The sequence below is a fragment of the Ovis canadensis genome, chromosome 9 (genome assembly GCF_042477335.2).
Source record: "Ovis canadensis isolate MfBH-ARS-UI-01 breed Bighorn chromosome 9, ARS-UI_OviCan_v2, whole genome shotgun sequence".
NCBI classification, from domain to species: domain Eukaryota; kingdom Metazoa; phylum Chordata; class Mammalia; order Artiodactyla; family Bovidae; genus Ovis; species Ovis canadensis.
In genome coordinates, this window is record NC_091253.1 from 84,594,577 (window position 1) to 84,731,787 (window position 137,211).

Here is a 137,211-nt window from a genome sequence, read left to right on the forward strand (position 1 = left end):
ATAGGAATAGAAGTATGGTGTACAGTGTCGGCTCTTGCAGGCTTTTGTGGGAACAAACCTGGTTTACGGTTAACAAACCACAACTAGTTGTAGTCTAGCTTTTGCTGGAGGCTAATCTCTACCTACTTAAAGGAATAAGCTCCCAGCTTTTGTATGATGCTTGGAGCAGGTAAGCACCATCTGACTGCTTAATTCCTTGAGCTGTATGGCTTCAGTTTAAAAAGCAGTTCCATTTTAATGATCTTTCAAATCCCAGTTCTACCATACTACTGCTCATGCCTGTCAAAACCCTGAGCAAGTGATGGCTTAGTGAGAAATTTAGCACTGGGTCAATTATGAGAAATTGGAAAGTTAATCCACAGTTGACTAACAGATGAAGGGATAATGCACTGGCAATAGAAAAGTTGCATAAGAGTGCAAGAGAAGATCCTCTGAACTAGCAGGATTTGGCTTTGATTAAGTTTAGTCCCAGAGTCTAGTTAAAGCTTTTCCTAAATGACGGTGCCAGACTTCTTCCCGTGCCTGTGCCTGCAACCCTGTCCCACTTAGCCTTTAGCAACAGTATGCCGAGGAAGGGGGGACACAAAATTGAGCTGAAATTCAGAAAATTTTTAATTCTCTGGATTTCACTGATTTCCTCTCATCTATTTTCTTGTTTCTTAAATTATTTTCTGTGAGATTTTCTTGGCTCCCTATTCCAAGTCTTAATTTTTAACCTCTGAAATTTTTACAAGCTAATGGCCTCCAAGAAAGTTTTTCATAAGTTCCCCTCTAACCCAGTCCTAGATAGTCTTTTTGTCTCTGTTTTTGGATTGGACTGTATGTTTTCATCATTAGAGGCATTCTTCAGATGTGTAGTAACCCTTCTGAGTGGGGACTAAAAAGCTAATAGGAAGCTCTGAGCTCGTGTGTGGCTTGTCAACTCAATGTGCTGTGTCCTAGTGAAGCTGTTGGGAAACCTCTTAGGTCACCCTGAAGTCTTTGCCCATTTTCAGTGACTACTTTTCATATCCCCTGCTGGAGGAGTAATGGGCCATCTGCCAGCATTCGAGAAGACAAGTGGGGTCGAAAGGGTTGGGTTTCCGTATTGTGTAGTTAGGGGGCTACCCCTGCCCTTAGCAGTGCTCCATGTCTGTTATTCCAGAGGCCTGTTTGCCCTCTTGAGACAAGGAGTCTCCAGTCCTGATGAATGAGTGGGCTCTTCTTGCCCAGCTGTGCAGCGCAGAGAAAGGGATCCGGAAATTGAATGCTTAGACTTGCAGACCATCATTTTGCTCCTACCTCCAGATGGATCTGCTGCCAGTTTCTCTGCAATGTTTTGGAATTTGAGGGGTTTTTTTTTGGGGGGGGTGTCTCAACCCCCTGCCACCTCCCACCCTGCCCCTGGTTTGGGATTCCAGTTCCTGCAGTTCTGAATCATTAACTAATCTGTGTACTTTCCAACTTCATCTTCTCATGGTTCCATCCTTGTTTTTGCCTTAGTTCAGGAATAAACATGTTTGACGTCACCATTGTAAACATGTCTCAATATATTCTACATGCATAGACATAGTCAAATTAGACCTTTTAAATTTGGGGAGATTATCCATCTGCTCATGGAGCTAAATTTGGGGGGTGGCTTAAAGTTTCATACTAATTTCTGCATTTATTTAAAATTCTTTTAAGCTTACTGAGGTGCTTTTAACTTATAATTTGTGCAACGTATAGTCACACGCTCAGCTTTTATTGCCCAACCACTCTTAATGCACTTAGGCAATTACCTTGTATGACTGCTCAGCAATGCCCCTCAGCTCTAGTTACTTCTATGACTTACATTTACCCTCTTAATGGTCTCTCTTACTGTTCTCAACAGGAATAAAGAAAGCAAGGGCGTTTTTGAAGTTTGGCTTCCTCTGATTCTACAAGAATACACGTAAAGAGCTTGCTGGGAGAGGGAGGAGAACTTTAGTGTTGCCCAAAAGAAAAGCATATTGAAATGTTTCTTAAAAATTGGTTTAGCTAACATTTCCTTCATGTTCTCCCAGCTGGAACTGGGTTTAGAGTATTTTAGGTTGGTATCAGGGGAGGGGGTGTAAAACTTCATTTGAGAACATACGAAAAGTTCACATCGTAGAAAATATACTGCCCAAGTGGCACAATGCTACCGTCCCCGCCCCCCCCCCCCGCCCCCCCTTTAGGTACAGTCAGTTTTGCTAGAACTTGGCATGCGCTTGCCTAAAAACCTTTACACTGAGATCAGTGTAAAGATGGGTAATATGAGGTTGGGAGTGCTCACACTGTCAGTGAAGCAGTACAGTATTGATGGTAACCACTTTTAAATGGCTGTACAGTTGTACACATTAAATACACAGATACTACAACCACTGTATCACTACCTTGAAAAACATGCGTGTTTTATGGACATGGAAGGGTTGCAGCTTGTGGATTGTGAAGGGGTGGGGATGTGTTAGTTGCTCGGTCGTGTCCAACTCCTTGCAATCCCATGGATTATAGCCTCTGTCGATGGAATTCTCCAGACAAGAATACTGGAGTGGGTTGCCATTCCCTTCTCCAGGGGTCTTCCTGACCCAGGGATTGAACCAGCGGCTCATGTCTCCTGCATTGGCAGGAGGGTTCTTTACCACTAGCACTATCTGGGAAGTGGTGGGAGAGGTTATCTGAAATTGGAAGGTTGTACCACCAGAAGCAAAGAGAAACTGGAGAGCCTCTTGATGAAAGTGAAAGAGGAGAGTGAAAAAGTTAGCTTAAAACTCAACATTCAAAACACTAAGATCATGGCATCTGCTCCCATCACTTCATGGGGAAACGATGGAAACCATGACAGACTTTATTTTCTTGGGCTCCAAAATTATTGCAGATGGTGACTGCAGCCATGAAATTAAAAGATGCTTGGTTCTTGAAAGAAAAGCTATGATCAACCTAGACAGCACATTAAAAAGAGACATTACTTTGTCAACAAAGGTCCATAGCAGTCAAAAGCTATGGTTTTTGCAGTATTCATGTATGGATGTGAGAGTTGGACCATAAAGAAGATTGAGCCCCGAAGAATTGGTACTTTGAACTGTGGTGTTGGAGAAGACTCTTGAGAGTCCCTTGGACTGCAAGGAGATCAAACCAGTCAATCCTAAAGGAAATCAGTCCTGGATGTTCATTGGAAGACTGATGCTGAAGCTGAAGCTCCAACACTTTGGCCACTTGATGAGAACTGACTCATCGGAAAAGACCCTGATGCTGGGAAAGATTGAAGGCAGGAGGAGAGGATGAGACAGGATGAGATGGATGGCATCACTGACTTGACATGAGTTTGAGCAGACTCCGAAGTTGGTGATGGACAGGGAAGCCTGGCGTGCTGTAGTCCAAAGAGTTGTGGCGTGGGGTCACAAAGAGTTGCGCACAACTGAGCAACTACACTGAACTGAACTGAACCACCAGTTGATGGGTGGGTGTAGCTTGTTGCACCCTTGGTGAACTGAGGTAACTGGTCCATATGTGAGGAGTATGTATTTTGCATATTTGTATATTAAAAACCACAAAGTTCATGTTACCTTAACGTTGATCCCCAGTGAACCAGTCACCCTGGAACAAGCAGTTTCAAAACTGACTTCCTGCACGCTGTTGGGAATAGGTTTGAAGACTGTATCAATAATAAAGGATCATGCTAGCATCTTCACTATTGCAAGCCCACTTGAATGACAGCGGTTTGATGGCAATTAAGCAAAAACACAGGACACAGTGGAATTAAAAGCCTACCTAAGCCATTTATTCAAGGGCCAGCATCTCTGCAGCCTCATGATACTTCTATGTGACACACAAATAAGGGGTTCAAAGGGTCCTAGAAACATTTTCCTCTAATTTCTTCATTTCACATTTGCAGAAACGCAGACCCAGACAGGTTAAGGAATTTGCCCCCCAGTTTTACAATGAGGATGTATCAGAGCAGGGATTTGAACCTAAGACTGGACAAACCTGTGTCATTGTCTTAGGTTGGGTTCCCTGGACACAGATGGAAACAGAGCTGTGTGCAGGTTGATTGGAAGTGCTCCTAGGACATGGAAAGCAGGAGTGGGCAAAGAGGGCAAGCTGTGCTGTAGTTCCAGCGGAGGCCTTAGCTGATCTTATGTGGGGCTCGGGAGCTGGGATGGCCCTTCAGAACTGGACCAAATGGAGAACTGGGGGCTGGGACCTGGTATCCCAGGATTAGCCAGTCATTGGCTACAAAGCTGCACCTTGGGAAGAGACAGAACCTTGGGCAAGCAGTTCCCCTCAGAGGTGAACAATGTTGTGAGCCAGTTCCCAGTGAGGAATGCAGCCCTGAGCCTTCAGCAGGCTGGTAGCAGGGATGGGTCCACTGGCCCTCAGAGCTTCTTGGCAGAGTTTCTACTGTACTCAGTCATTAGAATAAAACAACTATATCATGTTCAGTATTTACTTAAGAAGATCAGAACCACAAATTCTGCTAAGTTGTGTATCAGGGACTTCCCTGGTTGGCCCGTGGTTAAGACTCCAGGCTTCCATTGCAGGGGGCTGGGTTCGATCCCTGGTCAGGGGACTGAGATCCCACATTGCTGTGTGGTGCAGCCAAAAAAAAAGTGTATCCATTTACTAGGGCTGCTGTAACAAAGTACCACAAACTAGGGGGGCTTAAGCAACAGAAATTTATTGTCTCACAGTTCTGGAAGTCCCAGGTCAAGGTAGTTCCTTCTGAAGCCTGTGAGGAAAGAAAGGGTCTCTTCTAAGCCTCTCTCCTTGGCGTGTAGACCGCCGTCTTCATGTGGACATGGCCTTCTCCCCGTATGTATGAGTCTGTCTCCACACTTCCCTTTTTTATGGGGACACAAGGCATACTGGATTAGGGTACTCCCTAATGACTTCAGATGAAATTTCATCATGTCTGTAATGATCCTATTTCCAGAGAGGTTCACATCCCTTGGTCCTGGGGATTAGGTCTTCAACATGTGAATTTAGAGGAACACAACCTATAACAACTGATATGTATTGTAGCTATTTGGAACCAGGCTCTAGCTTGACCCTTGACCCCTGGCTTGATTGCCCTGTGGGAACCCCTCCCCCGCCCCGCCCACCTCATTCCCCTACTGTAGCCGCTGCTTCCTTCTGCCCCCTCCCTTTCCTCACTTAGCACATTTTCAAACTTTCCCGCTTTCTTTATCTTCCCTTTTCCCTACAAGGTTAAGGGATTTGGTGGGGTTTTTTTTTCCTTATTATTTAAAAATTCTTATAAACTAAAAAAAAAAAAAAAATCTGACCAAAAAACCACCTGAAAACTCTCCAGCAGAAACCACTGCTTTTACTTTCCTGTGGCACTGCCTTCTAGATACCTGCGTTCATTTCAAATTCCCACCCCTCTTCTCCTTGTGGGAAAAGTTTGACCATCTTGGACACACTTTCCAGCATTTTACTTCTGCCACTTCCAATCATCTTGAACTTTTTATCTCTAACAGTACAGAGAACAGGCCTCAGGCCCTGCAGGGGCACCATGACTCTGGAGGGGAACATCCGGGGAGACTGTCTTGAGGTCAGTTCACCCCTCCCTCCGGTGAGACTTCGGGGGCACTTGCAATGCCTAGAAAGGGTAGATTCAAAGGGATATGAAGACTTTGCCACCCTCCAGATGGTTCTCTCAGGGACGTGAGTCTGAGGTCAGGCCTGGCTCAGAGGACACCTGGAGGTGTGAGAGCATGTCCAAGAAGTAGCTTCTTCAACCCAAATGAACCTCCTCCACCTCCTTTTTTTTAATGGCCCCATCAAGTGGCATGTGGGATCTTAGTTCCCTGACCAGGGATCATACCCACGCCCCACACAGCATGACCCAGAAAATCTGCAGCGCCAAACTGCCTCAAGGTTGCAGCAGGGCCCAGAGGCAGCCTGAGACCGAGATCTGGAGCCTTGCCGCCTCTCTTTGACCTGAACTATTAGATGGTTTCTACTAGTTGATCTGCTACCAGCGTCTCCTCCTTGAGCCACCATCCTTATGGCTGCAGGGTGAGCTTCTGAAACTGGTCTGATTCAATCACTCATCTGCTTTACAGTCAGTCATCTCTGCAGTCCCATCTGGGACCTGTGCTTTCTAGGCCCTGGTCAGCCTTCAAACAGACAGTGCTATCTTGCTACACATCCCGTGAGATCCCACAGCGCTTCTCAGCGTGGCTCCTTCATGCCGTGCCCAGGGGTGAGTATAACTTTATCATTCATTCGTTCATTTGCTTGTTCATTCTCCAACAAATTTTTGATCTTTTGAGGCCAGGAACTATTCCAGCATCGGGGTGGCAGTAAACAAAATACCCCCAAGCCCTAGCCTGGATTGAAAGTGTCTTTCAATGGGGACTTAAGATCCAGGAGGTGTCCTAGAGCCTTTCAACTCAGGTCTGAATTCTGAGAGCGAGGCCAGCCCCTACGTGATCTTCAGGCCTGCTGCAGTAAGTGGTCTGACCCTCCAGGGCACCCCATATCCCTCATCCAGCATGCGGGGCTGGGCAGGAGTCCACAACTGTGTAATGTTCACACAACTGCACACCAAGCAACCGCAGGTGGCTCAGCGCTGCACAGCTCCCCAACTCTCTGCTGCTTCCTCCTCCAGCCTGTGACCATGAAACGGAGCTTTGTTTCTGCTTGCTGGTCTTGCCTACTGCCAGACTCAGAGTTCATGAGGCTGCAGTCAAGCCTAGTGGTTAAGAACACGGACTTGAGGCATCCTAACTCCGTTTCTACCACTTACCAGCTGTGTGACCCTGGATGAGTTATTTAACCTCTCTGATTCTCAGTTACCTCTTCCATACTTTGATGTAAAACAAACTGCACTCAAACTCTGAGCTTCATGTCTTCACCTATAAAAAACAGATTATAAGATTCAGTGAGCTTTTACCTTTAAGGTAAAAGACACTTGCTCCTTGGAAGAAAAGTTATGACCAACTTAGACAGCATATTAAAAACCAGAGACATTACTTTGCCAACAAAGGTCTGTCTAGCCAAGGCTATGGTTTTTCCAGTGGTCGTGTATGGATGTGAGAGTTGGACTATAAAGAAAGCTGAGTGCCGAAGAATTGATGCTTTTGAACTGTGGTGTTGGAGAAGACTCTGAGAGTCCCTTGGACTGCAGGGAGATCCAACCAGTCCTTCCTAAAGGAAATCAGTCTTGAATATTCATTGGAAGGACTGATGCTGAAGCTGAAACTCCAATACTTTGGCCACCTGATGTGAAGAGCTGACTCATTTGAAAAGACCCTGATGCTGGGAAGATTGAGGGCAGGAGGAGAAGGGGATGACAGACGATGAGATGGTTGGAGGGCATCACCGACTCGATGGACATGAGTTTGAGTAAACTCTGGAAGTTGGTGATGGACAGGGAGGCCTGGCGTGCTGCTGCTGTCCATGGTGTCACAAAGAGTCCGACACGACTGAGCGACTGGACTGAACTGAACTTTTACCTTTAAAGTACTTAGAAAAGTGCTCAGCATGTGGCAAAGTTTAAGCATGTGTTTGCCATTGTGTCTCCTGGGTTCCTGCTTGTTGATATCCCTGGGGCTCAGAAACCTCTCACTCCTGATGACTCCTGGATAAGATGTTTTGGTAATGGAGACTGCCTGGAATTACTGATGACTCTACCTTCTTCCAAAAATTATTTGAAATATCCTTCATATAAAATAGAAACTAGAGGGACTTCCCTGGCCGTCCAGTGGTTAATAATCCACCTGTCAATGCAGGCGACACGTGTTCAATCCCTGATCGGGGAAGATTCCACAGGCCAGGGGGCAACTGGGTCTATGTGCCACAATTACTGAGCCCACGCTCTAGAGCCTGTCTCTGCAACCAGAAGCCTGTGCACTACAGCTAGAGAGTAGCTCCCTCTTGCTGCAACTAGATAAAGCCCATGCACAGCAATGAAGACCCTGCGCAGCCAAAAAAACAAGCTATCATATGGCAAAACCTGTGAAACCACTTCAAATAAATAAACAACTTTAGATAAAGCAGAGGTAAGGTTAATCCAGAAGTGATCACTGCTGTTGGTCCTGCTAAGGTTTGACCCCACTTTGTCTCTTAGGTTCCTAGCTGCTGCTGCTGCTGCTAAGTCGCTTCAGTCATGTCCGACTCTGTGCGACCCCATAGACGGCAGCCCACCAGGCTCCTCTGTCCATGGGATTTTCCAGGCAAGAGTACTGGAGTGGGGTGCCATTGCCTTCTCCTAGGTTCCTAGCAGCCAGCGTTAAAAGGGAAACACTTTAAATTCAAATTTTAGAACTGTTTAACAAAATTCAAAGCATCCATAGGATATGAGTGAGGCTTTCTTTCCACAGTGTAGAGCACAACGCCAGGGCCCATTAAGCCCAAAATGTTTTGTTTTGTTTTTTTTTTCTAGCAAGGGCCCAGATGCAGGTGGCTGGCCTTCCGTGTTGGTGGGAACCGAGCCGGCTTCTTACGCAGCTGCCACTCAAGGAGGGCTCAGGGGTTGGGCGGCAATGGCTACTCTTCCCACTAGATGGCGCTCGTGGATCATTATTGCTCGCAGCGCCTCGACGTTGTTACAAGCAGTTTTTCCGTTTTCTTAGCCGATTTCACGTGGTTATTAAATTCGTCTGTTCTATCATGTTTCTGAAGTCACACAAACCTCCGCCTCTCTGTCCTTTGTACTGTCACAGTGGGTTTTGAGGTTGGAGGGGTGGGAGCCAGGAGGAAGAGAGGATTCTTCCTCACTTTCCCTCCCCTCCTCCATCCACCCACCTTCATTAGCATGAGCTTTTGCCACCGCAAATCCCAAACAAAGTACAGGTTTGCAGTTACCATGACAACTGCTGGAGCTGCGCCCACTAACAAGTTACCATGACAACTCTTAGACCAAGGGGGAACCCTTGTTCTTGGGCTGAGACAATACAACCAAAGGCTGGAACATCTGGATGCTCAAGAAATGTGGTTCTTAACATTTAGAATGCGGCTTTTTCCTTCAAGTTGGGGTGTCAGGCCCACCAATGACATGCCTATGTCACACAAAGCCAAGTTAACTTAGTCTGATGCATACAAGAAACCCACACACCAGGCAAGCCATGGGAGCCTCTCGGTCTTTGAGGTCAGGGTGGGTTTTTGTAGGACCAAGTGGTTGGCTTGTGGGTTAGGAGATAAGGGACTGTTGATTGGTTCAGGTTCAAAGAAGGAATCTACTTTACTTTGGTGAACCTTCCCTGTGTGGCTATGGCTTCGCTAGATCCATGGGTCAGTTGTTAGGACTTAAAGTTAAGATCTTGAAGGCAGTCAGTTAGCTGGTTTCTCAGTCTGCCATCTTCCAATAGCGCTTAAAGACATGGGTGTATCTTTTCCATATTCCCAGAGTGTGGCACATACCAGAAGCTCTTTGAAGGGTAGGAGAAGGAACTCACAAACACCCCCTTCCTTTTTGTGCTTCCGGTTCTTCCTCCTGGGCTTGTCCCACGATGGGTGAGCAGACAGGGAAGTGGATTCATGGAACACACGAATTCACTGAGGCACTTACTTTATGCCAGGCACTGGGCTAGGTACTGGGACCACCGTGATGGGCAAACCAAACAGGACTGTGTCCTGACGGAATCAACATAAGGCTACACAAAAGAGCCTCAGCTTTGAGGGAGCAGCATTGATGCTAAAGAACATATGATGGGGAACATGGCTTGGTCAGATTTCCTGGGAGAATGATAGTTGCAGTGAGATGTGAACAAAGAGTGAACCTACCTCTTTACATAGGTAAAGAGATGGAGGGAGAATGTTCCAGACAAGGGGAACAGCAAGTACAAAAGTCCAGGAGATGGCAATTCACCGGCTAAGGAAGAAGGCCAGTTTCCCTGGAGGGCAGAGCCTCAGAGCACAAGCATGGTGCAGGACAGGGCCAGCCCAAGCAGGGCTCTGCCGGCCTTTTTATGGATTTCTATTTTTATCCTAAGAAATAGGGAGGTGGCATTACTATTTTTATAGCTAGGGGTGGGGTGTGTTTTAGAGACATCAAATGATTTGGCAGAAATCCTAAGTGAAGCAGCCATGAATCCTGGAGCTGCTCCTGGGGGTGTGCATAAAGTAACTGACTTTTGTGTTTCAGAGGGATTTGTCTGGCTTCATTCTGGAGAAGGGACCTGAGGGAGGGCCAGAGTTGACAGTGGCAGCTTGATGAGACTCTGGCTTTGGGACCAGATGGGGCTGGTGCAGTGGAGGGCTGTTTCAGAGGTAGATGGGCGCAGAGCTGGGTAAGGACGAGGGGATGGAAGGCGCACTACGCCTCCAGCTTGTGTGACGGCATGACGGGCTTGGTCACTGACACGTGGGTCCCCAGAGAAGAGGACCAGGTTTTAAGGGGAGGACTGTGAGTGTGGTCTTGGACATGTGGCATTTGAGGCGACTCTGGGGTGGGGATAACAGTAGGAGGCTGGGTCTTCAGTCTGGAGCTCAGAGAGAGGCCCAGCCCAGAGGCCACATACGGCCTGCGTACGTGATAACAGCACAACCGGCAACTGTTAACTGATGAATGTCTCGGTCCCCATGCCCTTCTGGGGACATCACTATTGTGACCTTTTGGTCATAGTAGTACTTTAGGGGGCTGGGGGAGTTTGGGGGGAATTTGGCTCTCTTCCAGAATCCCCAGGCAGGGTCCACTGGGACCAGGGTAGCCCTAAAAGTGAATCCAGGAAGAAACCAAGGCACCCACACAAGTAGTGACCTCCGTTGGTTTGAAGGTGGCAGCTTGGAGACGCAGGTGTGACCATACCCAAAGGTCTAACCCAACCAGATTTCACCCTTTCACACAGCACCCCATGCTTACTCACATCGCATCAGGGGCCCCTCAATTATCTGAGGTTACTGAGGTGACTAGCGGTAAAGAACCTGCCTGCCAAGGCAGGAGTCATAAGAGGCACGGGTTCAATCCCTGGGTTGGGAAGATCCCCTGGAGAAGGGCATGGCAACCCACTCCAGTGTTCTTGCCTGGAGAACCCCATGGACAGAGGTGCTGGTTGGCCTACAGTCCATGGTGTGACAAAGACTCGGATACGACTGAAGTGACTGAGCGCATGCGTGCGCTCACACACACACTGAGCATGCAGCGTGTAAGAGACTGAGGTAAATGAGAAAACACAAGCTCACAGCAGAGACTCACTCACATCTCCAAACGCTTGTGTCCAAGATTTCAGTGCAGTCTCTTCAAATTCAAAGTGTTCTGGAAACTCACAAGTTTTTTTGTTTAGTTTGGTGTAAACTCATTTGGCCTCATAACCTGACAGAAGGGACGTGAAGATGTTTATAGTCTTTATTTACCCTTTTTGCTGTAGGAATGTGGGGTGTTTGATTACAGGGTGTTGTTCCAGAGCCCACAGCTAGTGGTGGAGGTGGTGGGGTTACCTTATACCTACTCGGTGAAAAATCTAAATTCCAAACACATTCCTTCAGATTCTAGAAGGGGGCTGGCTAGTGGACCATTTTATCATCAATCTTTTACTACTCAGGGGAGTATACAAGAAAACGTAACCATGCTAAAAATGAAGATCCTGAAAGTGTGAAAAACATAATCTCATGTTGGTAGAAACAACAATTGTTTTTTGAGCACCCGGAACACTGCTAAACAATCTCCTAGACACTGAGGAGGGTAGTGAACAACACAACCCCTATATGTTCACAAAACTGACAAAACTGTATTTTTAAAATTCTATAAAGGATGTGCACACAGATTAGCAGATAGAAAGCTCTGAAAGGGCGGACAGTAAAATTTCAAGAGCGTTTCTTGATCCAGGCAATATGAGTAATATTTTTTTTCTCCTCCACGTTTCCAAATTTTCCTCCAGTGCTCAGGACTCGTTTTTTAATTATTATTTTTTTAAGAGAATCAGTTCAGTTCAGTCGCTCAGTCATGTTCGACTCTTTGCAACCCCATGGACTGCAACACGCCAGGCCTCCCTGTGCATCACCAACTCCCAGAGTTTACCCAAACTCATGTCCAACGAGTTGGTGATGCCATCCAACCATCTCATCCTCTGTTGTCCCCTTCTCCTCCTGCCCTCAATCTTTCCCAGCATCAGGGTCTTTTCCAACGAGTCAGCCCTACGCATCAGGTGGCCAAAGTACTGGAGTTTCGGCTTCAACATCAGTCCTTCCAATGAATATTCAAGGCTGATTTCCTTTAGGATGGACTGGTTGGATCTCCTTGCAGTCCAAGAGTCTTCTCCAACAACACAGTTCAAAAGCATCAATTCTTCGGCGCTCAGCTTTCTTTATAGTCCATTCTCTTTAAGAGAATGGTGATCTTTAATTAACCAGCAGTATCAATGAACTAGACCAGATCCGTCTTCCCCCTCCGCAGTCGCCGCGGCGTAGCTGTAGATTCCGGCAGGAGGCTCAGTGCAGTTCTACAGCGCAGCAGTAGAGGGCGCCGCGCCCGCGGAGCTCCGGGCGGGGCCGCGGCCGCGCTTTCCTCCCCAGCAACACCGGCCCGCGCGCCGCTCCGGAGGCGCGGCCTCCTGGCATCCCCCGCCGGGCCTCTCCCTCGCCCCGCCTCCCGCCCCAGCCGGGCGGCGGCCTCGCCGCGGCGACCTCGCCTGCGCCTCGCCCCCAGGGCCGGGCTGGGCTCCTGGCAAGACCCGCCCGCGCCGCGCGGGAGGGCGGAGAGGGCCTCGCGCGCCCCGGCTGCCGGCGCCCCTCCGCCCCCGGCGCCGCCCTTCCCCTGCCCCCGCCCCTCCGCGGGGTCGGCCGGGCAGCCGGCTGACTCGTACTTTGGAGCCGGATGGGGAGACGTGACCGCCGAGACCAGGGCTGCGCCGGGAACAGGCGCGGGGGCGGGAGGAGGCGGCCGGGTTTCTGGGCACCTGGCGGTCGGGGCGGGGAGTGGCCAAGCCCTCCCCGCGCGCGGGTTCCCAGGGGAGGGGGAAGGGACGCGCGCTCCTCCCGGCGCCCGCGGCCCCCGCCCTGCGCCCCGGCGCGTGTGTGCGTGCGCGCGCGCGCCGCCTCGGTTCCCGCGGCTCGTCTGCCCCGCCGCGCCCCGGGCCAACCCGCCGCGGGGAGTCTGGCCCGGGAGGGCGGCCAGGTCACCAGTCAGGTCCGCCGTAGGTGGTCAGGCCACCCTCAGGGAGCGGGGAAGGAATTTATGCCGTCAGAACACAGCCAGAATCGACTCCCAACGTCGGCCCTGCTCGGTTTCCTCGTCTGTAAAATGGGAAAAGTCGATATCCACCTCCCAGTAGGCTCGCATCGAGACCAACCAACACTGGTTACCCTTCATAGTTTTCTTCTCGGTGGTGAGGATTCAAAGGGCGAAGAGTGCACCAGCATTTCAGTGACCCACCTTCTCCTTGGGTTAAATGCCTCAGCTCTAGGTTTTCAAGTGTGGCCTTTCTAGGACTCTGATTGCGAACAAGGCTTGATATGAAAAACTCAAAAAACCCAGGATCTTAGAATCAAAAGGCGGGGAGGGCTAGCCCCACTACATTTAACTGCTGGTCTTTCCTCCCAGCTCTCTGCCACTTGCTGTCTGGCTGCTTCACCAAGCTGTGGAGTGTCACTCGGCTTCGGTTTTCTCAGCTGTCAAATGGGAACACTGCTTGGTGGTGACAGGATCGGGTGCTCAGGATTAATCTCCCACTTTCACAGACTCTCATGCGTCCTTTTGGCAAAGTTGCCCTTTGTCAAGAAATTCTTTCTGGAGCTGTAGATCCTCCCCAGGCTCAAGGCTATATATCTGCACCCCCTTGTTAATCGATGTCATTTCTCTTGGAGGAGATGGGCCACTGCCAAGTTCCTCAACCTGACCTTCCTTTATCCCTGACTAGGGTTTCAGGGTCATCCTGTGGACAGATGCTGAGAAAGCTGAGAGGCCCAGATAGGGACATTTTCCCTCAATGTGTGAGTTCCTAGTAAAACAGGAAGAAAAGAATGCTTACTGAAAACTACCCCCATGCTGGGGTGATTTATCCCAAGGCTCTGAAGAACCTTGGAGGTGGGAATCATCTCCTTTTTGCCCATGAGAAAGCAGAGGTCCTGTTGCCTGGCACTCCCAGTCTGTCCTTAGCTGGATCCTCCTCCACCTCTGAGGACCAGTGAGTGTCACAGGAGGTGGTGCCACCTCCACCTAGGGCCCCTTCCAGCTGCCATGTGGCATTGTCAACGGGAAATGGCTACAGTTCCTATCATTGCCTGGTCCTCCCACTGGTGAGGTTCCCCCGTGGTTATCACTGGTTTGAAAGGCCAGTTGGCTCTTGGGAAACAAACAGAAGCCTCACCCACCCTTCCTGTTGGAAACTTTGGCCTCAGCTGCAGAGTGGATGCTTGGGAAACACATTTCAGCTCCAGCCTTGGGGCGTCCAACTGCTCCTGGAGATCTTTGTCAGTGCGGCTCTCAGGCCTGGGGCCCCCTACTCTGAGTCTGGACCCTCTCGATGGTGACCATCTGCATCAGCAGCTCTCACCCCTGGCTCCCCAGTAAAAGAATGCTGATGCCAGGTGAAATCACCTGGTGGGGAGGGGGCCCACGCTTCACCATCTGTGTGTTCTAAAGCATCCCCAGGTAATTTCAGTGTGCTGTTGGGGTTGAGAAATCCTGAGGGAAATCAATACAGAGTGTGATCAAAGAACAGAATAGGAAAGTATTTGAAATCTGAACAAAGGAGGATTTGCATTAGAGACCAGCTAATAAAAGCCATCCAAGGCAGGATGGCTCCTGCAGCTGTGGCTGACAAATTCTTGGAAAGAATCCATCAGTCTGGGAACTGGCATGACTCGGTGCCCCGGGGGGCAGAGGGCGAGACCCCGCAGCTCCAGGTCCCCTCTGGGCCACCGGGCCTGCTTCTCAGATCCACCTCTATGCTGCCAGGCCCCGATGCTCTGTGAGCCTCTGTTCTTCCAGTCCAACTGGATTGCTTGCTGTTCCCAGAACTCGCCCGCTGTCTCCCCCTCCAGGTTTTGGTTCCAGGCATTTGTTTCCGTCTGGAATGTCCTTTCCCCCATCTGTTCAAATCATTCCTCTTCAAGGTCCCTGCCCTCAGGCCAGCTCCACCAGGAAGCCTCCTCCCGGGGGCTTCTGTAAGCGCCTGTCCCTCCTCCCCACCCTCCCCACCCCCGCCCCACTTCCCGCTCTGTCACTGCCAGGGTGTGCCCAGGGTCGTCTCCCCAGCCAGGCTGTGGATGCAGGAAGGGACCTTCTGTGGCTTCTTCCTGCCCCGCCTGTCCCTGGAGTTGGGGGCGCCTTGCCAGGAGGGGCTGCACGCATTTCCTGAATGCGACAGAAGTTGTCCCTGTTCCCAGGCAGGGTGGACAGTCACACAGATCCACCCTCTCCGCTCAGGCCCCTTTGCTGCTAGTTCCATGGCCCGGCCGCTCTATTTTCTGAGTGCCAGGGGGGGCTTGTGGTTAGCCGGCAAAGACAGGAAAGAGCCGAGGCCAGGCCTTGACCCAGCACGTGGTGTCCCCAGCACCGGAGCGGCTTCCTCGGGGGAGGGGCGGGTCGAGAGAGCGGGGCGGGAGACGAGGGCGTGGAGGCCTGCATGCTGGTGCGGTCTCTTCCCACAGACACCCCCCCCCCCACGAAGTCTTAAAGAGGGTTGGGGGTTGGAACCCCGCCACTTCGGGGGGCAGTCGGGGGCCAGCGCTGGTGCCGCGGGACCGCCTGCTCCTGGAGCCCACCCGCCCCGGGGTCCCGCGCCGCACGGCCAGATCGCGGAAGGGGAGGGGGTCCCGGAGGCTGCCCGCCCAGTGCCGGCGGTGTGGGGGCTTGTTCCTTCCTGCGGTCGCCCGCCGCCGGCCCGCGCCGCAGGTGACCCCAGCAGCTTGCCAGTGGTCCCCGCTCCCCTCGGCCGCGCCCACCCCAGCGCTCCCGCTGCCGCAGACGCCTCCTTGGGGTTTTCCGGCTCTGAGCGCCTCAGATGACCTCGCCTGCCGCCGGCCCGGGCCGCTCCCTCCTCCCGCTCCCCCCAACCCCCCCGGCTTCCCGCCTCCCGGGCCGCGCGGCAGGGCTTTCTGATGAGTCAGCGGGAGCCCGGGAGCCTCCAGCCGCGCCGGGGCATCTGCTCCGGTGACGCACCGTGACTCACGGGCGCCCGGGCAGCCGCAGTCCCCGAGCGCGCAGCGCCGAGTCGGGACGCCGAGCGCAGGCCCCCCACCGCCACCCCCACCGGCCCCGGGCGGACCCCGCTCCGCGCCCCGCGCGGGGCATCGGGCTCCACCCGCCTCCAGCGTCCTCCCCACCCCACCCCCGGCTCCCGCCCGCCTGCGGCGCTCTCCTCCCCGCGCCTCTCCGCTCCTGGCCCCAGTCCAAGCTGACATCAGACGCTGGCCGCCCGGCCACCCTCTGAGTCAACAGTTTCCGAAGCCGAGCCCGCTGCCAGGGGCGGGGAGAAAGCGCTGCCTCCGGGGGAGGCGGAGGGGGCGGGGCGGCTGGGTCCGGCAGCCGCGGGAGGGCGGAGGTGGGTGGGGACCAGCGAAGCTTTTTTTTACAAGAAGTCACGGGGTTGGGGGGTGCCGGGGGCGGTTAGGGGGAACCGAGAGGGTGAAAACCGCCCTGCAGAGCGGCGGGGGCGGAGAGGAAACCTGCGCCCAGAGCCACGTGCTGGAGCCGGCGCGGGGTGGGTGGCTCGCGGAGGCGTGGGGGAAGGAGAGGCCGCTGCTGGGAAAGGCCCCAGGCCACGTTTCTCGGGGAGGAGATGCGCCGCGGTGGACACGCTCGGCCCTAGGCCAGCCGGGGACCTTCGTGTCTGGAGAAGGCGGCCCAAGATCCCTCTGATGGGAGCAGCTCTGGCCGAGCCTCGGAGGGCCGGCCCTGCCTGCCCGGGGATGGCCTTGCAGAAATGCCCTGGCCTAAAGGAAACGGCAACCCACTCCAGTGTTCTTGCCTGGAGAATCCCAGGGACGGGGGAGCCTGGTGGGCTGCGGTCTCTGGGGTTGCACAGAGTCGGACACGACTGAAGCGACTTAGCAGCAGCAGCAGCAGCAACCTAGTTGCCTCCTCTGCCCGCGGTGGGATGGGGTTGAGGCTGAAGGGTCTTCTCTCTCACCCCGCCCCTGCCCACCACCACCTCAAAGAGGATATCTGTCCAGGGGTGGAAGAATTTGAGAGGCTGAGTAAACTGGGGGTGGGTGGCCATCCAGTGACGGTGAGGAGAGTGGTAGGAAGGAAAAAGGAAGCACAAAAAGAAAGGAAAATCTTAAGAACCTGCCAAGGACGAAACCGCAGTCCTTGGAAAGGTGAGTTTCCTGTTACCTGAAGTACTAGGCCAAAATCCTGAGGAGAGAAAATGGATTAGCTGCAGGAAGGAAGGTGGAGTTTGGGCCTTTTTTGCTCTGGGTAAGAGGCTGGAGTCTCTGAAGGCGATTATCTGCCACTGTCTGGGTTCAGCAACCACTTTGAGAGGCTGCCTCCTGTGGGTCTAGGATGTGAAAGTGAAAGTCACTCTGTGTCCCACTCTTTGCGACCCCATGGACTATACAGTCCGTGGAATTCTCCAGGCCAGAATACTGGAGTGGGTAGCCTTTCCCTTCTCCAGGGGATCTTCCCAACCCAGGGATCGAACCCAAGTCTCCTTCATGGTGGGTGGATTCTTTACCAGCTGAGCCACAAGGTTTCTAGGTTGCTCAAGGACAAAAGACCTCTTAAAGAGCACCCGCTTGCACCTAGAAGTTCCCTGACCCTTTGCCCTGCCCTTGTCAGACAGGAAGGAATGGAGAGGAGCCAGGAAGACAGAAAGGCAACAGACCTCCACGGGCGCCTGGGTTTCCTCCCCTCCTAGTCCATCTCATCTCACCCCACCCTATACAACTGCTGTGGGTGGGGGGCTTCCAGCTGGAATTCATTCTCAGTCTCTTTCCGGGATTTGACTTGCCCTTCTTTCCAAAGCCACGGCTCAGCAAGTGATGCCAGCCCCGGGACGGGTGTCCGGGTCTCATCTTGCAGGCAGAAGGAGCACAACAGCTGGGTGCCCAGAACCCATCCGGGTTTGTGCAGAGCTGTTTGTCAGTGCAGCCTCCCAGGACCACGTGAGCTGCCTCTCACCTTGTGTGACCCTCGTTCAGACCCAGGCAGAGCAGAGCTCCCGGCCCCCTTCCCCTCGTGCACAGCCTTCTCCCAAGTGTGCAGGTGGGTGGCTCATTCCCGCCTGGTCAAAACCACATTGAGCTGGACTCCTGGGAAGTTCTGTCCTCCAGACCTCTGTAGAAGAGGTAAAAATGACAGCTCTTGGAAACCAAGGGGTCTCACTTGCTGAGGTGGGACAAGATGCGGAGCCCTATGGCGTCCAAGAGCAGGACTGGCTGGTGATCCTCATGGGCGCTGTTAGGAGCAGAAGGTCCTGGGCCCTGGGTGGTTGCGCTTCAGGGGAAGTTGGTGGGCTGGACCAACTGGGGTTTATCCTGGGAGCTGAGGCCACGACGTGCAGCAGGGGCCTCTGGCCGGATACTGAAGCCACAAACACTGCAACCCCCAACTTCCACTTTTTTTTCTTTCTTCATGCTGAGAACGCCCTCTGTAGGGGCTGTCTCCTCCACTGTTTCAGATGCTGCTTTTGCGTGTGTGTGTGTGTGTGTCAGAGAGGCAGTTATCACGACCTCTGTCGATCTCTCTTCTCCCACTCCCTGATCTGCGTGCCTGTGGCCCTTGGCACCTGCACTGTCAGCCTTCCCACGCTCTGCTTGGCCTGAGAGAGAGAGGTTTTGCTGTCTTCAGCTTCCCTCTCTACCCAGAGGCCTGCTGAAAAGGCCCAGAGTTTCATCTTTGCAACTCCTTCCTGGTGGAACGCATGAGGAAGTGAATTAGCTGTCAGCCCCGTCCTCTTCTGCTCCATGCTTGGCCTGGCAGCCTCCTTCGTGTCTGAGGGCGCTTCCTGTTTGCTGTGTCTGCTGCCTCCATGAGAGCCTCATCCTGAGTTTTGACCCACCCTGCCCTTTGCCTCACGATTCAGCTCAGCCTTTGTGACCCTGGCTTGTTTGCCTGATGGACCCCTGCAAGCTGCTCAGCAGGAAGAGCCTGTGTGCCTCCCCTTAGAACCTTGCCTATGGGCTTCTCTGGTGGTTCAGGCGGTAAGGAGAGTGCCTGCAATGCAGGAGACCCGGGTTCGATCCCTGGGCCGGGAAGATCCCCTGCAGGAGGGAATGGCAACCCACTCCGGTACTCTTGCCTGGAGAATCCCAGAGACAGAGGAGCCTGGCGGGCTGCAGTCCATCGGGTCACAAAGAGTCAGACACGACTGCGTCACTAGACAGAGGATCGATGGGACCTAAGTGTACCTCACTAAAGCCAACCCGCCCATTGACTGTACATGCGCACCCAGGAACGCAGGTGGCCCTAACTGAAGCTAACATGTCATGTGTAAATTCCGCAATGCTATAACAGATAAAGTAGGGGCTACCTTCCTTTACAAAACATTTTCCAAGCGTGTTGTTGAATATGAGGTTCCTCATATGCATTTGGAGGACTCGTTTTCCTCGCAACTTTTGAGGAATGGATAAATTGAAAGTGAGATACGAATTTAGGAGATGAATTGGCAGAGATCAGTCTGTTTTCAGGGAGTCATGTAACCAAGTTCTGTATCACTGCACATGCCAGAAAAGTTGGAGAGGAAACCGAGCCAAACTAGGAACACCCTCAAAGGACTTGGCGTTACTCCTCAAAACATCTGGTACTGCATGGTAGCATTTGTCACGCCACTGAAAAGCTAACCTTCTCCAGTTGTCCTTGACCAGTGGAGCAGAGGGCCAGGGACCCTCTGTGTGAGAAAAATGTGGTTCTAGTTCTGGCTTTTCTGTGTCTGAGCTCCACTACCTTGGGCCACCTGCTGATCTGTCTGTGCCTAGGTTTCTTCTGTAAAATAGAGATCCTTATACCTACTTCTTGGGGCTCTTTGGAGGACCAGAGGAAGTGATTGATGGCCCAGAGGGTGCCCAGTGTACACCTGAAACTATCACAATGTTGTAAACCAACTATACTCCAATAAAAATTGAATGGTTTAGCTGTTGGGGGTAACAACTTCCTTAAGTGTAGAATCTTCTCCATTGGGGTTCTGTCTAGGTTCTGTCCAGGGTCAAGAACGTCAAATTGAGAGAATGTTGAGCTATTTTTCAGAAGCCACTGGAGCAAAAAGACCAACATCTCTGGGAGAGGTAAGGAATTTAAGAGCAGCACAATCTGCCAGCCAGTGATGGATTTCAGGCCTGAGAGAAACTTGATAATGAATCATTCTGAGGCCTAATCAGTGGCAAAGATGACCTTTGTCCAGACATTGGCATGTTTGAGCCTTTAATGCAGGAGGTGTTGAAAGAACCTAATAAATGCTTATTCATTGAGTCAAATCCAAGAGTTTGAAGGAAAAGTGAAAATTTTATATTCTGGGTACCCCTGTGCCAGGTGAGATGTGACCCTGAGGGAAAACACTAAATCAGACCCTGCTCCGGTGGATGATGGGTCCCAGAGCCTCACACCGGGCCCTGGACTCTTGCTTCTGTGAATGGGAGCAGATCACATTCCTAGGAAGGACAGATTGACGGGCTGCATTGTGCACCATTGGGAGAGGGAGTAAGAACTGTTCTTTGCACCTCACCTCAGCTGTTTCTGGGCTTCCCTGGTGGCTCAGACAGTAAAGAATCTGCCTGCAATGCAGATAGACCCAGTTTCAATCCCTGGGTCGGAAAGATCCCCCTGGAGGAGGACATGGCAACCCACTCCAGTATTCTTGCCTGCACAATCCCAAGGACAGAGGAGCCTGGCCGGCTACAGTCCATGGGGTGCCAAAGAGTCAGACAAGACTGAGTGACTAACACTTTAAGTTTCAGCTCTTTCTGGCCCATCTGACACCAGTCCAGAGAATGTATAGTATATTCTCCTAGGACTCCATAACCAAGGAACCACAAACTGGCTGTCTTAAAACAACAGAAATGTATTTGCTCGGAATTCTAGAGGCTGGAGTTATCAGCAGGGCCCTGGTCCCTCTGAGACTCTGGGTAGAATCCTTCCTTGTCTTTTCCAAGGAAGGGCCCTCATGTGAGTCCAGGGCCCAGCATGAGGCTCTAGGACCCATCACCCACCGGAGCAGGGTCTGATTTAGTGTTTTCCCTCAGGGTCACATCTCACCTGGCACAGGGGTACCCAGAATATAAACTCTGCACTTTTTCTTCAAACTCTTGGATTTGACTCAATGAATAAGCACTTATTAGGCTCTTTCAACACCTCCTGCAATCCTTGGCATTCCTTGGCCTGCAGCTGTTTCACCCCCATCTCTGCCTCTGTTAGCACATGGCGTTCTGTGTGTGTCTTCACATGGCAGTCTCTTTATTAGAACCCCAGTCACGTTGAATAAGGGCCCACCCTAATAGCCTCTTCTTTGTTTGTTTTTTAAAAATATTTATTTGTTTATTTGTGCATGCTAAGTCGCTTCAGTTGTGTCCAACTCTGTGTGACCCTATGGACTGCAGCCCACCAGGCTCCTCTGTCCATGGGATTCTTCAAGCAAGAATACTGGAGTGAGTTGCCATGTCCTCCTCCAGGGGATCTTCCTGATCCAGGGATCGAACCCACGTCTCTTATGTCTCCTGCACTGCCAGGCGGGTTCTTTATCTCTAGTGCCACCCTATTTGGCTCCACCAGGTCTTAGTTGTGGCACACAGGGTCTTTAGTTGCAGCATGTGGGATCTAGTTCCCTGACCAGAGAGCAAACCAGGCCCCCTGCATTGGCATCACGGAGTCTCAGCCACTGGACCATCAGAGGAGTCCTCTAATCGCCTCTTCTTAATTTAATTACACCAGCAAAGACTCTGTTTCCAAATAAGGTCACATCCACAGGTACTGGCCGGGGGGGAGGGGGTTTAGGATTTCACAGTATCTTCTAAGGAAAAACAGTTCAGCCTGTAACATGTGGTAAGAGTGATGCCTTTGATAAGTGGGCTGCTGCACAGGCCAAGAGGGTAGTCAACATGGGTGTCTTGCCCTGTGCCAGCAAGGGGGCAGATAGAAACAGCAAGTTAGCATCCACCTGTCAGGAGTCTCAGGAACACTCATATCCTTTAATCCAGCGATGCACCACTAGGAATCCAGCTGGAGAAAAGCAATAAAAATGTTGTAAAACTTAATGCACAGAGGTCTTCTCAGTGTTGTTTATTAGAAACAACTTCAACATCCAACAGTTAAGGATGGTTATTAAAATAAGCCGCATCCCACATGAGGGGGTGCTAATAGATTTTAGAAATGATATCTCCAGGAAAAAAATTTGAAGCATGGATAAAGTGAAATGATATATTCCGTATGTTGTCAACTTTATTTTAAAAATGAACACGGAAGAAAAGAATCAATATAATGTTAACAGTCTCCCCCCTTCTTAGGAGAGATTATGAGTGATTTTTTTAAAAAATTATTATTATGGAGCTATATATGTTCTCTGCATTAGCTTGATAACCAAGGAGAAAAAAGCCCTAATGTTATTTTACAAATAGATATATAAATAGTTTCCTGGAATATACATTCCAGGAAAGTTCTAGCTGGGAGGAGAGTAGCAGCTGCTGGGTGTCCAGCTGATTTCTGTGTTTATAAGCCACAGCCGTAACCTCTCTAGAATTTCTCAACATGTAGCTGGATGGCTCCTTGCCTCAGAATTACCCATGATGCTTATTTTAAAATGCAGAATTCTAGGCTCCACCCCAGGCCTACTAAACTGGGCCCAGGAATTTGCATTCTTACAGGCTCTGCACACTTGAGTTTGAATTCCCCTTATCTTAGAGGCTAGGGATACCCACTCATCAGTAATCCAGCATGGATCCAGCATGATTTCTCACATCAGTCGTTTTGAGGAATAAAACCAAATAAACAGAGAAGTTATTGCTTTTCTAAAGTTTACTCTTGGTTGTCCCTAGGACAGGAAGCTGCAAACCAAATATTCAAAATAATAGAAAATTCATAATTATATTTTATTTTGGAATTAAGCAACAGCAGGTGGTGTGTCTTAATTTATGTTAGGCTAATAATGAAAACGAGTTAACATTCCAGACTCTAGCCTGATAAGTGATAAAGTGTTAGTCCCTCACTCGTGTCCGACTCTCTGCAGCCCTGTGGATTGTAGTCTGCCAGGCTCCTCTGTCCATGGGATTTCCCAGGCAAGAATATTGGAGTGGGTTGCCATTCACTTCAGGGGATCTTCCTGACCCAGAGATTGAACCCAGGTCTAACCTGCATTGCAGGCAGATTCTTTACTGTCTGAGCCACCAGGGAAGCCCCTAACCTAGGTTGGAATTAAGAAAAGCAGTTGCAGGAGAATGTCAGCCCACAGGAAAAGCTTTGCCCTATTACCAAGCATGTATTCCACATGCCGTTAGTTCAGCATCGTGATTATAGATGTGATCACTTTTAACTCACAACCTGAAGCTCTAATACTTTGGCCACCTGATGGGAAGAACTGACTCATTGGAAAAGACCCTGATGCTGGGGAAGATTGAAGGCAGGAGGAGAAGGGGACGACAGAGGATGAGATGGTTGGATGGCATCACCGACTCAACTGACATGAGTTTGAGTAAGCTCTGGGAGTTGGTGATGGACAGAGAAGCCTGGTGCACTGCAGTCCATGGGGTCACAAAGAGTCGGACGCGACTGAGCGACTGAACTGAACTGAGATGCCCTTAACGAATGGTTTAGGGGAACGATGTTAGAAGACGGAAGGTTCTCTACTTTGAGGTGTGTGCCGGCTTAGGGCAGGGGCTGGCTGAGAACACCCTCTGGGTCCTGTGGGCTGTGACTTGTCCAGACCCAGAGGAGCTGTAGCTTCGGGTCGGGGGAGAGAAGGGAGGCAGCTGTGCAATTAGCCATCTCCTCAGTAGGTGAAACTCAACACCACAAGGAGGCCAGCATTCAGGGTATTAGTCCACACTTGTTGCTTCAGGGAGAAAAGATGAGCCATTGGGAGAACGAAATATCCTGAGAATGAAGACAGCCACGTGTGGGAGTCATGATTTAAAAAAAAAAGAGCTGAGAGCTCCAGCAGCTGTGGAACTCTGTCTCAGCCTGGAAAGGGCACGTCCCCTCCCAGGGCCCTCTCTAGAGCGATGGCTTCAGGCTTCAGGAAGCAGATCACCCTGTGCCTGACCCAACCTGTTTGGGTGGGAGGAGGGCGGGCTGGAGGGGGGCAAAAAAAAGGTGGGCAAAGTGCGTGGCCACCTTTCAATAACACCTTCCGATTGTGCTGTGTTGTAATCCCCAGCGCTCTGGCCTGAGTGGATGGGAAATGAGAGCTGGGTGGATGGATCCTCATCCGCTCACCAGCTCGGGGAGGCCCCCAGCCTTCAGGCTGAGTAGGGAGCTGGGGAGGCCGGGCCAGACAGGCCTTCTTCCCTGCGGCACTGGGAGGGAGCGCAGGAAGGCCTCTGAAAGGGTTAGGGCCCATCGAGGGAAAGAAATGTCAAAGGAAGCCCTGTATCTTTCATACAACGTGTAGTTAACTCTCAACAGAAAGTGCCACAAATTCATAATGGGAGCTGACAGCGAAGGAGGAAGACTCCGACAAGCATGAGATTTGTCGTGTTTTTTTGTTTTTTTTTGTTTTTTGTTTTTTTTTTTTTAATTTTTAAAGGAACACGAACGGCTGCAGCTATAATCGTGGACCTCCTCCGGTGATAGTATCTCCCCAGCAACGAGCCAGATGGTGCTGTCTCCTGCCTGACCTGGGGCGGGTGAGCAGGAAGCGCCAGTACTCAGGAGATGGGGGCCGTCTGCAGCCACCACGCTTTCCTGGGGAGCCAGCCCCAGAGCCCTCTCCTGGCCAGGAGCCGTCCTCGGAGTCATCCCCGGTCTCCAGCCAGCAGCTCCCGAGGTTGCCCTTCCGGTGGAGCCCAGGCCTCCTCCCTAGAGCCCTGCCCTCCGCTGGGCGGCTGCCGGCTGTGAGGAAGGGTGGGGTGGCTGGAGAAGAAAGGCAGGGAGCCCCTGGGTGGGGTGGCTGCAGGTGGGCAGGGCCTGGGCAATCGCCAGAACAAACCAGGGCCAGCGTTCTCCCCACTGGGCACAAAGAGCTCCAAGTGAGGGACACGCCCGCCCCATGTGCAAGCGGGAGCCTCACGTTTCCTGACAGGGGAGGAGGCCCGTTCCCAGACCGTCCTGGGTGTGGCCTGGAGGCTGAAGCCTGCTGGGCAGGCGTCACCCCACAACCACCACCCCACTGTGGACTCCTGGTGACCCGTCTGGGTGGCTTCAGCCCTCCTTATCCTCTGGTCTGCACATGAGGATGGAGAAAGGCTTGGATAGGCTGCTTAACTCCACAGGACATGGGCATCTGCCTTTTCTTCCTCTGAGAAAGAGCCTTCTTAGGTTCCCTCCCCTCCCCCACCACAGACACACTAATGTGTGCGCTCACACACACACACACACACATGCACACACATTCATTAGCTCCCAGTTTAAATGAGAGAACGACCCGCCCAACTATACTCAGACTGGTCAACTCTATTGTGTAGACCTTTCCACTTTCCCAGGCCGTTGCCTCAAAGAAGTTAAGACTAGGCCCCAAAGAAGTCAGGCCTAGCAACGTGTAACAAGAACCATTGTACTGACCAGAGTATATCTTTGCTGATGCTCACGGATCCCCTGGGGCAGCTATGCCCTGCCAGGGAAAAGGATGGGTCAGGAAGTTACTGAAACCTTCCCTGGGCCTGGTGGGCTTTGGGTTTTACAATGAGAGTTGGTAAATCAACTTTACTCCAATAAAAAAGGTAAAAATCAAATGAAAAAAAGTTAAGAGAATACTTTTTCTATGCTCTCTTCATCAGTCAGTCAGGCCGAGAGCCACAGGGTCGCAGGGCGGTCCACACAGCCCCTGCAACCCTACTGCATCAGGTGGGCCCTGTGGCCTCTGCAAGCAGGAGGGGCAGGCATGGTCCTCTGACCACCGCTGAAGCCAGTGGTAGTGGATGAGAAGTGGGCAGTCTTTGAACATAGGGCTTTTCTCTGTCCTGTGTTGTGAACTATGAAGAGGACATTCATGTATTGAACATATATTTATTAGGCACCCATCTAGGTGCCAGAAAAGAAACAATATTTCCTGCTCTCAGGAGCTTACATTTGGCACAAAAGCCTGGGAGCTTCTCTGCACTCATTTCCTATAGCTGCTCTAACAAAGCACCACAGATTGGGTGGCTTAAGCAACAGAAATGTTATTTTCTCACAGTTCTAGACGTTAGCAATCCGAGATCAAGGTCTTGGCAGGGTTGGCTCCCTCTGAGTCACCCCGATTTCTTTCTGCGTCTTCACAGGGTGTTCTCCCTGTGTGTCTGTGTGTCCAAATTTCCCCTTTTTATAAAGACACCACTCATATAAAATTAGGGCCCACCCTAATGGCCTTCGGAGAAGGCGATGGCGCCCCACTCCAGTACTCTTGCCTGGGAAATCCCATGGATGGAGGAGCCTGGTAGGCTGCAGTCCATGGGGTCGCTAAGAGTCAGACATGACTGAGCGACTTCCCTTTCACTTTTCACTCTCATGCATTGGAGAAGGAAATGGCAACCCACTCCAGTGTTCTTGCCTGGAGAACCCCAGGGATGGGGGAGCCTGGTGGGCTGCCGTCTATGGGGTCGCACAGAGTCGGACACAACTGAAGCGACTTAGCAGCAGCAGCAGCAGCAGCTAATGGCCTTATTAACTTGATTATCTCTGGAAAGACTTTATCCTCAACAAAGGTCACGTTCTGAAGTACAAAGGGTTAGGACTCCAGGGTGCTTTCTTCTCTGGGAGGTGGACACAATTCAAGTCATAACAACCTCTACAGAGACGTATAGGAAAGTGTGAAGGCAAGTCAGTTGCCTTTGAGGTGCCTGCAGTCTCCTGCTTCTTCCAGGTCTCCGGTGAATGTATCTGATTGGTGGAACCTGGTCATGAACCTGTGCCCCGCTGCAGGGCAGGCTGGGAAATTCAGTTTCTGGCTTCTCACCTTGGGAAGGATGGGTGTCTAATGTGGGATTTTACCCAAACACAGGAAGAGCATTCAAAGGATTCATGGGAAAGTGGCCACAAAGCACAAGAGGAATCTGCTATGTAGGTGCTTTCAGATTTTCTCCAAGGGGACCCACAAGCAGAGGATGAGAACAACCATGTTGCTGTTTTGTCTCCCCTTTAGTGCCTGGTCGTGTGTGCTGCCCACTGCAGAGACCAAACGTTGGTGACCACAAAAGAATCTGGCAAGTCTAGAAAATGGTGAACAGCTAACGTTTAATAAGCATTTACTATCTGCCAGGAATTTTTCTGAGCTCCTTACATGCTGCTTACTTGCCTCATTTCATCCTCGAAGCAGCCTTAGGAAACAGAGCTGATGATGACCTCCCTTTCACAGGTAAGAAAACGGAGATACCGAGAGGTCAAACAACCACTTAGTGGGTTAGAGAGCCAGGATTAGAACCCAGCTATTTCAATCTGAGACTGGGAGCTTACCCACTTTGCTCCCTAAGAGACGGAAGAAGATGATGTAAAATGGGGGGAGAATCTCTTGGCAAGGCTGTGGGGCAAGTGGGTGAGTGCTATTAAGTCATTTGCCCAGGTGGCAACCTGGGAGCTCACCAGAGCCACCCCTGGGTGGCAGATACATTCTCTGTGAGCCAAGGTGGGTGTGATGTCGGTGTGAGGCACTCCTGACAAAGTCCTAGGGAATCCTGGGAGGGAGGCGTGGGAGGAGGCAGGGGGGAGGAGGGAGGGAGTGGTGCAGGCTGGCCCAGGAGGCTCTGCCTGGCATGGCTGAGGACAGCTTGCGTCAGAGGATGCTGGGCAGGGTGGGCAGTGGCTCCCCTGTGAGGCAAGGAGGCCCCAGGCTGGGCCCTTGCCAGGGTGCTGCCTGGAGAGGTCTGGATGTTCCCAAAGGTTCTTCCCCAGGGACCCAGAGGAACAGCTGGGTCTTGGAGGGGCCGGGGGGCTGCCAGGGCAGACCCTCAGTGTTAAGAGTGTCTGTGTTGCATTAGGGCTTCCCTGGTGGCTCAGACAGTAAAAAATCTGCCTGCAGGGCAGGAGACCTGGGTTAGAAAGAGCCCCTGGAGAAGGGAATGGCAACCCACTCCAGTATTCCTGCTTGGAGAATCCCAGGGACAGAGGAGCCTGGTAGGATACAGTCCGTGGAGTCGGACACGACTGAGCGACTAAGACGTACTCAGGTCCCTGCCGTGCCGCCCAGAGGCAGAGCCCTGGAACCTCTGTGCCTGTGTCTACCCCTGTGCCGTGGGATGTTGCAGTGCTGCTACTTGAAATACTTTGGGTGGGGGCGGAGGGGTGGGGTTGTGGGAAAAGGAACAGGAGGCAAAAGTGGATGAGACACATTTCCAAAGCCCCAAGCATGCCTCACTGGAGATCTTCTCTGGCCCTGGCCCTTAGGACATTCCAAGTCCAGAGAGTAATTTTAACAGTGTCCACACACGCGGGGTGTCTGTCATTCACCTCTGAGCTCCCCTTTTGAGAGAGATGGGACCAACCTAGCAGCCTCCCTTTTCAAAGGGAAACAGGGTACATGGTGGAAGGTGGACTTTTCTTAAAAGCAACAGAAGAGAAAGGGAAAGAGTATTTTCCTTTAGCACCGATAATAAGGTAAGAATAGGATGCTTTCCTATATACTAGCAGGGCATTTCCAAAACATACAAGAGTAACAAAAGTAAGAAAGAAATGTGAAGGAAAAGAAATTATCCATTGGAAGTTTTTGATTTTTTAAAATTTTCGGAGGTTTTTATTACAGTAAGTGACTGTGAAATGAAAAATGAAAGTGTGAGTCACTTAGTCATGTCCAACTCTTTGTAACCCCCTGGACTGTACCTCTATGCATGGAATTCTCCAGGCAAGAATACTGGGGTGGGTTGCCATTCCCTTCTCCCAGGGATTTGGGTCTCCTGCATTGCAGGCAGACTCTTTACTGTCTGAGCCAGTTAATAAAATAGATCAGCTTCAAAAATGTTTACAAATGTCAGTGATATTCCAGAGTTTTAAAACCAAGTTAAATCCACAATAACATGAAAAATAACCAGGGTGCCCTAAGGTTCAAATATCTCCTCCCAGATAAGAAGCAGAGAGGGGGATATTCTTAGAATTTGAAGAATGAGGTGGGGCTGGGTTGCCAGATAAAATACAACGTGGCCTGTTGCATGTAAATTCTAGATAATACAACGAGCATTTTGTTAGTATAAAAGCATGGTCCAAATATTGCATGGGACATACCTATATGAAAAAAAAAATTCATTGTTGAACTGAGATTTAAATTGAGCTGGCCATCATGTATTTTCATTTGCTCAATCTGGCCACCTTGGATGGGCATCCCATCCACTCCAATAGGGGAAGGGAGAGAAGTGACTTCTGGAAAAGAGTCCGGCCTGTTTGCCTGGTGCCTTGTGTCAGGGACTCCAGGGAGACCAGGCTTCTGGCTCCAGGCCTGCCTCCCAGGGCCCTGGGAAAAGGCCCTGGGCCTCTTCTCGGAGCTCTGGCTCCCTGGAGGGAATAGGCAGGGCCCAGCAGCTGCAGAAGGAAGCCTGGAAAACAACCTGGAAACAGTTCAGGCTTCTCCGGGCAGCTGCCAACACATCTACAAGTGCGCCAGGGCCCCCGACCACACCACAGGCCACCTCCTGTGGGCCTGAGAGGTCACCCTGACCCCCGAGCCACACCTCAGCTGACGCTGTAGACGGGCCAGCCTGCACTGACCTCTCCTTCAGGCCCGACGCTGAATTGCCCCACATTCTCTGGGGCTGAGGTCATTGAATGCCCGTAGGCCTTTCCTGCAAGGCTGCGGTGCCAATCCATGGGCATTCACTGGGCGACTAGTTGTGTGTGCTGCCCACAGGTACCCTGGGGAGGGGTCTGCTCCCCAGGATTCTGGGGAAACCCCTGAGTGAGGGTCCTGTGATCTCTCCCCTGAAGGTAGGTAGAGCCTGCCTGCCTGAGGCCTCTGGGCCAGCCAAAGACCCTCCAGTCCCTCAGCCCCCCTGCTCTGCTAGCCCTGCTCAGGGGCCTTCCTCCCAGAGCTGTGTGGGAGCCGTTCTTGTGTCCTTTCCCAGCGAACAAGGAGGGGAGAGGGCGGGAGGAAGAGGGGCAGGCCTGCCCTGGGAAGTTTCAGCTTGAAATGTTGGATGGGAGCACTCCCTGGGGTGCTGAGAAAGGAAGGAATGAAGGACAGCTTGTGAGGGAGCCTGGCTTTGATAAGTATCTCCTGTGAAGTGCTCTTAGTCCCATTTTTACAGAAGATGAAGCTGAGGTCCAGAGAGGTCATGGAATCTCTCTCAGGTCACACAGAAATGCTAGCCTCAGGATTCCCAGCCAGACCTCTCTGAGTGTTAAACCTGGGTCCATTCTGTGCCTCTTTGTGGCCCAGGAGAGTTCCGATCTAGTTCAGGAGGAAATATCTACTGTCAACTCTGTTTTTCTACTGTGTTAGGTCCCTGCCTCCTCTGCTACCCCTAAGACTTGGCTCATGACTGAAGTTTCGACTAGAAAATCATGCTGAAAGGAAACGGCTGTACTTCTCTGTGTCCACGCCGGGAACCCCATCTCCTGGGCTCTCAACCCTCCTCTCACAGAGCTGAGTGAGCTCTTGGGCAAGACTGTGGTGGTCTCGGCAGTACGTTGGGGATTGTCCCTGGTCCTTGCTCTCGGACGGCTCTCTCAGTAATCCCTGACAGACTGCAAACCAGCCTCTCAAACAGCCTGTGTGGCTGGCTGAGTTTGGTTAAACTGGAGGATATAGGCCGCCGTGATGCCCCGCACTCTGACTTGTCCCTGCCCCTTAGCCCTTCTTAGATGTCTCCCACAGAGGGCTCAAGCCTTCCTTATCTTGGGCATTTCTCAGAGTGTCTCTGGCACTCCAGCCCCCTTGGGTCACCATCCCACCCCCTCAGCACCTCACAGCAGTAGGGTGACAAGAAACGTCTGAGCACGGTGGGGAGAGCGTGGGGGCCGGGAGGTGAGAGGGAAGGCTCTGCTTCTCCCAGTCATGAGCTTCCTTTATTGACTCATGCATGTGTGTTGGCTGGATGGGGAAACATGGGAGGAGATGGAGGCTGGACGTGGTAATACCAGCCCAGTGGCTCTTGGCTCCAAGTCTGTTCACAGATGTTTGTTAACCAGACATTGTTAGAAAGGACTTCCAAGCTCTGCTTGCACCTCCTCTGCTGAGAGTTGACTCAGTAGCATTTCTCAGAAGCCCCTTTCTTCTGTCACAGCTTGCAACTCCTCTGAGACTCCAGAAACATCCAGCCTACGCAACGTCTTTTCTTGACTGAAGTGTGGCCGTTGGAACCATACTGCCTAGGTTCCCATCCTGCCTTTGAACCTCTCAGACTTGGGGGTGATCCTCAATCCCTCTCTGCTTCTGATCCCTCGCCTCTGATGTGGGGATGAGAGCATCTATAGCCCAGAGTTGTTGAGATTGCAATGTTGTCAGCTGTAAAAGACTTAAAATAGTACCTGGTACATGGTAGGTGCTATGGAAGTGTTAGCAGCTGTCTTATTATTAATATTAGGATTATTTTCTGTCTCCTCTTTCCTTTTCTTCCACATCTCCAGTCTAGACTTTATCAATGCACTGTCCTCCAAAGCCTCGGCAGGCTGGCTGGGCAAAGCTGTCCTTACAGGCTGGTGTAGGGGCCTTGGAAGGCTGGAGACTCTCCCGTGGAGATGAACATGCACCTCTGGGAAGGTGTGGGGACCCCTGCAGATGGTTCTGAGGTGGGAAGGAGCAAGTCACTCTCTGCTGTACTGAAAGCAGTGCAGCTGCCTAGAGCAAGGGGTGTGTCTCCTGGTGATGAGGGAACTTTGGTTTGGGTCCAAATAGTTCAGAGAAAAACGCATCAGTCAGAGGACTTCTGAGTGTATCCAGATGGAGGTGAAGCCGCATACCTGGTCTCACGTGGGATGAAACTGTGCAACTCCTGTGGAATTCAAACCCAGCCCAAACTCTGATTGAGGTTTGAACCCATGAGCTGGGACTTGAACCCACTGTCTTTTCATTGAAATCACACACCTGGTCTCAGGACTTAATGAAGATCAGGTTCTTTGTGTCGAGGTGTAGAAAGAATTCATTGAGAGGCAAAGGGATAAGTAGGAAGTGTCAATAGATTTATTGAGACAGAGTATAGGCCATCTCAGGTGGCAAGAGGCCCCAGAATAAGTGGTTAGTTTTTTGGGGCTGGGTAAATTCTTAGGCTAATGAGTAAGAGGGTTATCCAGCCATTTTGGAGAAGGGGTGGGGATTTCTAGGAACTGGGCCACTGCCCCCTTTTTGGCCTTCTGTGGTTGGTCTAACTGTCACAGCTCCAGAGGGGGTGTTGTTCAGCATATGGATATGTTACAGTGAGAGTATAATGAGGCTCAAGGTCTACTGGAAGTCAAACCTTCCACCATTTTGGGTCTAGTAGATTCTAATCAGTTTATGTTGTATCCACAATGACTATGTCATTCTCTTAAAGGTTATATCTTGCCCCCTTCCCTCCTGTTTCAGAGGTTACAATTAAGACACTCATACAATAGGACTCTAGTGGGTTGATGGGTGGCTCCCCAAGAAATATGTCCATGTTCTAGCCCCCAAAACCTGTGAATGTGACCTTGTTTTTAAAGAGTCTTTGCAGATATCATTAAGAATCCTGAGATGAGGTCATCCTGGATTATTTGTCTGTGTCCTAAATCCAATGACAAGTGTCCTCGTAAAAAGTAGAAGAGGAGGATTTGCAAACCCAGAGGGGAAGGCCGAGTGAAGACAGAGGCAGAGTCTGAAGTTATGCAGCTGAAGCAAGCTTGGAGCCACCAGAAGCTGGAAGGGAAACTTTGGAGAGAATGCAGTCCTGAGGACAACTTGTCTTTGGATTTTTTTGCTCAGAACTGTGAGAAAATTCATTTCTGTTGTTTTAAGCCACCCAGTTTGTGGTAATTTGTTTCAACAGTTACAGGAAATTAATAACAAGGACCAAATGCAAACCACAGCCTATCTGTACCCTAAAAGGAAAAGGAAAAGATAAGGGGCCATGGTTTGAAGTGGTGAAGGCAGAGAGAAATGAAACTCAAAGGATCGATGAAGGACTTTCATTGATTGCTACATGTGATGAAGCAGGCTGTGAACCGCACAACAGTGGATGGCACATACCGCATGGTTGTAGATCTGAGTATTTATTGCTTGGTTTTTCCCTGCAGGGGTTAGTAAGGTGTCTTAAGGAAGGGGTGCCTGTTACTAAAACATACACAATTACCCTATGGCCTTGCTAGTGTTAGTGAGAAACATCCAGATAGCCCTGTCCAGTGGAACTTTCTGCAAAGATGGAAATGTTATGTTGTAATTATTGTTGTTTAGTCACTTGGTCATGTCCAACTCTCTGCAACCTCATGGACTGTAGTACACCAGGCTCCTCTGTCCTCCACTGTCTCCCAGGGTTTGCTCAAATTCGTGTCCATTGAGTCCGTGATGCTATCTAACCATCTCATCCTCTGCTTCCTCCTTCTCCTTTTGCTTTTGATCTTTCCCAGCATCAGGGTCTTTTCCAATGAGTCAGCTCTTCGCTGCAGGTGGTCAAAGTATTGGTGCTTCTGCTTCAGCAAAAGTCCTTCCAGTGAGTATTTAGGGTTGACTTCCTTTAAGATGGACTCGTTTGATCTTCTTTCAGAGCAAGGGACTCTCAAGAGTCTTCTCCAGCACCACAGTTCAAAAGCATTAATTCTTTGGCACTTATGGGACCATCCAATAGCATAGCCATGAGTCACATGTGACCCTTGAGTACTTTGAATGTGGCTTGTGCAACTAAGGAGCTGAATTTTATTTTAGTTAATGTGAACTGTAAACGCCGCATGTGGCTGGGGGCCACCATATTGGACACGCAGCTCCAGGTCAAGAAAATGGAAGCTCCCTACTGCTTGGTGCAGAATTTGATCACCAGAAGCCTGGCCACTGTTCAGTTGATACTATCCATGGGCCCCTCTGCAACTTAGTTCCTGCTGAGTGGAGGCAAGGGAGTCAGTCAGGGACCAAGGTGGTGGGAGAGGTGGTGACAGGCAGTGAGGAGTGCGTGGGAGTATGAGAAATACCTAACCAGACTGAAGCAAGGGTCCAAAAGCAGAAGGGGGTCTAGAGAAACGCTTGCCCCGAGGAGGTTAAGAGATTTGTCTCTAAATTGCTGTCTTTCCCTACCCTTAGTCACCCTTCATGAACTTGTCAGTCCTGAGGTTAGCAAAACTCTTTAGAACCTTTTTTTTTTTTTTGGTTGCACCAGACAACTTGGGAACTCCCTGTAGCTCAGATGATAAAGAATCTGCCTGCAATGCAGGAGACCTGGGTTCAATCCCTGGGTTCAATCCCCGGGTCAGGAAGATCCCCTGGAGAAGGGAATGGCAACCCACTCCAGTATTCTTGCCTGGAAAATTCCATGGACAGATGAGCCTGGCGGGCTACAGTCCATGGGGTCACAAAGAATCGGACGTGACTGAGAATGTACAAACACACACTGCAAAGGAAGAAAACAAATCTCAAATTCCGTTTTTCAAGTAAATGTGATACAAATCGATAGAGACGATAAAGACTGTGCAAAGAAGAAAATCAAAGACCAATATCAGTAATGAATGGGTGCAAATATACTTAAAAAAGAAAAAAAGCACATGAGCCTACTCTCACAGGGCTTAGTTCAGTTCAGTTCAGTTGCTCAGTTGTGTCCGACTCTGCGACCCCATGAACCTCAGCACGCTAGGCCTCCCTGTCCATCACCAACTCCTGGAGTCCACCCAAACCCATTTCCATTGAGTCGGTGATGCCATCCAACCATCTCATCCTCTGTCGTCCCCTTCTCCTCCCGCCCTCAATCTTTCCCAGCATTAGGGTCTTTTCCAATGAGTCAGCTCTTCACATCAGGTGACCAGAGAGATATAGAATCACACAGGAAGTGGTATTAACATGTCTGTAGCATCCAAACAGCAGGAGATGCAGCTGTTGAAAATAATTTTCTTACGAGACTGTTAATTTGACAAAAAGCAGATCATGAAATAGAATTATAGTCTTTCATTTTTTAAATGAAAATATATCTATAGTCAAAGAAAAAAATGTCTGGAAGGATATATCCCCAAATCTATGATGTCAGGGCTCATCAGCCAAAGAACAGCAGGAACACATGTATAGTGGGGTTTATGGGCAGTGAGGGGCATCTCAAGAAGAAGCTTCTAGAAAGGAATTAGTATCAGGTTTCAGCTTGTGGTCATTGCCTTGGGGGATGGTTCAGGCGAGCGGGGCTTTGCTCTGGACTCCATGCTGCTGGGAAGTGGGGGTAATTTCATGACTCGCTGTCTTAATAACTCTCATCAAGATGAATGGAATGAGGTTATAATTGGTAATAACAAAACAAAAACAGCAGGGACTTCCGCTGTGGTCCAGTGGCTAAGACTACACGCTCCCAATGCAGGAAACATGATCCCTGGTCAGGGAGCTAGATCCCACATGCCACAACCAAGGAGCCCACACACCGCAATGAAGACGGAAGATCCTGCGTGCCGCGACTGAGACCCGGCACAGCTAAATAAGTGGATGTTACAGAAACAAAAACAACAGTAACCTATAAGCCAGAATATGGGGGTGTTTGGTTATTTTTTGGTTTGGATGATGCTTTTGTTTCTGTCTCGTGCAGACGCGAGTACAGAGTGGTTTTTTTCTTGATCTTTACAGTGGCAGTGGCCTCGGCTACTGTGGGTATTCTGTGGAGCTGGATATGCTCAATAAGAGAAGGGCAGGCGACATTCTTTGTCCATAAGACCAAGGCCTGGTTGTGAGAGTGTTGCCAGCTTCGGCCATCAGGGGCTGGTTTGCTGCTTTGCTCTTTCTTAACGGTATATCTTAAAGCTCTGCGTGTTGGGGTTAAGAGTGATTTTCATTTTCTACTTCATATTCTGGAAAATGGTTGGTTTTTTTTTTTTTTTAATCATGTATTACATTTATCTTGATAAAAATAGCTCTTTTCTTTCTGAGCAAAACAAAAAAAACCCAGCTGCATAAGAAAACGCTGAACTGGGTAAACCTAACATTTGGTGAGAAAGGTAGACAGCCCCGCTGGATGCCCAGAACAAGAGTCACACAGCTGTTCATGCCACGTCCTGCTGAGAAGCTCCACTCAGACATGTCCCCAGGAGGCAGGCTGGGAGTGCCAGGGTTAGAGTTTAGATCGGAGAGAAATTGAGGTTGCTCAAGACCTCATTCCAGGAGCCAGGCGGTGAGAAACACGGCTGGCTTCACCACTGGGTGGAGGTCACCTGGATACCTTGGACACCTGCTCAGAGGCGCTGCCAGGCCAGAGGCGGTCACATGGCCTAGAGCTCTGGCTCTCAGCTTGGCCTGTGCTTCAGAATCACTTGGGTCAGTTGATACCCTCCCACACCTCCAGGGCTCAGCCACTCTGACCAGTTAAATCAGGATCCCTGGGGAGCAGGGCCCAAATGTGAGCATTTCTTGGCTCTCCAGGAGATTCCTCCAACTAAACCCTGCAACTCCGACCCTGGTTTCATTCTCCTTCTTTAGTCTCTACCCTCATCTTTTCCACTCCCTTCACCTCTACTGAAGCTCAAATCTTCACTTCTCTCCCCTAAATCATTCCTGTCCTCCACTCTTCTGATCTTTGTAAAAAAATTTTTTTTTAATTTAAAAAATAATCGAGGTCTCTGGTTCTCATCTCTGGCAGGGTGTTTGAATCGCTAGGGGAGACTGAAAAAGCATTCCCAGTGCCTGGCCCCTCCCTTTAGAGTTTCTGATTCCATCGGTCTGGGGTGGAGCCCAGGCACTGGTATTTTTCTTAAGTTTCCCAGGGGATTCTGTTGGGCAGTCAAGGCTGAGAACCACTGCTGTAGGTACTTTTACTCCCCAGCCCAGCAGGCGCCAAGTGAAGGAGCTAACCCTGGAAACAGAGGCATAAGAGTTCTTTAGGGTCCCTCTAGGGGAATCTCTCACAAAGGGGCGGGGCCCTTCTCCACAACTTTGCTGGAGAAGATCACCAAGAAACTCTGTTTGCATCTGGGCAACCACGTGGGGTGTTGGCGGAGGAACTCAGCAGCTACGGTGATAGCACCTAGTGATGAGGTGGTCCCTGGAAGAGGAGGACTGGAGAAAGAGAAGGGAGAAAAAGACAGGAATTATGTCCTAGCTGATGTCCTGAATCCCTTGAGGGGAACTTTGCAGAGGGCTGGCTCCCCCTGGAGTAAAGGGGCGGGGAGCAGAAACTGGGGGAAAGGGTAGAGCTCAATGAACACTTGATTGTTAAGAGCTCTGAGCCTGGGAGGCCTATGATGGATGCTGTGGGGTCCCACCCAGATCCCCTTGCAGGGCTCAGGCACTTCACCCCCAGCTGCAGGAAGCTTGTCTGCTGACTGCTCACAGTTAAGTCCTTCCCCAGGAATTGACCTCTGATGAAGGGAGCTGCCAGGTGCAAGGCTGTGTCCCCTCCACAGGGCAGTCTGCATACAATGACTAGTCAATAAGGAGGGGCACAAAGACCCAGGCCCCTTGCCTCCTTTGATGACACCCCAGCTGCAGAGCTCCCCACAGGATCAGCTGTTGTGTCTCATGTGAGCACATCCCAGTGCAGCCTTGCCTCTGCCTAATCCTGCTTCCCTCATCCCCCTTGCAGTGCTGCTCTGGCTTTCTCCCCATAGGCCTCCTCACATGCAAATTCCCAAGTCTGTTTCCAGGGTGCCTGACCTATAAGAAAGGCCCTTAGTGTGGGTCCAGAGAGGAATGAAGTTGGGTTGCATTACAGCTGCTTTGGGGGCCTCATGGAACATTTGTAGGTTCAAAGAACATAAAAACTGCAAATCTGATCAGATACGGGCTCTGCTTACAATTCCTCGGTGACTCCCTACCATCTTGGGGATAATTTGAGAGCTCTTTCGCAATCCAGCCTGACCACCACCGTGGGTCCCTCCTCCTCTTCCTGGCTCTCCAGGCAAGGAAAACTGATAAAATACATGTAGATAAAATTTATCATCTTAACCATTTGAAAGTGTACAGTCAGTAGCATTTAGTATATGCACACTGCTGTATAACTATCACCTTATCTAGCTCCAGAAGATTTTCACCACTCCCAAAAGAACCCCCTATCTATTAAGCAGTCACTCTTCATTATCTTCTCCTCCCAGCCCCTGTGTGCATGTGTGTGTGTGCTAAGTCACTTCTGTTGTGTCTGACCCCTTGTGACCCTATGGACTGTAGCCGCCAGACTCCTCTGTCCATGGGATTCTCCAGGCAAGAATACTGGAGTGGCTTGCTATGCCCTCCTCCAGGGGATCTTCCTGGACCAGGGAAGGGAAGCCCCCTAGGCCCTGGCAGCCATCAGTTTATTTTCTGCCTCCACGAATTTGCCTACTGTGGATATTTTATGTAAATAGAACCATACAATGCGTAGCCTTTTGTTGTCTTGCTTCTTTCACTTACAGTGTTATCCATGCCATAGCATGCATCAGAACTCCATCCTTTTTATGACTGAATAATATTCCATTTGAAATAACATCCCAAATATATCACGTTTTGTTTACCCATTCATCAGTCAGTGGACATGTGGGTTGTTTCCAGCTTTTTGGCTTTAGTGACACTATGAACATTTGTGTACAAGTGTTTGCTTGAACATCTGTACTTAATTCTCTTGAACACCTATCTATATACATATATTAGAATTGCTAGGTTATATGGTAACACTCTGTTTAACTTTTTGAGGAACTGCTAGACTGTTTCCATAGTGGCTGCCCCATTTGACATTCCCATGAGCAACGTATGAGGGTTCCAATTTCTCTATATCCTTGCCAACCCTTGTTGTTTTCTGGTTTGGGGATTGTAGCCAGCTTCGTGGGTGTGAAGTAGTATCTCATGGTGGCTTTGACTCGCTCAGTACATGGTTTTTACCCCCTACGGTGTGGCAGGCACTGGGCTAGGCACTGGGGATCCTATGGAGAACACAACTAAGGCTCTGCTTTGGTGGCAGTTCCATCCCGGTGGGAGGATGACACAGGAGAATGGACTTAGGAGACTGAACCGTGTTCATTAGCAGGGACAGTAGGACCACTGGGCTGCAGCTGGAAGAGCAGGGAAGCGAGCTCTGTGGGCTGCTTCTGCCTCTCCTTGCCCGGGTGGGCGCATGGGAGGTTGCAAACTCAAAGGCTTCAGGGGCACTGGACATGGTGAGAGAACCACGGGGCTGAGCGCACGTGCATTTGTGTGTGTGTTTTGGGGGGTTGGTGCTATGACGAACTAGTGGGTACCAGTCCTGCCTCAAGGGGCAGATGCTGCTTTAGCACTGGTTTCTTACTGGTGAATAGAACTGGGTCTAGCCACGCTGGATCAAAGTAAGATTTTAATATGAAATCTATACTTTTTTACATGATGGCACTTTAAAAACATTGTCTGGGGCCCATTTTGATGAACTGCTCACCAGTCTGATTCTGACAGGGATGTGTTTCTCAGAGGCAGAGCCTCATTCACAGAGGCAGCATCTCTGGACCATCCCCCACCCCCCGACCTGGGAATCCGCCTTCTAACCTAGCCTCCTCTCTGCCCCACCCCCTCCCAGCCACCGGCCCAACCCCCCAGCCCCAGGCGGCCTGAGGCAGCTGGAGTTTGAGAACCACCAGGGGATGTTGTAAGGAAGGCCGTGGAGGGCTGGGCAGGCAGGATCACGTTCCCTGTTTGTGCAGGCACTGGAACGCCCGTGGCCTGGGCCCAGTTTCTCAAGGCAAACAGCCGTCCAGAGTACATACTTCCGTGTGCCAGGAACAGGGGCGTGGCAGAGAGGGCCCTGCAGGGGAAGAACGCTCCCTCCCCGGCCTGCCTCTGGCGGTCCGCAGCCCCACGTGGTTGGATGCCCAGGCTGGTGGCTTTTACCCCACTGGGCAGTAGCCCCTGCCCGATGCCTGTGGCTTCCCGGTGAACTCTCTGTATGGACGCCATTGCCGAGGCGGTGCCAATAGAGATGTCAAGTTCGAGAAGAAGGCTGCTGACGGCCTAGGGACAAGATGGGTGTGAGGCAATATGTTCGTCCGTCGCTTGCTTCACTGTCACGACTGCAGTTAAAACAAGCAGTTCTCTGGTAGGGGTATTGGTTTCACAAAACCGCAGGCTCCTCTTCAACAGCTGTGAACCACCTGGCTGCTGTGCGGAGTCTATTCTGAAACCGCCATGACACCGCAGGGATGCCCTGGTGACCCGGGCGCTCAGTGGGATTGGCGTTCTAGTCCAATATTATAGGTTCCAGAACTACAAACGCCTTCCTCCCGTCTCCATGTCCCCTCAGCTCACCAGTGACCAGACATATGGAAGCAGCAGATACGGAAGAAGAAATCAATCTGGGGTTCGTCTCTATGGGGATAATCATCAAAGGAACCCATTCCGCTCACCCCACCAACCCCCAAATGCTGGTTTACATATTGTAGCTAAAGAAGGAACTTTGGTTGATTTCCCCAACAGGAAATAACAGAGAACAAATTAATAAGCTATGTTTCTATGTACATTTCTATCCCTAAAGGGTCCATTTAAACAGCATCTTCTGCCTAGATTACTCTCAGCAAATAATTTTAGTTGTTAAGAACTATAATCAACATAAAATATAACTGCTGTAAAACTATATAGTAGTCTTAATACCTATAATAAAATATCACACTTAGTAGAGATTATGGGTGCTAACAGCAAGAGCCACTGAGCTCTTACCGTAGGCTGGGTTCAGTCCAAAGTGCTTTACTTGGATTATCTCAATCTTTACAACCTTGTGAGAGTTAGTCTTCAAAACCACTCAACCAGGGAAATAATATCACCATTTTACAGATGGGGAACCTGGAGTTTTAGAGCTTGTATGTGCTAGGTGTTTTACAGGTTCCTATCGTATCATCCCTAGGCTGATCCTGTGAGATTCCCCTCCCAACAGAGAAAGTATCATTTTCTTTTTAATAGATGAGGGAAGAGTCAAGGGCAGGTTAAATATACCCATGGTCGCACAGCAGATATATTAGGTAGAGGAGACTGGGTTTGAACCCAGGGATGTAGCTCCAGAAACCGCCCCCTCCCCTTTAACCTCTAAGTTACCTCAGGCTGTGAAACAGTTTTCACACCCAGAATACACCCTGTGTTCACTGTGTCAGTCTTTGTAGAGGGGAAAAAGCTGGAAACCACCCAAATGTCCCTCAGTGGGGGAAGGTCACCCCAGTTAGGTTGCAAACATTCTAGATGGTACAGGTAGATATTAAAAGGACTGCTCCTTTTAATAACCACACGTAAAGTGGATCTTATATGTGCTGATGTGGAACAGCATACACGATTTATAAAGTGGAAAAGACTAGTTGCTAAATAATATGCATAGCATAATGCCTTTAAAATATGGGGCTACGTTATATTCTATCAACCAGGGCCACACTCTTACTGGATAATTCAAGGAGAGTTTAATAAAAGGAATACTCATAGAGCTGTGGGCAGCATAGAGTGAGACCACCAGGCATGGCACTGCAGTACCCTAGGCAGTATAACACTGGGAGTTCTATCACTGCCTGCTGGAACCCAGAGACAGAACAGTGTGGAGGGGTCACCCCACAGGAATTGAGAGTCAGCCACTCTGACAGCCAGGGAGGGAGAAGGCAAATCAATTCCCTGACCTCACTCTCTTCCCGCCAGTCTCCACCTGCTATTCCGCATTTGCCAAACCCACCTGGAAGCCAGAAGGTCATCACTGGGGGGTCAGCCTCCTGGGGCAGGTGGAGAGCAAGTGCAGAAGTGTGGAGAGGGGACCTCAAGGGCTGGTGAAAAGTTGCCAGCATGTTAAGACTTCTGTGCATATTTGTAAATGCTTCAGAAAAGGATCTGAGAGGATGCATATCAAATTGTTCAGGGAGGTTTCCTCTGGGTGGCAGGATACAGGAGGATTTCCACCTTTTGCTTTAAGGTCTGTATTGTTTGAGTTACCACAAAAAAGAGGCACGGTTGGGGTGAGACAGCAACGTCAGCCCTGGCTCCTTTCCTATTTCTAGATCACACTGCTGCTGAAGAACGCTGGGAGAAGTGCAGTTTCCAGAGGCCGCGCCTTTCTGCGTCCCGTCCCATGTGTTCATCTGACAGCGTGACCCTGACCCTCCTCCATGGGGGGGGAGTGTGTTTCATCCCCCTGCACCTGGGTGGACCTTTGAGATTCTCCTCATCAATCGAGTGCTGAGGAGGTGATGTGTGACTTTCAAGATAAGATCATAGAAGGCAATGCGACTTCCATTTGTCTCTTGGGTGGTGTCCCCTAGAGCCATGAGCCAATGTGGAAGGAGTCTGGTGTCCTGAAGCTGCCAGGCTGGGGAGGCCACGTGGAGAGGCCTCAGAGCAGTGCCGAGGAGGTCCGGCTGTGACCCCCCGACCCAGGCAGACTGTGAGCATGGGGGCCTTAGAGGTGACCCAGCCCGGCCGTGGTGGGACCACGAGCCCATGAGAGAACCCCTGCCAGAGTCACCGGGTCCAGCAGCCCCCAGATTTCTGAGTCCCAGAAACTGAGAGAATAAACAAACACCATTGTCAAGCTAAGTTTGGGGGTCATTTGTTATCCAGGAATAGTCCCATTCAAGCCGGGAGGAAGGGTGAGGACTAATTTCCAGCAGGCCTGCTGATGGACTGTGGAGCCTGTTGGAGTAGAATAAAGAGAGGCTCCAAGGACTGCCCCTGGCTCCTCCCCTTGACCCGGGAATCCCAGCATTTTGTCCTTTATATTCACATGCCCTCTCCCAGCCTGTCTCGGGGCCCTTATTTTGACCAGCGTCTATGCTTGACCTCCCCTTCCCTCCTCTGCTCCCCTCACCCCACTGCCTTCCAGAGCAAGCCGTCTTCCCTTTGTAGTTTCTCTCTGCCCCACCTGGCTGCCCTGGGAGCCCCCAGAGGATCCTGGCCACTGTGTTTTGGGGGCTGGATTTGGAGACTTTTCTCACTCCCATCGGTTGGGCTGTGGACGTGGGGCACTTGGGTCCGGAAAAAGACTCTACCCGCTTCTTCTTAGAACTGGCACCTCCCACGGCTCTGAGCAAGAATTGGAATAGTAGAAACCACTCTGTGATAGATCCCCACCCCTTGCCTGGAGCAAGCACTGTCAGTGGGCTAACTGGCCATTTCTGGAGGCTTCCAGCTTCAGAGCACAGAGAGAGGGCACTGAGGGTAGCTCCCCTCTGTGTATGGAGGAAATCAGGCTGAAATCAGGCTGCAGTAGTTGAGAGTTAGTCCAGCTTCCAGGAAAAGAGGGATTAAAGACCAAGAAGGGGAGTCTGAAGGGGAGTCCTGTCCCCGGTCTTCTGAGCCTCACCTGCCCCCCACCTCTGTATGGCTGGGGTATGGGGGCACAAGCCGGCTTAGACCTCTTTTTGCTTGTTTGATCTGAAGAGGCAGGAAAAGTATAGGAGGAACCACATTACTTAGGGTTTTTTTTTTTTTTAATGAATGGAAACTTCTTTTTTAATTGATTTTTAATTGGAGGATAATTACTTTACAATGTTGTGTTGGTTTCTGCCATACAACGTGAATCAGCCATTAGTATACATACATCCCTCTTCTTGAACCTCCCTTCCCCTGCATCACTGAGTTTTAATCCTGGCTTGCCAAGCTCTGTGACTCTGGGCAGGTTCCTCCGTGACTCTGTGTGTAAGATAGGGACAGCAATGATTCCTTCCTCATGGAGCTGTTGGGAGGAATAGCAGGTAAGGTATAGCAGGCTTAGACATGGCCTGATGACAGTGAACACTATACAAAATTACCTCTTATTACTTTTACTGGAGGTGGGTTTTCTGTTACTTAGCCAGGAGAGTCTTGATCAAGACAAAAACCTTCCCTACTTGCCTCTGGGTTAAAATGTTCCCAAGCACCCACATGTCCCAGGAGCAGGAAATTACCAAGCCAGATGGGTGTACCAGGAAATGCCAGTCAAGCATTTGCCCTCTGCCTTGCTGTGCTTCCTGCTGTCCATAACTGGACTGTCCTGTTCCCGCACCTGGAGAGGGTGAAGTTGCGTAGCTCTTCTTCCTGCCCTATGGCCTACTCAGGCGATTTACAGACTTCTTCCCTCTGATTTGGAAACCAGCCGCCTTCCTTCCTGGGTGTTTGCCTGGGCTGCAGTCTGGCCCTGCCTGGGTGTCTGTACCCACAGGAAACCAGATGTGTAGCTGGCATGTGGAGAGTGAGCAGAAAATGCAGTCTCTCAGAATATCTGTTCCAGTTTCTAATCTATCAGCTTATCTGGTTACTCACCTCTGTTAAATACTTGTGCTTATCACCACCCAGGTAACTAGATTACAGGCAGAAGGGGACTTTTGCAAAGAGAGAAAAATGAAAGGAAATTCAGTTCAGTGGGGATTTGCTGGCCACCTAGTGTGTGCACATCCTTGTAAGGAGGGGTTGGAAACCATGGAGGCAGTGACTGATCAACTGTACTCCTAGCTCACCTCTGACTTCCAGGAGGTGCTCGGGGTTTTCTTCTGGGCCTGGGGCACGCTGAGAGCAACGCTGGGGAGCAAGCAAAAATGACGGGCAAATGCCAACGCTGAAGTGATGAACTCAGGAGAAGTCTGGACAATTGTGCTCAGATATGAATTATGGCCTGGGAGCTCCAGCCCAGCTCAAATAGGTCAGATTGAAAGAGCAGAACAAGGGCTAAGCTTTCAGTGTGTGGTGTAGAGATGCTGCAAGGGCCAATAGGCTAAAGTAGGAGCCGGGCCCAAGGGACCCTAGCAGAAGACACTGTCTGGCCAGACTGGCCTCTCCTTAAATATTCTGAAATGCCTAGAATACAGAGAGATTCTTGACCCTTGAGAATCAATAGCTCCTGGGACTACAATGTCAAAAGTTGATCTTTCCAAACCCCATTAGACAGTGGAAAGAGGAAGACTGATGCTCTTCTTTGCTGTTTCAGGGATGCTGGAGGTGAGTAGGGCTGTCTCTAGGGATCTGAATGCTCTTGTGGGCTACAGGGCTGGGTGGAGGCTGGGACAGCAATTGATACTTGCTTAGCAGTTTCCAAAATCTGGTTCATAACCAAAAGGGGGATGAAATGAGTAAAGGCCACTTTACTTTGCTTGCTGTCTTCCGTTAAATACCTGGTTTGGGCTAGTTTATTTATTTTTGGCTATGCTGGGTCTTTGTTGCTGCGTGCAGGTTACTCTAACTGCAGGGAGTTGGGGCTACTGTCTAGCTCTGGTGCCCGGGCTTCTCATTGCGGTGGCTTCTCTCATTGTGGAGCACAGGCTCCAGGGCGCTTGGGCTTCAGTAGCTGTGGTGCATGGGCCTAACTGCTCCAGGGCATGTGGGATCTTCCGGGACCAGGGATTGAACCTCTGCGTTGGTAGGTAGACTGCTAACCACTGAACCACCAGCAAAGTCCTGGGTCAATTTATCTTGAAGGTCCCTCTCACCCTTCATTTATTCATCATGCATCATGATGAATTCAATCATTATTCATTCACCTGTCAGGTCCTTTCTATAACGTAGGGATGCAATTTTACTCTGACAATCTATGGATCTGTGTGTGGTCATTTATTTATTAAAATAAATGTTTGCCCACTTGTGTACCCAGTGTGTGCCAGGCACTGTCCTAGGTGCTGAGAAGAGGCCCAAGTCCCTGCCCTCCTGGGGCTTGCTCACTGGGGAGAGATGGATTAGCAGGAATCCAATACACAAGTGAGATCATTTCAAGTAGTGTTACAAGTGCTCTGAAGAAAGTCTCAGGCGATGTGCCGGAGCGGGTGGGTGGGTAGTGGCTGATGACAACCGTATCTTCTATACCTCTACCTGTCTTCATGGATGAGTAAGAAGGAGGCTAGAACACCCAGACCGCTGCTAAGTGGAACTTTCAGGCTAGTCAAAGTGTGAACTGGGCCAGGAGATGTGAGAACCCATTTGTGCTGCTCCACCAAGGTGGTGACAGGTTATTATTTATCACAATAAATCCCCAAAGCATGAAGTGCTTGGCTGGTTCTGGAGGCTGGCAGCTGTCACAAGGGTTGAGCTACAAAAAACGTGTATTGCGAGTCAGTACGGGGTTATAAGCCCTTCTGAAAACATTTGGGTAACTTTTAAAAGAACATCTATTTTATTTTTAAAAAGACAAAATATATATACAGTACTAGATTTGAAAGATAAAACAGTACACATTGCAAAGTCAGTCTCCTTGTCTCTGGCCCACCCCTCTCAGCCCACCGGCCAGTCTAGATTCCAGTAACCTCTCGATGGGTCTGTGTGGCTCCCATGCTGGTCCATGAGCTTCTTATGCACTTATTTGTGGATTGATGCTCCTGAAAATTTACAGTCCTTGGCCTTCCCCTCTGCCAAAATATATGCCTGCATTTGCAGAAAAGGCCCAGAAGACAACTCCAGAGAACCCCTTTGGGAGGCTCTTGGAGGGAGGGGAATAGAAGCAGGTTCTGTCTGAGGCAGGTGGATCCTGGAGTGGCTGAGAGCATGGGTCTGGAGCCAGCAGATCCAGGCACACATCCTGACTCTGCCTCCTTCTTGCTGAATGACTTGCACAAGTGAAGGAATCTTCCCAAGCCCAGGCTCCTCCTTCATTCAGTTCAGTTCAGTTCAGTCACTCAGTAGTGTCCGACCCTTTGCGACCCCATGAATCGCAGCACGCCAGGCTTCCCTGTCCATCACCATCTCCCAGAGTTCACTCAGACTCACGTCCATTGAGTCAGTGATGCCATCCAGCCATCTCATCCTCGGTCGTCCCCTTCTCCTCCTGCCCCCAATCCCTCCCAGCATCAGAGTCTTTTCCAATGAGTCAACTCTTCGCATGAGGTGGCCAAAGTACTGGAGTTTCAGCTTTAGCATCATTCCTTCCAAAGAAATCCCAGGGTTGATCTCCTTCAGAATGGACTGGTTGGATCTCCTTGCAGTCCAAGGGACTCTCAAGAGTCTTCTCCAACACCACAGTTCAAAAGCATCAATTCTTCGGCACTCAGCCTTCTTCACAGTCCAACTCTCACATCCATACATGACCACAGGAAAAACCATAGCCTTGACTAGATGGACCTTAGTCGGCAAAGTAATGTCTCTGCTCTTGAATATACTATCTAGGTTGGTCATAACTTTCCTTCCAAGGAGTAAGCATCTTTTAATTTGATGGCTGCAGTCACCATCTGCAGTGATTTTGGAGCCCCCAGAAGAGCTAACACCTATCCTACTCAAACTCTTCCAGAAAATTGCAGAGGAAGGTAAACTTCCAAACTCATTCTATGAGGCCACCATCACCCTAATACCAAAACCTGACAAAGATGTCACAAAAAAAGAAAACTACAGGCCAATATCTCTGATGAACATAGATGCAAAAATCCTCAACAAAATTCTAGCAATCAGAATCCAACAACACATTAAAAAGATCATACACCATGACCAAGTGGGCTTTATCCCAGGGATGCAAGGATTCTTCAATATCCGCAAATCAATCAATGTAATTCACCACATTAACAAATTGAAAAATAAAAACCATATGATTATCTCAATAGATGCAGAGAAGGCCTTTGACAAAATTCAACATCCATTTATGATAAAAACTCTCCAGAAAGCAGGAATAGAAGGAACATATCTCAACATAATAAAAGCTATCTATGACAAACCCACAGCAAACATTATCCTCAATGGTGAAAAATTGAAAGCATTTCCCCTAAAGTCAGGAACAAGACAAGGGTGTCCACTTTCACCGCTACTATTCAACATAGTTCTGGAAGTTTTGGCCACAGCAATCAGAGCAGAAAAAGAAATAAAAGGAATCCAAATTGGAAAAGAAGAAGTAAAACTCTCACTGTTTGCAGATGACATGATCCTCTACATGGAAAACCCTAAAGACTCCACCAGAAACTTACTAGAGCTAATCAATGAATATAGTAAAGTTGCAGGATATAAAATCAACACACAGAAATCCCTTGCATTCCTATACACGAATAATGAGAAAGTAGAAAAAGAAATTAAGGAAACAATTCCATTCACCATTGCAACGAAAAGAATAAAATACTTAGGAATATATCTACCTAAAGAAACTAAAGACCTATATATAGAAAACTATAAAACACTGATGAAAGAAATCAAAGAGGATACTAATAGATGGAGAAATATACCATGTTCATGGATTGGAAGAATCAATATAGTGAAAATGAGTATACTACCCAAAGCAATTTACAAATTCAATGCAATCCCTATCAAGCTACCAGCCACATTTTTCACAGAACTAGAACAAATAATTTCAAGATTTGTATGGAAATACAAAAAACCTCGAATAGCCAAAGCAATCTTGAGAAAGAAGAATGGAACTGGAGGAATCAACTTGCCTGACTTCAGGCTCTACTACAAAGCCACAGTCATCAAGACAGTATGGTACTGGCACAAAGACAGACATATAGATCAATGGAACAAAATAGAAAGCCCAGAGATAAATCCACACACATACGGACACCTTATCTTTGACAAAGGAGGCAAGAATATACAATGGAGTAAAGACAATCTCTTTAACAAGTGGTGCTGGGAAAACTGGTCAACCACTTGTAAAAGAATGAAACTAGATCACTTTCTAACACCGCACACAAAAATAAACTCAAAATGGATTAAAGATCTAAATGTAAGATCAGAAACTATAAAACTCCTAGAGGAGAACATAGGCAAAACACTCTCAGACATAAATCACAGCAGGATCCTCTATGATCCACCTCCCAGAATGCTGGAAATAAAAGCAAAAATAAACAAATGGGATCTAATTAAAATTAAAAGCTTCTGCACAACAAAGGAAAATATAAGCAAGGTGAAAAGACAGCCTTCTGAATGGGAGAAAATAATAGCAAATGAAGCAACTGACAAACAACTAATCTCAAAAATATACAAGCAACTTCTGCAGCTCAACTCCAGAAAAATAAACAACCCAATCAAAAAATGGGCCAAAGAACTAAATAGACATTTCTCCAAAGAAGACATACGGATGGCTAACAAACACATGAAAAGATGCTCAACATCACTCATTATTAGAGAAATGCAAATCAAAACCACAATGCGGTACCACTTCACACCAGTCAGAATGGCTGCAATCCAAAAATCTGCAAGCAATAAATGCTGGAGAGGGTGTGGAGAAAAGGGAACCCTCCTACACTGTTGGTGGGAATGCAAACTAGTACAGCCACTATGGAGAACAGTGTGGAGATTCCTTAAAAAATTGCAAATAGAACTACCTTATGACCCAGCAATCCCACTTCTGGGCATACACACCGAGGAAACCAGAATTGAAAGAGACACATGTACCCCAATGTTCATCGCAGCACTGTTTATAATAGCCAGGACATGGAAACAACCTAGATGTCCATCAGCAGATGAATGGATAAGAAAGCTGTGGTACATATACACAATGGAGTATTACTCAGTGGTTAAAAAGAATTCATTTGAATCAGTTCTGATGAGATGGATGAAACTGGAGCCGATTATACAGAGTGAAGTAAGCCAGAAAGAAAAACACCAATACAGTATACTAACACATATATATGGAATTTAGGAAGATGGCAATGACGACCCTGTATGCAAGACAGGGAAAGAGACACAGATGTGTATAACGGACTTTTGGACTCAGAGGGAGAGGGAGAGGGTGGGATGATTTGGGAGAATGACATTCTAACATGTATACTATCATGTGAATTGAATCGCCAGTCTATGTCTGACGCAGGATGCAGCATGCTTGGGGCTGGTGCATGGGGATGACCCAGAAAGATGTTATGGGGAGGGAGGTGGGAGGGGGGTTCATGTTTGGGAATGCATGTAAGAATTAAAGATTTTAAAATTTAAAAAAAAAAAAAAGAAAGAAAGAAACTTTCATTTATAAATATTAAAAAAAAAAAAAAAGTCTGACACTGTTTCTACTGTTTCCCCATCTATTTCCCATGAAGTGATGGGACCGGATGCCATGATCTTCATTTTCTGAATGTTGAGCTTTAACTTCTTTCACTTTCATTAAGAGGCTTTTTAGCTCCTCTTCACTTTCTGCCATAAGGGTGGTGTCATCTGCATATCTGAGGTTCTTGATATTTCTCCCAGCAATCTTGATTCCAGCTTGTGTTTCTTCCAGTCCAGGATTTCTCATGATGTACTCTGCATAGAAGTTAAAAGAGTAGGGTGACAATATACAGCCTTGACGTACTCCTTTTTCTGTTTGGAACCAGTCTGTTGTTCCATGTCCAGTTCTAACTGTTGCTTCCTGACCTGCATACAGATTTCTCAAGAGGCAGGTTAGGTGGTCTGGTATTCCCATCTCTTTCAGAATTTTCCACAGTTTCTTGTGATCCATACAGTCAAAGGCTTTGGCATGGTCAATAAAGCAGAAATAGATGTTTTTCTGAAACTATCTTGCTTTTACCATGATCCAGCGGATGTTGGCAATTTGATCTCTGGTCCTCTGCCTTTTCTAAAACCAGCTTGAACATCAGGGAGTTCACGGTTCACATATTGCTGAAGCCTGGCTTGGAGAATTTTGAGCATTACTGGGGATAATCCTTACTCCACTGAGATGTGAGGATTACATGAGCTAAGGCAGGTAGGCATTTGGCCCCATACTTGGCACAGAGCTGAGCGATAAAAAGAAGCTGCTGTACTTATCATGGAGTGGGTTCCAGGCACCCCTAGAGCCCACATTTGTATGCAGACAAACTCAGGTCGTGGGAACTCTTGTCAGGGCGTGGAAGTCCCAGAAGATCACCTGCGATATATGTGCACGGGCATGCATAGGCCTATGTGTTGGGCCTGCAAGTTGAAGGTCAGTTCTGCTGGCTTTGCTTTGGTAGGTCCCAGGTTCTAACGCTAGCCTAGCCACCCAGCCACTGTCTGGTTCTGTGCATCTCACCTGGCATCCCTGGGCCTGTCTGTTAGATGACAGGACTGGTTTGGGGCATCCTTAGGCAGATCCATGCCAGGACTCTTTGCTCAGGATGGTAAGCTGGGTAAGTGCCCTCATGGCTATAGCCATCAGGGACATAACCCACACTGGATAGAGCCTGGCCCACTGGCGTGAGGAACATGGGCTCTGACTGCCTTCTCAACACTCTCTCTTCTCCAGTGTTTTCTGTAACGTTTTCTCTTCCTGAGTCAGTTCCTGGGAATGGGTCTACATTTCCCTAGGCCCTGGCTTAGTGAGGGGAAGTTTCCGAGAGCTCAGGCCAGGCTGGGCTCTGAAGGAAGTGGAGTCAGCGGGGTGTGGGGATCAGTCGGACTCAGACTCACGAGGGACGGGAACAAACACGCCTCGCTGGCACTCGTGGGCGGGCAAGACAAAAGCCACTGCGGCAATTCATTGACCATACCTGTCATCTGCAGCTGGGCCCCAGGCCGCTGTTGTCAAGAACAGGGAGGGTTGCTATGAAAATAAGCCTTCTGCAGCTGGCAGCTGTGTGCACCGGCCCAGCTGTGCTCGCAGGCAGGCAGCGCGCAGACCTGCACTCTTGTTTGACAGAGCCTGCGCTCCCGTCAGGGCGGTGAAGAGGAAACATCCTGGCAGGCGCAGAAAACTCCACAGAGCCTCCAGGAGACGGAGCACCTCAGGGAGCCACCTATTTCAGCTGACAGGAAGCTGCTGGAAGGAGCTTTATTGTGACTGCTCTGGCAGGGTGAGACTCACTAGGGGGTCTAGGGACACAGAGTGACGAACTTCCTTGTTCTCCCATGATGTCCACGTCCAAGTGAGAGTTCCTAAGGCAAGGAAGTGCCCCAGTGGCCTGTCCCTGTGGCCACTCTGCGTTCATGCCTTGTCACTCAGACAGGAAGCCATAGAAGGCAGGAAGCATAATACCTCTTGGTAAACTTCACCCTCCGCCCCAGCCCAGCCTACTTGCCTCACAGTCTTCAGGCCTCATGAAAAAAGACTGTGGATAGATGTCTGTTCTTAGGGACGATGGAGAAGCTGGAGCAAGACCCGTGGCCATGCCAAGGCCACACTTCTCCAGAAGACGGGGAGCAGAAGCCTCCTGCCTGCCCCTCTGCACCACCTCTCTCTACCTCCCAGTGACCAGACAATGCTGACCAATATCCCCTCAGCCCAGTCCCCAAACCCCCAGGGAAGACACAGTGAGTCTGTGCCCACCCAGGCCCTCGCTGCTGGCTGTGGTGGCTGAAATCTGAGGGAGCCCTGTGAGAGATGCAAAGCCCTTCTGGATGTCTCTGAGCTTCCATGTAGTTCTTGTTCCGGGGCTGATGTCCCTTCCTAAATTTTCCTTCTGGGAAGAAGGCCCTCCTGGAAAGGCCCCTCAGGGCCCCAGAGGAGGCAGTGAATTCTTTCAGCTCTTGTATATCTGAAAAAGTCTGCTTCATCTTTGTGTTTGAAATATATTTTATCTGACTATAGGCTGATAGTTTTCCCCGCCCCTCCTTTCACCATCTTCTGACTTGTGCTTCCAATGAGAAGTCTACTGATATTACTATCTTTGTTTCTCTGTGAGTAAACGGCTGTTTGGAAATGGCTGGCTAGTGGTAACATGAACTGTTGCCGATCCTATGCGAGCTCTGCAATTGTTCTGATTGATCCATCTTAGTGTTTGATTTTTTTCTCCCCCAGACCTTAGATGGTTTTCCTACCTGCCTCCACGGATCAGCACTCAGCGAAAGACTTGAGGGAGACCTTCCTCAGGGCTCCAGAGTGTTCTTTCTGTGTAACGCTCCCTTTTCCAGTATTCTGCCCCACAGTTCCAGTCACACGGGCCTCCCCAAGCCTGAACGCTGTTTTCTTAGCTCAGGAAAAATCCCAGGCTCTGTTTGGGTACCCATCCTGTGTTTTGTAGACAGAAAATTCTCTTGAAGCAGTAAGCTAAGGTTCAGGGCTCATCTTGTTTGTTTCCTTTCTCTATGCTAGCTGTTATCCGGGACTTAATGCCATTGTCCCATACATTTTGTTCAGGTTCTTAGTTGTTTAAGGCAGGAGGATATTTCCACCACACCTGGAAGTAGAAGCCCTTGATCTGTTTCTTTGGAGTGTGCTAAGAGGTGTAGATTTATTCTGTGAGAATAAGAGATGCAAGTAATCTGTGGCAGTGTTTCAGAAAGACATGTGCCTCTGTGGAATTGATAGAGATGTGACATTTATGTACCAGAGCCATTGCCATTTTGCATAGCAGTTGCTAATAAGGGATAACACATGGAACATACCATGAAATGTCACTGAATATAACATGCATTGAAATATATTAATAAACCACTTATTATGTATATTCATGTCTGTTTCCACATCTTATGGCCGCCCTGGTTCAAAAACTCCAAGAAATTGACTTTAAAAGAAGCAAGTCACAACCTAAGTGAAAACTAGGCAAAGTATATGAACAAACAGTTGATAGAAAAGAAATACAAATGGTTCATAATTACATGAAAATATTTCTCAACTACATTCATAAGAGAATGCAATTGAAAACCATGAAATACCATTTTCACCCACTGCTGCTGCTGCTAAGTCACTTCAGTCGTGTCCGACTCTGTGCGACCCCATAGACGGCAGCCCACCAGGCTTCCCAGTCCCTGGGATTCTCCAGGCAAGAACACTGGAGTGGGTCGCCATTTCCTCCTCCAATGCGTGAAAGTGAAAAGTGAAAGGGAAGTTGCTCAGTCATGTCCGACTCTTAGCAACCCGATGGACTGCAGCCCACCAGGCTCCGCCGTCCATGGGATTTTCCAGGAAAGAGTACTAGAGTGGGGTGCCATTGCCTTCTCCTCTAGACTGGCAAAAATCCAAAAGTTTGATCACATACTCTACTGGCAATTCTGGGGAAACAGGCACTCTCACACACTGCCGGTGGTTGTATAAATTGGTATAGCTCTTGTAGAGGGCATAGGTCCTCTGTGGCAGCCATCCCTCCTTCAGAGTCTATCCTACAGAAATCTCTGCACAGATGGGGAATAACAAATGCTATTCTCTGGGGTAGTGTCTCAAATAAAAAGAGATTGGGAAAAACTGAAGTGTCCATCAGCAGGGGATTAGTTAAATAAATTCTGATATATTCACAAAAGCAAATATTACGCAAATATCAAAAAAGACAATGCTGTTTTCTGTGTATTGTAAAGATCTCAAATATATTAAGTGGGGAAAAGAAAACAAAGTGTAAAACAGTATCTATAGAACTGAGTAAAAAAGAACAGAAATAATAATATTTATTTTGTAAAAAAAAAAAAAAACAACAACTGGGAAAATACACCAAATCTAATAATAAAGTTTAGGTGTCAGCAGTGGGAACAAGGCTTTTCTCTGAATACTTTTTAATACTTTTTATTTTTAACCATGAGAATGCATTTTCTATTAAAATTTAAGTTAAAACCTGCTTCTGGGCTATCTCCTCCCCTTTACCCCTACCACCACTGCTAGAGGTCCTTATTAAATCTTGCTTAAAGTAGGAAAAGAGCCTCCTGGCTGTTTGCTCTGCTCCTGTCCAGTTCTGGCCGCTTTAAGTGGACCTGGGGCTCCTGCAGTTCCCTCTAAGAGCGCATGAAGAGCTGCTGGGAGCCCACCTAGCTCCAAAATTGGTTCCGCTCACTTCCTGTTTGCAGCCCTGCCACTCCTAGCTTTTAGCTTTTCCTTCTTCCCAGTCTGTACTGCCCTCTCAACTTCCCCTTTGGGCCTCCATCCTTGACAGCCAGCCCTCCGGACTGATGACTCAGTTTGGGAGCTGCTGGCCTGACCCTCAGCACATCTCTAGATACCGGTCCTGGCGTCTGTTGTCTGACTGTTGAGACCCCTTGGCCCCCAAGCTCACATTAGCTCTGGGCTTCTCTGCTTGCCCAACTGATAGGGGAGGGTCTTGATCATCAGAGCACAGTTGCTCTCCACATCACGGCTGCATGCCAGTCACAAGGCACAGCTCCCTGCCTGGCCCTCCATTTCTGTGTCTAAGGATGAAGTCTACACCTGAACCACAGGAACCAGACTCGCCTCCTCTCCAGCCACTGCCTGACACCTACACCATACCCCAGTCATGTTGGACTAAATTCTTCAAAACTGGCAAGTGCTTTCCTACCTCCACCCTTTGCTCTTCTTGCTCCTGGAATGTCCTTCTTTGGCTCGGAAGTTTCATCTGTTTCCAGTACCTCTGAACATGAATGCATGTATATGACTTGTATTTCCCTGTGTGCTCAACGTGCAAGTCAATACAGGAGAAGTATACTCATACTATTTTCTAGCAGCGTCTGTCTCTCTTACTTTGTTTTGAGCTCCCTGAGTGCAGGGACTGTGCATTGATAAGACCCTAAATCTAGACAACCATGAGGGGCAGAAATGTAATTCAAACTCCTGGAGAGACCTACTAGGAAGGAAGGATTTGGGGTAAAGACCGTGGTTGGCTCAGGCTGGGTCTGGTGGGAGCCCCGGATTGATCCACTAGGCTGGGATATAAGAGAGGCTACCACGGAAACCAAATCGATGCAGGTAGGGGCAGAGAAGGGGAGAGAAAGTTCTCAGAAGGAGGGAAGAGGTGTAGGGTGCGGCTTCCGGGCAGACGAAAGGGCAGGTGTCCATTACTCCTACGCTGCCACTGGGAGACCAGGTGTGTCTCCTCCCTGTCTGAGTCTCACCCATGACTCATTCCAACTCTTGCCTTGTCATTCAGCTTCCTGAATTTCAAGCCCTCTCCTCACCTGTGCGGGGTGTTGGCTATTTTGCCTGTCTAGAATCCCTTGCAGCTCCACCTGGTTTTAATGAATGGTCTTCTTTTCCTTTCAGGAACTAGGCCCTTTGACCTGAGCTGCCAGTCACAGGCCCCACCCCCAGGGATGGCACCGTGGCCCAAGCTAAGCCAGTCAGTTTCTTCCTAAGAATTGGCATCCTGGGGGAGGCACTCAGAGCTGCTGCATTGACGGCCCCTGTTTAGAGACCTCTAGATTTCCCACTGGGCTCTCCAGAGCTGCCCAGTTCTTATCCTTCCTGCGGGCAGCCGTTCCTTTCATTTGGGAGCTTCGGGAGATGGTTCTGGATTTCTACAACACATGTGGTCACATCCTGCCTCCTAGCATTTTGTTCAGATCTGCCTTTTAGTATTTGTCACTGACTTGCATATAATTATGTGCCAACTCAGCTCCATTCATTCAACCTGTATTCACCATTATTCACACACTGATTATATATGCCCGATAAATTCCTCTGTTTGTCCAAGTTAGAATTGTATTTTGTAGCTTGGAATCCCCTCAAACCTGAACGAATATACTACCCGAGGCCCGGCAGAGCCAGGAGGAGGGCTGCTGCTGCCATGCGCCCACCCTCTTCTCTAGCCATCGTCATGCATGACCCCGTCCCAATGCTGGATCACCAGGAGGCCATCCTTGAGCTGCGTTACTCACCACCATCCCTGCATGTTTCTCCTGCCTCCCAGCTCCACTGTGAGCAGTGGAGGACATACACCGTAACTCTTACTCTCAGCCTCTAGGGGAGAGCTGAGCTCAGGCTGTGTAATCCATCCTTAGCTTCCTTCAGCTCATTTCCATGCTGGCCACCACTGACCTTTCCACCCAGAGAATCCCCTACTGCCATCAGGGCAGAACAGATGGACAAATACCTGACTGGGACCATTCCTGCCTAGAAGGCTTCACGGACTTTCTCTTGGCTACCAGGGTCCAACCCCCCACAGTGGGCCAGTGGGGTCCTGCTGCAGCTGTGCTATTCCCCCGGGTAGAGCAGTTCCTTCTATGGGTTGAGAGAATCTGTTCCAGGCCTCTCCTTGCTTCTGATGGTTTGCAGGCAATCTTTGGTATTCCTTGGCTTGTGGACACATCATCCCAATCTCTACCTTCATCCTTTTTTTTTTTTTTGGCCATACAATAAGGCATGTGGGATCTTAGTTCCCTGACCAGGAATCAAACCCAGGGCTCTTGCAATGGAAGTGTGGAGTCCTCACTACTGGACCAGTAGGGAAGTCCTTCTGCCTTCTTCTTCAGGTGGTGTTCCTCCTGTGTGCTGATCTGTCTCTGTCCAAATCTCCCGTTTTTGGAAGGACACCAGTCATATTGGAATGACCTCATGTTAACTTGGTCATCTGCAAAGACCCTATTCCCAAATAAGGTCACATTCACAGGTACTGGGGGTTAGGACCTCATATCTTTTGAGGACGCAATTCAACCCATAACACCAGCATATTCCATGCATGCTCTTCTCCCACAATTCCCCAGCACACTGCTGTGTCCCCCTGACCCCCCAGCTGTGACCACACTCTGCACTTGGGCCTTGACTTGCCTGTTCCCTTAGCTGACTCCCTCCCTCCCTTCTCACTATACTGAGACCCAGCCAGGCCTGAAGTTTAGACCAAACCCCACTTCCCCGTCCCTCAGAAAAGCTTTCCTGATTTCCCACCCATATGTGACCACTTCCTGCTCCAAACTCCTCTTGTTTTTGTTCAGATCCCTCTTTTAGTATTTGTCATAATCTGTCTTCTGCTTTATTTGCCTATTTATTCATTCACTCTACGTTTGTTCAATAATAGTCAACATTTTTTGAGCATGTTATACATACCAGGCACTCTGCTAGGCTCTGGAAACTCAAAGGTCAAACAGAAAACTTACTCTTTAGAAATTCCTACATGGGGCAATTAGCATGAACAGCAGTCACACCAGAACGAGGTATGGACTGCCACGTGTGCAAAGGGCAGAGGGAACTCTGAGTTACAAGGCCATTAATTAATTGCATCTTAAGGTGCAGTGAGCCTTTCACTTCCTAGGTGATCCTAGAGGCTGTTTGGCAAGGCCACAGGTGTGGAATCAGGCAGCACCGGTTTTGAATCCAGCCCTGCCACTTAGAGTTACCTGTAACTAGCCGAGCCAGCTTCAGTAATGTCATCCGTAAAATGGGTTGCTAACCCTACAGACCGCACAAGGCTGCTCTGAGCGCTGAGGAGTGATGACCATAAAATGCTTAGAATAGTGCCTGGTACTTTGTGGGTCCTCAGTAAACATCAGTTGGGCTTCCCTGGTGGGTCACATGGCAAAGAATCTGCCTGCAATGCAGGAGACCTAGGTTCAATCCCTGGGTCGGGAAGATCCCCTGGAGAAGGGGAGGGCTACCCACTCCAGTATTCTGGCCTGGAGAATTCCATGGACAGAGGAGCCTGGTGGGCTACAGTCCACGGGGTCGCAAAGAGTCGGACATGACTGAGCAACTAACACACACAAACATCATTTATTCATGATGCTCAGTCTCGAAGACTTGGTGCCTTTGGAGGTAGGGGTGGGAAGGGAGGGAGAACATCAAGCATCCTGTGCAAAGGCATCAGGGCAGGCAGCACCGTGGCAGCCTCAGTGAGGGTGAAGGGTGGTGTAGGGAGCACACGGAGAAGAAGAGGGAAAGAGGTCAGGGCAAAGTAGAGAATCCGGTCTCCCTCAGGGCAAAGGTGGGGTCTTTCTCACTCTGTACCTTGTACCTTGGGCAAGCTCATAATCCCTCGATTTCAATGTTTATTAAAATGAATTCAGTGGTTGGATGCAACCCTCTCCAGGGCTATACTCACTTTTCAACTGAGAAACTGTGAGCCAGCAAAAAGAAGGAAAAAAAAAGAAATAGAACTTCCACAAGTTCAGCCCAGAGAGATGCATTTAGAACAAAAAGCTGCATATAGAGGCAGCCTCCTAGGGCTGCTCTCCAGCAGTGGGCGAGGCTGGGCACCCAGGTCCCCTGGCGGCCTAGACCCTCCACCTGCCCTCATGTTGCTGTTCGTGCCCTCGTGGGATCTGAGCAGCCTGGACAAGGAATGGAAGTTGTGTGAAAAACCAACTGTGCCACTGGACCTCTTCTGGAATTCAGGCTCCCGCTCTGGCGGGGTCAGCTGAGGACACGTGGGAATCTGTCTCCTGGTTTTCCAGCTCTTACTCTTTACTTATCCTCCTTCTCAGGCCTCTTAACAATGCCATATAGCCAAGACAGGTGAGTCAAAAGTCCTCGGGGCCTATGGCAAGCAGCAATTATCCACCCAGAAGTCTCATCCTGCAATATTCAAGCTGGTTTCTAACCACACCCCTTCCAACAGGACGGACTCACCTCTGCCAAGGTTACAGGATTTGCCAGAGGTCAGAGAGCGCGTTCTCCAGCAGGCAGGAAGGCTCTGAGACCAAGCCACTCACACCCTGCCCTGGGTGGTGCGGTGACCTTTCAGGAGTTTGCTTCAAAACAAAGATACATACAAACAGGTCTTCAATCTCGATTTAAAAGGAAGAAAGAAAGAAATCCCACTAAAGCTTGAACTTGCCGTGCATTACTTCCTGGTTTTGATTCAGCAGGGCCCAGAACACTTTGGTGCCATGTAATAACAATCCGAGTAACCAACACTTCCATAAGCACTTTCCCAAATGCCATTCTCTAGTGAGGAGAAGGAGATGACAGAGGATGAGATGATTGGATGGCATCATCGACTCAGTGGACATTAGTGTGAGCCAACTCTGGGAGATAGTGAAGGGCAGGGAAGCCTGGCTTGCTGAGGTCCGTAGGGTCACAAAGAGTTGGATGCAACCGAGCGGCTGAACAGCTCTCTAGGCTACTCAAGGGCAGCCCTGCCGCCGACCATGCTGAGCTGGCCTGCCTGCTCTGTTGCCAACTGTGCCTTCTTCTATGAAAACTGCAAGTGACTCGGTCGTGTCCGACTCTTTGCAGCCCCAAGGACTATATCAGTTCAGTTCAGTCGCTCAGTCGTGTCCGACTCTTTGCGACCCCATGAATTGCAGCACGCCAGGCCTCCCTGTTCATCACCATCTCCCGGAGTTCACTCAGACTCATGTCCATCAAGTCCGTGATGCCATCCAGCCATCCCATCCTCGGTCAGCCCCTTCTCCACCTGCCCCCGATACCTCCCAGCATCAGAGTTTTTTCCAATGAGTCAACTCTTCACATGAGGTGGCCAAAGTACTGGAGTTTCAGCTTTAGCATTGTTCCTTCCAAAGGAATCCCAGGGTTGATCTCCTTCAGAATGGACTGGTTGGATCTCCTTGCAGTCCAAGGGACTCTCAAGAGTCTTCTCCAACACCACACTTCAAAAGCATCAATTCTTCGGTGCTCAGCCTTCTTCACAGCCCAACTCTCACATCCATACATGACCACAGGAAAAACCATAGCCTTGACTAGATGGACCTTAGTCGGCAAAGTAATGTCTCTGCTTTTGAATATACTATCTAGGTTGGTCATAACTTTTCTTCCAAGGAGTAAGCATCTTTTAATTTCATGGCTGCAGTCACCAACTGCAGTGATTCTGGAGCCCCCAGAAATAAAGTCTGACACTGTTTCCACTGTTTCCCCTTCTATTTCCCATGAAGTGATGGGACCGGATGCCATGATCTTCGTTTTCTGAATGTTGAGCTTTAGGCCAACTTTTTCACTCTCCTCTTTCACTTTCATCAAGAGGCTTTTTAGCTCCTCTTCACTTTCTGCCATAAGGGTGGTGTCATCTGCATATCTGAGGTTCTTGATATTTCTCCCAGCAATCTTGATTCCAGCTTGTGTTTCTTCCAGTCCAGCATTTCTCATGATGTACTCTGGATAGAAGTTAAATAAGCAGGGTGACAATATACAGCCTTGACGTACTCCTTTTCCTATTTGGAACCAGCCTTTTGTTCCATGTCCAGTTCCAACTGTTGCTTCCTGACCTGCATACAGATTTCTCAAGAGGCAGGTCAGGTGGTCTGGTATTTCCATCTCTTTCAGAATTTTCCACAGTTTATTGTGATCCACACAGTCAAAAACTTTGGCATGGTCAATAAAGCAGAAATAGATGTTTTCCTGGAACTCTCTTGTTTTTTCGATGATCCAGCGGATGTTGGCAATTTGATCTCTGGTTCCTCTGCCTTTTCTAAAACCAGCTTGAATGTCAGGGAGTTCACGGTTCACATATTGCTGAAGCCTGGCTTGTAGAATTTTGAGCATTACTTTACTAGCGTGTCAGATGAGTGCAATTGTGTGGTAGTTTGAGCATTCTTTGGCATTGTCATTCTTTGGAATTGGAATGAAAACTGACCTTTTCCAGTCCTGTGGCCACTGCTGAGTTTTCCAGATTTGCTGGCATATTGAGTGCAGCACTTTCACAGCATCATCTTTCAGGATTTGAAACAGCTCAACTGGAATTCCATCACCTCCACTAGCTTTGTTCATAGTGATGCTTTCTAAGGCCCACTTGACTTCACATTCCAAGATGTCTGGTTCTAGATTAGTGATCACATCATCATGATTATCTTGGTCGTGAAGATCTTTTTTGTACAGTTCTTCTGTGTATTCTTGCCCCCTCTTCTTAATATCATCTGCTTCTGTTAGGTCCAGACCATTTCTGTCCTTTATCGAGCCCATCTTTGCATGAAATGTTCCCTTGGTATCTCTAATTTTCTTCAAGAGATCTCTAGTCTTTCCCAATCTGTCGTTTTCCTCTATTTCTTTGCATTGATCGCTGAAGAAGGCTTTCTTATCTCTTCTTGCTATTCTTTGGAACTCTGCATTTAGATGCCTATATCTTTCCTTTTCTCCTTTGCTTTTCGCCTCTCTTCTCTTCACAGCTATTTGTAAGGCCTCCCCAGACAGCCATTTTGCTTTTTTTGCATTTCTTTTCCATGGGGATGGTCTACCCTTTCCCAATAAAATCTCTTGCTTTGTCAGCACATGTGTCTCCTCGGACAATTCATTTCCGAGTGTTAGACAAGAGCCCAGTTTCGGGCCCTGGAAGGGGTCCCTCTTCCTACAACAAATGGCAACTCTGGTGGGGACTCTTCTTCGCTGAGACTGACATCCTGACCACTCGGGGTACTCAGGGGCCAGCTTGCCTGTCAATGGACCAGACCCAGCGGCCGCAACTGGGACCCTTTTGTCCCTGGTCTCCTCCTGACGCGGACAACTGGCCAGAGTGCCCTGACCGGTAAGGAACAAGAGACTTTATTGACCTCTCTCCCCTTCCCTCTCTCTTTCCTCTCCTTAACCCTTCCTATCCTTCCCTGCTTTTCTAGTCCCCCCGTCCTGGATGCAGGAATCTGGTCGAAGGGCCCTCAGCCTGAGCTGAGGATTGGAGACTGATCATCTCCTCAGAACTGAGCGACTGAGTGACTTCACTTTCACTTTCACTTTCTTTACCTTCTGAGCCGCCAAATGTCAAAACCCCAGCTCAGGAACAAGCTAGGAAAAGAAGTTTTGCTCTTAGAGACTGAGGACCTGGATTCTAGTCTCCCCTGGGCCAAGTAATTAGCTCTGTGACCTTGGCCAAATTATTTAGCTGCTCAGAACTTTAGTTCCTTTCACTGTCAAGAGGATTTAATCATTCCCGCTGGGTTCAGCTCGTGGTGCAAGTGTGAGGACCAAACAGGAATAATATGTGGGAGAAGCTCTGTGAATGGGAAGAGCTTACACATGGCAGCTTTAGTAGCAGTTATTAGTAGCATGAACTCCCGCTGGCCTCCCTGGGTAAGGAATGGGGTGCCCCTGAGATGTGAGAGTGAGCTGGGGGACTCTAGCCTTCTGAAACAGAATCCCCAGCAATTCCAGTTAGGGCATCCCAATGGATGGGCTTTTGTGTGCTTGATGGGGAAGCTGCAGTTCTGAGGTCAGATATGAGTTCCCATCACACCTCTGCCCCTTAGCAGTGACAACTGCGAAGCCCTTACTCTCGTATAAACTCCGCTTGTCACCTGTGGTAGGGGGCAGGTGTATATAGTAGGTTAGGCTTGTAGAGGTTCTCAATGCAGGCTACACACTGGAGCCACCTATGGGCCTTTTAATAAATTCCACTGCCCGGGACCCAACCCAGGCCAATGAACGCAGACCTTGGGGCGGGGGCCCAACTGCTGTTGTTTTTGCAGCTCCCCAGGTGATTCCGGAGGGCAATCAGTAGGGAGGGTCTGTGGGCTGCAGGGTAGAATATATCCACTGCCAATGTTGGGCTTCCCTGGTGGCTCAGAGGTTAAAGTGTCTGCCTGGAATGCAGGAGACCTGGGTTCGATCCCTGGGTCGGGAAGATCCCCTGGAGAAGGAAATGGCAACCCACTCCAGTTCTTGCCTGGAGAATCCCATGGGCGGAGGAGCCGGATGGGCTACAGTCCATGGGGTTGCAAAGAGCTGGACATGACTGAGCAACTTCGTAATGTTGGGTCTGACGCCCCAGGCTGGCCCCTACTCAGCTGTGCCTCCCTCCCTTCCACCCAGTCCCTCCGAAGCTCAGCTCTGCCGGATAGTTGAGCAGGGCAAGAGGAAACCTGCAGCGGAGGCCGCAGTGTTGCACCACCCCTGCCCCCGGCCCAGCCAGCTGATGGCTGATGCACAGATCCTATAGAAATAGGCTCCTGACCCAGGCTGCTCTGCTGTTCTTTCTTCCCTCCCCAACGCAGCAACAGCGCAATCGCTCTCCCCTCTCCACCTGCCCCCACATCCTCTCTTCTCTCATTCATTGCACATTTCTTGAGGACTTGCTGCATGTCAGACACCGTGGGAAGCGTTAAGAGTTTCAGACCCAGATAAGGTACTGGGATACCCGCCATGAGACAGAGCCAGTGAGGGAGACTGGGGAGCGCAGGGATCCAGGAGTCAAGCAGAGCTGGCTCCAGTCTGGATGCACAGACTGGCCCTGTTCAGGTCACTTAGCCTCTCCGTGAGCCTTAGCTATTTAATCTACAAAATGGGGCTACTCTTCTCCTCCTTTCCAGGTTTGTTGTGAAAATCAAAATAAATGAGGGACGTAAAGACCCTGTGCATGGTAGGTGCACAGTTATGACAAGAAAAGAGGCTGGTGTGGGGTGCCCCGGGTGCCCGCAAAGCCCAGTGGGCTTCCTCTGTGTCCTCATTTCATCTCATCTCACTGCCACTCCCTCTCCTTTGCCTTCTCTCCCCTTGAATCCTCTCTTCCCTTTCCTTGAACTACATAGGACATGACCACCGCCTCTCTTCTGCGAACACTTGCATAGTGCAATTGGCAAACCTTCATTGACTAGCTATTATATCTCTGCTTTCTATTTTTAAAGCACACGGCTGGAATTTATCACCCTGAACTGTTTTGTGAGTGTGCATGCCTGCTTGTGCGTGTGCATCCTTGCCCAATGTGGCTGCCTGATCAGAGAGACAGGGTGGTTTTCTTTCCTGGGGCCAGAGCAGCTGCTGGGCAGCCTGAATTGGAGCCACTGAGCCTCTTGACTGCTGGGGGGGTAGGGGTGGTGGTGTCAGCCTGAGAAAGGACGGAGGGGCTGGTCAGGGTGAAGGCCAGAGGCGTGGGGATTTGGAGCTCTGACTCAGCTCCCCTCGAGGCCTCTGCCTGTGTTCCTGGAGTGAGGCCATCACACAGGCCTGGCTTTGGCTCCCATCCAAGGCCCCACCAGCCCATTTTCCTTGATCACAAGGGAGCTCACCCTTGGGGCTGAAGGCTGGAGCTTGCTTCCCAGTGAGTGTCTGGGTTATAGACTGTTGCTTGGGGTGCTCCTAAGTGGGCCTCACTCTACATCACCCCCACAGCCACTGTCCCCTCCCAGCTGCCTGACTTTGCTTCCTCCCAGCCCCACTGATACCACCCACATGGGCCAGCAAAGGCCTGCTTGCTCAGCACACACCGCTGCCCCCTGCTCCTGCCCCACCCACCAGAGGCCCAGATTTCTGTGGAGGAGAAAAAGTAGCAGTGCTCATTCACCAGGAAGCCATACAGGGAGCCTCACCTGCAGACTCCCAGGCCTTGGCATAAGTCTGCTTTGGGAGGAAGCTGATACTTATATAGAGGTTCAAACCCAAGGGCTGGGCTGAGAACCATTACACATAAAAAGTCCCCTACAGCCTGCCACTCACTCCTGAACTGCTGACAGGACACACAGATCTTTGCTCCTTTACTGATTAAACTGCTTGTTGTTGTCTAGTCGCTAAGCTGTGTCCGACTCTTTTTCGACCCCATGGACTGTAGCCCACCAGGCTCCTCTGTGCATGGGATTCTCCAAGCAAGAATACTGGAGTGGGTTGCTATTTCCTCCTCCAGGGGATCTTCCTGACCCAAGGTTGGAAACCACGTCTTCTGCTTGGCAGTTGGATTCTTTACCACTGAGCCACCAGGGAAGCCGCTTTAAACTGCTAATCTTTCCGTAAAACATAACTTCACCTCTAACCCTTGTTCAAGCTGGAGGACTGTAAAAACAAATATAGTAACCTCGGGAAATGACAATGTTCCAGGCCTCGGGACTTAGGTTTATCTGTGGGAGACTCCCAGGCAAATCTATTCCTAAATGATGAACTAGACATGTTTCCAAAAACTTCTCAGCCGAGGACAGGCACAAAGAGATAGGGGTCCAGTTCACAGTTCTGTCTCTTTTAAGAGTCATCAAGTGGGCTCTGAGCTCTTCAACCACAGAAAGCTACCTTTCTAGTAAGAAGATGGTGGAATTTTTTTTATCGCTGTTAGTAGTTCAAATAGGAGGGCTTTCTTTTTAAGACGTTTTGAAAATAATCATCTCGAGTAAAACCAAGGAGGTAAGAAGGAGTCTATCTCAGATTTTCAGGAGACAGAATTTTTAGGACTGTTCTTCACTGAGATGTCACACTCATAGGACAGCATAATAAACATGCAGATGGCCTTCTTGTGTTGGTGGGCCATCTAGGTGACCATGTGGAGGAGATCAGCTCCTTGGCCCTCTCTCCAAGCTCCCAGAAGTCCCGCCCCCATCCTAGCCACTGTGTCTTCCATACTTGGCTCCTTGTGCCCTGCCTGAAGCTTCTTGGTGACCTTGGTCCTGTAATCTTTTCCTTCCTCACCTTCATGCCCACTGTAATTACCTATCTCCCAAATGCTTTTCTGGTTAGCCTGGATGTCCCCCATAGAGGCAGCAAGCTTCAGGAGGTCTGGAGCTAGTTGTCTTGCTCACTGCTACGCCTCTAGTGCCGAGCCCAGAGCCTGGTAAACGTCTAGCTGCTGAGTGAGTGAGTTGAATGGCCTTTGCTCTTCATCCCAGTTCTGGTTTTTTGTGGATGTTCTGCTTCCACAGCCACCCTGATTTCAGGCGCTTTTGATTTATTTCCTGATCAGAGAAGGGGTAGAACTCGGGAGAAGTCCATCTCAAAGGGCTAGTGTGAGGATTACAGGTGACCATTTCTGGTGTATTAGTACTTAAAGGATGTTAGAAGATCATATATTCTTACTGTATTTAGAAGTCAACCCACTGGGAGCTGTTGCCCCTGCTCATTTCAGTGGTAGGATCCAGGCTGGGCTGCTGTGATAAAACAACCTCCAGACACAATGGCTTAGACAAAATAGAAATGTATTTGCCTGCAGGTCAGCAATCCAGAACTCTTAGGGAGACTACCATTTTTCTTGCACAGATTCCACCTCTGGCTCCAGAGCTGCTGTAGTTCTTTTGATCTCCCAGGTGATGGTAAGGAGGAAAGGGAGACAAGGAAATGCTCACCCAATCAAGAGGGCAGAAATCATTTTTGCTTATATCCCATTGGCCAAAACTCAGTCACATGACTATACCTAGCTGCAAGGGAAGCTGGGAAATGTAGTCTTTAGCTGAACATTCATGTTCCCACCTAAAACTATTATTTTAAAAGAAGGGAAGAATAGATATCAGTGACTATCTAGGAGACTCTACCATAGCAAGGTTATAAACCTGGTAAGGTCAGAAATTCCACGTGTCTTCGGCAGCTGCTCATGATATCCTGGGAAGTGTGATGCTGTACCCTGCCTGGCCTCACACACACTTGTTTCCACCATTCAATCAACAATCCTAATTCATGCTCCAGTGAAACCTGAAATTGCAAGAAGGGGAAGAGAAAAGTCAGTTTTCAAATAATAATCGCATGAACAGCAGTGGACTGTGGAAAAGAAGACAACCATTATTGGGAAGCCCAGGGCTTCTCAAAGTGTGGTCCACAGAAGCATGCTATTCTGGGACGTGTTTGTCACCAGTTTTCACCTGAGAGAAGTACAGAGATTGAGACTTTGGAAACTTTTGTAGCTATTTGACAGAATAAGTTCATATTGGTTGAATATAATTTTTAAAAAGTGGAGCTTGTATATCTTTCAAATTTTAACTTTCCTATTAATTTGTTTTTACTGTATTTTACACAAATACTGGTCCAGATGGTTTGACAAGCACTGGTTTAAGCCCCAGGAACTCTGTTAAACTTTCACACTTTACTTCATGTAGCTCTAAGGGAGGTGTTGCTAACTCCATTTTGCAGATGAGAAAATGGAGGCAATGGCACCCCCACTCCAGTACTCTTGCCTGGAAAATCCCATGGACGGAGGAGCCTGGTGGGCTGCAGTCCACGTGGTCGCAAAGAGTCGGACACGACTGAGCGACTTCACTTTCAGTTTTCATTTTCATGCATTGGAGAAGGAAATGGCAACCCACTCCAGTGTTCTTGCCAGGAGAATTGCAGGGATAGGGGAGCCTGGTGGGCTGCTGTCTATGGGGTCTCACAGAGTCGGACACAACTGAAGCAACTTAGCAGCAGCAGCAGCAGAGATGGCTAGAGATGGCAGAACTGGCCTGTGTAGTCCTGTTGGCTGAACACCAGGAGCCCCCTCAGAGCTCTTAAGAATTGAAGGACTGGCTTTCAGGACCCTTGGAACTCAGGTTGTCCAGGCAGTGACAGCCAGACCCAGCACTCTCTGGAGCACGCCCTGGGAACACAGAGGCAGTGCTAGGCATGAAAACAGGCTCACATGTGACATTATCCTCAAGGGCTGCCCATCTGCACATACAGGGCCCCTCAGAGAACAGACTGTGGCTGAGGACACTGCCAGCAGGAGCTGGCATGAGGGAAGGGAAGGGGACAATGAACTATAGTCCCCACCTTGCCTCTGGCCTTGGATTCCCGAACAGCAAGCACAGTTCAAGACCACCAAGGGGGCTAATGAGAAACAGGTGCTTCAATGAGAAGCAGTGGCCTCGTTGCTCTCTTTCTGGCACGTGCAATGATTTTGCTTTGGGGGATCTCACCCTGCCTCCTCCCTCCCTGGGTTTGGTTTCCCAGCTGCAGGACTTGTTCAGGGAGGAGCAGGCAACCCAGTTCAAGCCAGGGAGACACAGGGAGGGTGGAGCTGAGGCTTTCCTTCTGTGTTTCACGCTGGGAGGGTGTCAGGCTGGAGCCCGCGTGGCCGTCTTCCCAACCCAAGAGAGGAGTTGTTTGAGAATGTGAGAAACCCCAAGGAAGGCAGCTAAGAGCTGGAAAAGGGGACCCTAGGCCTTGCCGATATTATTTGAGACCCTAGATCCAGGGTGAGAAGTGCGAGGAAGAGTGAAATGAGAAGGCCAATTGTTTTCCTTGTGCTTTGATGGAGCTGGGTTTTCTGTAATTTATAACCAAAAGCCTTCAGACTGACATCAGCCTCCCATATGTCCTTCTTTTCATTCCTGGCCTCACCAAGGCTATACATCGGGCCTTGATAAGAAAAGGGACATGTGGGAGTCGATAGGCTGGTGGGATTTGAGGATCTGAGTTCTCTCCCCATCCTCACTCCCAGGATCCCTCCAAATGCATTCCAGAAAGCTTTTGTGCTGGAGGCCTGCAGCCCAGCTATTCACCCATGGAAGGATACCAATCAGACTTATGCAGAGCCCCTTTCAAACCCACCCCACCTAATCTTCACGATGTGCCCAAGAAGACAGGTATTATAATCCCTGTACTACAGATGAGAAGACCGAGGCCAAGGAAATCCGAGACTGTGGCCCAGGCTCACAGAGCAGGACTCCTCATGTTTCTCCTCCCACATCCCTGCAGTCTCTGGGACTTCCTGATGTTCCAGCAGCTCATGCTAAGCGTGGGTCCCCCCTCCCTCCTCTGTCAATTCATTCCTCACAGAAGCTAATCTCAGCAAGGCAGTGCCCTGCTGAAATCCACTGCCCTCAGGCTAGAGCCCAGCCCCTCCGTCCCAGCCTCACGGACTCCCTAAGGAGTCTCGTCCTTAGTCTCCCAGGTGTGGAGTGAACACGCAGTCTTTTCCATCTACTCTGTTCCCCTTTTTCTGGAGCCCCCCAGCCTGGATGCTCAAGCCCACCTACCTGCTCCCTTCCCCAGGTGAGGCCTCTTCCACAGCTGGGCTCTTGAACTCCAGGCTCTTGTGTATACCTGCCCCTGGGTCATCTCCATTTGGAGGCCCTGTGGTGAAGGTTATGGTGAAGACACCTTAACTGCAAGTCCCAAATGGGTTCATGGCTTCCCTCCTGCTCAAACCAGCTTGCTTCCTGAATCCCTGACACTGACCCCACCTCTCTGCATCCATCCACCCAGCAGCCCCAGGCAGAAACCTGGGAGTCACTTTCTCTCCTCCCTTTCTCTTAATCCTGTATCTTCTCAACTACCTGGTCCCACCCACAATACCTAGTCTGTACATATTCCCGTCCCCTTGGCTCCAGTCATCAGCAGCACCTGAATTCCTGCAATAGCCCCTCACCCTAGCTGGGTCCCAGTCTTGTCCTTCCTGTTCATTCTACAGACGTCTGTTGGTTCTGAAAGATGGCTTCAATAAGTTTCTTCCTTTGTATTATAAAACCCTTCAGTGGTTCCTCACTGACATAGCTCCTACTTACTTGCCCACCTTCATTTCTCCTTGCTGGTCTGCAAAGTGATGCTGCTGCCGCTAAGTTGCTTCAGTCGTGTCCGACTCTGTGCAACCCCGTAGACGGCAGCCCACCTGACTCCTCCGTTCATGGGGTTTTCCAGGCAAGAGTACTGGAGTGGGGTGCCATTGCCTTCTCCACAAAGTGATGCTAGGCTCCTTCTAACATCATCTTCTTGTGTTGTTCTGTGCTTCGCCCCAAGGTACTTCCCATGTTTGCCTGGCCAAGCTCTAGGGCTTGGCTCGCTTGCTGCCTCCTTCAGGAAGCCTTCCCTGAGCACACAGAAGTGGGCAGGTCCCCTCACGCACACCCCACTGTGTTCCCTGCCCTGCAACTGTGGGGAGTGGATCACTGTGTGTTTCCTTGTCCACCTCTTCTTAGTTTAAAATAGGGAGCTCCTTAAAGGCTGGATTATTCACTGGTGGTGTGTCCAGCTTCTAGCTCAGGGTCCAGTTCAGAGAAGATGCTCCCCGCATGTGCCTTATTGAATGAATGAATGATCCTGATGCTGGGGTTCCCAAACTGCAGGGCCACCTGAGGGTGCTGTGGGTGGGGGGAGGTTTGAGGGTCTCCTCCACCTGGGGGACCAGGTAGCTGAGAAGATACAGGATTCCTTCATTGCTCTTATTTGTGGCTTTGGGCTGACTCACCTGGGGACAGATTGTGCTATGCGACACCAGGCTCCACTTAGGGAGAGTCCTTGGCCCGGGAGGGTTGGGGGCAGACGTAGGCAGTGGTGGGGGAGAGCAGGTGGAGGGGTCAGCAGGTTCAGAGCAGGCTTGGGTGGACTGAGTAGAGGGAAACTAGAGATAAAGGGAAGCCCAGCTCAGACACCCCCAGAGACTTCACTGCTCGAACATAAGTGCAGGGCAGAGCCTCGGGTGCTGAGAAGTCCTGGGGAGGGCACCAGGCTGGAGTGGGGCCCTCTGTGCTCCTTGACCGGGTCTCCAGGCTGGCTGGAGTAGGCCCAGCCCTGGAGGTAAGAGCTCAGTGTCAGGAATGAGGGTTGCATGCCTGGGAGCCAGGCTGCCTGATCCTGTGGGTCAGCTTCCTCCCTGCCCCCCAGCCTTCGCCCACTTCTCAGGACCGTGGCTGCCACACTGTCACCTGATCAGCTTTGCTCAGAGGTCTGAGACAGAAGTTAGGGCGACTGCTTAGTGGATGCTGTGTGCCAAGCGCTCTCCTTGGCGTCTGAGTGTAAGAGTCCATGTGATCTCAGTCATCGAGCCAACACAGATGCTGCCAGGATTGTGACTGTCCTTTGTAGGTGCTCGTCCAAGGCCACCTGTCTGGGGCAGGCTGGGTCTGTCTGACCCCACAAGGCATGCTCTTTTTCCAGCCCAGGGTCGCTTCTCTAGCTCTGCCCTTCCCCAGAGACCAGGGCCTCTACAAAATCTGGAACCAGCCTGTTCCCTCCTCAGGGAATTCCACAGCCCACCCTCCCGCCTCCCCACCTTACCCCATGCTACAGCTCTTTGCCAAGGCAGAGCTTCAGTCCAGCCTATCCTATGCAAGGCAAGGATGGATAGATGCGCCATCCTATAGCTTCACGTGGCTACCACGTGCCGGCACTACCATCCCAGGACACAGAGCAGTCTCCCCAGAGATTCCAGCTTTGCCTTCTTTGTGAAGGCCACACATGCTCCCAAAATGGCAGGAATTTCTGAACTGAGGCCCGCACTTCCTTTTTTTCCTATGAAAGACAGACCCCTTATGTACGCTTAGTTCCAGACCTTGTTATTAACAAGAGGTTTGAATCCTTATGAGTTTGAGGGCTGTGCGACCCCAGGCAGGTGACTCAACCTCTCTGATCCTGTTTGCAGAGTTTTTAAAAATGGTAACATACAGCTCAAGGGGCCCGTTATGAGGGTTAAAAGCGGCTGTACATGGAAAGCCCCGAACAGTCCTGGCAGTCAGTAGGTGGTTCATCCGTGGCCCTCACAGTTCTGACTGTTGGCTACGGTGCCTCTGTCTACCTCTTGAGAGTTGCATGCTCCTGGCATGGGCACCGCTTTCTCTTCTTGGCTTGCCTCTCCTTTCTCTTTTTAAGGGCATTCGTGCGGCAGCCGGCTGCAGCTCCCTCTCAGCTCAGACCCTTTTGGAGTCCTGAGGTCCTGCCAGCAATCATGGCCCCAACCAACCTGGCTTCTCTGCTGACATTCCTGTGAACCTAGTCAGGATCTGCCCCAAGGTCCGTCGGGGTGTGTCCGCGCCGGGAGGGAGGAGGGGGAGGGGAACAGCAGCTGCTCCTTTGTTCGCTGGCCACCGGGCGGGTGAGCCAGAGCACAGCCTGTCCAGGCCAAGAGCAGGAAACAGGTGGACTCTGCGGAGGCCCAGACGGGGCAGTGGGACGTGAGGAGGCCCACGTCTGGGCCATGGGGAGGTGCGCAGCGAAATGAAAAGGGCTCCCTTCTGAGTTCCCAGGCTGTGGCGTCTCAGGCCCTCAGCTGGGTTTCAGGTTGCTGCGGGGCAAGGCAATGAGCTGACTCATGTAAGTGCGTATTAAAAACTGTTTAGTCACTGTCTGCCTCTCTGTTAGGATACAGGATAAGTTGCTGTAACAAAAAGACACCCCCCCCCGCCCCCACCGCCCAAAGACAACACAATACAGGAGGCAGGATCGTAATACTCCCTCCCGGGACAGTCTGGGGGCTCCCCGCCAACAGGCTGGCTTTGCCGCATGTGGTTTATTTGGGAATGCAGTTTTCTTCCATCTTGTGGTTCCACCATCTCCAAAGACAGATGTTCTAAACCTGGGATCTGCAAATGGCTGGTCAGGACTCAGGGGCTCTCTGAGCTTGCGTGGGCAAAAATTACATCCTGATTTATACTAAGATCCATTGAATACTTGAAAGGTAGCACTTCTTCCCATTCTGACAGGAAGCCTAACAGGAGTATTGGCAGGTACAGTATCTGCAACAACTAAATGTGACAGGAAAATATCTGTGATTTCTGTTGTGAATCAGTGTTTATGCTCATGATTATTACTTTGAAAACTCAGTAGCTATCAGATCCATTGTTAGATTGTTCTTTAATGTGTTAATAAGAAGTATGTACCTACTCTTAGAGTGTAACTTTTGACTATTTTTGTGATATTTCATTGCAGTTGTTTTTCTTGGCAATCTTCTGATTTTATTGCATGAATTGAAGAACACTATTCAGCGAAGGGTCCACAGGCTTCACTAGACAGCCAGAGGGGGCCCAAGACAGGCAGAGCCAAGCAGCCGTGGCTCACGTGTTGCTCCCTGTGCCGGTTGAAGCTGAATCGGCATTCTGGCAGGGGGAAAGGGTACAGGTGCAGGCAAACAAATTCCTTCCGGGTCAGTGGTGTGGAACTTGCACACTTCACTTCTGTCGCCTGCCGCTGGCAGAACTCAGTCACGTAGCTGCCCCTGGCTGCCAGGGCGGCTGAGACACAGGGTGTTCCCCGGGCAAGGACGGCCCAGCCAGACTCTATAGTCATGGAAGGAAAGGATCAATGTAGGGGGCCAAACAGCGATCCGTCACCATCTCCAACAACTCTTCTTCCCTCCCAGAAGAACCCAGCACCTTTCCACTGCCCCTCTATCTTGCTTCACAGGGCCACCTCTTACCAGCCCTCATCTGCTTCTTCCTGCATCCTCGACACCCCTATCTTCTCTCATTTTGCATAAGGGTCTAGGACTTCATCCTTCTCTCCCAACATTATGGGTGCTCCTGTCTGAGGCTAACACTCCTGTGTGTCCCAGATCCCAACCCCTCTCATGGACTCAAGCCCACCCCTCCCCCGATTCTATTGTTTCTCTCCTGTACCATTCATTCCCCCACCTCTACTGAATCATCCCCACCAACAAGGAAACACTTTCCCATCATCAGAACCCTTATCTTGACCCCAATTCCCTCACCAGCCTGTGTCTCTCTCTTGTCCCCACCCCCCTCTCCCCCAAACTCCTGAGGATGGTGGTCCGTGTTTGCTGTCCACAGTTCCTCTCTCACTTCTGCTGCCCTCTCAGATCAGCCCATCAGTTTCCCAACCCCCTCATCCCATGGAAGAGTCTATTGGCAAAGGTCTTCACGTCAGTAACCCAGTCATCACTGCTTTCATCTACCTAACCCACCGGCAGCGTCAGACCCAAGGATCACTCCCTCCACCTGGAGACACCATATTCTCCTGGGTCCTCTTAGCCTCCCTAGTTGTTCCTACTCAGCTCCACCCCCCACCTCCCAAACACAGGCAAGCCGCCCAAGGTCGGATCTTGTCCATCCTCTCTGCCTGCAGTCCCTTAGTGGGCCCATTTAGTCTTACAACCTTAACACCCAACCATTGTGAACAACTCTCTATTTTTCATCTTCAGCCTAGACCTCTCCCCTGACTCCAGTCTCCTGTATCTAACTGCCTACTCGACTTCAAGAGACATCTCAAGCTTAACATGCCCAACCCTCCAACCCTCCCTAAAGCTTCTCCTCCCCTTGGCGTTCCCATCTTGCTAGGTAGCTAGGCCAGAGAGCTTGGAGTCATTTCTACTCTAGTCTTTCCCTTACATCCTCCTCCTCATTGTCTTTGTCTTCAAACTCACAAGGCCATTTTTGTTTTTATAAATATTACAAAATCAGATAGTCATATATATATGAGGACCTTCTAAATTGTGTAAGTGTGAGACCCCACAAAAGCTGAATCTGCCCTTGCATGAGATAAAATGTGGAGTGCTCCACAAAGATTCTGGCATAAAGCCATCAGTTAATAATGAGCAACATGAAAAGAGAGCCTCACGGGGGAGGTGTCATTGGAGCTGGGTCTTTATGGAGAGGCAGAGGTTTACTAGGTTCCAAACAGGATACTAAGAACATAAGCATCTCCAGGATTTTGCAGGTCTGTCTCCAAGGGCCTCATTAGAGACTTCAGGGAGTGCTCCTGATGGAATAATAAGAGCAGCCACTTTGCATGCACCCTTGATGTCCTGCTGTGGTATAACAGATCTATTTGGTCTTCATCCCTGGTTCCCGGCACAGAATTCCTAACACCCTCGTGGTTTCCTGAGTGAGAGGAGTGATAGGAGTCTCACACAGAGCTCCTAAATCCCCTGGAGTTGCCAGGGTGATGAGAGTCTTTTGGGGGAATCCCCTGGAGGTCCAGTGGTTAGGCCGCCACACTTTCACTGCTGAGAGCACTGGTTCAGTCATCCATGTGGGCTCCTGGATGGGGGCTGGTTACCAGAGAGATCAACCATGAATAAAAGCTCGGCACTTTCAGTCCACTGCCCATCCCCTGGGTATAGGGCAGAGGCTAGAGATTAATCGATCCTATCTATGTAATGAAGGAGCTGGAGATTAATTGATCCTGTCTAGCTTCCCAGGTGGTGCTAGAGGTAAAAGAACCTGCCTGCCAATGCAGGAGACATAAAAGATTCGCATTCAGTCCCTGGGTGGGGAAGATCCTCTAGAGGAGGGCATGGTAGCCCAGTCCAGTGTTCTTGCCTGGAGAATCCTACGGACAGAGGAGCCTGGAGGGCTACAATGCATGGGGTTGCAAAGAGTCGGACACGACTGAAGTGACTTAGCACAGCACACAGCACGTGATGAAGGCTCCATAAAACTCCCTGACAGTGGAGAGCTTCCGGGTCAGTGAACACACCCTTTCCCCCTTCCCTTGCCCCGTGCTATCCTCGAACCTCTTCATCTGACTGTTTATCTGTATCCTGTCACATTAAAAAAAAAAACCAGGAAATGTCAATAAGAGTTTCCTTGAGTTTATGAGCCAGGATAGCAAATTATGGAACCCAAGGAGGGGTTGGAAAAGCCCCCACTTTATAGGCAGCTGGTCAGAAGTACAGGCGATAGCCTTGGACTTGGGACTGGCATCTCAAGTGGGGGGCAGTCTTGCGGGACTGAGGCCACAACCTGTGGGGTCTGTACCAACACCGGGCAGTTAGTGTCAGAACTGTAGGATACCCGGTCGTGTCCGGACGTTAGAGAACTGCCAGACAGTTGGAAAATGCCCGCACGTTTGGTGTCAGAAGTATTCTGTGATAGAAGAAAAATATTCTGTGCAGAAGAAATGTTTTTCCCTTTAAGATGTTCTAAAAGCTTTCCCTGTATTAATTTATTAATCTTCACCATAAAACACACGGCAGACCCTCAGAGGCACGGAGAGATTGGAGTATCTGCTCAGGCTCTCATAGCTGTAAGTGCACGGCTGAGACTCCAGCTCCGCTTCCAAATACAGCCCCCAGCCCTGGATCTGCCTGTGTATGTGGCTCTTGGAAGTTTCGTTTGCCCACACGGACCCCAGTTTTCCTCTGGGCACCCAGCATGACCTGTTCCCCGGGGGCTCCCACTTCCCCAGGGCCCTAATTCATTCTCATCCCGCCTGAGGAGGGAGGTTGGGGCTCCCCCACCCGTGTCCCCAGCAGCCCGCCCTCCTGGCTGCTGGCAGACGTTGGTCACCGCCTCCAGTCACAGCACAGCGCCTGCCACAGCCCGCTTGCAGAGGGCGGGGGTGAGGCAATTACTCGGAAAACCGCAGGCAAAACTCCCACGGAGCCACAGGGAAGTTTTTTTTTTTTTTCAAAGAGAAAGCTCTGATGTGACAGTGTGGTGGCAAGAATCTTATCCAGTCTCATCTTCCAACTCCTATCACAACCCACCCCTGAGAAGCTGCTGCCCAGCAGCTGAGAGCACGGTTTGCACCATGTGAAAATGAGAGTGAAACCCCCGGGGGCGGCCTGCTGAAATATGTGCAAAATGAAAGAAGCCCTCCCCAAGGCCTGCAGAGTTTCTTCCTTCTCTTCAATCTGCAAAGCACCGGATTTCACTGCTGCCAGAGAAAAATACCAGGGTCAGCGTCGCGGGCCCTGCGGCCTTCCAAATGGATCATCCTTCGAGTTAGTCAGAGCCGCTTTGCACACACTCCTGTATTTCACAGGTACTGTCCAGAGGGTAGCATCTGGGGACACACATGGTTTCCTTTGTGTCTTAGACCCTCACCCCACAGGGACTCAGCTGATCAGGGTAGAAGATAATAAGAAACCAGGTGGGGAGAATCAGAACTCCCTTGCATGTAGATACATCCTGCAACTTACAAGTGCCATTGTCCCACCAAACCATTTGTGTAGACATGGCCCTGTAGGGGGTGAGAAAGATGCATGACTTCTCAAGGTCACCGGGCTGATAAGTGGCGGAGCTAAGGCTGAAACTTAGGGAGTCTGGCTCTAGATCCAGCTCCCTTCATGGAATAAGGCATGGCAGGGGTTTGTGTGGGGGGGATGGGGGGTGGGGGGTAGGCAGGGAGAGAGAGCGCCCTGATCCCATCAGCCCCCAGGGCAGGCCCAAAGGAGGGAAGCAGAGCCTGTGAGGTGGCATACTTGACAATTAGTAGGTTTGATGTGGTAATTTACTGTGGATTGGGGTTATTGCCTAGTACATTTTTAGCCTGGAGCTATGAGTTACGTGTGCTCCAACAGGCCTCTCATGGGAAGACTGGAGACCTAGAGGGTGACGTCCATATTCCGCCAAGAACCTCATCCAGCAGGGAGCCCAAATCCAGGGTTTCCAGGCTCCATCAGGCCAGCACTCGTGTTATGTTTGGCCCCAGAGTATCCTTTAAAATGTCAATTTGGGGCAAATATTTAAAATGAGAAGGGTTCACAAAATAATTAGTGTTTCTGGCATCTCTTTAAAAGGTGAAGATTAGGTGATATTAACCTTACTGCTCCAGGATCCCAGCAGGGCTGCTGCCCCTCAAGAGGTGTGTGGTCTCCAGGGCACCAGCTCTACAGCCATGCACAGCAGCCACCTGTCTGCACCCTGCAGGCACTGGGGATTCTGACTCTTGCCACAGAACTGAAGCTCTTAAGTTTTTGAAGGTCATGGATATAATTCAGGGGATCCAAGGACTTGGGTGGGTAAAAATGACACCCTGATTTTCACTAACCCCTACCAAACGCTGAGCATTTCCTTCCATTAGGACCATAGGCAGAGACCACGGTAGCAATGCGATCTGTGACTTTGTCACTAGAAGAGATCACAGACAGTTTCATATCACATCAGACTTTCATAGACAGCTCCCAGTGTCATTTATGCTCACCACTACTCTAAAATCAGAGGGTGGTAGAGAATGAGGTGGTTAGATAGCATCACCAATTCAATGGACATGAGTCTGAGCAAACTCCAGGAGACAGAGAAGGGCAGGGATGCCTGGCATGCTGCAGTCCATGGGGTCACAAAGGGTCAGACACAACTTAACAACTGAACAACAGCTCTAAAATTGTGACCGATTGCCAGATGTTGCTCTTTAGTGCATTTGATAAAGAAGCATGTATGGCATGATATTAAAGGTTCAGTTTTAAATATATATATAATTTTCAATATAATTGGTTTCATTGGTATTTTACACACTTTGAGAAAAGATCCACAGGCTTCATCAGCTTGCCCAAGGGGTCCAAAGCACAAACTTGGACTCACATCTTCAAAAGATGGTTGTCAGGTCCCTTGGGATTGGGAAGGCAGTTTTCTAGAACCTTTTGGAGAAGTGGGGTAGGAGGGGGACTAAGCTCCCCCATTCAGTCCTCAGGTGGTTTCACACTGGACTCCCCACCCAGGGCAGGAGGCCCTCTGAGGTCCTCCCAGAGCCCAGGAAGCCCTTGGCCTTTGAGTAGGAGGCTGTGCAGAGGTCCTGCACTCAGTGGCCCCAGCCCCGGGTCTCCAGGGTCCCCTCCAAAGCAATCCCTGGGTGAACTTGATGGGAGAAAGCTTAGCTCCCAGGCCCTACCATAGACGCCAGGGCGAGGCCGGCCGGGAGCCACAAGCCACGTGGGCGCTGACTCATCCCTGGACGGTCCCAGCCCAGCGGTGCCCCCCCACGGCGTGCCCTTCCCCCGGCTTCCCCATGCTTCCTCCCAGGCTCTGCCCAGGTGCCTGCAAACCCACGTGCGGGCTCCCCTGGTCCGCAGCGCTGCTCCTAGCAACCGCCCCCCTCTCTCCTTGCCAGATCCGGAAATGTGTGGTCTCGGCTGGTTTCCTCCTGGATCCTTGAAGCGCCCACTCAGCCTCTGCCTGATGCTTCGGCTCCCATGCAGTTTGCTGAAGTCACCCTGCTGAAGGGCGTCAGAGCTGGAGGACAGGTGGCCGTGGGCCTCCCACTCCCGCCCCGCGGAGCCGCCTGATGCTTCAACAGCCACCTCTTCCAGAACCAGTGGACACGCTCGCTCCGTGGTTTCCATGACACTGCACTTTCCCACGTCTCCTCCGGATTTCTGACAGCTCGTTTCCTTGCTGGCTGGCGTGATCTCCTCCCGGCTTCTCGTTGTGGGCGTGTCCAGGGCGCTGCCCTCGGCTCTTACCCCACCCGGTGCCCACCGCCCCCTCTAGAGGGCTCTTCTCCTGGTGGCCTGGTGCCACCTCCCACCACTGTGGCCCCTGGGGCCTTGGCTACCCACGGTCCCCAATCCCACACGGCCAGCATTCACAGAACTTCTTGTCCTACCTCCTATGAATCAAGTCCTAAATCACAGGTCAGACTGGAGGGGCGTGGGGGCCGCGGGAGGGCGGAAGGGTTCGAGTTTGGGTTGGCCAAGCAACTGGTACCTGGGGGATGTTGCTGAGAAGACTTAAACACACCCCCTGGGCCTGGGCTACTGTAGGTCTGTGTGAGGCAAGCTTGTGCAAGGCTAAGGATATAGGACTCTGGGAACCCACTGCCCAAGTTCAGATCCTGCCTCTGCTACTTGCTGCTGTGACCTCAGGCAAGTTCATCTATTTGTTCATTAATTTATTTAACAAATGTTAATTGAGCCCCTGCTGTGTGCCAAATTCTGCTGAAAATACAAACAGAAACACAAAAGGACTCCCCACACTCTTGATGTTTGGGCTTCCCTGGTAGCTCAGCTGGTAAAGAATCCATCTGCAAAGCAGGAGACCCCAGGTCAATTCCAGGGTCCGGAAGAGCCCCCCGGGAGAAGGGACAGGCTACCCTCTCCAGTACTCTTGGGCTTCCCTGGTGGCTCAGATGGTAAAGAATCCACCTGCTATGTGGGAAGACCTGGGTTCTGTCTCTGGGTTGGGAAGATGCCCTGGAGGAGGGTATGGTAACCCCCTCCAGTATTCTTGCCTGGAGAATCCCCATGGACAGAGGAGCCTGGCAGGCTGCAGCCCATGGGGTCACAAAGAGTCAAACATGACTCAGTGGCTAAGTGCAATACAGCACTCTTAATGTTTAGTTACTCAAATACTATCCAAACAAATGCTAAATTATGACCTCGACAAGCAAGGTGAGGGAGAGATCAGCCTCCTGAGAACCCAACTGAGGATGGTCTTATCAGAAGGGTCAGGGGTGGCTTCCTTGAGGACATGACCTTAAAGCTCCGATCTGAGGGATGAGTGGAGTTATAAGATGTGGCTGGCTGAATAATGGCCCCCAAAGATGTTCACGTTCTAATCCCTAGAATCTGTGAATATGTTCCTTTACATGGCAAGAGAGATGTGATTCACTTAAAGGCTTTTTTTTTTTTTCTTTTTTGGCCACACTGGGCAGCTTGCAAGATCTTAGTTTCCTGACCAGGGATTGAACCTGGGCCATGGCAGTGAAAGCCCCAAGTCCTAACCACTGGACCACCAGGGAATTCCCTCCAGTTAAGGATCTTAAGATGGGAGATTCTCCTGGATTATCAGTGTGGGCCCAATGTAATCACAAGTGTCCTTATAAGGAGGAGGCAGAGGGTCAGAGAAAATACGACAATAAAAGCAGAGGTCAGAGTAACGGCGTTGATGGAAGGGGGCCGTGAGCCATGAAAACCTCTGGAAACTGGAAAAGGAAAGGAAACGAATTCTACCCTAGAGCCTCTAGAAGGAAGGAAGCTTTGCCTACCCATCTTGGACTTCTGATCCCAGAACTGTAAGCTGATAAATCTGTGTTACTTTAAGCCACTAGTGTGTGAAAGTCTGTTATAGCAGCAATAGGGAACTAACACCATAGGAGAAGAATAGAAAAGTGTGTGCCAAGGCTGGGAATGAGAAATGGATTCCTGTGATCTAAAGAAAGAAGGTGTGTATGTGTGGGTGTGAATGGGGGGGCGGCGGTCAGGGGCGGGAGCCAGGAAGCTGGACAGCTTGGCAGGGTCCAGACCATGATCAACAAGCAGCTGCTGTTTGGCTAATGTTATTAACCCCTCTAAGCCTCAGATTCCTCACTGGTAAAATGATGACTTCGTAGATTTGTTGAGAGAAATGAATGAGGCTGTGTACATGTAGCTCTTATTTAGTAAGTGCCCGTTTAATGGTAAACGTGTTACAATCCCACGGTTTCGCGAGTGGGCTCCTGGAGCCCTTGGAAATCTGTGAGATTCCTTTGGGGCTGCTGAGGATCCGGAGGGAAAGAGGGGGCAGTTCTGCTCTCAAGCTGAACTTACATCTGTTTGCCCATTGGACTTGGCTTCTGGTTAAGATCATGTTTGAATAAGAGGTTCCTCAGCTAAGGCACAATTTGAGAGCTGCTACTCTAACCTGACTGCTTCTTCCAGTGAGGAAACCATGGCCTGGGTTGCCCATGGCTAGTACTGCCTCCAACCCAGCCAGAGAACCCAGCCCCCAACCACTGATGCCTTGATTCTCTGTGGTCCAGGGTTCTGGGCCAAGGGTCAGACTGGCCGCTTTGTAGTTTGGAGTCCGTTTCCCTTCCTCGCCCTGCTTCCTGCGATCTGCGTTCTAGGTTCACTCGCATCTTCTTTGTTTCTTGTCCCTCTCCCTCACAGGACGCTAAGGTCCATGGGGCAGGAGCCTCATGTTTTGTTAACCGCAGGATCTCCAGGGCCTGACACATGTGACAGTCCCAGGAAACACTGGGAAAACGCTCACTCTCAGGCCCCGTCCAGTGTTGTCTGCACACATGCCTGGTTCATGCGTGCAGGTGTGCTGAGTCGCTTCAGTCGTGTCTGACTCTTTGCGACCCTACGGACTGCAGCCCGCCAGGCTCCTCTGTCCATGCTGATTCTCCAGGCAAGAATACTATAGAGGGTTGCCATGCCCTCCTCCAGAGAATCTACCTGACCCAGGAATCGGACCTTGGTCTCTTATGTCTCCTGCATTGATTGGCATGTGCATTCTTTGCCACTGGTGCCACCTAGGAAGGCACTTTCTGGCTCATTGGTTGTCGTTGCTGTTGTTCAGTTGTGTCTCTTTGCAACCTCTTTGCAATGGACTGCAGCATGCCAGGCTTCCCTGTCCTTCACTATCTCCCAGAGTCTGATCAAACTCATATCCATTGAGTCAGATGCCATCCAATCATCTCATCCTCTGTCGTCCCCTTCTCCTCCTGCCCTCAATCTCTCCCAGCATCAGGGTCTTTTCAAATGAGTCAGCTCTTCACATCAGGTGGCCAAAGTATTGGAGTTTCAGCTTCAACATCAGTCCTTCCAATAAACATTCAGGACTGATTTCCTTTAGGATGGACTGGTTGGATCTCCTTGTAGTCCAAGGGACTCTCAAGAGTCTTCTCCAACATCACAGTTCAAAAGCATCAATTCTTCAGCGCTCAGCCTTCTTTATGGTCCAACTCTTACATCCATACATGACTACTGGGAAAACCATAGCTTTTACTAGATGGACCTTTGTCGGCAAAGTGAGGTCTCTGCTTTTTAATACACTGTCCGGGTTTGTCATAGCTTTTCTTCCAAGGAGCAAGTGTCTTAATTTCATGGCTGCTGTCCCTGTCACTGTGATTTTGGAGCCCAAGAAAATAAAATGTCACGGTTTTCATTGTTTCCCCATCAATTTCCCATGAAGTGATGGGACCAGATGCCATGATCTTAGTTTTTGGAATGTTGACTTTTAAGACAGCTTTTTCACTCTCCTCTTTCACTTTCATCAAGAGGCTCTTTAGTTCCTCTTGACTTTCTGTCACTCCTGGTTCATAGTTTCCTCTAACTCACACCGTGGGCTCTCGAGATATTGACAAAGCTTCTTATCACTTGTGTGCCTGCGTGAATTTCTTCGCCTCCTCTGTAGAATGGGGGTCTACAACATGAATGGTGGCGACAATGGGGGTGAAGTGGCATCGTGACGTCTGCCTGTCGCCTGGCTTTGGGTCTGGCTGCAGCAGCCACTCAGGAAAGGCTGGCCATCGAAATGACCTCTTTGCACAGGGTGCCAAATTGCTCTGGTTCCAGCCACCCTGTTTTGATAGGGCCACTGCTGCAGTGTGGTCCCCTGAGCTGCGAAGGATTGCTTCCCTCCATCAGCCAAGTCACTTCCTGCAAAGTTTCTCCAGCCCACTCCTCCTCCTCTTCCTCCCCTGGGCCCAGACCAGCACATCTGCCCTTCTGGGCTCCAGCTCCTTCCCACTGCAATCACCTCCGCAGGACTGATTCCTCCTCCACATCACTTCCACTGCTTCCTTTCCTCTCAGGGACCCATGAAGATCTCTGCAACCTGTGTCATCAAATGGGACCCTGCTGGGATCCTGAGGACAGCGTCAATCTGCTAAGGGAAACACACTGACTGAAACCGCCCACCCTGGCCAGGTACCATAGTAAGCATACCTGTAAGTTATTTTACAACAGGAAGTCCCGGTGAGGAATACGGAACAGTTTAGGAAAGGTCAAAAGGAAATGCCATGGGTCCTGCCACCTCCCAGAATCTTTCTAGCTGGCATTCATCTTAGTCGAGCAATGCGTGCACCACCAGGAAGGACCCTGACTCGAAATGATTGGCCAAAGAAAACCCAGAAACTGATCCCATCACCATAAAACCCGAGACTGCGAGCCACATTGCAGAGTAGTTCTCCTGGGTTCCCTTACCCTCCTGCTCTCCTTCCCAGTAAAATCTCTTGCTTTGTCAGTGTGTCTCCTTGGACAATTCATTTCCGAGTGTTAGACAAGAGCCCCCTTTCGGGCCCTGGCAGGGGCTTCCCCTTCCTGCAACAATGCCCTGGCCCGTGGCTCCCAGACCTCCACTAGCACCCCCGGCAGCAGCTGCTACCTGTGGCCTGGCCCCACCCCCACCCCAGCCTTTGCTGAGCCTCCTCCTCTGTACCCCTGCAGCACCCCTTGCTCCATTGTTGCCCGTCTTGCTGGGTCTACAAGTATCTTTCGTGCATCTAATGTAAGATCCCTGAGTGCAAGGACCAGCTCCTGTCCCTTTGACGCCATTTCCTCCATCCTAGTTGAGGCCGCCCCGGCCTCACACCTGAATGATCACAAAATGTCATAGTCTGTCTGCTCTGGCCTTGCCCGCTTCCATCAGGCACTGCGGTGACCTTCGAAAGCACAGATGAGTTCATAGCACTCTCTTTCGGGGCACCCTGTGGCCCTCGGGGGAGCTCTTACCACCAGTTACCACTCCCGCCCCATCTCACTGGATCTAGACAGGAGAGCTGACTTGCACTGGCTTGAATGGAGTGGGCTCTCCGGGAGGTGAAAAGTTCTTCCTTCTGCCTGGGACACTCCCTGCCCTCTCTGCTCTACCCCTTCTACCCACTGGGCTAATTGCTGTCCTTACCCAGATCTCAGCTGAGATGTACCTCCCAGGAAAGGGCTCTCCAGCTACCTGCAGCCTTGGCCCCGGGCCTCTTCAGTGAGCCTAGAGCACCTTGTACATTCCCTGCTTTGTTGGAATTACATCTGTTGCTCATAGCCCCATTTGCCTGTTGGCTCCTTTGAGGCCCTTGTGCCCACCGCCTGGAGCCTAGCACAGTGGCTGACACATTATTCTTGTCGTTTAGTGTCTCAGTCGTGTCTGACTCTTTTGTGATCCCGTGGGCTGTATCTACCTGGCTCCTCTGTCTGTGTAATTTCCCAGGCAAGATTACGGGAGTGGGCTGCCTGACTCAGGGATCAAACCTGCAGCTCCTGCTTTGCAGATGGATTCTTTACCTCTGAGCCACCTGGGAGGCCCACCTAGCACATAGTAGGTACCTAACAAACACTCGTTCAGTTGAACTGAACTGCTCCAGAAACTCAACCAGGTTCCCCATCTTTCCACATCCTACCAGCTGCTCCTGATAACAAAAGCAATGCTGACACTTGTTAAGTGCTTGTTATGCTCCTGGCACTGGGTTAAGTGCCTCACTCATATTGCCTTTGCTTATTCCTCAACAACCTTGTGAGGTCAGAACTACTTTACAGACGCCAAGGCTTAGATAGGCAAATGAACCACCCTAAGGTCACACAGCTAGAAAGGGGTAGGGCTGGACTGGTATCCACTTGCTGACTTGGAAGTCTTCCTTCTCAGCCCCAAGATGACACTGTCCTCCATGCCTGCTTGTTCCCCCACCCTCTCCAGGATCCCTCTCCTTCCTCTGATCCCCTCAGGGTCTCTGCCTTCCCTGATCCTCCTACCACATCATCTATGCCTGCAGTTTCCTGATTCCACACTGCCCTGAAAGACTCTGTAGCACAGAGGTACTTAACCAGTTAATCTCTCTGACTAATGATAAACTCCCCAAGGTCGAGGATTATGCTCTGTTTCTCTAGGAGCCCCCAAGATACCCAGCACAGTGGTTTGTTGTTCAGTCGCTCAGTCGTGTCCTACTCTTTGTGACCCCATAGACTGCAGCCAGGCTTCCCTGTCCTTCACTATTTCCCAGAGCTTGCTCAAACTCATGACCATTGAGTCAGTAATGCCATCCAACCACCTTGTCCTCGTCATCCCCTTCTCCTGCCTTCAGACCCTGCATCAGGGTCTTTTCTAATGAGTCGGCTGGCCAAAGCATTGGAGCTTCAGCTTCAGCATCAGTCTTTCCAATGGACATTTAGGACTGATTTCCTTTAGGAAGGACTAGTTGGATCTCCTTGCAGTCCAAGGAACTCTCAAGAGTCTTCTCCAACACCACAGTTCAAAAGCATCAATTCTTCTGCATTTAGCCTTCTTTATGGTCCAACTCTCACATCCATACATGACTACTGGAAAAATAATAGTTTTGACTATAGTACAGTGCTTGACACCCAGTTGATATCCTCCAGTCCACCAGTAAAGCAAAGGCCAGGTCCCCAGGTTCTTGTCCATCTGAGGAGGTAGCTTAGGAGGTTCTGAGCTCTCTTCTCTGCATGATTCCGCTCTGGCTTCTGTCTAATCCTTGATGTTTTGGGACATTATGAATCACAGAGACCCACAGAATTCAGGGGAAGAGAATGCCAAGATTTCTTGAGGCCAAATGTGTGATCAGCATATCCAACTTCATTTTCCTGTCCAGGGAGTCCCATTTTTTATCATAATATATTTCTGGAAACCATGTCATAAATCAGATTATCAAAAAAAAAAAGATTGTATTTAGTCAGCATAAAATGTAGTGTACTGAGCACTTTTGAATACACCAAAGTCTAGGTGATGGAAGCTAAAGTTAATGCGATAGGGCTCTGCTTTCAGGGGTCTCATTGTCTTGCTGGAGTCATGAACCAACTCATCATAGTGAAAGACCCCTGAGAGTCACACTCTGGCTCTCGTCTGCTCTGCAAAGTCTCCCCAAGTGTTTCTAGAAGTTTCCTGCAGTGTCTCACATGGGCTCCAGGCAAAGTTCAGGCATGGCCCCCGAACACGTGATTCCAGCGGTTGTTTTCCTCCTCTTCCCTGCTCTGGTCTGTGCCCTGTGGACTGCGGGGCACCTGTGGCAGATAGAGAAGCAGGTCGTGGACCTGGGGTGATGTCCCAGGGCACTCCCCTCCCTGTCAGTGTCACACCCCATCAGGGAGTCATAAACCACGGCTGATGGAGCCCCTGTCTCACAGTCTTTTAGTGAAACGGCTCTGCAGTGGCTGACGTGGCTGTCTAGGACCACCTTTACACACATACACACACACACACACACACACGTAGCTCAGACCCGATTCCACAGGTTCTGAGGAATCACAGAGGCTTTCCGCCTTTCCAGTCACCAAAGGCTCTCTTACTGCCTGACAGTCTCCACCCTGGGATGTGTCTCCCCCAGCAGGCTCCCTCTTCCCCTCTCTGCACTTTCTCAGCAGCATCAGCTTCTGGCAGCTGCCTCACCATTTCCCCTACACAAGCCTAGGCATGTCCCAGTTTTGTCTCAAGCACAGCACTCTAGTCCCACCTGTTTCTCTTACACACGTGCTTCTTATTCATGCTCAGATGTAGAAAAAAGACAAGAAAAATACTCCAAGATGTTTTGACTCTGGGAGGTTTTCTTTTTCATATTCTGCTGTGTTTTCCAAGATTTAAAAAATAAGCCTGCGTCCCTCATGCAATACCCCCACCCCCACCACAGTAAAAGCTTTTATTGTGGTGGATGTTTTTGTTCAAATATAAAATTAACAACACAAGCTGTAGAAGCAAAGTGGAAAAAGAAAGATGAACTCCAGAGTGTTAAGGGGAAGTTTAAAAGCTTTCAAAAGGAATAATGTTACAATTGGAGGTTCCTGAACAAACGAATCATAGATACAGCTAAGCATATACCATAAGTCAATGCCATAGTAACTGTAAATCTCCACAGTTACTCAAAGGAGTAAAATTATTTTTCAAGCCCTACAAAAATATATGTATCACTTTGATTATATAAGGGGTGGCAACAAACTTTCAAGTGTGTCTATCACATATTAAAATGCACAAACAACTCTTAAACAACATGTCAAGACATAGAAGGTTGGCTACAGAAAAATCGACATCTAATTGACAGTCATTTTGTTCACCTTTGACTTCAGAAGTACACGATGCTTGATCTCACGCCTTCCTTTTCTCTGAACCAAGCCAGAATATTCAAAATCACTCCTTGGAGTTCTGTGCTGGACTGCTTGAGGATGAGGGATAGCATTAGGTATCTGTTACCGATGATAATTATGCTGTCTCTTTGACTGAAAATCATTTTAAATATCCAGAAGGGCTGACGCAGCATCCTCTTCTTCCTCCCCATCTGTGTATTAAAAGCCACCAGGCAGGGTTTCAGGGTCAGGGTTAACATGGCCTCCAGGAAGGCTGCTGCACCCTCTAAAGACAGTCCTCCCCATCTTTCCCTCCACATGGACCACTGAGCAGCTGTAATTTTAACTGGCAGCCTTCAGAATACAGAACTGCTGTTGGTTTTCTTCGTCTGGGACAGTGGTAAGAAACAGATGGAGGTTGGGTACCGAGGTGTGGGAACTCATCAAACCCCAAGTGTGGATCACAGAATTAAAGTACACCCAGGATGGAAAAGACCTCTGCTACCAACTGCTCCAACTTCTAAGCCACCATCACTGACCTGAGAAAGCACCTACTCTGTGCCTGAAATTACTACAGAGATGGTTTTATTTCATGTAATCCATACAACCCTGTGGAGTAAATAATAGCAACCCTATTTTACAGATGAGAAAACAGTCTCTGTGAGCTTAAGAAACTTATCAGTGTATTAGTTTGCTGGGGCTGCCATACAAAGTGCCACAAACTGGGTGCCTAAAACAAGGCTAGACGTTCTGGAGGCTAGACGTCCATAATCAAAGTGTCAGAAGGGTTTCTGGGGGCTGGGAGAAAGAATCTATTCTATGCATGCCTTTCTCCTCACTTCTGATGGTTGCCAGCAACCCTTGGCATTCTTCAGCTTGTAGCTACCTCATCCGGGTCTCACCCTTCACCCTTGATGTGCTATTCTCCATGTGTGTGTCTATGTCTCCAAATTTTCTCTTAAGAGAAAAAAAAAAAAGCCAGCCTTTATTGAATGTGTTACAATGTTGCTTCTACTCTTTTTTTTGTGTGTGGACATGAAATCTTGCTACCATTTATTTGAGGTGGTTTAGTTGCTAAGTTATATTTGACTCTTTGGGACCCCATGGACTGTAGCCTGCCAGGCTCCTCTGTCCATGGGATTTCTCAGACAAGAATACTAAAGTGGGCTGCCATTTCCTTCTCCAGGGTGATTCTATTTTATGTTTTTGGCCCCAAGGCATGTGGGTTCTTAGCTCCCCAGCCGGGGATTGAACTCACACCCCCTGCATTGGAAGGCGAGGTCCTAACTACTGGACTGCCAGGGAAGTCCCAGAGTTTCCCTTTTTCAGGGACAGCAGTCATATTAGAGTAGGGTCCACCCTAATGACTTCATGTTAACTTGATTATCCCTACGAAGACTCTATTTACAAACAAGGCCACATTCTGAGGTCCTGGGGGGTCAGGACTTCAACATAATTTGGGGGGAACTTTGGGGTCACAAAGAGTCAGACACAGCTGAGCGACTAACACTTTGGGGACTTCAGCAATTCAGTCTACAACATACAGACATCACTTCTGATGAGTGATGGAGACAGTATTAAAAGCCTAGACTATCTGACAGCAGCTCTTAGCCAGATCCCATCCTACCTCCTATCTGGCTCTTCCCGGCTGTCTGGCTCCCTCCTGTAGAACATATCTAGGAATGGGGACTGGCGACCACACAGGATGAGCCCACCTGCCACGTCTGAAGACTTCCTAAGTATAATCTCTTATTTGCTATGCTCACCTCTGAGAGATATTACAGATACCACAAGGATTTTCTCCATGCAGATGTTGACAGATGTTGGCTTTGATAGAGAAATGTTCCCATCTTCATCGACCACTTCTGCAGGAACCACGAGCTCCTGGCCAGTGCACTGCCGACCCCTATGGCCCTTCCTCTAGAGAAGGGGAAGGGCACCTCTCTTTTCATGCTAAAGAGTGTGTGACCTCTTACTTTCTGGTTCTCACACCGACATCTGACACCTGTCATTCCATGTGCCACAGAGACAGAGGAGGAGGTGCTGGAGGAAGGAAGGTGGGCGAAATGCTCGGTGCTTCATTGTTATTCAAGTACCTGCGCCTTCATGCCCCCACCCCTGTTTTTTAATTTAAAGAGCACCATGCGTAAGACTCTTAGGTTTAGTCAGGCTTTGTCTTCGTTCTTTCACTGGGAACTGGTCATCTCTGAACGAGTGTGTTAAACCTGCCTTAGTAACCCCAGGACCCAGGTCATCCTGGATCTTGGCGACCCCACAGGTGGATGAGGTGGTCACTAGACAAGGCAGACCCCCCAAGGGTCCTGTGATAGAATGGCCGAGAACCTCCAAGAAAGGACTTGCTACCCCAGCTGAGAGGGGTGCCTCACTGCATCCCACCCAAGGACTGGCCCCCGGCCAGTAAGGCCTAGGCGGGGATATCGAAGGCCTGCAACTCGGCCTCATGTGGGCAATTCTGAGGGGCCACCTGAGCTCCAGAGCCCTCTGTGGGGTTGGCTAAGATTGTCCTTGGGCCTAGACCGCAGCTTGATGTCCGCCCCTGCCCCCGCCCTCCCTTCCTCCTCCTTAGAGTCTTCTTCAACCCTCCTCCACTCTCTCATCTCAGAATCTGCCTCCCAGGAACCTTCCCGGACCGGCTTCTCCAGAGACTCAAGTCAGCACTTGGTCGTGGGACTTCCCTGGTGTCTGCCTTCTTGTGCAGGGGACAAGTTTGATCCCTGGTTAGGGAACTGGCTTGATCCCTGGTCAGGGAACTGGCTTGATCCCTGGTCAGGGAACTGGTTTGATCCCTGGTTAGGGAACTGGTTTGATCCCTGGTTAGGGAACTGGTTTGATCCCTGGTGTGGCATGTGCCACACGCCACAGGGCAACTAAGCCGATGCATCACAAAGAAGACCTGGCACTGCCCAAAAACAAACAACACACGGTCCTGAAGCCACAGAGGAGGCACGAGAGGTCAGAGGCCACTTCTTTCTGGGCCCCAAACTTCCGTTTTCACAAGGCATGACCAGGAGACTCATAGGCCTGCCCACATACTTATGCCCTTCTGTTTGGCCCCATCTGAAATTAGCTGGCCAGCACCTCCCTCCTACAAAGATTTATTGAGCATCTTACTATGTGCAAAGTACGATTCCAGACTCTGGAAATACAGCAGTGAAAAAAGAAACAGAAAAATCTTTATCTGCACGAATCTTGCATTCCAGTAGGGGAAGCAGACAATTACCTAATAAATCAGTAAAATACTATCACTTGGTGATAGTACTACGGGGAGGAAAAAAGCAGGGCATGGAGAGGGTTTTGGAGCCGGATGGAGGAAAGAGTGAACAGGGAAAGACTCCCCGAAAAGGTGACATATGAGCAAAACCTGAAGGAGATAAGGGAGTCGTGAAGGTACTGGGGGAGGAGACTTTCAGATGGTAGGAACAGCAAGTGCAAAGGCCCTGAGGCAGAAACTTGCTATGAGTTTGCAGGGACTAGCAAGGAGGCCAGTGTAAGTGGGTCAGAGCGTGAGAACAGTAAGAAGTGAAATCAGAGTCCACAGTGGGAGGAGGGAGAGAGGTTTGTGGGATTGTGGGTGTGGAGGCTCTCTTGGGCCAATGCAGGGACTTTGGCTTTGACTATGAGTGAGATGGGACCCACCAGAGGGCTCTGAGCACAGAAAAGACAGGCTCAAAGGGACTATTTTAAAGGGCCACTCTAGCTGCTGTGTGGAGAGAAGGCAGAAACAGGAGACCTCCTAGACTGTTTTAGTAAATTCAGGTAGAAGGCGATGCTGTCTCAGCCAAGGGGATGTGGTAGAAGTGGTCGGATTCTGGAGATTTTTGGAAGGTTAGAGCTAATGGGATTTGTTGATGATCCTTCCAGGAGAGCCGGCACTGTGGCTGGGCAGGATCACCCACGCGGGTGCAGCCAGCGGTATTTCTCAAGGTGATCAGCACCATGCGGTGGCTTTGGAGCCAGACACACCTGGGTCTGGATCCAGACTCCATGCCTACTAGCTGTTCATCTTGAGCAGTTTACATCAACTCTCTAAGACTTTGTATCTTCATCTGTCAACTGGGGATGACAATCTTTGTATCATAGGATTATTATGAAGATCAAGGGAGATGATCTTAAAGAAGAGCTGACAGGAGAACGACTGTGATCGTTTTAAATAATGCAGTCTCCTATGAATCTTGCAGCAAGGCCTGAGGAGGGGAGGGGCGGGCTCTGAGGGTGGAGGGAACATGCAGGAGGGGTGGGACAAAGCTGGGAGCAGCCAAGACCACCCAGGAATGCTGGTGTGGAAAGAGAACAGGAATCTCGGGCACACACTGGCCTGCCCAAGTGAGTCTGAGGGATTCCAACGCTTGGGCAGGTTGGGGTAGGGTGGCCTTCAGAGAAAAGATGGCCAGAGGGGAACTCCTTGGCTGAAGGTGGAGCTGTGGAAAATGGGAACATCCCCAAATTCTAGAAGATGAGGTCATCCCAGCTGAAGCCAATCAAAACTCTCCCTTGGGGAGGCAAGAAAGGGTTTTACTAGGCCAAAAACTGCAGCAAGCTCTAGCGGCTGCCAAGAAAGGAGGCGAGGCAAGGCGAGCCCTGGGCCCGAGGCCATGAGCTCTGGAGGCCCCACCTTGGCTGGAAAAAGAGACTAGAGGAGAGCTGGGGTGGGGGTGGGGCAACCCAGAAGGGGCGGGGCGGGGCGGGGCGGGGCGGGGCGAGGGGGAGGGGGAGAGGGGAAGGAGGGGGAGCTGTCTTCATTGTCTGGTGGTAATGGGGCACGCTCCCGGAAAAACTGTTAAGTCCTCAAAGGCAGCCAACAAAGCTTCGCACACCGGGGCTCTACAATGTTTTTCCCTTAACAATGACGGAAAGCATTCCTTCCATCAGAGATGTTCTGTTGATTTATATGCATGTTTCTCTCCCCCCTGCCCCAATAGACCAGAAGTTTAAACTGAGGATCCTAAACTTTTCCTCCTACCTAGAGAGCATTGACTATGAATGACGTGGGTTCAAATTCCAGGGCAGCGTTTGACCTTGGGCAGGATGCTTGACCTCTGGGTCTTGTAAAATGGGGATCACAGTACTTCACAGATGTCTCTGGGGGCCATCATCTCCACTCGCTGCCACTCCCCCATCCCTGGGTTCAGACAATAAAAGCAAGCCTACTAAATAAATGTGAAGGCAGACAGTCAAGTGTACAGAAGGGTCTCTCCTGCGTGGGGAACACCAGGGGGCTGGTTTCTAGCCGCCAGAGAAGACAGGTGGGGTCTGGAACTTGCGGAGAGCGCCCCCCAGTCCCAAGGTGGAGACCTGGTCCTTACCCGATGTCTCCCAGTTCAAACTCCCTCCCTCCTAAGGCACCACCATCTGTTCCCATTTCTCTCAGGCCCTGAAGAAGTGGTACACTGCACTTGGAAGAGGAGGCATCCTTTCCCCAGACACGTCGGGGGCTAGAAATCCCCCAGGCCCGACGCCCTCCGGAGACGCTGACGTCAGCCCGAGCGGCGGCCGCGGAGCGTTTCTGGTAAGTCTCCCGCCAGCGGCCACCTCCAGGAAGGACAGGGCTGGGCCCGGGCCAAGTCCCGCAGCTGCTCAGCGCCTGCCCGGCCTGGGGAGGTTTCCGGTGTGCCCACTCGGGCCGCAGCAATCCTGGGGCCCTGCGGGCGTGGGTGGCTGGCCGGCCGTTCCCGGCCTGTCGCCACCCTGTCCAAGAAGTCAATCCAGCCCACCGACCGCAGATTCCTAGAGCCTGCGCTCGCTGATGGGAATGGAAACGGAAGTACCTCCCTCCCCCTCCCCTCCCCCCACATTCCTCTTCCCCTCCCCCATTCCCCTCCCCCTCCTACCCCTCCCCTCCTCCTTCCCCTATTCCCACCCTCGCCCCTCCCCTTCCCCCTCCCCACCCTCATCCCCAGTGACTGCTCTTTCCTTGTTCTTGTCACAGGCTTTGACAGCCATTTGAGACTGCTGGGGAGAAGACAGGCGCTCTGACCCTGGCCCCCAATCAGTGGTTTTTAGGCCCGCAAGCCATAGCATTTTAGAGCAGGCAGAAGGGCCTCTCAAGCCAGGCCGGTGTCCTTTGAGTCAGGGGTTTCTGGGTGCCAGGCCCGGCACTCCCAGCTTCACACCTGCACAAGGGAGACACTGCCTGAGCTGCAGGTGGGAAGATGGACACAGTGCACACGGTCCGAAGCAGCCTGCCCGAGGCCCCACCGCGGAGCCTGACTTCACGGCTGAACTCTGCCACCGAGTTACGCTTCTCCACGAGAGTTGGTGGATCACGTGTTCCTGTCCTCGGGCTGCCGGGAATGAGAGAAACCTGTGGTCAAGCAGGCCTGGGGCTGGGGGGGGGGGGGGGTGGTGGTGGTGGTGGTGGTGCAGGGCAGTACCCTAAATTCAGTTCCACTTCAGGGAATGTCTTGGAGCATAGTGACAGATTAAAGCCTCTGACAAGTCCTTCAGGGAGTAAATCTGTTTAACTCTCTTTAAGCTAGCGTTTCCCAAACTTATTTGCACCTGGGAACCCCACCCCCTTTTTAAAAAACGGGAGATGGTTACCATCCTGGAGAAGGTGCTCTGGGAGCTGCTACATGAGATCACACCACCTGTCTTGTTCAGATAGTGCCTGGTATATATATATATATATTAGGAGCTCTGTAAACGTGGGTTGGGTAAAATTAACATTTTCCCCATTGCTGGTCGTCCCAGCCCATTCCCCAGGATTTCTCTTCCTGAAGAGTCCTTCAGCCACGGAAGATGCTTCGGGTCCCACAGAAAGCCCACTCCTGCTGGCGCCCCTGTGTTGGTTTTCTGGGCTGTGCTGGGGTTTCGTGGAAAGAAAAGTCTATTCAGGCAACTCCTGTGGCCTCCCCTGTTTTAGCCTCTCCCTCAGAGGTCCCTACTCTTAAGGACAAAGGGAAAGTTCTGAGACACTTCCATTCAGTTTGGGCAGAGGAATATGGGTGTGGATGAGGGTGTAAAATCTGCTGCGCTGTGCTGTCGTGTCCAGCTCTTTGTGACTCTGTGGACTGTAGCCAGCCAGGCTCCTCTGTCCATGGGGATTCTCCAGGCAAGAATACTGGAGTCAGTTGCCATGCCCTCCTGCAGGGGATCTTCCCAACCCAGGAATCAAACTGGGGTCTCAGATCTCTTGCCTGCATTGCAGGCAGTTCTTTACCAGCTGAGCTACCAGGGAAGCCCAAGTCCTTTCAAGGCCCCCAAGCCTGCCCAAGCAGGATGGTGCAGACCCTGCGGGGTCCTCCTACCCCAGTGCTCACATCTCTGTTTTCGCCTTCCTCGGCACCCTGCCCTGTCATCCCTCAGCCCTTCCCTCTACCTTTTACACCCTGTCTCTCAGCCCCTCTTACTTCCTACCCTCCTGGACTCAGCTTGAACTCCAGACTCTATTGGAATCAGATCCTCTCTGGGGACCCTGAACACACAGCAGGCCAGGCCCACGCTCTGAGATTCAGGGGTGACCGCCATGGGATGGGTGCAGGCCTCCCTTTGGACACAGCCAAATCAGGAACCACAGATGCTCGCCAGGACCCAGCGCCCTTCTCCCCACCCTTTGCTGGCACCCCCTTGGCAAGCCTCCCAGCCTGGAGCCGGTGCCAGGCCTCCTGCCTCTCTTGGCTCCCGAGCACTGCTGGGAAGGGCACCACCACAGTGCTGGCATCGCTACAGGCTCAGACTCCCAACTGGGTACCACCTGCCAGCACATGCAGCAGCCTTGGGTCTAAACCACTTACTATTCTGGGCCTCCATCACTCTCCGCATGCTCCCTTCCGACCCCGGGCCTAACGCTTAGCTTCTTGTCTCCTACCACTGGAAAAAAAAATTGAGGTCACTGGGATCACATGATCTCCATCAAATCCTTCCTCCCTACCGAGTCCGCTTCCACGCACCCCCCTCCTACCCCCACACCCCCACTGCTTTCCTATTAATTTTAGAAGCAGGCCAAAATCCAGGTCAGATCCCCCAGCCTGTGGAGTCGGGCTGCCGGGGTTCCAATCCCATTTATATCCCTTCCTGGCTGTGTGATCTTGGGCAGATTTCTTCAGCTCCTCAGTGCCTCGGTTTCCTCATCAGTGAGATGGGATGGTAGCTGCCTTTACCTCGCAGAGCTGATGGAAGGATTAGATGAGACAGGCTGCACAGAGAGCTTGGCACAGGCAAATGCTAAGAAAGGCTAGCTACTGCCGCCTGCCTCTTTGCCTCCTCTAAACCTTGTTCCCTCATCATGAACGTCTCCTGGTTTCTAGCTCAATCCTCTCAGCCTATACAGACACGTAAGTCTCTCCTGTCGTAAAAAAGTCTCTTGATTCTGTGTTCTTGATTTCTCTCGTGCCTTCTCGTCCAGACTTCTCAGCAGCATCCTTTATCTGCTTGTTCCGTTCCTTATCTCCTTTCTGTTCCTCAGTCCACCAGGGACATGGCTTCTGGCTCGGCCATACTTCTGACGTTTGTCGGGGTCACCAGGGACTGGGCCAAGACCAGTGGGCACATCTCAGCCCCTGACCTCTGCCTGCTGCGCTGACTGTGTTAGTCATTTCCTCCTCTGTGAAATGATGGATGGCTTGGCGTCCATGCCTCCTTATCAACCCCTCGGTCCTCCCTGTACTTCCTTGACCTTTCCCTCTCTGTTCTCACAGGGCTGCTCATCCACTGCTGGCCCCGGGGACTGGTCTGCCGGTCCCCAGACTGGGGACCCTGAGTCTGTCCTTGGTCAGTGGGTCTCCTCTGCCCTCACACTCCTTTCAGGTGATCTTAGCAGCGCTTAGCTTCCCAGATAGCTCACATGGTAGAGAATCTGCAGCGCGGTTCGATCCCTGGGTCGGGAAGATCCCCTGGAGAAGGGCACGGCAACCCACTCCAGTGTTCTTGCCTGGAGAATCCCATGGACAGAGGAGCCTGGCGGGCTACAGTCCATGGGGTCCCAGAGAATCGGAATGACTGAGTGGCTGACACTTCCACTTTCACTTAGCAGCTCTTATGGCTTCTACTTCCACTTGATGGTTGCTACCTGCTATGGGCTGAATTGTGTGTGCCCACCCCCCCCCCCCCCCTAAATTCGTACACTGAAGCCCTAATCCCCAGTGCTACTGTACATGGAGACAGAGACTGTAAGGAAGTAATTAAGATTAAATCAGGCTATAAATTTGGGCCCCTAATCTGATAGGTTAGATAGCATCACCGACTTAATGGACATGAACTTGAGCAATCTACAGGAGATAATGGAGGATAGGGAAGTCTGGTGTGCTGCAGTCTGTGGGGTCACGAAGAGTCAGACACTACTTAGTGACCGAACAAGGACAACAATCTGATAGGATCAATGTCCTTATACGAAGAGGAAGAGACAAGGTCTCTCTTGCTGGGCTCACACGAGGACACAGCAAGAAGGTGCTGTCCGTAAGCAAGGAAGAAAAGTCTCACCAGAAGCTAACTCTGCTGGTACCTTGGTCCTGGACCTCTAGCCTCTAGGAGTATGAGAAAATAATTTCTGTTATTCAAGCTACCCTGTCTGTGGCAAATTCCTAAGCATGTAGGCATGCTAAGGCACCTCATCTGACTCTGTGCGACCCCATGGACTGTAACCCACAAGGCTCCTCTGTCCATGGGATTCTCCAGGCAAGAATACTGGAGTGGGTTGCTGTGCCCTCCTCCAGGGGATCTTCCTGACCCAGGGATCAAACCCAAGTCTCTTATGTCTCCTGCATTGGCAGGTGGGTTCTTAACCATCTGGGAATACCCATTTCTAAGTGTACCAGTAAGCTTTTCCTGCATAACAGACTATTCCAAAATTTGATGGTTGACAACAACCACTCATTTAACTTATCTTTCTGCAGGTCAGCAGTTTGCTGTGGGCTCAGGTAGCAGTTCCTCTGTTCTTGGATCTGTGGTCAGCTGCAGGTTTGGCTGGGCACTGGTGGCAGCCTGGCTTTAGCAGGATGGCTCATCTCTGCTCCACAGAGTCTCTCATCTTCCAGGAGGCAGGCCTGGACTTGTTTCCATGGTGATGCAGTAAGGTTCTAAGGAAGCAAGCAGAGTGGAGGTTTGGAAGGAAAAGCTTCAGACTCTGCAGACATCCAGGTCTGTGTACTCTGCATTCTTACCTGGTACTCTGGGAGTTGACTTCTCAATATCAAGACATCTTGGACAATGAACTAGGAATATAGAAAAGTAATCGCACAAGAAAAAGAATGTGTGTGTATAACTGCACCACTTTGCTGTGTAGCAGATAACACAGCTTTGTAAATCAATTCTACTTCAATTTTAAAAGTACTTTGGAAAAAGAATAATAATTAACTCAACTCTGGAAAGGCACATAACATTTTAAGGTATAGTTGACAGGACTTGCCAGATGTAGAGTAAGGAAAGACGAGGAAAATAAGCCTACTCCTGGGTAGACAATCTTTATGCTTCCCTGGTGGCTCAGGCAGTAAAGAGTCCACTTGCAATGCAGGAGACCAGGGTTTGATCTCTGGGCTGGGAAGATCCCCTGGAGAAGGCAATGGTAACCCACTCCAGTACTCTTGCCAGGAAAATCCAATAGACAGAGGAGCCTGGTGGGCTACAGTCCATGGGATTGCAAAGAGTTGGACACAACTGAGCAACTAACACTTTCACTTTGGTTAGACAAATTGCTGAGCTAGAAGGAGGGTGGAAAAAATTTGCTGAGCACTTATTATTTGCTGAACACTTTTCTAGCCTCTTGGCACACAGAAAATACTAAGGTGCTTGAGAAAATGTCTCTGGAGCCAGACTTGGCTTTAGAGACTATATGTATTCTTTTTCAGATTCTTTTTCATTATAGGTTGTTTTAAGTTATTAAATATAGTTCTCTATGCTATATAGAAGGTCCTTGTTGTTTATATCTAGTTTATATATAATAGTGTGTATCTGCTAATCCCAAACTAATTTGTCCCTTCCTCCCCTTCCCCTTTGATAACCATAGGATTGTTTTCTATGTCTGTGTCTTTTCTGTTCTATAAATTTCGTATCCTTTTTAGATTCCACAAATAAGTTATCATATATGGTATTTGTCTTTCTTTGACTTACTTCACTTAGTGTGATACTCTCTAGGTCGACCCATCTGTGTTACTGCGAATGACTGTATTTCATTATTCATTGTGGCTGAATAATATTCCATTCTGCATCTATGCTGATCTTCTTTATCCATTTATCTGCCAATGGACACTTAGGTTGCAGAAGCTATGTTCTTAATGGCCACTTCCTTCATATTCCTCCACCTACCATTCACCCACAGGAAGATAACCTATTTAGGGTTAAAGATAATGAATTTGGTTTTAAATATAGATGTGGAGCTGCCTCTAGGACAACCGGGTAGAGACTTCTATTCAGCAGTTGGGTTTGTATGTGGAGTAGGAATCAAGACACTGTAGACAGACAAGGATTGAGCCACGAGTGGATAACATCATATAGGGAGATGGTGCGGAGGGAGAATGGGGGAATGCTGGGGGCATGCTTAAGGAGAGGATGGAGAAGAAGGGCCCCACAAAGGAGCCTGAGGATGAGCAGCCAGAGACGGGAGAGGGAGGTTTTGGAGGCAGGGAGGACCGTAAGTCTGTGTTTGCCTGAGGGAGTCTTGGTTTAGGACAGCCTGGCATAATAATTAATGAGTGCCCCCTTTCACTTTAAACAGTGGCCCAGTTTGGAAGATGGATTATATATATTCACCCTCCTTAGAAGGCCAAGGAGGAGAAAACATCAAGGAGAAGGAGACGTAGATGTGAAATACTGCCAAGAGGACGGAGAAGGTTAAGTTTGGAAAGTGGGTTCCGTTGGGATTGGATTTGGCAAACTGATGACCTTGGTTGGAGAAAGGCTTCTGAGAAAAAAGATGGGAAATGGACTGGATCACGCTGAATCTAGATAAGAAATAAGTAAAGATAACAAATTGCACAAGTCTTTCCAGAAGCTTGGCTGGGAAGGAAAGAAAAAGAGGGGCAGCTACATGGAACGGAAGAGGGCACACCCTCCCTGCCGTTCTCTGCAGGAGAGGGTGGGAGCATGGCAGACCCAATAGGGACGACGACTCCAGTAGAGAGATTGCCAGGGAATCAAGGGCCGAGGTTTCTGGGGAGCCAGAAAGTACGAGGGTCCAGATAAAGGGGAAAAAGCCTTGAAGAAATAAAGGAGGAGACTTAAGAAATAGTGGGAAAAGTCCCAAGGAGGTGGGTTTCTGGGCACGGAACTGATGAAGGGGCTGGCATTACGTTACAGACTTGTTTGACCACAGCAGACCATGGTCGGTGATGCATTGGTCTTCCCTTGGCCGAAGACTCTTTACCCACCCCACCCCCGAATGCACATACCTGCACACGCGTGATTTCTTCACACAGGTCAGGAGGCTCACAGCAAGCTGCTACCCACAGAGGAGTCCAGACCACATAGAGCATTTCAGCAAGCATGCCTTCTCATCAGGGACTCACTGCCCTGACCCCTCTGCAACCTACATCCCCAACCACCCACTGGACACCTCCCCTGGAGGTCCCACAGCCATCTCGGGAACAGGGTTTCATTCACTTATTAAATTCTGTCTTGCAACCTGTATTGTGTGCCAGGAACCACTTGTGCCGGGCTCAGAGGAGACAACAGACACCAAGCAGACATGGTCCCGCCCTTACTGGGGAGATAGAGATGAGTCAAATAAACAACAAGTTGGGACGTCCCTGGTGATCAAAGGTTAGGACTCAGCACTTCCCCTGCAGGGGACACAAGTTCAGTTCCTGGTCAGGAAACTAAGATCCTGCAAGCCGTGTGAGTGCAGCCAAAAGGAAAAGAAAACGAAAAGCCATAAATAATCAACAACTTGTCACAACACAGTGTGAGGACACCCACCCACTGTCCCACCTTCCAACGTGAATACCAGCAGCAGCATCCTGGGGCCTCCTAGCTCCCCTGCCTCCTGTATGCCCACTCGTCCATGTGATTCTCCGGGCTAGTGCGCCACCTCCTTTTCTTTCTCCATGACCTCTGCCTGGACTCCTAGCCTGTCACCTCCAATCTCCACCCAAAACCCTCCTCCGCATGGCTGCCCAAGTTTTCTCTTCTACATTAACAAGTGCGATCACAATATTCTCAAGATAAAGAACTTCTTTACAGGAACCTCAAAGAGAAATAGTAGAAAGTCACTGGAGGGACTTCCCTGGTGGTTCAATGGTGAAGACTTGACCTTTCGGTGCTGGGGTGCAGGTTCCATCCCTGGTGGAGGAGCTAAAATCTTACATGCCTCCTGGGCAAAAAACCAAAACACAAAACAGAATCAATATTGTAACAAATTTAATAAAGACTTTAAAAATGGTCCACATTTAAAAAAAGATACATAAAAAAGAAAGCCACTGGAGATAAGACTCTTAGCCCATAAGAGAATAAGATTTGGATACAGACACATAAACACACATACACAGCATGTAAAAGAACTAAATAATATAAATAATAAGGTACAACTAATGTATATGCAGTTCTTTCCCCCTCTAAAGATAGATAATACAAGAGCCAAAAATTAACCAAATTTTAGGAAATAATGAAAACCTTAATGGATTTCAAAAAGCTGAGTACAAACAATCTTCTGATTATAATATTACAATAAAATGCAAATTTAATAACCACCAGAAGATAAAAAGTTACAACCACCTAGAAATATACTTCTAAAATTAATCTTAAACAATTTGAGTTAAAGAGGAAATACAAACTGAGAAAGCAGATTATCTAGAAAATAACAATAAACTCTTCGGAAACATCAAAAACGAAGGCACAAGACCTGCATCCATGCTCTCTTTCCCCACCCTCTGTAACGCCCTCTGTAGTTTGCACCCGTGACCCTGGTCCCGCTTTCTCTGTTCTCTCCCGTTGCCTTGGCTCCTGCACTGAATTTCTCAACAGCTCTGGAAGCTGTCACCTTCTGTCACCCCTCCACACCTTTATGCCATTGGCCTGGGATGTCCTTTCCCTTTTTACCAACCTAGCAAACTCCTGTTTACTCATGAAGACTCAGAGTTGTGGTCCCTTCCTTTGTGATGCCTCACACAGAATCATCCACCCCTTCCCCATGTGCCCAGAGGTCTTGGCACTGTCCTCTGGAGAAGACGGTGAGTGAAAAGAGAGCCTGGGTCAGGTCTCAGCCACTCCCCAGGCTAACAGTTTCAACACCATGTCACTAACACCCAACTCCCTTGTCCCTGTCACCTTCCACCCTCTTGGCAGCTGGCTGCATTTCTAGGGGCTCTTTGCTGTAGGTCAGTTAATGTTGCTGGATAAGACAAAACAAAAACAAGAAATTGTGTTAATTCTGCACACTAACAAACTCATCAGTCCTTAGCTGACACCCTCCCCTTTAGTCTGGCTCACACATAGTCTCCTCTTGGGTCCTTCACACAGTGCTTCCTGGAATCTGTCCCAAAGATTACACGTGTCCTTTGAGATATGAATGGGGGTTTTGTGGGGATTTGGGGGTTTTGTTTTGAAGGAAGTTAGGAAAGGGTTCCCCAATACATTTGGGAAGTGCCAGAAGTAAACAAAAAGTTATATCAATCACCATGATGTACACTTCAAATATCTTATAATTCTGTGCGTCTATTAATGCCTCAATAAAGCTGAGATTTCCAAAAAGAGTTAAACTGGTCTCCTGTTTAACAGTTTATCAGAACTTTTAATTCACTGATAAGCATTTATGAAGAACCAAACAGTATGCGAATTTCCTCAAAGGACTTGCACTTGGAACCCTTTAGTTAACCGTGCCCAACTATGTCTGGTCTTGTGAAAAACAGTAGCTTATCTGGAAGCAGAGTGGAAAGTGCGACACTCCTTTTCCTCCCTGTTAGTGGCTGATCTGGCCTTTTGTTTTACTGGAGAATTTGAAGCTGTGTCTGCCCCCTGACCCAGCTTCCTCCCTGACACAGACTTCCCCTCCTTCACATTTTCTCTTCCTTCCTGTACAACTCAGAGCCTCTCTCTTTCCTTATGTTTTCAATGCAGTACATTCCGTTGCTCCATTCAAGGGTTGTGGGGTGCTAATAGCATCCAGTGGGCGGAAGCCAGGGTTACTGCTACACATCTCAGTACCCAGGACAGAGACCCTCCTCTCCAGCCCTCCACCCCAAGCCTAACAAAGACTTTTCTGGCCCAAAGTGTTAATAATAGAGTTGAGATTGAGAAACTCTCACCTTTTTTTTTTTTTTTTTCTTTTCAAATTTTAAACTTTTTATTTTTTATCTATAGCCGATTAACAATGTTGTGGCAGTTTCAGGTATACAGTGAAGGGACTAAGACACACATATACACATATCCATTCCCCCTCAAACCCAGGAGAAAAGCCTCACCTTTAACAGGGTTCTTTAAGAGAATCCTTGAGAATATAGCGGTGTCTGCTAAGGTGCTCAAGTCACTCTAGTCTATCATCACCCACAAAATATCTCAACCTTGCAGCCCCTTGACCAGCCATTCCATCTGTTGTGGACTGAATGTCGTCCCTGCCAGATTCACTGCCAGATGTGATGGTATTAGGAAGTGTGTCTTTGAGAGGTAATTAGAATTAGATGAGGTCATGAGGGTGGAGCCCTCCTGAATGGGATTAGTACCCTTGTAAGAGCTATAGCTCTTACTTTTATTTTTGGGGGGCTCCAAAATCCCTGCAGATGGTGATTGCAGCCATGAAATTAAAAGACGCTTACTCCTTGGAAGGAAAGTTATGACCAACCTAGATCGTATATTGAAAAGCAGAGATATTACTTTGCCAACAAAGGTCCATCTAGTCAAGGCTATGGTTTTTCCAGTGGTCGTGTAAGGATGTGAGAGTTGGACTGTGAAGAAAGCTGAGCGCTGAAGAATTGATGCTTTTGAACTGTGGTGGTGGAGAAGACTCTTGAGAGTCCCTTGGACTGCAAGGAGATCCAACCAGTCCATCCTAAAGGAGATCAGTCCTGGGTGTTCATTGGAAGGACTGATGCTGAAGCTGAAACTCCAATACTTTGGCCACCTCATACGAAGAGCTGACTCACTGGAAAAGACCCTGATGCTGGGAGGGATTGGGGGCAGAGGGAGAAGGGGATGACAGAGGATGAGATGGCTGGATGGCATCACCAACTCGATGGACGTGAGTTTGGGTGAACTCCGGGAGTTGGTGATGGACAGGGAGGCCTGGCGTGCTGTGATTCACGGGGTCGTGAAGAGTCGGACACAACTGAGCGACTGAACTGAACCAAACTGAAGAGCTATAGCACTTGCTTCCTCTTTCTGCTTCTCTTCCACGTGAGGACACAATGAGAAGTCAGCAGTCTACAACGCAGAAGAGGACTCTCATCAGAACCGGGACATGCTGGCACCCTGACCTTGGACTTTCAACCTCTAGAACACTGAGAAATGAATTTCTGTTGTCTCAAAGCCACCGATGGGCTTCCCTGGTAGCTCAGCTAGTAAAGAATCCGTCTGCAGTGCAGGAGATCCTGGTTCAATTCCTGGGTCCGGAGTTTCCTGGAGAAGACATAGGCTACCCATTCCAGTTTTCTTGGGCTTCCCTGGTAGCTCAGATAGTAAAGAATCCACCTGCAATGTGAGAGACCCGAGTTCAATCCCTGAGTTGGGAAGATTCCCTGGAGGAGGGCATGGCAACCCACTCGAGTATTCTTGCCTGGAGAATCCCCATGAACAGAGGAACCTGGCAAATTACAGTCTAGGGGTCACAAAGAGTTGGACATGACTGAGCGACTAAGCACAGCACAGCACATAAGCCACCCATAAATCTGTAGGGCTTTATTATAGCAGCCTGGATAGATTAAGATACTACCCTCACGCAGCTGAAGAGTACCCACTCCTTTGCCCCCATGTCTCCACATCCAGTCTCCCGCTGGCCACCTGTGATCCGGCCTCTCTCATCATGACTCTAAATATCTTCCCTCCAGAGTGAAGTCTTGATTGTTAAATTGACACTTTTTGGAACTTTTCTTGCTTCGCTTCTCTGCAATCTTTGAAACTCAGCTTCATGGCTTTGAGACGCCCCATGGCCCTGGTTCAGCATCAATTGCCCCAGCTAAGTGAAGACTAGTAACTGGCAGCATGTCAAGGGGAGCTGGCAAGGACCTGGAAACTGTGGAACCTGAGCCCACGTAAATGCAGGAGATTAAGGCTGTCTCAGTGAGTCCAGAAGCCAGACAAGCAATTCTAGAAATCAAGATGCCCCAAGGGCAATGCCAGGAGGTGCTCCAAAGGCAAACAGCAGCTTGATGAAGCTCCCAGGACCATGCAGCCCAAGGCCCTGGAGCTCAGACGGCCAAGTGGAAGGGCTGCAGGTTCAGAAGAAGTCGAAAGAGATGCTCGTCCAGAGTGATCATGGCATTTGTGCTGAACACGAGCATGCAGGGGTTAGCTTCAGGAAGTCAGGCTGAACAGAGAAGCAGGGAAGAATGCACATGATACAACCGTGTGGAAATGCAACAGTAAAAACCTGGTACCAGCATGGCAGAGGGGAGAAGTCAAAGAAGGCTTCCTGGAGTCAGTGACATGGGAACTGGTTTTTGAGTAAAGAATCAGAATCAGATTCTGAGCTGAAAGAAGAGGAAGGCATTGGAGAGGGGACGTCAGGTGCAAAGGCACAGAGTCAGAACCACGGAACGGTCCTTAGGTGTGACTAGAGGGAAGTTTGAGGAAGGGTTTGGAGTACACTGGCTGCCTTGGATGTCAAGCTAAGGACCCAGAACAACCTGTGGGAAATGGTGAATGATCTTTAAGCCTAAGAGAAGTGTGATCAGATTTGACCTGAGACAGTTAAAAGGTCACGCAGTTGTCTGAACAGACAAAGGAGGTCAAGGCCAGCACTGAAGCACCAATCATTTATTCAGTAGACTTGCATTAAATACTCCACTGCAGTCACTAATCTCAAGACTGGGGATACAGACCTGAGCAAAGAGACAAGGCTGTCTAGCCTCATGTAGTTTAGTGTGTGTGTGTGTGTGTGTGTGTGTGTGTGTTTTGAGGCAGACAGAAAGGAAAAAACATCTACAAATAAGCAATATGGTTCAAAGGAGTTTGGGAAGAATAAAGCTGTGTGACATGATGGAGTCACTGGGAAGCTATTTGAGGCAGATCAGGAAGGGAACTCCTCTCAAAAGTGGTGATGTTAATACCTGAGCTCAGAGCTCTCTAAAAAGAGCCAACCTGCCTGTGAAGCCTGAGGGACATAGCCTTCCAGAGAAGCATTGGTTCAAGCATAGTCCCTGAGGTGAGAGTTTGAAAAACAGAAAGAAGGCCAGTGAGGATGGCAGTGGGAACCAAAGGGGAGAAGACAGATTGCAGAGCTCTGAGAGGTTGGTTGACAGCCCTTGGTGACTGTCTGGATGTGGAGGGGAAAGGAGGGGCTGGGGCGGGGATGACTTCCCACATCCACCTGGGGAATGTGGGTACCACTCCTCCCCTAGAGACAGCAGAAGGCACTGGTTTTGAAGAAATGCAGTGGGTCACATAGTGAGTTGAATGGCGGTTTGTCCACTTGGATGAATGATATGTCCATGTTGTAATCCCTGGAACCATGAAGGTGACCTTATTTGAAAGAAAGGCCTTTGCAGATGTGAGTAAATCAGGCTCTTGAGATGAGACCATCCTGGATTTAGGTGAGCCCCAATTCCAGTGACAGGGTTTCTAGGAGAAAGGCAGAAAGAGATCTGAGACACAGCAGGAAGGGGGGAAGGCCCTGTGAAGATGGAGCCTGAGGTTGGATTCATTGTAGCCACAAGCCAAAGAACACCTCGGGACCTAGAACCTAGCTTCCACCAGAGGCCAGAAGAGGTGAGGACGGACTCTCCCTCAGAGCCGTCAGAGGGAGCATGGCCCTGCCGACACCTCCACTTCAGATTTCCGGCCTCCACAGCTATGAGAGACAAAATTTCTGTTTTTCCCCTGGAGGAGGTCTTGCCAACACACTCCAGTGTTCTTGCCTGGAGAATCCCAAGGACAGAGGAGCCTGGTGGGTTACAATCCATAGGGTCTCAAAGAGTCCAACATGACTGAAGCAACTTAGCACAAAGCATGCGTCCACAATATATAAAGGATTTACAGGACTCAACAACAAGGAAAAAAAGCAAGATTTAAAAAAAAAAATTCTGTTGTTTTAAGCCTCAAATTGTGTGGTAATTTTTTACGTCAGCCACAAGAAGTGAACACAGGACACTCCACGTTGAGTGTGGGGAGCGAGATGGAGGAGTTGGCTGGGCAGGTGGATTCATGAGCTCCCCTGAGGAGAGAGGCCAGGGCTGGAGATAAAGCTCTGAAAGGCAGTTGAGCGTACAGATGGCAGTTTAAACCCCTGTCAGCGCAGAACCTGAAACACAGCCCCAGAAGCTCTTTCTCAGAAGCACAAAACCAAAAGCTTTTCAGATTTTTGGGAACAGATTTCACTCACTGTTATAACACCCACACTATATATCAATGACATACAATGTTCATATCAAAGAATATGTTTATAGGCATTTTAATATCTTCTAATTAATTAAACAACAGTTCTGTCAAATTATTTTCTTGATTCAGGAAATCCTGTGCTTCCTTGAACTTCTTGGAATCTGATGTGAGAATCGCCCATTTTACATCTGACACCACTGAGAACAGAGAGAGGCTGCAGTGGAGAAAGTGCCGGAAACAGTATTTATCAGTTTACAGTTGAAAGATGCAAAGTTGGAAGTGTTAGTCGCTCAGTCATGTCTGACTCTTTGCAACCCCATAGACTATAGCCAGTCAGGCTCCTCTGCCAATGGAATTCTTCAGACAGGAATACTGGAGAGGGTTGCCATTCCCTTCTTCAGAGGATCTTTCTGACTCAGGGATCCAGCCTGGGTCTCCCCCATTGCAGGCAGATTCTTTACCATCTGAGTCACCAAAGAAGCCCCTAGTTTATGATATCGCCTAGCAAAAATTCCTCCAAGGCCTCTGATGGGGTGCAGAAGCACTTCTGTTACACAAACTGTGTGTGTACCACCTCCTTTTTATCACTGCTCTCAAAAGTGTCTACTCATTGGTATTATAAAAGTGACTTCCTCTCATAGCATCTGGTGGGCCTCGAATATTTGTAGGATCTGGGACAAGAGTACAAGTTGAGACCCTAATTTCCCACATCGAGGATTTACAAATGATGAAACCTACAAAATGTTAAATAGAATAGTTTGTCTACATACCTTGATGAATAGCTGCATCATGCCCTAGAAAGTCAGGATCAAATTCAGAACTCTCTGACTCCTTGGAGTTCCGCCCTGGAATGTGGAGTGTGCGTAGGGCTCCCTCCTAAGCCCTGGCTCTTACCACCTGCTCCACAGCACAATCAGAGGGGCTCACAGGATGCAGACAGACACCTGGGGCTTGAGGCCCAGCTCCACCACCCTATGGCCCAAGAACTTCCAGAGGACCAGCCCACAGAGGCCCCGCACAGGCCCTGGAATTGGGTTGAGACCATTTGGGCAGGTAATTCTGGGATCTGGGGGACAGCATGGACCCTGCATAGGTTTGACCCGTTGGCCCTGCAGACTCCTTGGCCAGTGAGAGGCGATGCAGAGCACAGGACACAGGTCAGGGGCTCCTCTTGGCTGTATAGACGAGAGGGAGTGGTTTGTGGGTCAGAGTAGACCAAGAGATGGCCTTGCTCAATGGGTGCATTCTCTTGTACACATTTTAGTTAAGAAATTAAGTGCTGGACTTCCCTGGTGGTACGGTGGACAAGAACACCTCCCAATGCAGGGGCCATGGGTTCAGTCCCTGGTCCAGGAAGATCTCACATACCTCGGAACAACTAAGTCCATGCCTAACTACTGAGCCCGAGGTCTAGAGTTGTGGGCCACAGCTGCTGAAGCCTGTGTGCCCGGAGCCTGTGCCCCGCAAAAAGAGAAGCTTCTTTCCTTCTTTATGATGAGTGATACTCGCTTCTATAAAGTACTATGAACTTCCATTCAAACACATTTCTCTCTTTTGTCATTTTTATTTTTGGCCACACCAGGCCTTAGTTGAGGCACAAAGGAGCCTCAAACATTGTTGAAATATACAAAAGCTTTAGTTGCAGTGTGAGAACTTTTTGTTGGGGCATGTGGGATCTAGTTCCCCGACCAGGGATCAAACCTGGGCCCCCAGACATTGGGAACTCAGAGTCTTAGCTACTGAACCACCAGGGAAGTTTCTAAATATATTTCTTTATGTTAAAAAGTGAGATGATTTAAAGAAAAATGGTATGTAAATAGTAATACAAATGATACCCTGCTATAGCAAAAAGTAATTTTTTATGATTAATGGCTATTCCCTCATATCAAGTAATTATCACTTGTCTAATTTTTGTTGATTTTTTTCACATAATGAAGACTCATGTCAACAACAAGATCCTTACGGGGGTGGGGGAGAAGTGGAAAAGTAGCAACTCTACGGAAACAGTCTTCTTCAGGAGCAAATCATTGTTTGCCTTTGTGATATTCTCAAATGTTTTTAGCTCATATCTCATGGATAGAAGCCAGAAACTCAGGCACCCCACAGAGAAAAAGTCAATTCCAAACAGATAAATTGAAATAATTAAAACCAGACAGCCCTAGAACATTAGGCTCCTGGCTACCAGGAAGTGACAGCTTTTAGGGAGGTCTAGTCTTGATCCAAGTGCTGCAAACACAACTCATCTTGTTCATCCTTTGCTATAAACACTCAGCCTGTCTCTCTTACCTACTTTATAGATTGCAGATGGCAAACTTTAATCAGGACTATCTCTTAGAGCCTCCCCCACTGTGACTGAGCATTTCATATTCGTTAGCCGAGAAAAGAGGTGATGCAAATGATCTTTAATCCTTGTCTATGCTAGCATTCCCCAAAGGTGGTCTGCTTCAATGAATATTACTTGGAAAGGGGGCTCCACAATTTAACAGTGATGTTCTTTGGCCAGAACTGTGATTAATTATCTCAAGGGACTAGTGTTCCATGGACTGACTGGCCTTTCAGTTCAGTTCAGTCTCTCAGTCATGTCCGACTTTTTCCCACCCCCTAGACTGTGGCACGCCTGGCTTCCCTGTCCATCACCAACTCCCAGAGCTTGCTCAAACTCATGTCCATTGAGTCAGTGATGCCATCCAACCATCTCATCCTCTGTTGGCCCCTTCTCCTCCCGCCCTCAATCTTTCCCAGCATCGGAGTCTTTTTTAATGAGTCAGTGCTTCACATCAGGTGGCCAAAGTATTGGAGCTTCAGCTTTAGCATCGGTCCTTCCAATGAATATTCAGGACTGACTTCCTTTAGGATTGACTGGTTTGATCTCCTTGAAGTCCAAGGGACTCTGTGGCACTAGGCTAGACAAAATATAATCAGGAAAGTAAAACTTTGCCTAAGTCAGTAAGGTGCTCCCAAAGCTAAATATAAGGATATTTGGGGTTCTCTGTTTTTTTTATATTATTCATATAATATTAATAATAATTTTCAGTAACCAAGCATGTACTTTGCACCAATTACTTACTGTACTATCACCTTATTCAAATTTATAATGACTCTGCAAAGGTCATTTTAATCTTCATTTACAAAAATTTATTTATTTACTAATTTTGGTTGCGCTGGGTCTTCATTGTTGTGCTCTGACTTTCCCTTGTTGCGTCAAGCGGGGTCTCCTCTTTGTTGCAGGCTTCTCGTTGCAGTGGCTTCTCTTGTTACGGAGCACAGGCTCTAAGCACGCAAGCTTCAGGAGGTGTCGTACACGGGCTTAGTTGCCCCATGACATGTGGCGTCTTCCCGGACAAGAGATCAAATCCGTGTTCCCTGAATTGGCAGGCAGATTCTTACCCACTGAAGTCCTTAATCTCCATTTTTAAAAGCAAACCAATTAAGGATCAGACTGACTAATAACTTGGTTTATTCATTCAACAAATTTTTATTATTAAGTGCCTGCTCAGTCCTGGGCTCTCTGCCAGACTCATTGGCTCTATGGCCCTGCCGACCTCCAGATTGGGCCCTATGACCAAGAGTGGATATTCTTGGAAAACAAGCAAACAAAACCTGAGAGAGATCCCAGTGTATCTTTAGGAGACACTATAACATGGGGGTTAGGAGCAGAGGGTGTGAGTCTGAGTCTCTCAGAATCTCAGCCTTCCACTTGAAAAGTGAGGCTAGACAGAATACCCACTAGGATGTCGGGAAGATTGAGAATTGGTGTCAAGACATGAGAAACTCAGGTGTTCAGACTCTGTGAGATTACTTCGCTTCATCTATCAAAAATCACCAAGTGGGGGAAGAAGGAAATGGAAAAGGAAATCAACCAACCAAAAATGTTGATTTTCTAGTTGAATTAATTGGGGATTGGTGGGGAGGCCCTAGAGTTCGTTTCACTGTAAAGTGAAAGTGTTAGTCACTCAGTCATGTCCAACTCTTTGCAACCCCTTGGACTATAGCCCACCAGGCTCCTCTGTCCATGGGATTCTCCAGGCAAGAATTCTGGGATGGGCTGTCATGCTCTCTTCCAGGAGATCTTCCCAACCCAGGGATCAAACTCAGGTGTCCTGCATTGCAGGCAGATTCTTTACCATCTGAGCCACCGTCTGAGGGATGTAAAGTGAGACTCCTCAAACGGTGATCCCAGCTCACCAGAACCAGAGAGCTCAGGAGGTCAGAGCTGCTCTCCTAAGGGAAACCTGTCCCAGACAGGAGCACAGAACATTGAGAACGGCACACAGGATTACAAAGGAAAGAAAGCTGGTGCAGCAGTCAGAAACAAACGGAACAGAAACTGAGTTTATTCCTTGAAAGTTGATTAAGTCTGGTTGACTAGTCACATCTAATAAAAGAACAGACTCAGGCATTGATTGGAGGAGGAAATGGCAACCCACTCCAGTATTCTTGCCTGGAAAATCCCATGGATGGAGGAGCCTGGAAGCCTGTAGTCCATGGGCTTGCAAAGAGTTGGACGCGACTGAATGACTTCTCTTCAGGCACTGATGGAAGCTCTATAATGGATGGATCAGGCCAGTATCTCCTGAAGCCCCTGATCAATCTGGGTTTCACTAAGGTCGAGTCTTTCGGTCCCTAAGTGTCTCCAGAGGTGACACAATAGAGGGAGCCCAGAACTGCCCAGGAAGAACCCCTGCAAATAAATAAACAATTGAACCTGACTGCAATCACGTCTCTAGATTGACTTTACAAGAAAACGCAGGGGAAACAGAAAATGTTAAATGACACCACAAAGACGCTGCCAAACCCAGAGGACGGGACGCTGTACAGGACAGTGGCTTGGGTTTTGAGCAACTAAATGGCATGAAAAAGAGAATGGGGTTGGGGAGGGGAATTGTCAGAGATTTATCCTGGTTTAAGAAATGCAAAATGGGGAGCTTGTTTGGATTCTCTTCAAATAAACCAACTGTAAAAAGGCATCTTTAAAGACAGTTGGGGAAAACTGAACCAACTGGGCACAAACTGAATCCAGATATACTGCTATTATATCTTACCAGCAGGATATTAGATGATATTAAGTAATTCTTGGTTATGTTAGGTGTGGTTACAATATCAGGTAATGTTTTTACGAAAGTACTTATTGCTAAGAGATATATCCTGAAGTATTGACAGGTAAAATAATATGTCACCTAGAATTCGCTTTAAAATACTCCAGCAAAAATGAACAAACGAATATAAAGTTGTTTAGTCGGGGGAGGCATGAGACAAGCATGAGACAGTTGTTCAAGCTGAGTGTTGAGTCTATGGGGCTTCATTACCCTTCTTTCTACATTTGTGTGTGTTTTTAAAATTCTGGAAAAAGTATCAAATGAATAAAATTTTAATTTTTAAAATCTTGAGAGCTTAACAAAGAGTTTTCTAAGTTCCAGTCAAAGGGAAAAACAGGTACCCAGTGAGACTCTAAGAGGATATTCTGGCAGCAGCCCGGGGGAGCCCAGACTCTCAACAGCACAAGACGTCAGCTACTCATGAACCCAGATCCTGAAGGCTCCCCACACGGCCATTGTAAAGCTGTCTACTTGACATGCTACACTGGCTTCCATAACATCCAACTATCTATGGAGCTAATTAAATGGCTAGACTCAGAGCTGTGAGATGGCCCAGTTTACATGGGAAGGGCCCTTCTTCCGTTGCTACAGCCACTCAGCGAATTCCCCTTGAAGCCATAATTAGTCATCCGGAGTTGTTCCCAATCAAGTCTTGTCTCTGATAAAGAATTCCCAGTTGGCTCCTAACACCTCCCTCGTGGTGAAGCTGTTTATTTGATCTCTGCACAAACAGATGGAGGTGGGGCAGATCAGGAAAAAGGCCCCTTGGCCTGGCCTGGAAAGGCCTTGTTTTTGAGATAAGGCGTCTAGTTTGTGGGGCTCCTCTTGGACTAACAGGGACTGGGCTGATTCCTCTTCAAAGATTCAGATAAGGCCTGTTGACTGTGGCCTGGAAATGCCAGTCTCTGTGCCCCTGATCTCTGCCAGCATCCCTCAAGGCCAGAGAAGGGACCTTAGTACCACTCAGGTTCCTGACCTCACCCGCTTGAAGAGAAGTGATGGGGACAAAAACCTTTTTGGGCAGCAAAACTCCTGTGCTGGGAATAAAAGACCTGGGCTCAGGTGAAGTCTCCAGACTCACTTGGGTCTCAGGGTCCTGATCTGTAAGATGGGGGCTGGACAAAGGGATTTCAAAGACTCCTTTCCAATTAAGACATGAATTTGTGTGACTGGAGTTCTTGTGGGAAATGATGCAAAAATTCAAGGTGATATGTTTGTGGTTTCCATCCTCAGCAGATAGGCTGTTGGCTTAGAGGTCAAGAAAGGACTCTGAAAGCAGGTCACTCTGGCTCAAGTGTGGCTGCCACACTCACCAGCCGTGTGGCCTTGGGCATGTCACTCAACCTCTTGAGCCTCAGTTTCTCCTCTGTCAAAGGAGGGTCACAGCAATAGCTTCCACATGTTTTATGAGGACAAAGGAAATAAAAACATGTGAAGCAGGCAGAACCTGAAGAACAAGTACCATACAAGTGTTGCTATTATTTTTATCAAGAAAAGTAGTGCTTTACACACCATCACAGCCTTAGGAATCTAACATGATACTGTTGATGTTTTCTAAATTAATCAGACCCTCTCTAAGAATTTGAGTTTAGAAGACGGGTATTTCTATTACAAACCCTGGCCTTGACAATGATGACAATGACAACTGTTAACAGTGACAAATTTTAAAATATGACAAATACAATGTGACAATGATTATGACCCAGAATAGCATTCACTGTACACTTTATTTTCTGACCTTGTTCTTTATGTCGGAATGTAGGAAGGACAGAGGGTTGGCATGGACCCCTAGGGTTTTTCAGTTTAAGCCTCAATCAGAAGTTCAAGGCCCTTGACAATGTCATCGCAGAGTGACCCTTCATGTTCTGCTTGAATTCCTCTGGGGACACGGGACTCACTACCACCTGACAGAGATGCTGTTTGAACCTTGCCCTGGAAGAAAATGTTAAAGAGACCTGAGGATCTTTCAGCTGGAAGGAAAGAGTTTAGTGGAAACACAGCTGACTTTAAATGTCTGAAGGACTGTGATTGTAATTATTATTAACATTGATAAGATTAACATCAAGCACCGTCACTAATATTTTGTTATTATGGCAATCGTTTATTCATCTCATATCATACGCCAGACAGTGTGCCAAATGCTTTACAGGCCTTCTCATCCAATCCTTTAACAACCCCCTCAGGCAGTGTTATTATTCTGATTATACAGCTGAAAAAAACTGAGGCAGAAAACAGGTAAAACTCTGCTCAAGGATATACAGTTAGTGAGGACAGAAACAGGATTCAAACCTAGATGGGTCTGACTTTGGAAGGTAGACTAAGAACAGTTTTGTGGAAGTTATTGGGACCCCAAAACACAGACTATCTGGAAAGCAGGATTTCAATCAAAATAAAGAGAACTTTCACGTGAGACAACTCATTTCAGACCATGACTGTTGACCGGGCTTTGTAAAATGAACACACACACACACAGACACACACACACAGACACACACACACACCCCCCTTGGTCAGCCTGGTGCCAGTTCCTAAAGGGCAATGGATAGGAAAGGCCAGGACCTCGCAACACTGGGTAGGAGGAACCTGGCTGGATGAGTCTCCTGGGGTGTCCATGGCAGTCTCACTGCTGAGGAGGACCCCCAAGTGGGGTGCCTGGTGCTGCTACACATGTGTGGGCCTCCCCACTGCCCCGTTCCCCTCCACAACCCAGCCTAAGCCTGGCCCCCCTTCCCTTGGCAGGTGACCACTCTTGCTACTTCCTGGGGGAAGCGGAGGTCATGAGGCATGACCCCGCCGTCAGCTTCTGTGTGATGAACAGGCTGCGCCATCTTTGCTCCCCATCTGGCCGTCTAAAGAACCGGCACCTAGACCTGGCCCCATCTCACTCTACTCTCTCTCCCCAACCTTTATCCCAGGTCTTGTCTCGGCTTCTTTCCCCACCAGCCCATCACCACACTCAACAACATAGGAGACACAGCTCTGTGGATACTATATCCAGCTCCCTGCAAGTGGCTTGGCCTCACACTCAGAACCGAACAAACATCTGAAAGAGCAGTCGGCATTTGCCTCTCGACGCCTCCCTGCATTTGGCCTCGGCCCACTCCACCTGGCTTCCAACCACACCTCACATCTTCCAACACCCCAAGGACACGGGTAGGCTCTGGCTTATGTGACCGAATCTGTTCTCTTCCTCTTCGTGAGACTCCCATTTCCCTTGGTGGCAACAAAACACCTGGTTTTATCCCCCACCTTTCCGGCTTTTTCTCTCAGCCTTCTTATTTGTTTATCTGAGACCATCTTAGTCCAGACCCACCTGCCCGCACATGGCTTCCCCACAACTTCCCAGCTGACCAGAACCAATACTTGTTCTTGTCTCAAGCATTTCTCACACTGTGGACCCCTTCTCCTTTTTCTTCTCCTGAGGCTCCGCCTCTGCCTGTCTACTGGGCCCATTTCAGTCTCCAGCACCGGCCCCTGCCCTGGCTGGTCCCTCCTTCCCCTCCCTCTTCTCCCCCTCCTCCCCTCTCCTCCTCTTCCCTGCACTGGGACTCACTCTGTGCCCATCCCAGGAAGCCCAGGATGCCTTTCACGAGGGATGTTCAATGCTCCTCAGATGTTCTCAGACACACACAAACAAGCTCTAGATATAAAGGACTGGTTGCACACCCTCCCAACGCACACCGGGTTCTCCTATGGCTGCTTTCCGATAACCAGGCGTTCAGCTCAGAATGGAGACAAGAGAGATTCTTACACTGCACGGGGGACTTCAGTTGCCTCTGTGGACAGTAGTTTTGTTTAGACAACCTTTAACTGTATCTCAGCATGGCCCACTCTTGAATTCTCAGTAGATTAAAAGAGCTTAACAAAGAATGTCAGAAAACAAATATTTTCCAAGTTAACAAGAAAATGAATAAACTCTTCAGAAGACAAAACTGCTGAGGGAAATATGTTAAGAGATTTCAATTAGACAACTGAGAAGTTCTTCCTGCAAAATGCGTATAGATCACGTGTCTTGTACACGTTGCCTGTGTCTTCACAGCCGAGATCATAAAAGTAAGTTTGAAATCTCTTTTTCCTAAAGTAAGAGTGTACCAAATGCAGCTGCAGTGTCGAGGCTGGCTTACCGTGAGCTTGGGCACAGTGATCGCTACCACCTCCCCACCCCTGTTTCTGGAGGCCCTGTGCTAAGCGCTTTAGACCCATTAATTTCATCCCTATTTCAGCACCAGGAGGCAAGTATTGTCATCCCATTTGCAGGCACTCGGGGGTTTACTTGGTGAGCCAAGATTTCAACTTGATTTGTTCAGAGTCTTTACGCTTGACCCCGCAATCTCCTGCCCCATGCTATATGTCAAGTATCTTGCACACCCATTGTCATTCATTCCCATCACCTTTAGTAAAATCCCCAAATCCCTCCCAAATCAAACAAAGGCAGAAAGCATAAAACTTACAGAGTCCATTAAGATTTTAAAAGAAATTCCAGTGCAGTCTATATCAGAGTTTCTCAACGTTGGCATTACTCATATTTTGGCTGGGATAATTCTTGTGAGGACTGTTCTATGCAACCTAGGATGTTTAGCAGCATCTCCGACCACTAGATGCTAACAACATCCCTCCCCTGGCCCCAGTCGTGGCAACAAAATGTCTCCGGACGTTGGCAAATGTCCGCTGGGTGAGTAGGTGGGTGGAGGGAAATGCCTTATTTGAGAACCACCCTTCTAAATGTCCAGATATCAGCATGGACTAAACATCTCGGACCTGCTCACCAACTTTGCATTCTCTGCCTTGCACACTCCTTCCTGGGAGCAACAGATCTGAAATCCCACAGTAGGACAGACAGGAAGATCTTGGACATAAAGATTTCAGGAAAAGGTGATCCTTAGAAAGCAGGTTGGTTGGCTGCTGGCATCAGATTTAGGAATTTTTTCATACAGATCAGTATTTTCTTAACAAAAATGTCTGCTTCCCTTCAGGCCAAGTCTGTTTATTTTATACAAAGTACATACTTGGTATGTTGCTATTAAAGACCATGGTTGTGAAGACTATGCACTCATAAAAATGCTCATGATAATGAAAAAAGATTAAAAAGTTGTATAAACATTCTGATGGCAATTTAAGTGACAAGAGAATGATGGAATTAAGGTAGTAGGATTGTGGGCAAAATTTTCCTCCTAAGTTTTCTTTAACTTCCACAATACCTTTATAATTTAGAAAGTAATATTTTAGGTGGTATCCCCAGACATGGGTTCCCCCACCCCATCATCCCCACCACAGGTAGGATCACCAGAGTAGTGAAACCCCGCACTACACAGCTACTACCTGGACTCCCTGAATTACCACCTGGGTCCACAACTTGACTTTAGATGATGTCACCTGAATGACCTGTGCTACATCTGATTTGCATTTATTACGTCCATATAATGCAATTTATTAAAACTGAAAAATAGCTAAATTATTTTTGATAAAAAAATTATAAGATCTATTTTTCCATTGCCTGATCCCATTTGTCAATCTTGCTGGACCCCTCTGGGTAAGGGGGTGCCCACTCAACTCCTCATCTCCCCCCATCGCTGATTCCCTTTCCTTTGAGGTAGTCCTGATGCATGAGCCCTGTTCATATTGTAGATCCTGCCCCTCAATCCAGCAGAGCAGGGTGGGGGTGGGGGCGGGGTGGGGGTGTGGGTGGGCATAGGAACCTGGCCTGAGCTGAGCAAGTCAAATTCTCTCTCTTAGAAATTCAGAAGTTCGAACCAAGAGACCCAGGCTCTAGGGTTTGCTGCAGCTGAGTTAAGTAAGTGGCAGTTTCTAGGAAGTCCACAAGAATGCCCTGCTACTTGGATTCCTAATTTCTGCTCCTTCTGAAATTTCACTGGTCAACTTTTCCTGGGATCCTCCCCTACCAAAAACAATATTATTTATTTATTTACCTAAGCTGGCTCTAATTGATTTTTCAGTTCAGTTCAGTCACTCAGTTGTGTCCAGCTCTTTTCGACCCCATGGACTGCAGCACGCCAGGCTTCCCTGTCCATCACCAACTCCCTGAGTTTACTCAAACTCATGTCCATTGAGTCGGTGATGCCATCCAACCATCTCATCTTGTAAATAAAAGAATCTTAACTCCTAGAGGTCACATTTGAGATCTCTTTGTTATTCACATAAATATTAGGTCGTAAGTATTATTCTGATTCTGTTCCCAGTGAGGAGGTCCTGAAAACCTCACATACCATCTTCCATGGTCTCATCTTAAAAGCGGGAATGTCGGCTTCTGTCAGACTGATTTCAAGTCTCAGCTCTGCCTCTTTAAGCCTGAGTTTCCTTGGAGGATAAGTAGATACTTAACATCCAGCTGCAGATCTGCCTTGGGGTTTGGATGAGAGCACACACAGGACGTGGCACACAGGATGTTTCCATATACACACACCCCCACCCCTTATGTTCTGTCTCAAGCCAGGAGATACCAGTTCTTCATTAACTCAGAGTCCAAAAAAATGAACGCTGTTTTGCAAAACAGTCTGTATCTCTATACACATCTCACATCTCTTTTCTCTCCCCACATCCCAAAACCTGATTTGACACATGTCCTCAAGGCTTTCCATTTCCTATCTGGGATTTCCTGAACCTTAGATGTGCTTGGCAGGTTTTTTCTGACACAGAATTAATGTCCTCACACAGGTCCCTGACAATACACAGTGGCTACTAGGCTTGAAACATTTTTGGAAATACTTCACCAGTATCCCATTCAGTTGGCCTGGAAATAACAATAATTAACTGAGGGCTTACTCTGTGCTTTGCTTGCATTATTTCTTTTAATCTTCATGCAACTCTGTGAGGTGGGTGATACCATTACCCCCATTTTATAGAAGAGGAAACTAAGGCTCAGAGTGGTTAATTAACCTGCCAGTGTCACAAAACTAGTAACTGGTAGAGCTCAATCCAGAGACCTGCTTAACTGCTAACTATGGTGGCAGAGTAGTAGAGAATCCGCCTGCCAATGCAGGAGTCTTGAGTTTGATCCCTGGGTTAGGAAGATCCCCTGGAGGAGGAAATGGCAACCCACTCCACTGTTCTTGCCTGGAGAATCCCATGGATAGAGGAGTCGGCTAAGCTATAGTCCATCAGGTTGCAAAGAGTCAGACACGACTGAGCATGCATGCATGCATCTCTGCAATGCTGAATTACTCTCCTGACTTACTGCCTTTATGTCACCTGGGGTCAACTTCCTGGCCTGTCTTCAATGCATGATGAGCCGGGCACCAGGATGTACGACTTCATCCTGGATACGGAGCAAAGATCTCTGTATCCATGGGCCAGAGGGCCCTTGCTTACAGTGCCTGGGAGCAAGTATGCTGCTCTTTCATCCAGAAAACCTGCTTTTGTGCTGCCAGCCTAGGATTTACTGCTCTTTTTCCTTGTCTCATTCACCTACATGCCATCTATACCTTCAGCTTCTTTGATTTCTGTTTACTGAGCACTAAATTTGTACCACATAAATGTCCAGAACCTAATTCACAATAAATATTAGCTCTTGATTCCATCATTAAGAGTCACACATGCAAACACACACACTCACACACGCACACACACACCTACCCCTCCTGAAGGCTCCCAGGGCCCCGTGTGAGCCAACCTGGAGCCAGCTCCCTGGACCACCCCCACCCTCTTCCCTGCCCCTCACAGCTCTGGGCCTACTGCTTGCTCTGTTCTTCCAAGAATACTCCCAGACACGCTCCTCCTTCAGAGACTTTCCAGTTATCATTCTTAGCTTGCTTACCCACTTCCTTTGCTCCTTTACTCAAATATTCCTTAAAAATTATGCTATGCCCTTTTCACAAATGATCTCCTTTCATCCCTAGCAACTCTATGAGGTAGGTACCATATTAGGTTGAAACTAAATAACATCTGACCACCTGACTCACACAAAAGCAATTCCATGTTTTTCAACCTGGTATTATCCTGATTTTACAGATGCAGAAATGGAAGCTTAAATAACTTGGTGAAGGTCACACAGTTATAACGGGCTTCCCTGGTGCCTCAGATGGTTAAGAATCTGCCTGCAATGTGAGAGACCCAGGCTCGATCCCTGGGCCAGGAAGACCCCTGGAGAAAGGAATGGCTACACACTCCGGTCTTCTTGCCTGGAGAATGGGCTGATGGGCTACAGTCCACGGGGTCACAAGTGACTACCTCCTTTCACTTTCATGTTCACACAGTTATAAAGTGACAGAGCCAGGATTCCATCTCAGACCTTTCTTATCCTGAAGCCCATGCTCTTAATGTCTAAAACGTACCACGTGCCTCCAAGAACTTCCGTGTTTCCTTCTTGGATCTTTGTCCCTCCATTTTGTCCAGGAACATGGCACACCTCTATGAAGCTGAGATACAGAGACTGAAGCACTGATACTTCCACTCTAAGAGTCCAGAGTCTTTCGGTCCACACACGTGCCCACTGGATGTCCTGCATCTCCCTAGCATCCAGACCCTGATAAGTGAGCCCAGGCTGCCAAAGGATGTGCTCTACCTGGTTTGTTGCACTTTCTGAAAAGGGAAGAGGAATTATGGGCTGTTAGATGTTGGGCACCTGACCTAAACACAGTGAAGTGACTCAGACACCGTGATAGGGAAAAGAAAATCTGAAAGTCCAAAAACACTTAGAAGGCAAATAACACTGTAACTCACTTACTTGTTGGCTAAAAGCCTCCTGAAGAAGTAAACATTGGCATCCTGCCTCTTTGGTGCCTCTGGAGGCTCCTGTGTCTCTACTAAGGGAGGTCAGTGGGCACCAAGAGCCCATGGAGTGGTCCCCAATTGTGGGTAAAGCCCCACCTGGTGCCTCTGGGAAGGGGTGTTTCACATTGCTGCAGGTGCTGTGGTCCCTGGGGTGGGGGCCCTCCACTGCCCTCCGCTCAGTAACAGGCCCTTGCTAAGCAGATTGTCACTCAACAAAAGTGCCTGGGATTGAAATTATTATCCTGGTTTTGTGCAACCTCGGCAACTTGTAAGACTGATGATGAAATAAGTCATGTTAGTCCTAAAAAAGGGCGGGGGGTGGGAGAAGAAGTAGGCAGAGGGCCAGGGGTTTGGGTAAAGTGGCTAAGAGTCACAGCCAAAACACAAATTTAGGGCCTTTAGGGAACCCCAACCATATCGCATCTTCCCCCCACCTCTTTGTAGTCTGCAGGCCAAATCTGGCCTAGGCTTGATTTTATTATTTTGAGTATCATTTCTAGATACTAATGTGTGTTATATAGTTTACCAGTTATGAAATATCTCCTCCAAAAAAAAGTGACTCCCATCCATTATCTCCCTGGATTTCCAGTTTTACTTGAATTTGGGCCTTTCTGACAGTTTAGTACCCTGCCAGGTCTTTAAGATCTTCAGAGTATGTGTTGTACATGGAGGGTCATTCCAGAGCCTCTCACAGCATATTACGAAAATGGAAGTCCATCCAATGTTCTCAAGCAGAGGAGTCACAGCAGGCCTTTCGATTTGGTTTTGAAAGGATGACTCTGACAGTTGTCTGCAGATTGGACTAATTGTGTGTGGGGGTGTGGGGCTGAATCTGGAGAAGGGAGGCCATTTGAGAGACCATTGAGGAGGTCTCAGTGAGCAGTGGTGACCACTTGGTCTGACCTGGGGAGACAGTAGTGGACGGACACAGAAAAGAACCAATTCAATCGGTGTTGTTGAGGCATCTGTGCATGCTGGCCGCTGGCCTCTGCAGGTGAACTGAGAAGATGCTCCAAGAGGACCATCTACTGTCTTGACCATACAGTTAATGGACCAAATAACCTCCGAACCCTTCCCAGCTGGATGGTTGTCAAATCTGATATGGAAGAGCAGTGATACCTATGCAATATTTCATATAATAGTTATGACCTGGGACTTCCTTGGATGTCCAGTGGTTAAGAATCTGTCTTGCAAGGCAGGGGATGTAGATTCTATCCCTGGTCCAGAAACTAGGATCCCACAAGCCTCGGAGCAACTAAGCCTAAGCACCGCAATCTATATGTGTGTGTGTGTGTGTGTGTGGTGGTGGTGGTGGTGGTGGTTATGACCCATTTCCACATACATAGTCTTATTTGATCCTCATAGCAACCCCAGGAGGTACATACTATTTCACGCTATTTTTCCTATTTTAAAAATTAGAAAACTCAGGCTTGGAGAGTTTAAGTGATTCCTTCAAATACTAATCAGTAGTAGATTTGGGGTTCAAATGCAGGTCTTCTAATTCCAGAACTCTTACAATCTTCTCTATCATCAGCAAAAGGGTCAAGGAGACCACAAAGTTGAGACAAAATCAATGCTGTTATGTTAAAATAAATACACATTCCATGTTATTAAACAGAGTGAGTAGAGTCACAGCAACAGTCATATTTGAGTGCTAACTATGTGCCAGGAACTGATCAAAGCACCAACTATATGATCATGTTTGATTCTCACAAGAACCCAGAGATATAGGTACTATTAGTATCTCCATGTTATACCTGGAGAAACTGTAGGTCAGAGCTGAAGTCTATTGCCCAAGTTCACACAGCTAGTTAGCCATGGAATTGGGATTAAATCCCAGCCCATCTCATCCTCTGTCGTTCCCTCCTCCTCCTGCCTTCAGTCTTTCCCAGCATCAGGGTCTTTTCCAAAGAGTCAGTTCTTCGAATCAGGTGGCCAAAGTATTGGAGCTTGAGCTTCAGCATCAGTCCTTCCAATGAATATTCAGGACTGATTTCTTTTAGGACGGACTGGTTTGATCTCCTTGCAATTCAAGTTATCAAAGTTGGACTCTGTATATTTTATCCATATTATTATAACAGTATAATATATAATCCATATTATACTTTAAAAAGATGAAAGGTAGAAGTGATGTGGGGAACACACAGTCATTCAACAGACATTTATCTTACTTTCTAGAAGGGCAGGGAAAGAGAGAAATCAAATACAGCCTCTGTTCTTGAAATGTCAGTGTCTTTTAAATACATGCAGTGTCTGGAATGAAGCCCCATTTTGGTGACATTAAGATTTATGACGTTATACCAAAGAAGAATATTTCTCTCCCCCCAAAACAGAAAGTCAATTGAAGTCTTTCTTATTAGTAGTTTAATTCAATCTTAAGTGAATTGAATCTCATCACAAGCAAATGCTGTCAGATTCTGCCAAGAGCAGAATCCACAGGAGGACTTAGAGAGTGGGTACCTTTGGGAAGTGCTGACCACACAGAGCATTCGCCACAATGATGGCATTTTAAATTTAAGGACAGTGCAATTTCAATAACAAATCCTCAAAATATGTGGGGCTTCAAAAGTTGAGTAACCTTTTCCCTGAGGGAAAATGGTAGAAGCCCCAATTGCCTCCCTAACTCTCATAGATGAGCTCCAAAGAATCTGTGTCCGTCAACATCAGCTTGTCAGACTTCCACATATCTTTTCCCTATGGACCAATGTTAAAACAAAAAAATACACTTATGTGAAACCACCTAAAGAAATGCTATATCCATGGTCTGAATTCTTCTCTTTTTTAAAATTAATTTTTTATTGAAGTATAGATGATGTACAATGCTGTGTTGATTTCTACTGTAAAGCAAAGTGAATCAGTTCTACATATACACACATCCTCTCTTTTGCAGATTCTTTTCCCATATAGGTCATTACAGAGTACTGAGGAGAGTTCCCTGTACTATATGGTAGGTTCTTATTAGTTATCTAATTCCAATCTCAGTTTATCCCTGCCCCCACTAAAATCCTTCTTTTACTTAAAACAATCCTCTACACCCAGAGCTTGCTTTATTTAGGCCAGAATCAGTATGTATCAGTGGCTCTGCCAACAAGGTCTGGTTAGGACAAGAATTCAAGAATCGGCTGAGATCCACGCTGACAGATGAACTCGGGGTCACTGTATCTGGAAGGGGAGAGGCTGCTTCTCTCTCCAGGAGCCCGGTGGAAAGGGAAGGAGAAGCGTAGGATCCCAGGCTGTCTTGCTACCGGTGTCTGGTATCATGCAGAGTCACCAGGGGCCCTGAGTATGTCCACCTGCCAGATGGTTGGATAGCCTCCGGGCTTGTCCTGGGTTTAACTTTTCGGCTGCAAGCCTCCTAGCTCCGGCCCAGACTTGCAGCAGGAGCTGCAGGGTGTGATCTGAGCCGCCCAGTTCCATCCACAAGCAGAGCCTGTTCACCGCTGCTAACATCCAACCGTTCAGTACTAATCTCCTGGGCAAGTCTTTCAAGAGACTAGATGAATACCTGGAGCCAGCCTTTATCAGACTCACCCAAGTTTGACCCTTATAAACAGTTCAGTTTTCCAGAGTTCTCTGGTGTGCACGTGGTTGAAAGCGGAGCTCTGCCAAGTTCTGAGTCCAGCTTGGAAATGTTTATTGTCCACCACCTGCTCCAGGGCACGAGGTGAGTAAGTGGCCAAGGCTCATGGGCCGGCTGTGTGGGGGTCACATGATGGCACAGATGGCCACCAGCCGTGCCTCTGGGCTTTCAGCTCCTGACGGTTTCCATCACGGCTCCTTTGACAGCCTGCGGCTTCAGATGGTACTGGGGGATTGTCTCTTCTTGTACCTGTTGCCACCAGCAGGGCATTACATATTTATCTATGACACTGTTCTTCAGAGTTCCCTGGGACTAAAGTGCAAGGCCAAGGATAAAGCAAACTTGAAGTACAAAACAGTTTACCTGAACTCTAGTCAACAAAAAAATTACTGAGGGCTTCTAAATGCAAGGTGTTCTTCCAGGAAGTGTGATGTAGGGGCCTGGGGGAGGGGGAATACAAAGAAGTAAAAGTGCATACAAATAGGAAGTAAAAAAAAATATATATATAGGGTCCTGGGACTTCCCTTGCAGTCCAGGAGCTAAGGCTCTGAGCTCCCAGTGCAGGGGACTCGGGTTCAATTCCTGGCCAGGAAACTAGATTCCATATGCTGCATCTAAGTGTTTGCAACTAAGATCCAGCACAGCCAAACAAATAAATAAATAAATAAATATATATATATATATATATTTAAATGGGTCCTGCTTTCATGCAGCGGAGGGGGCAAGCTCTGAAATTCGTGCTTCCGTGTCTCTCCTTCCTGCGAAGTCTGCTCATGGCTCCCAACTCTGTCCTAAGTATTTAGGGTAAACCACACTTGTCAGTGAACTGTATAAAACTGCTGCTTTTCCCGTCAAAAAAATAGAATGTCAGCAACTTCATTTGGTCCAACCTAATAATCAGTTCTCCCCAAGCACTTTACCTGTTCCTTTCTTGTGACCTTCTTTGTGATCTGTCTTGCAAATGATTAGGTATTTACGTGACCTTGCCCTCCACTTGATTACGAAGCTCTTTGAGAGCATCTCTAGCTGGTATGGCACCTTACACAGGGCAGGGGAACAAATGAATAGGACAGTAAATGAGTATGTGTGGTGGTGCTGGGGATGAAAGGCTGAATCAACAAGGGCCCTGTCTAGGATGAGCTTGGCTCTTAGTGAGATGGAAGGACAATGTCACTCCATCAAACAGGGTTCCTCAACGGCGGTGCCATGAACACTTTGGATCAGGGAACTCTTTGTCCTGAGGGTGGCTGTGCTCTGTGTTGTAGGATGAATGTCAGCATCCCTGGCAACTATCCATGAGATGCCAGTGATATCCCCTCCCCGCCACCCCTACCCAGCCATGACAATCAGTTCAGTTCAGTCACTCAGTTGTGTCCGACTCTTTGCGACCCCATGGACTGCAGCACACCAGGTTTCCCTGTCCATCGCCAACTCCCAGAGCTTGCTCAAACTCATGTCCATTGAGTCAGTGATGCCATCCAACCATCTCATCCTCTGTCGTCCCCTTCTCCTCCTGCCCTCAATCTTTGCCAGCAGCAGGCTGTTTTCCAATGAGTCAGTTCTTCACGTCAGGTGGCCAAAGTATTGGAGTTTCAGCTTCAGCATCAGCCCTTCATTGAATATTCATTGGAATATTCATGACCACAAAATATCTTTAAACATGGCCACATGTCCCTGGAGGAATCAAATCAGCTCTTTCGAGAACCACGGCCACAGATGAGCTAAGGGGGCAGGATGCAGTACAGCAGTTGGGAGAAACGTCCCAGAAGAGATGACCCCCGGGGTAGGTCTTGAAGGACAAGTAGGAACTCGTAAGGCGAAGCAAGGCAGGGACCACGGAGCAAGCCACCATACGGCGGCTCACCTGTGCTTTCCCTCCACTGGGCTCAGGTGCGACCCCAGCAAAAGTGAGAGGTGGCGACTTCAAACAGAAAAATCAGCCTACACATAGTCTCTTCAAAGAGTAGATCCCGTCAAGTCTTGGTTTCTGATGTAACGTCCCTTCTATGAATTCCTCTACTTTACGTAAGGTCTCACGAACGAAGTGAGATCACTCAGAACAGTTTAACTGCTTGTGTGGAAGCAAAGTCAAGAATGACAATGCTACTACTTTCTTTTGGCAAGGTACTCTACACATGTTTTGCTCTCTACTTTGTTCTTTTTGCATTAACTTTTAAGTGCTTTAATGAGATGTTAAATGCATACAAAAGGGTATTTAACACACAAGTACACAGAGCTGCAGTGAAGCATGAAACCTCCATGCTGAAGGAACTCAAGAGAAAGCTTTTGGTGTTCACATTTATTCCTTCAACAAACATTTGACCCCACTGTGCTATGGGCCAGGATCTATGCAACAAGGGAGTGAACAGAAGAGAATCTTCTCCCTTCTTATCAGCCATTCAGTGTAATCTGTTGTTCTCAATATCCCAGCGAGATACCTATAGTTCAGTTCAGTCGCTCAGTTGTGTCTGAATCTTTGCGAGCCCATGGACTGCAGCACGCCAGGCTTCCCTGTCCATCACCAACTCCCAGAGCTTGCTCAAACTCATGTCCATCGAATCAGTGATGCCATCCAATATAAGCAACGCATAATTACTCTTTTCCCTACCCCCTTCACAGATGAGGAAACAGAGGGTCAGACCATTGCACTGATTTGTCTCAGGTCCCTTGGTTAATAAGCGGCAGGACTAGAGGAAGAAGCCAAGTGGTTGCCTGGCTCCCATCCTCCTTCCATTGCTCCACAGAGGCACCTCTCCCCTCCCGCCCCTCCCCTCCCCTCCCTTCCCCTCCCTCAACCCTCTTCCCCTCCCTCCCCCTCCAGCCTGACAGCAGATTCACTCCCACCAAACACCTAGCTCTGCAACTAAAGTGAGGTAACTGCAGAGCTGGGAGATGGGCAGGATTCAGAGACCCCACTGGCCCTGCTGAATTCAAAAAGAACCAGACTGCGTGTCAGGGGACAGGGAGAAGTCCCCGCAGTGAAACAGACTCCAGTGGGGCAGACTTATCCCCAGGCATTTGTGTCCGTAGCAAACCCCCATTTTAATTTTTTAAAATGTTAATTGAAATATAGTTGATTTACAATGTTGTATTAATTTCAGGTGTATGGCACTTTTAGATTCAGTACATTTTTAGATTCTTTTCCATAATAGATTATTACAAGATATTCAGCTCCCTGTGTTATACAGTAGGTCCTTACTGTTTATTTTATATATAGTACTGTGAATACTTGGAGAAGGAAATGGCAACGCACTCCAGTATTCTTGCCTAGAGAATCCTGTGGATGGAGGAGCCTGGTGGGCTGCTGTCCGTAGGGTCGCACAGAGTCGGACACGACTGAAGTGACTTAGCAGTAGCAGAAGCAATGTGAATATTTTAATCCCCAACTCCTAATTTATCCCTCCCCCTCTTTCCTCTTTCGTAACCATAAGTTTGTTTTCTGTATCTGTGAATCTATTTCTGTTTTGTAAATAAGTTCATCTGTATCAATTTTTTTTTAGATTCCATGTATAAGGGATATTGTATGATATTTGTCTTCCTCTGTCTGAATTACTTTGCTTAGTACGATAATCTCGAGGTCCATCCATGTCCCTGCAAATGGCTTTATTTCATTCTTTTTTTATGGCTAACATTTCGTTGTGTATACATACCACATCTTTTCATCCATTCCCCTGTCGATGGACATTTAGGTTGCTTCTGTGTCTTGTCTATTGTAAACAGTGCTGCTGTGAAGATTGGATGCACGTATCTTTTTTAATTAGAGTTTTCTCCGGATATATGCCCAGGCGTGGGGTCACTGGATCATATATATGGTAGCTTTGTTTTTAGTTTCAAACCCCCACTTTAAAATTGCACTATACCATACAAAGCCGTCCTTTTGCCTTTTTCATTTGTTTGAAAAGAAAATGGCTATTTGTAGTTGGGTTATTGATGACTTATATTGAACAACCTTGGGGCCATTTAATTACGGGCTTCCCAGGTGGCTCAGGGGTAAAGAATCCGCCTGCCAATGCAGGAGACTCAGGTTTGATCCCCAGATCAGGAAGATCCCTGGAAAAGGAAATAGCCAGCCACTCACTCCAGTATCCTTGCCTGCAAAATCCCATGGACAGAGGATGTTGGTAGGCCTCAGAGCACAGAGTTGCAGAGTCAGACACGACTTAGTGACTGAGCATGCATTTATTTACAACTCAGTTTGTACTTGTTGGGATTCTTTGGCAAATGCCTTCCTCCAAACAAGAGTACGGATGCCTCTGATGACCCCGATGGTAGTAAGACACCTCTCAGAGGCTGCCCAAGGCGAGACATGGCCTTCATTTAGTGTAGCAACTCTGATCAGTTGGTAGGAACTCTTCCGGGTGCTGTCTTGAGAAGACTTGAGGGCCATGATAGATTAGTGACTGTGGGCCCTGGAGAATGGATTGTGGCTCCTTATGTCACATATTTATTAACCTGGATGTGGCCTGTGATCAGCCAAGATTGACTGATCACCACTGAAGTCCTCAGATCAGAAAGGTCACGGTGCCCCGGAATCTGGCACGTCTCTCAGTGTGTGAATACGTCCCTAAGGGAGGTAAAGACCTGGCCTCTGGTTCCTGACTGTTTCAAAAGAGGATCGAGCCTGAGAGGAAAGTCCCAGCTCTAGAACCAGATGTGACCTCTGACATAACAAGAAATATGTAATTGATCTCTGCCCCCAGTTCCTGACACAGATCTTCTAGGAATTCCATGGGTGCCAGGAGCATTGTTTGTGCTAACAAGGTGACTCTCGGTGGGCTCCTAGGTGGCTCAGGATGGGGGCTAGTCACCAGAGTGATCAAGCCAAGGTTAGAAGCTTGGAGCTTTCAGTCCCAGCACCCCCCGCCCCCACCCCACATTCCTTTGGGGAGGGGAGAGCAACTGGAGGGGAGTTAATAATAGATCGTGCCCACATGATGAAGTCTTCATGGTTGCGTGCATGTTCAGTCACTCAGTTGTGTCTGACTCTGTGATCCCATGGGCTGTAGCCCTCCAGGCTCCTCTGTCCATGGGATTCTCCAGGCAAGAATACTGGAGTGGGTTGTCATTTCCTACTCTAGGGGGTCTTCCCTACCCCAGGAACAAACCAGCGTCTCCTGCATTGGCAGGCAGACTCTCTACCACCGTGCCACCCTGGAAGCCCTGAAGTTTCCATAAAAATCTCTAAACTATGGGGTTTGGAGAGCTTCCATGTTGGTGAATACATCCACGTGCCTGCAGGGTAATCACTCCAACTCCATGGGGCCCAAAGCTCCTAAACCTGGGACTTTCCAGACCTCAACCATGCACCTCTTCACCTATCTGTTCACCTGCATCTTTCATTATATCCTTTATGGTAAATCAGTAAATATGAGTAAGTTCTATGAGCAGTTCTAACACATTTTCAAAGCCGAGGAAGGGGTTTAGGGAACCCCTGATTCACAGCTGGTTGGTCAGAAGTAAAAGTGACAACTTGGGGCCAGCATCTTCTGGGACTGAGCCTGTAGCCTGTGACCCCTGCATTGAAGGCTGATTCTTTACCAACTGAGCTGTCAGGAAAGCCTATTTATTTTTATTTTTTATTTGACTGTGCCAGGTCTTAGTTGCAGCATATGGGGTCTAATTCCCCGACCAGAGATTGAACCTAGGCCCCCTGCATTGGGAGCATACGGAGTCTTAGCCCCTGGACCAGCGGGGAAGTCCTGTAACCTGTGAGGTCTGTGTTAACTCTGGGCAGTTAGTGTTAGAATGGAGTTAAATTATAAGGAACCCAGTTGGTGTACACTGATAACTGGAAAAATGCTGGGTATGGAAAAAAACCTACCCATTGGATATCAGAAGTCTGAGGCATTGAGGAAAACAGGAGTTTTCCTTTAGCTCTGCTTGATCGATCAACTCATTCCACAAACACTTATTGCATGCTTTTCTGTGCCAGTCACTGGTCACTGGGAATCGAAAGGTGATCTAATTCGAGCCCTTGTCCTCAGGGAGCTCACTGTCTAGTGGGTAGGACAGATATCAAACACATAATAACATTACAGTAGAGTGAGGGCTGTAGAGAATGCAGGATCCTACCACAGCTTGCTGACATGAATGATCAGGAAAGGGCAGCACTAGGGAAGGAAAAATTACACTAATACAAGGAGCCAAGGAAGTGCTATCCTTGCCTGAAACGCTTTGGTGGGACTGTTCTGTGATCTGTCTATGACCGATGATACCAGGAAAGCAGACGGGGACTCAGGGCCCCTTAGCATAAATGAACAGAATAGAGATCGAGGGTGGCTACATATATTCAGTTATGCAGGCTGTGGTCTGCACAAGGGCACCCAGATTAAAGCGGAGACCACGAGGAAGGAAGGGTGACTTTTACTAATGCTTTCCAAAGGGGCCACCTCTTTCTATTTTGCCCAGTTCAGTTCAGCTGCTCAGTCATGTCCGACTCTTTGCGACCCCATGAACCGCAGCACACCAGGCCTTCCTGTCCATCACCAAGTCCCGGAGTCCACCCAAACCCATGTCCATTGAGTCAGTGATGTCATCCAACCATTTCATCCTCTGTCGTCCCCTTCTCCTTCTGCCCTCAATCTTTCCCAGCATCAAGGTCTTTTCAAATGAGTCAGCTCTTCGCATCAGGTGGCCAAAGTATTGGCGTTTCAGCTTCAACATCAGTCTGTCCAATGAACACCCAGGACTGATCTCCTTTAGGATGGACTGGTTGGAGCTCCTTGAAGTCCAAAGGACTCTCAAGAGTCTTCTCCAACACCACAGTTCAAAAGCATCAATTATTTGGTGCTCAGCTTTCTTCACAGTCCAACTCTCACATCCATACATGACCACTGGAAAAACCATAGCCTTGACTAGACAGATCTTTGTTGGCAAAGCAATGTCTCTGCTTTTGAATATGCTGTCTAGGTTGGTCATAACTTTCCTTCCAGGGAGAAAGAGTCTTTTAATTTCATGGCTTCAATCACCATCCACAGTGATTTTGGAGCCCAGAAAAATAAAGTCAGCCACTGTTTCCCCATCTATTTGCCATGAAGTGATGGGACCGGATGCCATGATCTTAGTTTTGTGGCCAAGGTGCAGTTATTTGCCAGCAGAGAATCCCGGAATGGGATTGCATTTATCAATGACCCTGTGATCATGGATGGTCGCGCTTACTGGGTTACTTTGTAACTGCTTTCATGATGTTGACACATTTTAATAGCCCAGGGACATTTCTTTGGATCTAAATGAAATTTCCCATGTCTTGCTTTATTTTGGATGGGAAGTAGTTTCTTGACCAGTCGGTCAGGGTTCACCTGGGGGGAATGGAAGCCCCTGTGAGTTCTGGGGTAAGGGATTTGTTAGAGGGGTGAGACCTCACCCCCTGCAGGAGGAGTCGGGGAGGTGAAGGCCTGGGAAAGGAGAGTTGGGGAGGGTCAGAGAGGCAGCCACCACAGAGCCAGACGGGGCAGGGACAGGGGGAATGTCCTGGGGGGGGGGCGGGGATGGGGGGCCCTGTGCCCTGTGTGGGTCTCTCCTCCAGGGATCAAGCTGCTGAGGGAGACTCTGGGGCTGCTGTTGGGAGAATCCAGACATGGAGGGAGTGGAGGAGAGTGAGGACAAGTAGACCTGGCACCTCTGTGTCTACCTGTCTAGGCCCTTCATCCTGAGCCCCTTTGGAGAGTAATGGCCGCCACCTCACACGACCTTCCAGAGCTCTTACAAGCTCCTCCCTCAGGGTTAGGGAGGGAGCTGGGAGAGGGAGTTCTGCTTTAGCCAAGTTTGCCAAGGAACAAACTACCACACTTGAAGGAAAGGACTGGGGGATGTGTGCAGAATGAAGACACAAACACTGCAGGTCCTCAGTTCAAACCCCTGAGGTTCTGAGGTGTGTGTGGAGCAGAATTGCTTGGGAAGCTGTCAAGAAATTTCCAAGCCTCAGCTCTCAAGATCATGAGGTGGGGTCTGTGTGCCTGTTTTAACAAGCTCTATAGGGGCTTCCCTGGTAGCTCAAATGGTAAAGAATCCGCCTGCAATGCAGGAGACCCAGGTTTGATCCCTGGGTGGGGAAGATCCCCTGGAGAAGGGAATGGCTACCCACTCTAATATTCTTGCCTGGAGAATCCCGATGGACAGGGGAGCCTGGTGGGCTGCAGCCATGAGGTCACAAAGAGTTGAACGTGACTGAGTGACTGACACACACACATAGGTGGTACTGATGCACAAAAAGCTTGAAAACCACTGACACCAACCTTACAAGCCAATAAATAGGTTATGAATCAATTTAACTCCAGTGGCCTGCTGTTGGAAGCCTTCGATCATAACCTGCCATTTAGGGACCCTGGGATTGGGACCCAGATTTCAACACTACCACAATTCCCTCCTGAGGGGGCCTTTGATGGGTTCTTCATCTCCCTGCCTGACCTTTTCAAAAGCAGATGAGATCCTGAAAACTTCCCGAGGGAGCTGGGTGTGGTGGATCAGCAGAGGAATCTCGTTCTGATACTGCCAAGGAGTTGATGGATCAGGAAAGCCAAAGTGTGCTCCACCCTGCAGACTGGGTTTACTGGTAGCACGCAATTGATAGATCTCATTCAGATGATCACCACTGAACAGCATGCGCCTGACGCCCGAAGTGCGTGAGCATCTGTGCAGGGCACAACATGAAGAAAGTGGAAATGGTGGGTGTCTGCCTTAGAGGTCAGGGAGGACGAGATTTACAGACAAGCTGCTGCAGAGTAGGCACCCTGTAAATATCTGTTGGGTGAATGGACAACTCTCTTTCACAGACATTTACCAAGTGCAAACCGTGACACACAGTGTGGGCCGTGGCGGTGGGGGCGGGCCCAGGACACAGTGACAGCCTAGGAATGAATTAGATGCAGACTGAGCTCTGAAAGGAGTTACAACCTAGTAAGGTGAACAGGGCGCTTCCCCAGTGGCTCAGTGGTAAAGAATCTGCCTGCAGTGCAGGAGATGGGGCTTTGATCCCTGGGTTGGGAAGATCCCCTGGAGGAGGAAATGGCAACCTACTCCAGTATTCTTGCCTGGAAAAACCCATGGACAGAGGAGCCTGGTGGGCTGCAGTCCATGGGGTCACGACTGAAGGCACCTGTGGTGAGCAGGCTGGGAAATAAAAAAACGCAAGAGAGTGAAGGCTGCTGGAGAGGGAGGGGCTCGGGTCAGGGACGAGGGGGCTAAAGGATCTCTGCTCTGTGAGAGCCAGGACTCTGCCTCTTGCGACACACCTTGTTCCCAGCGCAGCACGAGCACAGGGTGGCTGACACTTAATACACATTTGTCTGAATGAATGGCAGGCAACAGCCTCGATGGTCCAGAGACACGCCTGGGTGTGTTGTGCTGCTTTATAGCTGAACCTAAGTCCAAAAAAGCCGGTGCCTGAAATTAGCTGAGGTCAATAACAAAGGCTCCCTAATGATCCAGACCAACAGATCCCACACTTGGTTAATTATCAAAACCAGTGTAGGCGTTTGAAAAATACTGACTCCTAGGCCCCACCTCCTACAGGTGCCAAATCAGGATCTTTATGTCAGAGCTCAGGAATCTGCATCTGAAACTCCCTGAGTGCGGCTCCTGAGCACCCAGGCCATTCTTACCCAGCAACATCGTTCGAATCAGGAGACAAGATGCCAGCTTCTCGGGGGCACTTGGTGAGCCCGGGCTCCAAGAGTTGCCATGGCCCTCACACATACCCCGAATTTTGTATTGTGGTAAAATACACATAACATAAAGTTTACCATCTTAGTCATTTTTAAATGTACAGTTCGGTGGTATTCCCTAGTGGCTCATACAGTAAAGAATCTGCCTGCAATGCAGGAGACCCAGATTATATTCCCTGGGTTGCGGAGATCCCCTGGAGGAGGGAATGGCAACCCACTTCAGTATTCTTGCCTGCAGAATCCCATGGACAGAGGAGCCTGGCGGGCTCCAGTTCATGGGGTGGCAGAGTCGGACACGACTAAGCGGCTAACACTTCACTTCAGCGGTGTTAAGTTCATTCATAATACTGTGCAACCTTCATCACTATCCAACCCCAGAACTCTTTTCAGCTTGCAAAACTGAAAGCTTTGCACTCATTAAACAAGGACTCCTTGCTTCCTCCTTCTCCCAGCCCCTGGCAACCACCGGGCTACTTTCTGTCTCTATGATTTTGATTTCTGTAGGTACCTGATATCTTAGCTGGTTCAGGCTGCTTGAACAAAAATATCATAGGTTGAGTGGCTTAAACAACAAAACATCTATTTCCTCAGAGTTCTGGAGGCAGGGAAGTCCCAAATCAAGATGACTGACTGCAGATTAGGTATGGACCATTTCCTGGCTCACAGAGGGCTGTCTTCTGCTGGGTCCTTCCGTGGTGGAAGGGGTAAGGGAGCTCTCTGGGGTCTCTCTTATAAGGGCACTAATCCCATTCATCACCTCCTAATACTATCGCATTGGAGGTTTAGGATCTCAATGTATAGATTTTGAGAGGACATGAACATTCAGCCTGTAGCATTTAAACAAGTGGAATCATACAGTATTTGTCTTATTGTGACTGGCTTATTGCATTTAGCATAATGCCTTCAAGTTTCATCCATGTTGTAACAGATAACTGCATTCTTTTCTTTTAAAAGCTGAATAAAACCGCATTGTGTGTATATACCACATTTTGCTTATCTATTTGACATGGGTTGCTTCTATATTTTAGCTACGATGATAATGCGGCAGTGAACATGGATATACAAACATGTCTTGGAGACCCTGCTTTCAACTCTTTAGGGTACTTACGCAAAGTGAAATTGCTGGATCATATGGTAGATCCTTTTTTAATTTTATGAGAAACTGTTATGCTATTTTCCACATGGTATACAAGTGTTCTATTTTCTTCACAACCTGAAAACATTTGGGCTTTTGTTTGTTTGTTTCTGTTTGTGTTAATTATAGCTATCCTAATGGCTAGTATCTCATTGTGGTTTTAATTTGCATTTCCCTAATGATTGGTGATATTGACTTTTTTTTTTTTCATGTGCTTATTGACCATTTGTGTATCTTTCTTGGAGAAATGTCTGTTCAAGGCCTTTACTCATTTTTTTAATCAGGTGTTTTTGTGGTTGTTGAGTTTCAGGAATTCTCTATATATTCTAGACATTTATCCCTTATCAGATATGTGATTTGCAAATATTTTCCCCATTCTTTGGGTGGCCTTTTCATTCTAATGATAGTGTCCTTTGATGCACAAACTTTCCCCCTCTCTGTGGTTTTCCAGGCAAGAATACTGGGTTCAAAGAGAGGATGCAGGTAGCTTGAATAAAATGAAGGGAGGTGAACTTCACAAAGAATTAGCCCGGGGTCCAGGGCAATAGCATTTGGTTGTCATCATACATACTTTTCTAGCAACATACCCAGCTTCTCAGCTTCCTTTTCTGGCCTCTACCAAAGCTTCACTGATGCCCAGGAGATTCTGAGGGGTGTGGTGAACCTTGGCTTCCATCTGGGATGCAACAGTGAGGTCTAGAAGCCTGGTGTTCAGGTGATGCCAGTTTTATTCTCAAACACAGCAGTAACCCCTGCCCACTTTCCTCTTCTCTGGTTCCTTGCTGAGCCCTCTTCCAGCACTCCTGTTCTTCCTGCCCTGTTTCCACAGCAGGGGTAGTCTAGACGTGTGCCACAAGGGGGTGGGACATGTGACTTGAGGAAGGTCTGAAGCTGGGGGCCCACAGGAGCCGTCTCAGCAGGCTTGGCTCCCTTCACTCAGAGAAAAGGACACCATGCTTTGCACTGCTCTTTCAGGCCTATTTCTTCCCCCAGGCAATGATGAGGAAACAGCTGGGCAAAGGGGAAAAGCTGGAACTCCCAAACTCAGATGCATCCTTCAACTTAAAAAACAAGGTACTTGATGGGAATTCCCTGGCAGTCCAATGGTTAGGACACTGCGCTTTTACTGCCAAGGGCATGGGTTCAATCCCTGATCGGGGAGCTCAGATCCTGCAAGCCACATGGCTGAGGGGGGAAAAAGTGTTGCAAGGTTGTTAATCTACTTCCGGGGCCTCACCCGGGCATCCTTCCTACCACTGCATCCAGGGACCATGCTTCTGAATCAGTTCATTATAACAACTGACTCTTTTTAAAGCAGAGGTTCTCTATGAGATAGCCTGGCATTTCAGTAGTCACCTTTTGGCCAACTGCTCCCTTTTAGGAGGATAAGAAGCTTGATACAAAGAAGTAGCCTCATTTCACCTCCTTGGGCAAAGATGGGGGAGGCAGGTGGACAGTGATGTAAGGAGGAGGTAATATTTCAGGTACTTTTTTTTTTTTCCTGGCATAGCCAAACAAACAAAAAACAACCTTGTGAGTTTTCTTCCTCCCCTCTCAGCCACGTGGCTTGCAGGATCTTAGTTGCCTGACCAGCGACTGAACCCATACTCTCAGCAGTGAAAGCACAGAGCCCTGACATTTGGCCCACCAGGGAACTCCCTGTTGGGACCTTTCTCTTCCACATTCTGGTCAGCAGGCTCAGGCCTCCTCTAGACAGTTGCCTGGGAGTAAAAAACACCCTTTGTTTAGGAGGGTTGTGCAAACACTGTTACAAGTGATTTACTGGCCTGTATTTAACCTTTATTTAATTGATCCAATTTACTCTACTAATTGATGCTCAATTCCAGCAAAAGCTCTGCTTCAGGGTTTATAGCCTGAAAATGTGATTAAGATGTGTAAAAACACAGCAGGAAGATTCTCAACACAGTTCAGGTGATAAGGGGCTTCAACTATATGAATGGCATCCACAGAGAAAAAGAGTTAGATTTCTTTAGGGTGGGAACCCCATAGTGGCAGAATTGAGATTAGTGGGATAGAAGCTACAGGAAGAACTTGATGCAAGGAAGAAACTTTTGACAAATTTTAATTGTTTTTAAAATAAAGGTAAAAATGAAATTCCCTAGGAGATAGGGAGCATGTGAGCACTGGAAGTTCTAAATGAAGGGGCAGAGGGGTCACCTGTCAGGATACTGGAAGGGGTGTGAGTTAATGTCAAAGAAGATCCAATTTAGGACTAGGATTCTGTGCCGAATGTTGGGGCTAGAAGGTTTATACACAGAGTTACCCACTGTGGAGGGCCAGAGAAGTGATTTTCAGGTAGGACTAAGGAGAAAGAAAACATTATTTCAAAAAGTAGTTAACAAAATAGAGCATGGGTGTGAACTTCTTTACAAAACGGAGATGGTGTTATGCATGTCGGCCACAGAGCTGCTGTAAATACTAAGATAATTTAGTAGTGTGCTTGGAGCAGAGCCTTAGCTTAATAAGTGTTCACGATTATTAATAGATTATTTACAATGTAAAAAAGATAGCTGGTCAGTTTCTTCCTG

The 137,211-nt window shown here is 49.0% G+C and overlaps 2 long non-coding RNA genes and 1 other non-coding gene across 4 annotated transcripts; 2 read left to right on the plus strand and 1 right to left on the minus strand.

Moving 5' to 3' along the window:
• The first annotated feature begins 71,674 nt into the window (after positions 1–71,674).
• LOC138446284 (uncharacterized) lies at positions 71,675–79,245 on the plus strand. 2 transcript variants are annotated; one of them, XR_011259255.1, is made up of 3 exons: positions 71,675–71,919; positions 75,978–76,329; positions 78,394–79,245. It is a non-coding gene; the product is annotated as an uncharacterized lncRNA (long non-coding RNA). The 2 variants fall into 2 exon arrangements; XR_011259254.1 differs by lacking the exon at positions 71,675–71,919 and having other exon boundaries at positions 75,863–76,329.
• Positions 79,246–79,950: 705 nt separating this feature from the next.
• Positions 79,951–80,022, minus strand: TRNAE-UUC (transfer RNA glutamic acid (anticodon UUC)). Its single transcript has one exon. It is a non-coding gene; the product is annotated as a tRNA-Glu (tRNA).
• Positions 80,023–97,024: 17,002 nt separating this feature from the next.
• On the plus strand, positions 97,025–99,628 carry LOC138446285 (uncharacterized). Its single transcript, XR_011259256.1, has 3 exons — positions 97,025–97,144; positions 98,718–98,832; positions 99,418–99,628. It is a non-coding gene; the product is annotated as an uncharacterized lncRNA (long non-coding RNA).
• Positions 99,629–137,211: the final 37,583 nt, after the last annotated feature.